The 139,832-nt window shown below is 45.7% G+C and overlaps 1 protein-coding gene across 5 annotated transcripts; it reads left to right on the forward strand.

Moving 5' to 3' along the window:
* Positions 1–16,926: 16,926 nt before the first annotated feature.
* On the forward strand, positions 16,927–120,824 carry GAS7 (growth arrest specific 7). Of its 5 annotated transcripts, none has more exons than XM_071573569.1 (14): positions 16,927–17,163; positions 56,237–56,354; positions 75,403–75,474; positions 77,064–77,149; positions 80,598–80,651; positions 89,928–90,017; positions 92,649–92,764; positions 97,974–98,048; positions 101,288–101,366; positions 104,355–104,483; positions 106,344–106,467; positions 108,916–108,995; positions 112,068–112,166; positions 112,851–120,824. In XM_071573569.1, the coding sequence occupies exons 1-14, from the start codon at positions 16,981–16,983 to the stop codon at positions 112,962–112,964; spliced, it is 1,419 nt and encodes a 472-aa protein (XP_071429670.1). In that variant the 5' UTR covers positions 16,927–16,980; the 3' UTR covers positions 112,965–120,824. The 5 variants fall into 5 exon arrangements, with proteins under 5 accessions (XP_071429670.1, XP_071429671.1, XP_071429672.1 ...); XM_071573570.1 differs by having other exon boundaries at positions 112,855–112,941; XM_071573571.1 differs by lacking the exon at positions 16,927–17,163 and adding an exon at positions 49,698–49,906.
* Positions 120,825–139,832: the final 19,008 nt, after the last annotated feature.

A 139,832-nucleotide genomic window follows, 5' to 3' on the forward strand; every position in this document is an offset into this window, starting at 1 on the left:
AGACCTTGGGATTCTTCTGGAAAACAAGTAGGACTTGTGTCAACAGTGCTTCCCTGCAGCAACAACAGCCATGGGATTTCATTAGTGGTCAACAAGTGGAGGATGTGGTTATTCCTCTCTGCCTGATACTGGTGAAGGTGCATCTGCTATACTCATGCAGCTTTTAGAACCACCCCCCATTGTATGGGAGATGTCGACATAGGCTCCAACAACAGCCTCAGTACTGGTCAGCAGGAGCATGTGCCACGTAAGGAGGAGATGTGATAGGGATTAGGTTTCTTTGGCCTGCAGAAGGGAAGGCTGAGGGATATTCTTGCAGAGACACTGCTGAAAAGGGAGGTGAGAATTCTGATGCATCCAAGCTTTTTCTGCAAGTGAAAGAATGAGGCAATGGTCTTATGTTGCAAAACTGGGATATTCTTTTTCAAAAAAAGGAGCACATTATTTACGATGAGAGTGCTAGGCACAGGCTGCCCAGAGAGGTTGTGAAGTCTCAATCCTCAGGATTTCCAGGATACATGTGGACAAAGCCCTGAGTGACTTCAGCCAGCTTTGAAGTCAGTCCTGCTTGGAGTAGGAGATGGGACTTCAACGTACATTTGTCACTGCTACAGCTGGACTCACTAAACTAGCAGGAAGCAACTTGCATTATGCTGTTTGAGGGCTAAGGAATTCACTGGGAAGGCCAGAAGTACAGAGCTGGTACAAGGTGCGGGAAGGTCAGGGCCACACAGGGAGCAGGGAGGGTGGTGGTCAGGGAAGGACAGCATGGGAATGAGACCTCTGTCTCAGGCACTGTCCAAGAGAGCCACCTACTTCAAATCACCTACTGCAGCCTGTGAGACCTCAAAGTAACAATTTCACAGATAAGGTGCCAACCAACCTCTTTTTTTCTGGTATTTTTACAGCATAGAGTTGTAATCTCCATCCTTGGAGATACCCAAAAGCTATCTGGACATGGTCCTGGCTAACCTGCTCTAGGAAGCCCTGCTTGTCCAGGGGGTTTGTAGCAGATCACCTCCAGCATCACCCCCAGCATTCCCTTCCAACCTCAACCACTCTCTAATTCTTATTTTATCTCTTAATTTTAACATTCTGTTGTTGTAGTTTGGGATTATTATGTAAATTCTCTCCCCTGCCACTTAACTGCCCAGGCCAGCGGTTAACAAAAGAAGCAGTTAACTGTGATCGCTGGGGTGGGGGCAGGTTTGTCTCTTTTGGTTTTTTTTTGGATATTCTCCTCAGTCTTGGCTCGGCGGAACGGGGGAGTGGGGGCTCCAAGGAGGCAGGCTGCCCTGCTGGTTACTGCTGGGGTTTTTCCCTGGCTGTCTTGCCGCTGCCTACTTCGGACGGCTGTTTTCCTGCCGTGCTGCTGCCTGCCTTGGATTTGCTGCTGGTTGCTCGTACCTTTCTGCTTCTTGGACGGGGAACACAGGGGGGAGACTGAGTCCATCTGAAAGCCCACTGCTCGTCTGTTTCGCTGGAGAGGGACTGAAACTCACTCTGCAGCCAGCCGGGTTGTGACAAGGACACTTAAGTATAACCTTTTCTCCCGGAGGAAAACCTGCTGGGTTTTGTTGTTGTTTTTTTTTTCTCTCTTATGGTGTTGGGGAAGTGGGTTGCACTAGTCTGTTTACATATATATATATATATATATAGCAGTTATCCTTCTTGTATTAAAATTCCTTTTCTTAAATTTGATAAAGAGTGGTGTGATTATTGTGGAGGAGGCCCCTCCCCTGCTTGTGGGTAAAACATTTTGGTTTTTCCCCTCAAACCGAGACATTTCTTGGCGCCCAACGTGGGGCTTGTAAACAAAGAAGGATAACTGCTATTTTGTGGCACCATGTGGGTCTTGAGCTTAGGGTTCATCAGGACCATCCTGTATAATATATTGGCTTTTTGTTGGTACAAATTCATGCCAAAAGGAGCGGCAGGTTTAAGTCTTATCAACAAATCAATGAGCAAAACTCAAATAGCCGCAATTATTATTGAGTTCTTACTCTGGATTTATGGTGCCATGAATTCGATGCCTTTGGATGTCATGTGGGTGGTGCTCTCCAGGCTGTTTTCCTGCCGCAACCTAAGCTGCTACCTCTGGGGATTCAGTGATAATAGTACGGACCCTTGGGAAGGAACAAAGGGGAATCTCTTCTCCCAACCCTTTGTTCATTCCCCATTCAAGTCTGCTACAACAGCTTTTGAGATGTTTAAATTCTCCCTGGATGCCAGAGATATCTTGCTCTTTATGGTTTTTCTGCAGGGTTGTATCCCTGCAGCTTACAGAATGTTTGAAGGTAGGGCCAGGGTTTTTCCAGAATGCATTCAGAAACCTAGCCCAGTGAAGGGGGAAAAGCGAGAGAATAAAACCCCTGATGCCACAGTGAAGGGAGAAAAGGATGAGGCTAAACCAGGAGGACAGGCCAAGCCTATGGAAGTTGCCCCTATTCAGAAAAGGAAATATAAGACCAAATTAGACCATCCAGCAGACGATGAGGGGGCTGCTGCACCTCCACAGCAAGCAGACCCAGAGCCTGAGATCATCACTGAGTCATTGTCATTTGATAATCTCCGTAGTTTGCGGAAAGACATTGCTCGACACCCGGGTGAGCCCATCCTGACTTGGTTGATCCGAGTTTGGGACCTTATGGGTGAAACCTTACAACTGGATGGTGCTGAAGCCAGGTTTTTGGGGGCTCTGGCCCAGGATGTGGCTATTGAACAGGTGTTCGTGAGGGAATCAAAGCCCCTTTCACTCTGGGCACGACTTCTAACGAGTGTAAGAGAGAAGTTTGTTTATAGAGAAATCCTGCAGGAACATCATATTAGGAAGACTTGGAAGACGATGGAAGAAGGAATTTTACATCTGAGGGAGATGGCAATGATGGACGTGCTTTTTGGAAGAGGTGGGCAAGCCAATAATGACCCTGACAAGGTCAGATGCACACCACATATGTGGTGGAACCTTTCACGCTCGGGGCCAGCTGAATACACCGATTTCCTGGCATCCATGTATAGGGAAGAGAACCATGAAACAGTGGGCGCTGTAGCAAATAAGCTCCGGATATATGAAGGCATGACCCACAGCCCAATGCAGGCCCGTATTTCTGCTGTAGAGACATTGGTTGAGAGTCTCAAGACGCTGCCTGCAGAGGTAAAAGCGATCAGAGAGGAAATTAGGGAAAGTCTCCAAGTGGCACCAGTGCGAATGAGAACCTCTGAAGTCAGAGCCAGACGCCCCCCAGCCAGAGGAAGTGGACAGACCTCACGAACTGAGATGTGGTACTTCCTGGCCAAACATGGAGAAGACATGGGACGGTGGGATGGGAAACCCACCCGTGCCCTTGCAGCCCGAGTACAAGAACTGAAGGAGAATGGAAGAAGGTCAGTGAGAGTAAGTGCAGTCCCAGTTTCCCACGGGCAAGAATCTGACCCACAGGAGGGCACCTCCCAGGTGTACTCATCGAGAAAAGGTTCTGACCGCTATGACCAGGATCAGTGTTAGAGGGGCCCTGCCTCTAGCCAGGTAGAGGCACGGGACAACCGTGTCTATTGGACTGTGTGGATTCGATGGCCTGGTACATCAGACCCACAAAAGTATAAGGCTTTGGTTGATACTGGCACTCAATGCACATTAATGCCATCAGGACATGTGGGCTCAGAAACTATTTCTATTTCTGGGGTGACAGGGGGATCTCAAGAGTTGACTGTGCTAGAAGCTGAAGTGAGCTTGACAGGGAGAGATTGGCAGAAACACCCCATTGTGACTGGTCCAGCCGCCCCATGTATCCTGGGCATTGACTACCTCAGGAATGGATATTTTAAGGACCCAAAGGGGCATAGATGGGCTTTTGGAATAGCCACTGTACAGACAGAAGGGATTGAACAATTGAACTCATTGCCAGGTCTCTCAGAAAGTCCTTCTGCTGTTGGACTGTTGAAAGTTGAGGAACAGCAAGTGCCAATTGCCACCACGACAGTGCACCGTCGGCAATACCGAACGAACCGTGATGCTGTGATCCCCATCCATAAGATGATCCGTGAACTGGAGAGCCAAGGGGTGGTCAGCAAAACCCACTCACCCTTCAACAGCCCCATCTGGCCTGTGCATAAGTCTGATGGAGAATGGAGATTGACTGTGGACTATCGTGGCTTGAATGAAGTTACCCCACCGCTGAGTGCCGCTGTGCCGGACATGCTGGAGCTCCAGTATGAACTGGAGTCCAGGGCAGCAAAGTGGTATGCCACTATTGACATTGCTAATGCGTTCTTCTCCATTCCTCTGGCACCAGAGTGCAGGCCACAGTTTGCTTTTACCTGGAGGGGCGTGCAGTACACCTGGAACTGACTACCCCAGGGGTGGAAACACAGTCCCACCATCTGTCATGGACTGATCCAGACTGCACTGGAGAAGGGTGAGGCTCCAGAACACCTGCAATACATTGATGACATCATTGTGTGGGGGGACACAGCAGAAGAGGTTTTTCAGAAAGGAGAGAAAATCATCCAGATCCTTTTGGGAGCTGGCTTTGCCATCAAACGGAGTAAGGTTAAGGGACCAGCCCAAGAGATCCAGTTCCTGGGAGTGAAGTGGCAGGATGGACGCCGTCAGATTCCAACAGAAGTCATCAATAAGATCACAGCAATGTCTCCACCTACCAGCAAAAAGGAAACACAAGCCTTCCTGGGTGCCATAGGGTTCTGGAGGATGCATATCCCAGCATACAGTCAGATCGTAAGCCCTCTCTACTTGGTAACCCGTAAGAAGAATGATTTCCACTGGGGCCCTGAGCAGCAACAAGCCTTTGACCAGATCAAGCATGAGATTGCTCAGGCTGTAGCCCTTGGACCAGTCAGGACAGGACCAGACATACAGAACATGCTCTACTCCGCCGCCGGGAATAATGGCCTGTCTTGGAGCCTTTGGCAGAAGGTGCCTGGTGAGACTCGAGGCCGACCACTTGGATTTTGGAGCCGAGGCTACAGAGGATCTGAAGCCAACTATACCCCCACAGAGAAAGAGATCCTAGCCGCCTATGAAGGAGTTCAAGCCGCCTCAGAGGTGATTGGCACAGAAGCACAGCTGTTTCTGGCACCTCGACTACCAGTGCTGAAGTGGATGTTGTCAGGACAGGCTGCCTCTACACATCACGCCACTGATGCTACCTGGAGCAAGTGGATTGCCCTGATTACGCAGCGCGCCCGTATAGGAAAATCAAATCGCCCTGGGATCCTGGAAATCATCACAAACTGGCCTGAAGGTGAAAATTTTCGTCTAGCAGATGAAGAGGAAGAGCAGGTGACACGTGCGGAAGAAGCTCCACCATACAATCAATTGCCAAAAGAGGAAATACGCTACGCCCTCTTCACCGATGGCTCCTGTCGCATTGTAGGGACTAATCGCAAACGGAAAGCAGCTGTATGGAGTCCCACACGACAAGTTGCAGAAGCTACTGAAGGAGAAGGTGGGTCGAGTCAGTTTGCAGAGCTTAAAGCCGTGCAGTTGGCCCTGGACATTGCTGAACGAGAGAAATGGCCAAAGCTTTATCTCTACACCGACTCATGGATGGTGGCCAATGCTCTCTGGGGATGGTTAGACCGATGGAAGAAAACCAATTGGAAACGCAGAGGGAAACCCATCTGGGCTGCCGATATATGGCAAGATATTGCCACCCGAATAGAGAAGCTGATTGTGAGAGTCCGCCACGTAGACGCACACGTGCCCAAAAGTCGAGCCAATGAGGAACATCTCAACAACCAACAGGCAGACCGAGCTGCGCAAGTGAAAGTATCACAGACAGATCTGGACTGGCAGCACAAGGGAGAGCTGTTCTTGGCTCGATGGGCCCATGATGCCTCGGGCCATCAGGGCAGAGATGCCACTTATAAATGGGCACGAGACCGAGGGGTGGATTTAACCATGGACATTATCTCTCAGGTTATCCACGACTGCGAGACATGTGCTGCCATTAAGCAGGCTAAGAGAGTGAAGCCCCTGTGGTATGGTGGACGCTGGGATAAGTATAAGTACGGGGAGGCCTGGCAGGTTGACTACATCACACTGCCACAGACCCGCCAAGGCAAGCGCTATGTGCTCACCATGGTGGAAGCAACCACAGGGTGGCTGGAGACACACCCAGTGCCTCACGCCACTGCTCGGAACACCATCCTAGGCCTGGAAAAACAAGTGCTGTGGCGACATGGCACCCCAGAGCGAATTGAGTCAGATAATGGAACTCATTTCAAAAACAGCTTAGTTGCTACCTGGGCGAGAGAACATGGCATTGAGTGGGTGTATCATATCCCCTACCATGCACCAGCTGCCGGGAAAGTTGAGCGGTGTAATGGACTGTTGAAAACCACTTTGAAGGCGTTGGGTGGAGGGACTTTCAAACACTGGGATCAACACTTAGCAAAGGCTACATGGCTAGTCAACACTAGAGGCTCTGTCAATCGAGCCGGCCCTGCCCAATCAGAACCCCTTCACACTGTAGATGGAGACAAAGTCCCTGTAATACACCTGAGAGGTATGCTAGGGAAAACAGTCTGGATCAACCCTGCCTCAGGCAAAGGCAAACCCATTCGTGGGGTTGTCTTTGCTCAAGGATCTGGTTCCACCTGGTGGGTGATGCAGGAAGATGGAGAGACACGATGTGTACCTCAAGGGGAACTTATCTCTGGGTAAACGACTCATATTACTGTATTTGTAAACACTTAATTATTTGAAAGAAAATTTAAGTTTAATGTAGAGTATCAGCATGGAAGAGAATTTAGGGGTGGATAATGTTGTAGTTTGGGATTATTATGTAAATTCTCTCCCCTGCCACTTAACTGCCCAGGCCAGCGGTTAACAAAAGAAGCAGTTAACTGTGATTGCTGGGGTGGGGGCAGGTTTGTCTCTTTTGGTTTTTTTTTGGATATTCTCCTCAGTCTTGGCTCGGCGGAACGGGGGAGTGGGGGCTCCAAGGAGGCAGGCTGCCCTGCTGGTTACTGCTGGGGTTTTTCCCTGGCTGTCTTGCCGCTGCCTACTTCGGACGGCTGTTTTCCTGCCGTGCTGCTGCCTGCCTTGGATTTGCTGCTGGGTGCTCGTACCTTTCTGCTTCTTGGACGGGGAACACAGGGGGAAGAGACTGAGTCCATCTGAAAGCCCACTGCTCGTCTGTTTCGCTGGAGAGGGACTGAAACTCACTCTGCAGCCAGCCGGGTTGTGACAAGGACACTTAAGTATAACCTTTTCTCCCGGAGGAAAACCTGCTGGGTTTTGTTGTTGTTTTTTTTTTTCTCTCTTATGGTGTTGGGGAAGTGGGTTGCACTAGTCTGTTTACATATATATATATATATATAGCAGTTATCCTTCTTGTATTAAAATTCCTTTTCTTAAATTTGATAAAGAGTGGTGTGATTATTGTGGAGGAGGCCCCTCCCCTGCTTGTGGGTAAAACATTTTGGTTTTTCCCCTCAAACCGAGACATCTGTCTATCTCCAGCCACTCAGCTTCACTCACTCACAGGAACATGCTTCCTTCCATGTATTGGTACCTCTGACCCTTGCTTAAAACACCAAAAATCCTAGAGAAATTTCAGAATCTGAGAATGAAATTTCTAATAAATTCTAATCCAATTTTATTGTGTGTATTTTTTCTATGTATAGTTTACATATCTGGAGTTTTCTTACATTATTAGGATATGTCATCATTTGTTTTAAATTTTCCTGATCATCTTAATCTGTGGCCCCAGACTATTGCCTTTCTGAGGCACTGGAGCATAAGAACCCTGTTATCTTTTCCTTCCACAGTGTTGGACAAGGAGCCACAAATTAGAACCATGCCTACTTGTCAGACACACACACTTGATCTTCAGAAACTCTTCTTTTTGCACTCATTCTGACCACAAGACACCATCTGATAAAATCCTCCGGATACTTCCTTTGACTCAGATATTTCCTGAGTACCCAAACCTTGCTAGATATTTGAAGTGAAGATCATTGTGATATTTTGATACCAGTATGGATCCCTGCCTCAGATAGTCCCTACAGCCAACTTCATAGTCTTTTGAGCTGCTCCAGGTCCAGGTGTAGCTTGCAGGGGTTCAGGAATAGTGACCCTACTTTTTCCCACTCACTCACTGCTGTTGGCAGAAAAGTAGAGTAGCCTGGAAATATAAGCAAAGGGACTGGAGAGTCATATGTGGGGGTGGAGAAGAGTGTGGGAGATGGAAGAGTCACTAGCTGGATCCTCACTGGAAAATGGAGTAAGGAAAATGTTGGCCACAGCGAACAGGGCTGTGCTGGGTCTTTGTCAGGCCGGTGGTGGATGTGCAGCACTTGTTTACAGAGACAGTTTGCTGCAAACCTGTTGATTATAAATGTGTGTCAGCAACAGCAGATTTTAAAGATTAAAGCTGTCAAGGGAAAACTGATGCTGAGTTTCCAAGAGTTTATGGGATTGGATCCTCCTCTTGAGTACTACTCAGGATGAACATAGTTCTTGCCTAATTCTTAGAGACTTTCCTGCATGAGTCATTGTTCTTGAGAGAATAGCAGCTTTATACACAGATGGTTGTAGAACAGAGACACCATTGAGAGCCAAACACTGAGACATCTCTGTCCTGCAGATACAGGCACACACACACAGAGATCAACAACTTTATCCACAGAAAGCAGTCAATCCTGCTCAGTGTGTTCAGGCAGAATCTCTACTCTTTCATGACATAAAAAATGCTTGAAGGAATTAAAGTAATGAGCAATTCATGCTGAAGAGGAAAGCTGAGTTGTCAGGGAAATATGAATGTCCAAACTAGCACACCCAGAGGGAGTTTGGCCGGAGGGCTGCCTGGCTGGATTGCTCTTTTTTTCTTAGCTGGCCAGAAGCCTAGTTCTCCATGAGATCAAAAGAGAGGATCAGATGTTCTGGACCAATCGAGCTGTTGAAGATTATCTGTGACAAGCCCAGATCATACCACTAAGACTCATACTAAGCTAGAGAGAAAATGTTTGAAGGAAGGTTTGGGTGCTTTCATCAGAGTCCTCTTGGGATGTTTTCCTGCTTTTCCAGTCCCTCTCCATGTAATCTTGTACAAGTCCCTTATAACCCTTGAAGGAGGTCATGCCCACATACGCAAGTAGCTTTCAGTTCTGTGGTTTAGGTTCAGACATCAATGCAACTCTTAAGTCAGTGTGTGGATTGAGCAGATAAAACAGGCAAGAGATTGATTCCAAAATAAAGTGCCTGCACTGGAAACACTTAATACAGAATTTTGTGGATGCCAAAAGTTTGCATGGGCTCAAAAAACCCCCTACCCTAAATAGTGGAAATGAAGTATTCAATACATGATACCTTCTCTAACTGGGAAAGACCTGAGCTATCATTTCCTGCCAATCAAGACAATATTCTCAGAAATGTCTCTCTGCACCTGTCCTTTTCCCTAGACTTTTGCTATAAAATATTGCTGGAGACAGGATAATAAACCAGGCAGTCTGATCCAGAACTATTTGTCTTACATTGTTGTCTAATACTTAGAAGCTGAAATCCAAGTGGTCACAATTTACTTGTTATTGATATTGTAGCTATATGATTATAGATAATTTCTTCTTTTCAGTGACTTTTTCATTTAGCATGAAAAAGTTAAACATTCAATAAACCCAAAAACATTAAACATTCAATAACCTAGTGTTTATAGAGGTGGAAGAAGAGGGCACAAGGCTACAGTACCTGCTCTAATGAGTATAAATGTTAAGGAATCATTGAGGTGGTCCAAAGTCAGGCTTGCCTTCTTTGTGAGCAAGCATCCTGACCAGCATGAAGTGTCCTGCATGTTTCATTTGCAGCAAGAGGAAGAGCAGCAAGATGGACAGAGGGAAGCTGCCATTTGCAATTCTGTAGGCAGCTAATAGGAGCCCATAGCTGTAACTGAGGCTGTTCAGAGCTGCAAGAAGAGAGAGATGAACACTGAACTGCTGGAGAGAAGGCTTGGCACCACCCTTTCAAACAGGGGTCTGTGACAACTGGCTGCTGCTCACACCTAACTCTGAGGCAAAGTGTCAGAGTTATGAGTCACATTTCTATGACCAATTATGTGCCTGTCATGTCACAGGGTGGGACCTGCCCTGCCTTTCAGTTTGTTATTCTCAGCCAGCTTCCAAGAAAGGAGGTGAATGGAAGCAGTCATTTCTTCAGGTAAATTATCCTGGCAGGCAAATCCAGTTTATTCTCAGGTGAATCACCACAAGCTGTTCATGTGATATCATTGTCCATTTATAGACACAGACTACATTTGTTTATGTCTGACTCTAAAATAGTCCATACAGCTCTGTGCACTGGTAAGACAAAGATGACTAAGCCTGCTCTGGAACTTCACAAAGTTTTATTACGACCGCAGCCAGGCAGGGCACTGCATGTCTGATCTCTTTTTCAGAGGTTGATCCTGTACAAGTGGAGTTCCAAATTCAGCAGAGCCACCTGAAAAACTTCTGAAGGCAGAAATCAGCCATTCTGTATCCTTTAGTGCTGCTTTTTAATTCATGTTTGAATCACGTATTTGATCATATGAACATAACTCATAAATGTGAGTCCTCTACTTGGAACATTTGAGGTCCTGGATGCCTAAACATCCAAGTGTGACACTCAAGAATCCCTAAACTACTGTGTGCTATCCTGCTCTCTCATTCAGCCCATGCATTCTCTGAGAACTGCTGATAGAAAGGAGACTGTACAGTGGATGAAATTTTGTTCAGAGCTCCTCTATCTGTTCTTATATCGCGGCTGTTCAGAGCATCGAGGATGGGCACTGCCATCAAAAGCTAGAGCTTTTAAGCATTTCAACAACTGAAAGTATCTTCTGTGGACAGGCTCAGAACATTTCCTGTCCAACAATGGAACTAGTTTCTGCAAGTCATTTAGACTTCTAAGGTCATTTAAAGATCCAGTGCTATATGTGGTTTCTTGTTCGTCTGTTTCTTTCCTGGCTCCTGGCCTCATGAGACCTGATGCTGCTGTCTTTTGCAAACAGGTATGGCCAATCAATTAATCATGTGAGAATCTCCAGTCCATCATAGTTAACAAGTTCTCCCATGCACCTATGCTAACCCTCTCTCATTGTGCACTCTACAGGATCTGTTCAGTGGAGACAGCTGGAGTCATTTAGATCTTTTTCATGGGCTAGACAGAGTGTCAAATATTGCTTTAAATGAGTGAAACTTTGACCATGCTGTTCATACAGCTGTCATATGTGAACCTTCTTCTGGTTGCTCCCAAGGTGTTCTTAGATCCCTCTTCAGGGAATCTGCCCATCTGTACAGGGCTTGTTTTAGTGGTGCCATTTTAAGCTCCAGGTACAAGCTGTGAAATCATGGAATAAGTGCTCTCTGACATTTGTTAAAAAGTTAGATGGCCAAGACTGAGGTCTTTACCCAGGGCTCTTTGGTGAGAAGACAGAAAGAAAAACAGCCCTTTCAAGATGTCACCCTAAAACAGAATATGTTCATATGATACTAATTTAGAACACGTTTCTTATTGCTAAGTGGAATACCCTTCTAGAACAGATGGCAGAGTGAGCATGACAGCTGTGATGGCTCAGAAAATAAATTCAGAAAGATCTTGCAGGCAAAGGGATTGTTTTGAACATCCAGTCAGACTTGCTGTGTACTGCCCAGGGAACATCTGCATCCATCTGAGATGCTTTAGCTGAGCTGAAACAGAAGGTAGGAAACAAGGCTGAGACTGAAAGCAGAGCAGTTCATCCCAGTGCCTGGTACCCGTGAAGTGGTAAATCTGCATATTTCTGGGATGGCTTCTGTATCCCATTGTGACTCTGGCTCTGGATCTTATGCTAGATTAAAAAGCTGCCTATGCTCACAAATAATTTTTCTCATAGACAGCAAGCTTGTCCCCCTTTAACATCCCTGACAATACATGCATTACATGATGCAGAAGCAAACACTGGCCTAACCCTTTGCCAAGAGCTGCTCTCTGTGTAAGAAGTAAAGCCTTCCTTCAGGTTGAGGAGATGGGCCAGACATGACTCAAGAGAAACCAGCAATTGTAATTATCTGTACACTGAAATGAGGACCATTTCAAGTTATTTGCCTTCAGGGGCAAAAAGGCATCCTCTGACAGGAACAGAGCTCTTCTGCTTACAGACTGGATATTCGTACACAAGCCAAAATGAAGGTGTAGTAACAGATTTAGAAAGAAATTTTAAAATAAAAACTGAGTTAGTGTTTACATTTGGGCTTGCGGGCTGAAAAGCTCAAGTTTGTAATTGCTTCAGGGAGTGGACAGCTCTAGGACTGAAACCCTGCTAAGGGTTTCTCATCAAGAAAGTTCAAACAAAGAAGGACAGGAGCCTACAAAGATATCAGAAAGGGAGACAATAAAAAAAGAAGCAAGAAGTTGGAAGTAGAGGGAAAAATAGCAGAGAATAAACTGAAGAAAACTTCACTGAACTATTCTGTTAACAGCAAACATTAAAAAATAATTTAAACTAAACTTCATTGTTTTACATGAAAGCTCTAACCTATTTGGATCTGAGTTACAATATAACAAAGCTGGGTTTGCTTATGCTAAAGAAAAATATGAGATTTGTTTTGATTTCAGTTCTTGCCCTCTATAAATGGTGTTGTTAGAGAATACTGCTGATAGATGCACCTGGATGTGTGCCATGATATCAGGTCTGTGTGCCAAGCAAGGCACAGCTGCTATGATAATACCACATAATGGATCACAGATCAGTAGTTATCAACTTAAATGCTTATCAAAAGGGGATGATTTTAAGCAATTTACTACAATTTAGAAAATAAAAAATAGAACTGTGGAAACTAGTATGAAAATTGTTTAAAGAATCCTAACAAAAAACCCTGGAGAGCTCAGGTCAGATTGCTTCTGTCTAAATAAAGAACAGCTACATTGAAAGTCATCTTCTGAAAGGTCCAGGAGAAAGGCTGAATGCTCATTTCAAAGAAATAGATACTGTGAATTCCTAAAATGCCAGGAAGAGATAAAAATAGTTTATTAAAGTGTCACATAAATAAAAAACCTGTACAGCCCCAAGCCAGAAGACACATACACAATAATGCATCATGGACACAAAGGTGGTAATTGTTCTGAACTCAGACCTAACTAGTAATTGCAAGAGCAAATCAAAAGGAGAAACCACAGACTCTTCCTCCGTGAAAAAAAAAAAAAAAGATGGAAGAAAAGAAATTTGTATCTTAGGAACAGAACAGGCTATACAGGAGTGTCTTGAGTTGAGCTGGCAAAATTCCAACTGTCTAAGACAGAGTGAAAAGGGAAGAAGAGGGAGAGGAAAAAAAACCTCCAAACTAGGTTTATGCTTAAACTAGCCACATATATTTATACAGAAAAGAGAAAAATTAAGAGAAAACTACAATATAACACACACTTACACAAGTTATGTATAACAAGAATTAACCTCCCACTTCCCAGTTAATACAAAGTCTATTACTCTAGATTCATAAGCACTTTAAATGACACCCTGCAAGAAAGAGAAGGTATAACAACAAAATATTTCTACTTCCCTGAACTCAAACAAAAGGCAAGTAGCAGCAGCAGCAGGAGCAAGGCTTAGCACAGTAGAAGAACTGTACCACGTCCTTCTTTTACTTCAGCCATGGTGGAACTGACTTAACACCTCCCACTGCTGCGCTCATATCTTAGGTTTGTGTCATCTGGTATGAAATATTTCCTTGGTTACCTAGTCAGGTGATAGCTGTCTCCCAATCCACATAGATTCTCTGATCTTGCTAATTTGAGGCCTAGCTAAAACCACTACAAGGAGTTAGTTGCCAGATGGGGTCTCTGAAAAGAACTGAGCTCCCAGCAAAACACCACAAAATTTTGCAGAACTTGTGGAATGGCTCACAGAAGCACCTGTGATCTTTCACTGGGACAGAAGTTGATGCATGTGCCTTGAAATGCAGGACCTGCCCCAGCAGCTGCTCCCTGAAGTGATGCACAGACACAGGCAGAAACAGGCAGGTGAACACCTGACTGCCATGCACTGCAGTAGGTCATGGACACGTGTAGGGGGACAGAGTTACAGACAGGAAAGGAGCACCATACACAGGTTGCAGGCACATGAACAGCTGCACACCTAAAAGGGCAGCATACAAACGGGCACGCTCGTGTAGCAGAATGGGACAACAAGCAAGTGGATTCCATGATGGAATACAGAGACTGTTTTGTAATGCACACAGGGAGAATCCCTGGCACAGATCTCTTGTTCTCCAGAGCACACTGTTGAACATCGCTGAATGGAGGATCTCCCTGGCCCACAGAAAAGTGCCTGCTGTTGTTGGGACATACACACTCTGGACTGAGGTAAACCATGCATCCCAAGTTTCGTGAGCTGCACATCGTGAGGTTTTGTAACATTCACAGTGGACTGTGTCACACATAGTAAAGTGAGTGATGTGTACACAGACAAGTGCAGTCCTACACGTGTGTGTGTGTGTGTGTGTGTGTGTGTGTGTGTGTGTGTGTGTATTCTGGAGTCAGTCACAGCGCCTGTCAGCCCCTCCTGTGGACAAGGTTCTCAAACACATGCACACCAAGTTCAGTGCTCACACACTTGTACGCTCTGAAGGGTCTCATAAATGCACTGGAAGGAGACAGTCGTTTTCCTGCTCCCCCACAGACATGCAGAGCTTGGGAGGTAATCTACAGAGTGAGTCTCAGAGGAGATATGGACATGCCTGCTGGGCATGTCTGGCTCCCATCAGTCAGCAGGACTCACTGATGTCTGAACTCAGCATAAGGTTTGTTGCCCTCTCCATCAATTGACTACAAAAGGATGATGGGTGGCAGGCTTGCATACAGCTGTGGGACAGGCAGATCCAACACCTTTTGCCTCATGCCTGCCATGTATATGCTGGCATGACTCTTGCACATACTGAAGTGAGCCTCTCCCTGTCCTCCACATGGCACACGTACTACTGATGGGTCCCACATGTGCCGGTCACTGTGCAGCAGGTTACACTGACGTTGGATAAGATGCTCATACACACCTGCGGTGCAGTGAGCCACACCAGTCACTTGATTCTTACAGATCAGGGACGAGTGTCTCATGCACAGTGCACACAGGCACACACACTGCCACCTTACACACAACCACACAGTCACACGTGTGCAGCAGGATCTCAGATGGCTGTCCCATAAGCACACAGAGGTCAGTCCCGTGTATAAGCATGTCCCACCTATTCAGGGGAAGTCACACATAGATGGCACAGGTGTGACTCACAGGCAGCTCAGCCTCAACGTATCTGCTTTCATGCTTCCCCGTGAGTCAGACTCACAGATGAGTCTCTCACATGCACAGGTGTCTTTTGTACAAGCAAACATATGTATACTTTCATACAAGGTTGAGTTTCTCACACAGAGTTTTGTGAGTTTCACACACAAACACACAGGTAGGTACATATCCCATAAACAACACACCAGATGTAGCACAGTCACTCAGGTATGTGTGCTCTGCCTTGAAGGGACTTCTCTACACACATGGAGACCTCATGTACTCTGTGGGCAAGTCTCATAGCATGCAGATGTTCTCACACATACGCAAGTGTAGTGGGTCACGCAGCTCACCCTTCAGTGAGCCACACATGCATGTGTGCCTGCGCTTCATACACACACATCCATACCTGTGCTTGTACAGGTATGTTGCGTATGTGCAGTGAGTCAGGTGTGCATGCCTGGACAGAGACACACACACTTGCATACACACCTAAACATGGGATTGGCAAAGAGGAAAGTCAGAACAAGTGTACACAGACAGTTGTGACTTACCCAGACAAACATATGAGTCACACACATGCTGCAGAGTGAGGCAGACAGGCACACCCAGAGCAGGTTGTGCACAGAGTGGGTGTTCATAGACCAAATACACACAGGATGGTGAGTCACACACATATGTACAAGTGTCACCTGGATGAGGGTGTCACAGACAGACAGTGGCATCTCTCACATGCACACAAGTGTCACACAGACCAGAGTGCCACACAGAGGTGTCTCACACATACTGTTTACAGATGCGTTGCAGTCAAATGCACACATGAACCAAGTTGTGCACTCAACTGAGTGTTGCAGAGACACATGCAACTTGAGGATGTGTCACATACACACTTCATACATGCATGGATGTGTCACACAATGTCTTTCAGGCAAAATGGATTTCACACCCTTCGATATGTGTAACAAATGGACACACAGTCTCAGACATACAGAGATGTCTCACACAGATGTGTCTCTCCACTGCTGACACAGTGTCTCAGACACAGGACGTCATACCTGCAGGTATTACAGACACACAGTGCCTCACACCATCTCTTACAGAGAGATGACAGACATACAATTTCTCACATTCTTCAGACACAGTCTCACCTGACACCTTTCACAGACACACACAGGTGTCTCTCTGTCACAGAAAGGGTGACTCTCACACACATGGGTGCCTCTCACACGTGGGTTATCACCAACGCATTCACGACGTGACACAGCATCTGTCCCTTATACGCAGTGTTCCTCACACACGGACACACACAGACAGACACACAAAGCGTGTCGAGCACACCGGTGACACGGTGTCCCTCGGACAGTGTCTGTCACACACACACACACACACACACACACACACACACACACACACACACACACACACACACTCACGAGGTGTTTCCCGTGCATTCTAACACTCATCGTGTCTCCCCTTGTCTCTCAGGGTCGCACACGGTTTCTCTGTCCTAGCAACGTCAGTGTCACACACGCGGAGCGTTCTGCGCACCCGCGTGGTCTCTCCTCCCCCTACTTCCTCCCCCTTTCCTCTCCTCCCCCCTTCTCCCTCCCCTCTCCTCCCCTCTCCCCCTCCTCCCGTCCCGCCCCGGCCGTCGCACCCCTTTGCCGGCGCTGCCCGCGGGGCGGAGCGGCCGCACCGTCCCGGTCCGTGCGAGCCTCGGGCGCATCCCGGCGGGATGTCGGGGACCCGCTGCCAGGCGCTGTACCCCTTCTCCGGGGAGCGGCACCGCCAAGGGCTGCGTTTCGCCGCGGGGGAGCTGATCACGGTGCTGCAGGTGCCAGACGGCGGCTGGTGGGAAGGGCAGAAGGAGGACGGGCTGCGCGGCTGGTTCCCGGCCAGCTACGTCCAGCTGCTGGAGGTAGGAACGGGGTCGGGGCCGCGCCGAGAGGCGGCGGGGGGAGGGCGGCCCGGGCTGTCCCGGCCCTGCGGGGGCCCCTCGCAGCTCGTGAGGCGCTGCTGTCTGGGACCCCTCGGCGTCGCTGTGCCCTGTGCCCCGGGCAGGTGCTGTGAGAGGCTGCGGCGCTCCGGCCCCGCTCCGGCTGCCAGAGCCTTCGGTACCCGCAGCCGTAGCCGTGGGCAGCGCTCAGGTGTCTGGAAAGCTGCGGGATGCTCCGGGCACTGGGGTTTTCACAGTCGCTAAACAGCAGCAGAAGGCAGTGGCTGTGGTGAGGCAGCCCCTGTCAGTCACTCACGAGGACCAGATGCCGGGCAAGTTACGCTCCCTCCCGCTCCCCTCCCACTCCGTTTCCTCTCACTGAACATCTCATGGCTTTATGTTGTGGAAGAGGATATTCAGATATAGAACCATAGAATCATGGGATAGTTTGGGTTGGAAGGCACCTTAAAAATCATCCCGTTACATCCTGCTTGCCATTGGCAGGGACGCCTTCCACTATCTGAGGTTGCTCCAAGCCCTGTCCAACCTGGCCTTGGACACTTCCAGGGATGGGACAGCCAAAGCTTCTCTGGGCACCCTGTGCCGGGACTTCCCCACCCTCACAGGGAGGAATTTCTTCCTAATATCTAATCTAAATCTACCCGTCTTCAGCTTAAATCCATTCCCCCTTGTCCTGTCACTCTGTACCCCTGACGGAAGTCCCTCTCCAGCTCTCTTGGAGGCCTTTTAGGTACTGGAAGATCCTCTAAGGTCTCTGTGAAGTCTTCTCCTTCTCTGCTTCTGTTGCAGCAGTTCCCCAGCTGGCTGCAGAGACCTTGCTGCCATATGTGTGGCATGGCTCAGAGAGCCCCAGCAGGGTTAGTGTCAGTTGCCCAGACCCAAAGGTCATGGACTTTCTGTCAGGATGCCAAGAAGTTCTGTTGGCTTTAGTTGTTTTCAGGGCCCTGACAGTTGGGATGACAGTTGGGTTCCCATCTCATGACTGTATTTATTGCTTTCTGTCCCATGCAAACAAGACATAATGTCAGTGTAAAATATATGTCTGTGCAGATTGCCTTCATTACCTCTGTATGTGAAATCTGAAACATCTCCTACATCAAACCAAAAACCTGCTGTGACCCCATCAGCCCTTCCCTCACAGGGCTTGCCCTGTTGTCATTTGGAGGACGTGGGTATGGCAGTGGTCTCCAGGAGCATCTCCATGCAGTGACTGGGCTGAAGCCCAAGATTTCTTGGGTCTGCTTCTGTTTGTCCTCGAGGTTCCTAAGGACCAGCCTGCTTTGCTTATATGCTTGTATGCAAGGCTGGCATGCACAGCCTCCAGGGATCCTGAGGGGCAGGAAGCAGAGCCCTGAGCAGAACCTGCCCCCCAGTTGCATGTAGAGAAATGTTCTATGAGCAAAAGATTCTGTGCAAAAGGACATTTTGCCCACAGATTTGGCATTGTCTTTGGTTTCCCTTGTCCAAATGAATTAAAAAATCTGTGATGTTTCTGTTGAGTTCCTGTTTCTCATTATTACCTGGACAGACAGGAAAGTAGGAGCAAAGGTTGCCCACTTAGTGCTTCAAGAGTGAGGCCAGGGACTTTTCTGTGCCACTAAAGCGCTTGGGATTTCTTTTGTTGGTTTCAGGATGTGGGAGTCCTTTTGTTTGTCAGTTTTGCCACCTACAAGATCATGTACTGAGACATGTGAATATTTGTGGTTTCACAAATTGCTAAATATTTGCACATCTAACCAGGAATTTAGGAATTGTGTGAGGCAAAATGTATCATGAGATGTGACAAACTCTTCTCAGCAAACGCAGGGAGGGATCACTTCTGCAAACACCATAACTTTCCTGTCATCTTCTTAGAAATTCCTCTTACCCTATTTAAGTCTGAGCAAGTTCCACTGTTCTTGGATCAATGCCTGCAGCCCCACAGACGTGCCCTTCTGACCCTTGGCTTGTGTACCAGTGAAAACTTTGCTGAAAACCAGTTGTCCACACAGCCTGGCCTCCTTTCTCTTGAGCAAACCTTCAGTAAGAAGGCAAGAAAGATGGCAAGTGCTGAGCGTGTTCACTCTGGCATGTTTTCATTTTCTCCAGAGATGGTACCTAATAAGGACTATGCACCAGAGTTAGTAAATATGTCAAATGAGAGTTAACTAAATATACCAAATTTATGGGATCACAGGTAACTGGCACACATCACAGTAGGTGTGTCAGAAGGAGGAAGCTCTGTGTGTGTCTGTCTCTCATGGCTTTGTGAAGGTAGCCTTGTGTACAGGTATGCAGCTTCCTCAGGGACCTGATCTAACTGAAAGATGCCACAATGGAAATACTCTCCTCTGTTTTCTGATCTGAGACCCTGCCCAGCCACACTGACATTGGAGCTGGCTTCAGGGAGGTGGTGATAGCACATGTCTGGATGGGGCCATGGCCACAAGTCTCCTTTCTGTACTAACCATCCCTTGTATTGGCTTTGGGTGGCCCCAGCCCTTCAGTAAGGTTCGACGCTATGTCCTGTACTGAACTTAACCACACATTGTTTTGAAAGAGGAAGATATTCCTCCCTCACTGTGTCCTGCCCTCATTTCCCCATGCCTACTTCACTCCCGTAGGTACCTGTACTCTCTCTGAAGCCCAGAGGAGGAGTGGTTGCGTTTTCTGCCACAGCAGTGACTGAATATGGCTCGTGGCATTGTTCGAGGCATACCAGAGCTGACAGTGTTTGCCCTACATGGCACACACCCTTTCTTCTCTCAGCAAAGTCTGTTGGGTGACTGGGAGCTACCAAAAGGAGGTGCCCTTCTGAAGCCTTTGTGACTTGAAGCCTCCACTGATTTTAGACAGGAAGGCTGGATTTTCTCATTCATAGGGCTTGACATTTATCAGCACTGCGATGTCCTCAAACAAAACTGGTCTAAATTCCTGCTGAGTTTTGGTCCTGAGCTGAAAGGGAAATGAGAAAGGTGTGAAGAACAGCAGAGAGCAGAATCTCTGCCACCCTTGAGCGGTGGTTCAGCAGCCAGCTGCAGTGTGTTGGTTCCTGCCAGATGAAGGAGGAGAAATGACTGTTTCTGAGGCTGTTGGTGATTTGAGAGGAACCTGATGCACCAACAGCACCTGTGTCTCCTCATAGGCAGCCAGGCTGCAGAGGTGCCAGCACTGATGATCCAGCTGGCTCCTCCAGGAGCTGAGGATGAGGCAGCTCTCCCACCTCGTGTACCCTCACAGTCAGTGGTAGCTCTTGGCTCTTGGAAAGAAAACTGGGTGTACATGGTTGGTGGGTAACCTGAACAGGCTGTAATGGTAAATGAAGAGCTGGGCAGCTCTGAGAAAATCGTGAAGGTGGTTTGCAGGAAACAAAACCCAGTACCAAGAATGGGTGTTGCTGAGGGCTGTTGCCTTTGCTGCCTCTTGAGTTCTCTTGCTTGCAAAAATGTGTTTTCAGTTCATTCATCACAGGAGATGAAGGAGAGGACCTAAAATGTGGTAAATGTGCAAGAGAGACACAGGGAGGTAAAGAGGTAAAGACATTTGTCATCCTTTGGTTCCTGCTCCCACAGCTGCTGCAATCCCACAGTGGTGTGTTATAGGAAAATAGTGATGGCTGGAGGTTCCTGCTCAGGGCAGTGATGGAAGCAGTGAGAGCTGGAGGAGCATGTGGTAAGAATGAGCCAGAAGCGACATGTCTCTGTGAGCTCTGGAGAGGATACTGTTGTCACAGAGCAAAAGCAATAGCATAAGCCAAGAGAGTATCAAATGCAGAGAGCAAAGTGAGCAAGGGTATCAGCTCCATGGATGGTTCCCTGAGGCTGCGCTAGTTGGGAGCAGTTAGAGAGGCTGCTGTGGTCTGGTTCACAGAATCACTGGGTTGGAAGGCACCTCGTAGGTCAATTAGTCTGGCTTCTCTGGCCATGTCTCTCATGTTTTCAGTGTGTCCAAGTGTGGACTCCATGACTGTTCTGGATAATGTGTTCCAGTGTTTGACCACTCTCACACTTTTTCATTATGTCCTCTAAAGGGATTTTCTATGTTTTAATTTGTGCCCATTGCATCTCATCCTATCACTGGATATCACTTAGAACAGTCAATCTGTGCTTTCTTTATTGTCCCCCCCCACAGGTTTTCATTCACATTGATAACATTTCTCTCAAGCCTTCTCGTCTTGTTGCTAAACAGTCACAGTTCTTTCAGCCTTTCCTTGTACGACAGATGCTCCAGTCCCTTAATTGTGATTGTGGTCCCTTGCTAGGCTCTCTCCAGTGTGTCCTTGTGTTCCTTGTGTTGGGAAACCACATAGTTGTTTGTTACATTGTTGTGCTCTTGGAGATAGTAAGTTAATGGAGAAATGGTCCCTAACCAGTAGTTCCTGAGCATGAGAATCCATGGACACCAGAGGAATCCTGAAGACTGCTGCCAAATTCAGCTGGTTTTGCTTTGGCTGGGCTTCGGCTGTGCAAGCTGGTCTGCAGCACTGGGATCCCACTGAGTAGATACCATCAGCTTCAACCCTCACCCGTCCTTTGGTGATTAATAGCTATGGCAGCCATGAGACCTGAAAGTCAGGGACTTTCTGACCCTTTCCTCCCTCCTGTGTGCTTCATATTTTTGCCTGACCTTTTGGCCATTTGAGCAGAGCCCTACAGAAGTCAGTAGTACCATGGTGAACACTGGTGCAGAGCCAGTGGAGTGTGGTGTGTGATACACTGAGGGATTTCTTGACACCTCATGTTTCCTACCGTGAGACTGACTGACTCCTCACCCCATCAGCATCATGGATGCTTGGGGTGCTGGTGTGTGCAGAAAGATCCAGACCTAAGAGCAGCCTAGGACAAGTCTGAGTTGTTCCAGTTTGTGACAACCTTTATGGTGTAGGGCAACATAGGTGTCAAGAGAGTGAGATGGTGTTAGACCTCAGGGGTGTGTATTCTGGGAGGACCAACATGGGACCTTTTGGAGAAATCTCTGTTGTTTCTGCCTTTTCTAGACAAGTGATTTTTGGAGAGCTGAGGAGATGTGTCATTCAGTCACATTTGCAAGTGGTTTGTTTTAAATATATTTTAGACCTTGCTTTTTGTATTTGTAGTTAGCTAGAAATCACTTACATAAGCAGCAGCAGCAGGAACACATGCAAATTTGCTGGAAATTGTCAGCACTTTTTATAGCTTCAGTCATCCCACAGATGTAAGTCTCTGTATGAAGCACAGCGTGTGCTTCCAGCATGGATGGAGGTGGCTCTGGAATCTGACTGAGCAAGCTGGACTGAGTAGGACTGCAAGCTGCCACTGATCTTGTTTGCACTTTCCACAGCTTGATTTACCAGAACGGTGAGGCAGTTCGGGAGGAAGGAATTGTGCTTCACCTGCGAGGGTCGGACAGAGTGTTCATTGCTTGCACTGCTCTATAATACTCGGGGAGTAACTTACCTCACCTAACCCAGCCTGGGACAGCTGCCACATGGACAGGGAGATGTGCAAACACTTGACCCTGGAGGTTGTGGCACATCCAGCTGCAGAAAGCACGACATGGCACAGACTGCTTCCTTCATTGTGCCCGAGGAGTCACAGAGAAAAAGAGTGAAAGGAATACATAGTAATTATAATGCTTCTAATTTAATTTGTGGTAACAGAGAATGTGTAGAGGATTTCTGTGCCAAACTGTATCTTGTCATAAGCTGATAGGATCCAAGGAAACAGTGTGCTTAGAGAAACAAGAAACTGCCAGCTGATGAGCAGGGAGAATTCCATTTCATATCAATATTCAACTTCTGAACATTTCTGTGAAACAGTATTACGAAGAAACCCCTGTTTTTAAAGAAATTTTTTTTACCTTAGTGATGGAGCGTATTTTCACTAAGAAAACCCCCAAACCATATTGACAGAAAATATCCAGCTGCTCCTAGAAATGAGCATTGCTGCCCCGATGCTGCGATGGGGTGGGGTGGCTGTGCTTCCACAGCAAGGGCTGGAACAGGCAGCTGCTGGAGCTGCTGTCTGCCATCATTGGTGCTCTATAGTGTGTGTGTATGATACACTTGACAGGAAGGAGTTGTTGATACCTGTTTAAACAGAGCTTTTGCTCTGTACAAAGGAGAATGAGGTTGTGTATGGACAGCACCTGTATGCCCGTATCCCTTGCACACAGTGGTCATGCTTTGCTTTCTTAGAAGGTTCTTCTACATCCTTGGAGTTTGTTTCTCACACTTTGTCATTCCTTCATCTCCTCCCTCAAAAATCAGCTTAGCATAAAATTCATGGAGGACCACAAGGACCTGTGGAGATGCTTTTTCTAGGGATACTCCATGGAGCAAGTAATGCTCCAATCTGTAGTCTTGTATGATGGGAGAGAAAGATGGTGTTTAAGTCAATGGGATAAGGCTATTAGTGCTGAACCCTTCTTTGTGACCAGGGAGTGCACACAGAATTGTGCTCAGGACACCTATTCTGATGCTACAAGCTGAGTAGTTCAGCTACTCAGCTGAGCAGCTGCCAGGTGCTCCCTGCCCAGTGATGCTTGTGGCACCATCCTGAGCATCCTGGCTGTTCTACTGCCCCTGAGAGATGGTGCTGAGGAAGCAACCGGGGCTGAAGTGGGGATGTGATCTTCTTCGGGTGCAGAAGGATGGTTTTCATTCTTTTAGTGCAGGAATGACTTCCAAATAAAGCAGAGAGGGAGATTCTCATGTCTGTAGCTGGAGACTGCTGTGGGTGTTGTCTCAGGGAAAAGGCAAAGTTTTCAAAGTTCAGTGCTCACAGTGCTGGTGCTGATTTACTCTGCCCGATTCAGCAGCAAACCTGTGTCCAAAGTGGAGCATTTGTGAGACAGTGACAATGAGAATCCTGTGGCATTCCTTTGTGGTTTAGTTTCACAGTGTCTTTTTTCTATCTCTGACTTTCTATAACTGTATTTTTCAGAGTTTGAAACTTGTGGTCATCTGACCATTGACATTTCTGGCAAATGTGAATGAAATCAAATATAAAAGGGAGAGGAAATGATATTCTGCTACCAGAAAATCATTCTTCAATCAAGTGTTCTGGGGGAATTTAAACTCCCAGGAGAATGTGAAGGAGATGTGATGCTGCGGTTCACAATCCCTTTCCTATAAGAGTGATGTCTGTTATGTATCTGGTGATAGTTGTCTCAGACTGTTGAAGTTATAGATAGAATATAAAAACTGAATAGTGACATAAATAGCCAAAGTTTGTGAAGAGTCTTACAGATTGTTGTGGCACTTTTTTTGGGCTCTTCTGTCTCCTGCACAAGCTGGGGTGTTGCAGAAGCTGAACTCATGAATGCTGCACCTGTAGCACTGAGGACAGTCACACTGGTGGCCTTACAGAAGCTGCATGGGACAGAATTTTTAAAGATGTTTTTTCTGTATCCTTAGCTAAAAAATCGCCTGTGAGAGGCTTCAACTGGAGGATCTCTTACAGCCTGTGGATTACAAAGGGAGTCTAAACAGTCTCCCTACAGATGTCTGCCTTCTAGATGTGAAAGATTAAGTGGGTTGTTGTGCACCTGCATCATTAAAAACTCACTTGAGGATTGCTCAGTTGCCTAAAGAATTCCCAGCTCCTTATATGCTCTGAATTGGGCATGTGTCCTGTAGAAAAACATGCAAGTGATTTCTGCAGTGGTAGGCGCAGGCAACTCAACCCTTTCCAGCTTGAGTGCAAAATGCACCTTCAGTGCCTTGAGTATTGTTCCACAAACACTGAGTGCTGAACGTACTACACAGCACTTTATACTGAATGTAGCGTAAAAAGACACAGTAAGAATAATGAGAAGATGCCAGATACTTGTTATTTTCTAAACCCAAAACTTATTTTGGTGTCCAAAATGGAAAATTTGGCTCTGAAACAAGACCAGAAGATTCTGGCAGTTTGATGGGATTTGCTTGTCTCTACTTATTTCATTTTTACTTGTGTGATAATAAATGACCAGGTAGAATTAACTGGTCATTTAACTAACCAGAGATTAAACCTTTGTTTTATTCTCCATGATTTCTTGTCTTCCATGATTGCTTATGCCTATGGAGCCCATTATCAGTCATGCACTCCAGTGCTGAATTACCAGAATCTGAAGTGTCTGAGTATGTGCTCAGGACTTGGGTTTGTTATTTCACTGACTTCTGACACTAAATGCAATCCAAAGATAGGACATTCTTCTGCTTTGGAGAAGTCCCACAATAGCAGCAGCAAGTATGTGGTGCTGCAGCATTGCAGACAGTATCTGCCTTTGGAAATGTTTGGGGCTGTTACGGTTGTTTTCACTGTGGCCATGCTACAACTGAAGGCAGCAGGAATTTCTCATATTGCATGTGTTTATTCTGTTCCCACCCTTAACAGAGCACTGGGAGCCAGCCACTGCTAACTTGTGTCTTGGAATATTTGACAGGGGGCACTGATATTTGTGTCTGATTTGTGGCACTTCCAGGGGGCATTAATTCTGGACAGTGTTTTCGCTCCCTGTGCACACATGGGAGGTTTGCTGGAGGCTTCCCAAAATCTGGGCCTATGGTGCAGTGGCTACACCCTGTGTTCTCATTTTGGGTAACCCTGCACGGCTTGTGGTAGCAGACAGGGACAGGGGACCTGGGGAAACCTGAAAGAAGCATAATGGAATTGATGGTCCCCATGCTGTGCTTTGCATCCTGTCATCACTTTATGCCACTTTGTCATAGGTTTGAGGGGGAAAACCAAAATGTTTATCCACAAACGGAGGAGGGGATTCCTCCACAATAATCACATCACTCTTTATCAAATTTAAGAAAAGGAACTTTAATCAGAAAATGGATATAAGGATAACTGTTCTTAACTGAGATATATATATATATATATATATGTAGGTATAGATATAACTGTAAACAGACCAGAGCAAACTGCTTTCCCAACACCACAAGTAAAAAAACCAAAAGAGAACAACCCCCAAACCAGCAGGTTTCCTCCTGGAGAAAAGTTATAGGTAATGTCTGTGTCACACCGTGGCTGGCTGCAGGTGAGCTCCCAGTCTCTCTCCAGCGAGACAGAGACGAGTGGTGAGCACTCAGATGAATTCTGTCTCTCCGTCTGTGTCCCTTGTCCCCAACGAAGAAGGAAAGCTGGAAGCGGAGAACTGCAGCATGTCCCGGGAGGCAGCTGTGCCTTCTCTCTCTCCCGGGTCTCTGCCCCAGCCAGGGTGGGCAGGCCACGACACTGCAGGCGGTGGTGAGACTGGAGCGGTGACCAGGGCCCCAATCTGGACCAGAACAGCCGTAGCAAGGAGAAAGGAACCAGATCACCAAAGAAACAGCAGAGGCAGCAGCCAGGAGCAGGAGAAAAAACGGCTTCCCTTCTCCAGCAGCACACACACACCACTCCTGCGTTCAGCCGAGCTAAAAATGAAATGTCCCCAAAAATAAAAGACAGCCTGCCCCTCACCCAAACGATCAGGTAGCAGTTAACTACTTCTTTTGCTAACTAATGGCATGGGCAGTTAGTGGCAGAGAGATTAATTATAATTCATTATAAACATTATAATTCCAAACTACAGCACACTTCAAAGTGTCATTGGCTGTATTTAATTACATGTCACACTCCTTTTATTGGTATGAGCCCCTTAGTGTGCAGAACAGCATGAAACCAAAGGCTCAGCCACTGTTTTCCAAGAACAGTGTGCTTCAATGAGTATTTATCTTGAAAAATACAAATATGCTTTAGTGTATTTGAAATTCTTTATGTCACGCCACTGTGTAAAACATAACCTGTTGAGAGAACCTGCTGTACAGGGTTGGTATGTGTCAGGGCTGTTGACAGCTTTGCAGAGCAGGAGAGCAGGCTAAGCCCCTGCAGCGAGGGGTTAGGCATGGGAGAGCCCCTTGCATACCTGCCATACCTGCCGAAGTGCACTTGTGACTGAGAGGGAGCGCAGGCTGTACAATCCCTGGGATACAGACTCCCTGGCAGCCCTGCCTACCATGGTACATTTTCTCTACCTGCCATGGTGACCACCCTGGGAGGCACTCCTTTTACAGGTGTATGAAATAGCAGAGAAAACTTTTTTTGCTTGTACTAGTAATCCAGTTTTCCACATCATGCTATAAAAATAGCTTTTGTATTAGCCTAGTACATTTGAAGGTTGCTTTTTTTGCTGGGAAATTCCAGAAAGGGGTGCCATGGCTTACTCAGGATCTGCCACTCTGCATTTTGTAGAACGTATCTGGCAGTGGAACAGGCAGTGTCTTTTCACATACACCTTTGTCAGCATTTGTGAGCAGTCCACTTAGTACTCAGTCATCAGTATGAGGCACTTTGGAGTGAGTTTAGGCAGACTGACAGATAACTTTGGTCACTGATCTTTGAGCTTCTCAACAGGTGCAGAAGCAAAGGTCAACAGTCTTTCTTTGGTATAATTTGAGGCCTGTCTGGAGCTTTTCATAGTTTCATAATTGGTAAGAATGTATTGTGCAGGCTGTTCTTGAGCCACAAATATTCCCAGTGTGATGCTGGCAGAAAAAGCACTGTGGTCTTCCAGTGTTTTTTTGAGCACCAGGTGGGTTTATTGCACAGATCTCCTAGGGCTCTCTCAGCTCTGTGGCACTTGCAGTGGCCTCCTGGACCTCTGCTGCTGTGGACTCCAGGAACAGAATCACCAACACTAACTCTTTTCCTTGCTATCACTTCTTATGCCCCTACTGATCAGTCCTGTGCTTCTCTTCTGCCCTGTAAGTTGGTTTTCTTGGAGGAAAACCCTTCAGTAACAGGTAACTATAAAAAAAAGTCTTGGGAACACCTGAGATTTTGTATCATAGAATGGATCAGACCAAGGTCTGTATGGAAGGAGTGTGAGTTTTCTGTGGCTGTTCTACAGAGCGGTCAGATGAGATATTCTATGATTTTAAGCAAAGAAGAGGCATAACTGATGTGAAAACTGCAGAGAATCTGCCCAGCCCAGCTGCCAGATGCAGAGATGGGCAGTATTGGTGGTGATGCTGCCAGAGATGGGGCAATCTGCAAGACTACCACATCACAGAAGAGAAAGCAGGAGCTCCTCTGGGCTGGCTATACAGCTTGAAATTGTCAGGCTGTCCTGTTAGCACTGAACCTTGGTCTTTGAAATGCCCTCTCACTTTTGGGGAATCCAGCAGTGAGTAAAGTGTGAGAGTAATGCAGCACCAGAGGCACGTCACAACATAAATAAGAGTCCCAAGCCTCTCTTCCCATATTTGCCTGTATCTTTTACTTGGAATCCCGATAAAAACTTCCTTAAGTTCTGTGAGCTCGGTGTTAAATGCAATGGCTTAGTGCAGATGCAGTGTTCTTCCTGGCAGTTCAGCGCTGCTTGTGCTCCCCACAGCCCTTCAGCCCGGGACAGGCCAAGCAGCCCTGAGACTGCTTGAGAAAAATGCAGCAGTAGATTGGGGAGCATGGAAGGGGTTAACATGAAACAGCAACCTGGGCTACAAGGGACCAACTTTTGTGGAAGACCAAGGGAAGGAACAAGTATCTTTGAGCTGGTAGACATTGTTTGGGACATAAAAAGTACCTGATGAATTCTAGTTGTTACCTCCATATGCAATATTTTGCATGTATCACTAGTGTATTTTGTTTCTTGTGTTGCAATCTGTTCTTTGAAGATTTAACAGAGTTCATGTAAATATTCATGTATAACTGGACATACATACAACACACTTCTCACTTTCCTTTTCCTGAGTTGTCTGAGGAATCAGTGGCATCATCTGACCTTTATGGCTGAACTTTGATTTTAAGAAGACACTCTTTACTTCTCCTCCTTGCCTTCTGACTTATCTATTTCTTACTTTGCACAGTAGTTTTCTCACTCCTTGACTGCTTTTTTCTCATGAAAGTCTTCACAGAGAGGAGTTTATGCTTTCAACAGCATACCTGTGATAGTTGGCGTAGCAGCAGGTATCATCAGCACTCCCAAGAGTATCTTAACACAGATGCTTATGCCACCATGGCTACAGCATTGCTGATTGAGTGTGTTCTGCCATTCTGCTTGGTTTTACTGTAGTCTCTATAACTACTTTCAGAATATTCTTTTAAATTGGCTGGCTGGATCTGCTTTGTCTTCCTGATCCTTTCTAATTCACTTATTAACCACTTTACTCATGTTTCCAAAACAAAACCTGCAGCTGCTGTGTGCCCACATACTCCTCCTTGAGCCATTGCCACAAAGCCCAACCTACAGTGACAAGCTGGTGCAGTGAAGGAGCAGTTCCAGTTGCTATAGAAGTGGAGTTTGGTCATAGAAGAGGCAGTGTCAAGTTCTGGCAAGTTTTAGTAGTGGGGGAGAAGGAATAATTGATACAGTGGAGTTTGGAGGAGAAAAATGGAGATGAGGAGTGATGGAGTTTGCAAGGGGTGACAGCAAATGAAGAATTAACAGAGTTTGGATTTGGTACAGATACAACAAAGTGCCATACAAAAATTGCACAGAAGAGCAATTGAATTTCCAAGGGGTGAGCAAATGCTTGACTTGGAAAGGAACAGACAAAAACTGGGTTGATGAATGTAGTTTGCTTTGGAGTCCTGGAGAACTGTGTGCAGAATTCAGTTTAAAAATGCTGCTGAGGGCTGTGTGTGCAGAACACAGCTGAGAGTGCCAGCCCTGCCCATGTAATGAGCTGCCTGAGCAGCAGATTTGCTTCTCCTATGCCAGCTGCTGTATAATAGGACTAATTCATTACCCAAGGCCAAGTAATCACTCTCAATAGCAAGATTTAGAGGAGAGCCTATGACTTGTCTCATTGCAGTGCAACTGCTGATGATCACAGTGATAACTGGCACCAGATGAAAACTGGAGTTGAACCTCAGCCTGTTATGGGATAAAGAATAGAGCTTCAGGTATTTCCAAAAAGAAATCATGTTTAAATTATCTATAGGTCCCTTTTGGAAAATAATTTTACAATGACTCTGAGTCAGTGAGCCCCTGTGCACAGTTCCTCTGAGCTGCATTGCCCCCAGTTTGGGGACTCCTTCACTCCACCTTCCTACTCAGCTCTTGGCCAGCACCATTTACCAAGTCTGAATATGAATCCTTGGTGAAGGACAAAGCTTCTCTCAGTGCTTGCCAGAAAGGTAATCATGGGCTCTAATTCATCTCATGGATGGGACCATGGCAAATTCTTCTGCCATGCATCTTGCTGGCAGCGCTGGAAATCTTGGGAAGAAGATCTTGCTGGTGCAAACCACTGTTCCTGTCATGTTGTGATCACTGTGGCCAGTATTCTGTACTGCTTGGTGTGCACCAAGCAAGGTGATGCCTCCCTCATCATAGTAGTTAGGGTAGAACAGGGCATCTTCCAGCATGTTCATGATATCCCAGTTGGGAATCTTGTCAGTCTGGAGGTGGGACATCTCAGAGGTGGGATTTTCTGCCAGAGTACGACAGGTCTTCTAGCCACACTGGAGCCCCACATACAGGGAACCCACAGATAGAGATCACCAGCTACAAGCAGCATATGAAAGGGGAAAGGAGCTGAGAACTGCTGAATGCTACAACTGTGGCTGTGTTTTTTACGCAAAGTTAGGTCAGAGAACTTGATCCCAGGGCTCCACCCAGTGATGCCCAGCAAGTTCTTTATATAACAGTCTTACAGGCTTGCATGCATGCACTGTTCCTTCTATGTGTTCAAGAGAGGACACTCCAGTCTGATCTGGGGAGTGCATGTCCCATTGGCACAGTGTTGCCTCGGCTTCCCTCTCCAGGCCAAGAGCTGCACCACGTGTATCTTCTGGGATAGACTCCTAGTTTGCAACCAAGCACATAATTTCAGATATACAGATCACCTTGTTATGTCATTTGCATGGGATTTCAGATGGGCAGCATCCCACATCTTGGCACTCCTGGGCTGGCCAGCTGCTGGTGTGCCTGCAGATCCTGGGGTACAGAGAGAGCCAGGCTGATCTGGGCAGCAGCCAGTGGCTGCCACAGCTGCAACACCACAGAGCTCTCCTTGGGAAGGGCTCTTCAGCCTCACTGTTTTCCTGTCAGTTCGCACAGGGCTCAAAGTCTCTGCAGTCAATGGGTTTCATCTCTTCCTCTGAACTGACTATGAATAAGCTTGTCCTTCTGTCTGCCAGAGTTAGGTCTGCCAGCAAGTTAGGGGAGGTGCTGGTGCTGGCCAGAAGGGCTTGTGGAAGGGAAACATCGAGTGCCAGGCTTTGGGTCTGATGCAGCACTGTTGCTCTCAGAATTACACCTGAAAGACAGTGATTTTGGTGACACACAGAATGAACCAGCTGCGCTGAACAAAGTAGCTTTTTGCTAGACAAGATGTGGATCTCTGGAAATGCCTCTTTTTTAACTCTAGGATCAGAAACATACTAGCAGGGAGAGCTGTAGTCCCTGTGTTAGCACTTATTAGTGCTCTGTGGATGTGCCCCTAATTTATGCAATGGTGTTAGAGCTGCAGGGCTGAGCACCCTCCTCCCTTCCCAGTTCTGTTGCCTTCTAGGGGCAAGGGTGCTCCAAGTTCCAGTGCCTTCAGTGGGGTCAGAGTGTGTGTCCTGTCAGCCTGTGCAGAGCTGCTGAGAATCTCCAGCCTGTTTCCAGCCCAGAGTCAGGTCCTGGAATGAACAAATCCCAGGATTCACTTCTTCTTTTGCTTTCAGTGTTGGAGAATCCAGTGTTTGCCTGTGGTTGGAGGAAAGAGAGCTTGAAAGCCCTTTATTCCTTCATCCCCTTGGGAGAGAAGTGTTTTGGGGAGGTTGATGTGACTTACCGAGCCCAGGCTTTTCCCTCCCTGTGCTGTGCTGGGATGTTTGCTCCTCACCACCAAGTGAGAGCCTCATACAGTCTTCTGCTGTTTTTGTCTTGTCTTGGAGGACTCACACTTTAACCACTGTGCACTTTCATCCTTCAACACACCCCATCTGTGGAAGAGTCAAAATCAGTCTGAGCCATTAGTCCTTTACTTGGGAATAGCAATGATGCTGACTACTGATCTTTGCCTTGGTCTGAGTGAGGGAGGCCATGGGGGTTCTTCTGTTGCTTGTTTTAGCAGTGCATCTCTTGGCGGTATCTGCCTGGGGTGCACACCTGTACCTCCCCCAGAGAAATGCAGCATTAGCACTGTGACTGTTTTGCTTAGATGCATGAGACAGCTGTGATGGGGGATTCTGCCTGCCAAGGATGGCACATAGTATGTTTTTAGGTCATGGTTTCTCATTGTCATTCTGTTTGGGTGGCATGCAGCTCAAAGGACTGACGTCTTCCAGCTTCTTATGGTTTGAAATGCAGTGCAGGTTAAAATCCTTAAAAATGCTTACTTTTTCCTTCTTTAAACTAATTTTAACAAATAAGGTTGCAGCTTGGCCTTTGGTAGCCTGTGCATCTGTTCCACAGGGAGTGATGATTGTCGGTCTCTGTCATGTTATGTGTAACTGCCTCAGTTGTCTTATCAGAGTCATTCCAAGCAGCATGGTTAAATTACTGATCATCACAGTGTAGGACACAATTTTTGCCTCTTTTGTAAACTTTTTCCTTTATTTGTGGTGATGCCTTCCTTGACAACTTCCACATTTTGTTTTCAAGATGAGAAATGTATTTATAACTAAATAAGATATATGCATTTATAAATCTATAAATCTTCACTGTTGTTCATCTTCCCCTCTCTCTGCTAGGCTGCAGCTTCAGAAGTAGGAAGGCAATATCTTCAACTGAAGGAGTTAAATATATCCCCCCAGAAAAGAGCAAGCAAGATCCGAAAGCTGTTCACACTAATTTTGATGTCAGCTCTGTTTCCTATCTAAAGATTTTTCGTTTTCGTTGGAGATCATGAAATGTTACTTTTATTGTTTTTGCTCAGAGCATGCTGAGGAAATATCTTCCAGCTCCAGTAGTTCCCTCTCTTAGGAGCACGGTCTGAGGAACAACAACCACACATTACAGTGAAGTTGCAATTACAGTGAAGTTGCAATTCTCTTTATTGTTAAACAATTTTATTCTGAAGAACAATAATATTCAGTGTGTTGCCATGGTGTAGGAGTGTGTGATTGATTAGGCACTGGATTCAAGATGTTTAAGCATGCAAGACAACTTATTAGAGTAAGGTCAAAACCAGGATAACCTCCCAGATTTCAAGTAAATAAAGCAGGTTTTGTTTTCTTCACAGGGTGAGATCCTGCAGTGGCGCACAATTCACCAAAAAAAATCACTTCTGCAATGAGACCAACTTTTTTTCCTTAATCCAGTCAATTGCAGACACTTGGATTGAATAACACAGGCCTGCTATGGTGGAGGCACCACTGCAGTGCTGCCACCTCTGAAGTGCTGGGGAGGGTGGGGAGGCAGACACTGGTATGTGGGGGCTGCACAGGACGGCAGCTTATGGAGAGATGCCACAGGCACAGCGATGCTGCAGATCCCAGGCTGTCATGAAGCTTTCACTTTTCCCATTCAACAACAGGCACAGTGATATTTAGAGCCATGAGAAGGGTGTTTTGGGCTGTGAGAGGTGAAGACCTATGGTGATGGTGGAGAGCTGAGATGTTCTCCTCTTCAACCGTCCTGTGCCTTCTTAACCCCATCTGCACTCAGCAGCAGCCCCATGATGGCCCTCTTGAACTTCCCTTCATGTACAGGTCCAGCCATCTGCGTTGATGTTTTCCTGGGGTGACTTCTCTGTGGGGTGAGCTTGTGGGGCCACCAAACACCAGAGCCTGTTCAGAGTGAACATTGAGGGTTGGGATGGGGGCAGGATCCTGCTGTCAGCTACCTCAGTGCCTCCCCTGGGATTTTCCCCTGTGGCTGCAGCCGGGATGCTGCGTATGTCCTGTGCTTCTCTGGGCGGGGGCTGAAGCAGTTTGGGCACATCGATAGAAAGCCGTTGCAGATGGCACCAGAGCCACACTTCTACATAGTCACTAACATGTAGGTGTTCTACTCAAGCAGGTTATCTCCACCTCCCAAGAGAGACATATCCAGCCCTTCTGTACAGATGATAAAGAGATACTGATGTCTCCAAAGGGGAGAACCCTAGCAGGAGCTGCCCAGTGCTCACAGTGGAAGAGGCCAAGTCCCAGGGGTGGTGTGGGCAAGGGCTCCTCCTGGCAGCTGCCATGCCTGATGGGGCTGTGCAGGAGGGCTGTATGTGTATGGTGTCCACCAGGTCATTATAGTCTCTGGAAGAGGAGGATTAACCACCAGCCTCCTGCAGCTCAAGGGCTGATAGATATGGCTTCAGTTTCCTCTTCCTCAGCATGGAGACAAACACCACCTCTGTTTCTTCAGGGAGAGTGGGAACTGCTGGCTGTCAGCGAGTGGAAGAGCCATCACAGTGTCCAGGGGACAGCAGGTTTCCCATAAACTTCAAGGATTGTTTCTGCTATGGTAGCTCAGTGTGGACAGGTGAGCAGTTCTGGAGCAGGAACTTCTCAGTACAACATGCAAACACAGAAGAACACAGATCTTTGTTTCAAAGCAACAAAACACTCAGATTCCTTTGTAGCCAACTGAGGAGGAGGAACATCCAAGTTCAGACTACCTCAATGCCTTTTCAGATGTTCAGGCTGAAGGACATGAGTCCTCTTTTTCTCCACCTGACTTGGCTGTGGACACCTGTTCAGGTGTGGTCTGCAGTCCTGAATAGAGGCAAGAGCATAGAGCAGCTCTGCCAGTGGATGTACTAGCTTAAACAGGCTGCATGGCAATCCCCGTGAGGAGCTGCACTGAGATGTAGTTTTCATGTCTTGCCAAACTGTTCTTCTCTTGCTAAGTCAGAGAGCGGGAGCCTGGAGGTGTTGTTATAAATCTGTAGTTTGAATCCAGCATCTGTTCTGTGTTGTCTTGCTTCTTTCCTAGGCATGAGACCAAGGTTTGCTGTCCAGGAGGTGGGACCTGCCTGCAAATGCAAGGCTGTGCTCAAGTTCCCTATTCCTTCCTCCACAAACAACACTGCTACAGCAGAGCAGGAAGGTGCAAATATGTTTTTCCAAGCCAGAAAGTGGCTCTTTTGTTTGAATTAAAACAATTTTCCCAGAATTAAATGGGGTTTTTTTCCCAATTTGTTTCTCTCTGAGCCCAAGTCAAGTGTCCAGGCAGCAGGGTGCAGCCCCACAGATGTCGCAGAGGGGCTGGCATTTTGCAGGGATTCCCAGAAGGGAAGTGGTACAGACAGTGAGGTGTGCTGGGCAGGACAAGCTCCTGACAGAGGAGACCCCATTCTAGCTTGGTGCTTTGGATAATGTTGAGGGGGTAATTCCATGACTCCTGGAGTATCTGTACCAAAAGCTGTGCTGCAATACTCAGTTTTTATTCTGCTCTCCGCAGGGTAGTAGTTTCTTACCAGGGAATTTCTGACCGTTTATTTCTACATCAAGTCTAGATTAAAAATGGGCTTCTGCCTTGTTCACCAAAGCAGAGGAATTAAAAATCCCTTGGCCTTAAAAATCTCATCTAAAGCAGTGGGATGTAATCAGCAGACTCAACAGAACTTTCTTGTTTTGCCTAGGTTTCTTTTTTTTTTTTTTTGCAGTGACAGGCTGCAAAATACCTGAACTGCAAATGCTGCTGTTCTTCACATGCAAGTTTGCAGCAGTTCATGTGGAGAGGATTTATAGTCTAGGAATGATTTCTTTATGCCTCTTTGAGGTGATGATGTCTGCATAAGTGCATGTGAGGCCCGAGCAGTGCCAGATGCTGAGAGGAGGAGTGTGATGGGGGAGTGCAGGGTGGCAGGACATTGCCTTTGCTGGGGTGCCCAGCTGGAGGCAACATGAGCAGCTCCACATCTCAGCCTCTTGGAGAAACCCTCAGATGTTGCAGGCAGGTGTGTGCTGCAGTGCCTGAGAGCTTTGGCAGAGACCTCTATGCCCAGTGTCCTTAGTACAGATCCAGGATCATCAATCTGCAGAATCCTTTGAATAACCCAGCACAGGCTTCCATCTGCGACCCCATCAACCTCTCTCTGAGTTCAGGTCTTTTCAAAAACAATGACCTCATGTCTGTGTGAGTCAACTACATCCATTTTTGCTGACATTTCTGATGGCCTGCTGGACCAGCCCCAGAAGGTTGTCTGGCTTGATGATTCAGAGTGGATTGGAAAAGTCCTCTTGCATTTGTCTTATGGATTGAGAATGGTCTGGATGCAAGGGAAACATGACTGATCTGGGAAGTGATTAATGAACAAAACCAAATCCAGGTCTGCCAAATCTGGCCTTTTGGAAATGGCCTGGTTTGGGTGTTTGCAGGGAGCTGTTACTAGTTTGGTTGGTGGTAATTGAATCACTTGTATTTGTTCATAAAATGCCAGGATCAAGGAAAAGACCATGTCACAGCAGTCCCCAGAGCCTTATTCCCAATTGCTGTCAGTCTAAATTGTTGCTCTTGCATCAAAGCCCATTACCCTCATAACGAATTGCCCCCCAGAGAGCAGAAATGAGGTGGAGTTAAGCCATTTCTCAGTAATCACAGAAGTCAAGCATCAGAGACCTGTGGAAGAAAATTATTTGTGATAAGATTATTAAAGATTTCATTGGGAATGACTTTAGAAAGATTGCATCATCCCCACCCCTGCTAGGTAGCATTTTGTCATATTAGATTTTGGGTTTTTTTCATGATGTCATACATTCAATGGTATTTCTATTTTCACATCAAACACATCTGTTTCAAGCCACCTCACAGTGGAATGTCAGCATAGTGTGATCTTTGGACACAGCTGCCCAGCATACATACATCTACTTCATACTCCTTTGCTCCGAAAAGGTTCAATAATACCTACGTAATTTCTTATAGACAGTTATCTCGTATTTTCTTAAAGAAGTTCAGCCTATACTGTGGCTTCCAGTATCACCTCCATCCTGAACCTCCTCTCCTTCAAAGTAAATCCATTTTTCTCTCTCCTGTGAGGGATAGGAAAATAAGCCACCCTTTTCAGCAGACTGATGACATATCTGAGACACTCCCCTCTTTCTCATTTCTGCCCTATATTAAATTACACTTTCCTTTCGAGTCATTTTTTTCTAGATCTCTGGTTTTTACTCTCTTCTGGACTAGACAGTTTTTTCATATCTTGTAGAGTGAAGCTCAAAACTTGACAGATAACTCCAGCTGAGGTCTCACCTGATCCATGTCTTGTTTTCCTTCCCAGTAAGATGTGTCTTCCTAGGAGACTAAGCTACTACTGACACCACTACAGCCCCACTTTCACCTGGGACCTGGTGTTCAAACACATACAGGTGATCAGATTGGTTTAATACACATATCCTGGACAAAATTATGTAGGCTTTTAAATATATCCTGGTTACTTGCACTGGGTCCTTAAAAATTGTTAAATAATTTATTCAATTATTTTTCTGGGAACTGGAGTTCAAGCAGCTGTTCCACAACTGTGTCCTTCTTTTCCCATTGCTCCAAACTAGACAATATCTGTGTTGCCAGAACTCTCCCTCCCAGATTTTCCATGAATTCTCAGAGATGATAAGCAAATACCCTGAGATTTATGAGCCAATTCTTCAAGTCTTAGGATAAATCTATGATTCTCAGAGTTCTCCAACTTAATCCTTCCATATTGCAGGCTGAGGTCTTTGTTGCTGGTATTAACTGTGACAGCCATTTGATGATGGATGACTTCTTTATTAACAGATGACTTTTTTTTTTAAATATCTTGAATGTCTGCGGATATTTTCCTTCTCTGCTGAGCTGCAACTGGTTCCTTTCTGTGGTCTTCCTCTTAATGCACTTTTATAGAATATTTCCTGTTACTGTTAATGCCTTTCTGCTGATTTTATCTGCTTTTGCACCTACACTTGTCATAAGAATAACTGACAACTTTTTTTGTTTTAAAAGCAATCTAAAAGGTTCATTTCCTTAGATGCATAGCACCAGGCACAAAAGCTTTCCAGTCCCAATGACTTCTGATGTTTCCATATTATAATGATTCAAATTCAGTGCTGCAGAAAGAGGTAATTAATTATATCCTGTAATGGATGGAAGTGGAAGACGGATGCTGAAATGCCCCCAGTTCCATAAACAAGATTTACTCACTAGATGTGGAGCAATCAAACAGATAGGTTTTCTTCATCTGCTGTGAGAGACAACATGCCTTGATGAGTTTGGAGTATGCAGCAGGTCAGAGTGTCTGGACTATGTTGGAAATGCATCTTCATGGCAGGATAGTGGCAGGGATTCAGGTGCCAACCTTCTTCCAAACAAGTACACTCTATGCTCTGTGCTGAGCTTTATCTGAAACAGGAATTGTCACACAGGCTTGGTGCCTCTGGCGCCCTTGGTGTAGCTGCAGGAACTCAAAGCCAGAGTTACATTTCTACTTTGTTGTTGTGGTAATAGACAATTTTTCTGCTTGCTTGTTCTGTAGGTTGTGCACTTGGGCTGGAGCTCACTTCCCTTCAAACAGCAAAAATTGTGAATTGCACAGAAGTAATGGTATTTGAGGGTGAATTCAGCACTGAATTCTGTACTTCTGTGTCTCATCCGGTGTCAAAGGGTGATAATGTAGTCACATATTTCATCAGTGATCCATGTCACTTACTAGCAGGTCACCAACAGAAGACCTGAGCTTGAAAAAGAAAGGGAACCTCACGTGATGTGTCCACATTGCAGTTTACAACCTGGGCTGCTGTTCCCAGGGCCCGTGGAAGTCCTGCCAGGAGCAACCACCACTTCCAGCAAAACTTCTACATTTCCTAGGCACACCACCCAGGTACTTACTGACCCCTGGCATAACCATGCTTTAACGTTGGACTTTTTAATAAAACTTCCTTCATCCTTTTTTGCTTTATAAACAAATTTGAGGTCATGTAAAAATGCATCCTAGTAAACATCCAGTTGGGAGTTTGAAATCTGATAAAGTCCAGAAGAGAACAGAGGATCTAGAAGGGAAATGTGGCAGTTTTAAAATCACCAATTTATTTATTTCTTTAAACCAGTATTAGTGGGATAGAGGACCAACTGGCAAAGGAGAGCAGATGGAGGGCACCCGATGATGCTCTTTGGGTTCTTTCAAGGATGTTCAGTTACCTCATGGGGTAAATTAAAATTCATCAATGACTGTTTTCAGAGGTTTCCCCCCTGCTGTCTGGTTTTTTGGCCTGTTTTCTCCTACTTGTATTTTTTCCAAGCTGAATATTAAATTGATACATCCTGTGTGTTTCCGCCTGCTCTATTTTTCTGCTCGTGTCTGTCCCATCTGCAGCTGATCGTCTACCACCAGTGTGTCTCCCTGTCCTGCATCTACTCAGCTGCCACTGTCTCCCAGCACTTTTCTTGAGGTCTGCCTTTGCCATCCCTTGTCTCTTCAGTCCTCCCCATCACTGGCAGTGTGCTGCTTCAAATGTTACGGGCCATCCCAGGACTGAATTAATTGCACTGCACAAATGTGGTGACCTGGATATTCTTCTTATTAGATGAAATGTTTGTATGGTGGAGTTTCATTAAAAAGAGATAAACTGGGTAAGTGAGATCTGAGCTCCCTTCAGCATGCAGAGTGCCAGGAGCAGTAGCTATGAGGACAAGAAACTGAGATTTTTCAATACTCAGAGGTAGACCAATAACTAGAAGGTAAACATGACCATACCCTTTAGTGTCAGCCAGAGATAAAAGGCATCCACTTCACTCAGGACTGCCTGGTCTAGTGAAATGACAGGTCACATTACAGTCCTGGTAAGGTTGCATGTGGGAGAAACACATGGGTGTCCTCTGCATGTGTCCTCCTCCAAATCAGAAAGGCCAGAAGAAGAAGAGAGCCACGGTGCAGGAGTGCTGAAGAGGGGGTGGCAGCTGCAGAGAGCACTTGGTGCTGCTGGATTGATGTGAACCAGCATGGTCCTTTCCGGGAGCAGGGGGGAGAGAGGACCACATGGCACTTGCAGAGCATTGGACACCGTCTGCTGCTCTGCCCACCAAGGGCATCTTCAGGGTGCTGCATTACCTGTATGTCACATACCAGTTGGCCTCAGTGGTGGCACCAGGCAGCTCTGGCATCACTGCCCAGTCTCTTCTGTGGAAGGGTCAGCCAGGCAGCAATGCTTGTGGTCATGCTGAGTATGTCCTGCCTGAGCAACCTGCAGAGTTGCCAAGCTTGGAGGATTTTTCTTTAGCAACCTCTCAGTCCTCCCGGCATTTTTACAGAAGAGGCCCCTGGAAAATGCTGCAGATGCAGCAAATGTGGGTGTTTCCTCCCTGTGGGATGCTGAGCCCAGCAGGAGTCCATGTCCCATCTGTAAGGGGGAGCAAGTGTTCTGCACTGCACATAAAGCCCCCAGTCCTTCCCATGCCATCCTGTCCTTCCAGTGGGGATGGGCACATGGCCCTGCTCTCAGACCAGCAGTGGCTACCTGTGACCATCTACTTGTCCATCTGCCTGTCTGTCTGTCCATCTGTCTGTCTGTCCATCTGTCTGTCTGGCCACAGCAGTAGGCAGGCAGGGATCCAGGGTGAGCCATGGCTCCATGCAGGGGCTCCTGCAGCCTCATTCAGCCTTGCCAAGTTGTGTGAATGGCTTTCCTCCTGTGCTTGCTTTTGTTGTTTGTTTGTTTGCTCATTTATTAAGATTTGTGGCAGCAGCAAAAATAGCAAATAAGGATGGTGTGTCTGTGAGTTTACTGTGCTGCAGTTACAGGAACAACAGTCACATTCCCCAGGCCTGAGAGAGATTATGAGGGAGGGTGCAGGAATGTGCATCTGGCAGCACTTTGTATCTTAGCCATTTCATTACTTTTTCTGCATCTGAAGTTCCCAAAGTTTTGGTCATGGAGGGCCTTGAATGAGGTTGGAGCTGCAGAACAAACGTCCTCTGCAGGGAAGCACCATTCAACAAAAATTGAGGGTGATTGTAAATAAAAGGTACCCATCCAGGCTGCCTGCAAATTCAGCAAAGAGTGTTATTTGGGGATCTGCCCTACCACAGCAAAAGGGGGAAGCAAATTTCATTTTTAAGTAGAGGAAAATGTAGCTGTAATATGCCAAAACATTAATAGTTTTGCTTAAGGCGTGGGGCCAGGAACAGAATCTGAGTGAACTATTCCAGGCTTTTTTAATTGTATAGATTTTGAGATAATATTTATAATAAAATTATCCTGTCAGAAATGCAGTTCATTGAACATAAGGTTCTCAGGCACCTTATCCTAACATTCTTCCTGAAAGAGAGAAGAATATTTAAAGCTTTTTTTTAGAGTAGTTAAAGATAAATAATTAAATGTCCCATCACGGGAAGTGTTCAAGTCTTGGACAGGGCTTCGAGCAACCTGGGCTAGTGGAAGGTGTCCCTGCCCATGGCAGTAGGTTGGAATGGGATGAGCTTTAAGGCCCCTCCCAATCCAGAGCATTTTGTGATTCTGTGGTAAATACAGACAACTAACTGAGATTATTCTTTGGACAGAATGTTCTTTCATTAAATTGTCTTGAGAAGGGGAATGCACTGGCTCTGGAGATCTGACCAGAAACTTGCCTACGATGCTTTTACATGCTTTTCTAACTTACAGATTATGTTACTTGCTCCAAAATGTTTCTGTAAATAGACATTTTTTGCAGGTGACTGCAGTAGAGTGGAGGTACCTTAGTTCTGCTATGCATGCTTGTGTGTGCATGTGTGAGAGTCTATAACTTAAAGGAGAATCCCTTCCTTCCTAAAAGGACACTAATTATTAGTTGTTATGAAGTGATTTTACTGTGTCTGGGAAACTGCAGAATGCAGCAGGAGAATTGGGCTTGTTAAAACCACAGTGATGTATGAGAAATGAAGCACAGAAAGGCATGCCCTGGCCCAGGCAGGAAGAGAGGATCCTGGAATTGCATTGTTTGGAATTGCATCCAATTGCTGGAATTGCAGAGGATGCTGCAGGAAGACAGGAGGTTGTGATTCCTGGGAGCTGTGGAGCACACTGGAGGCTTCCCTGCTGCTGGGAGTGCCAGGGCTGACAGAGGGGTCAGCAAACAGCTTGGGAGCCTGCAGGAGCTCACAGCTGGCCAAGCATGCCCTGCCCACATGTCCAGGATGGATTTTATAAGCAGTGGAGCGATGCACAGGGTGGTACAATGCCAAAAATCCATGAGATTTTCCAAATGCATGAGATCACAAGTGGACCTGAAAAAACTGCAAAGTGAGCAAGGCACAGGTTTCTTCACCATTCTTTCATTTCTGCTAGGCTTCTGTTCAAGTTTTGTCCTATTTAAACAGATACTTAGAATCACAGAATCATTAAGTTTGGAAAAGACCTCCATGATCAGCCTTTGACCTTTGACCCCCATGCCCACTAAACCATATCATGAAGTGTCATGTCTACTCATTTTTTGAGTCCTTCTAGGGATGATGATTCCACCACTGCCCCAGCAGTCTGTTCCATTGCTTAACCACTCTTTCAGTGAACAAATTTTTCCAGTGGCCTGGGACTCCGTTACAGTTCTCTGTGCATGGATTGGTAGCTTGCTGCAATGTCTTGTGAAATTCCCAAGCCTGACACTGCATCTGATCCCAAGAAGCCATTAGTGCTGCTTGGCCCTGTCTGCAAGGTGAGCATGGGGGGCCTGAGGCTTCCTCGTGGTCTAGTGAGAGTGTGTTATGGCAGCACAGGTAGAGAGAGCGCTTAGCCAGGCCAAGTTTCCTGCAGCACACAGGCTGGAGGCCCCACAGAAAAACATTTGGCATTATTCCCAGATGTTCCATTTCTCCAGTGAACTGCACTCACGGATGTGAGGATCCCAGAAGGCAGCCATGCTGCCCAGCCCTTTGCCTGCCCTCAAGCCTGCTGTGCGTGACTTTTCTACCACCCTTTTCCGTGCCATAGCCCAGGCAGAGGGGTATGAGAGTGAATTTAAATGTCTGTGGGAAGTGTCTTTTTTTAACTACTCCAAGTCACCCTTGCATGGCAGAGCACCTGGAGCAAGTAGTGTGCCCCCAACCCCCTGGCTGCCTCCTGGGCTCTGACCGTCTTGCTGGTGTGCCACACTCCACAGCCACTGAGGGAGGAATTTGTCTTCACAGCAGGTCGTTTCAAACTGGAGACAGGCAGTAATGCTGCAGCTAGTCTAATCTGGCCTTGTGACTCTCTGTGCTTCTGTGGGTGACTCTGACAGTACAAGATTTGCTCAACAATGGCCTTGTTGTCCCTGGCTGCCCAGGACAACACAGCCCTTCAGAGTGCTTGGCCCTGGTGCTCTGCCTTGTACCAGATGCTGGTGTTAGAGATGAGTGACTCACCCCTTTGAGCAGCTGAGGCTTGTAAAGAAATTTCTCTACCCCAGGTTTCCCACAGCAGAGTCTCAGGCATGCAATTTTGGGAAAAAAAATAATTGAGTGGGATACAGCAAACAAAGGAATCCCTGGGCTTTTATTGCTTTACAGTCCACATACCCATTCCAGTGGTTATTTTTGGGCCAGGATCTCTTGCTGTTCTCTGGTTCCTGCAGAGTCCCAGGGTGACCACCTGCCCCCACCTTGCCAGGGGCTTCAACCATTCCCCTCCCTGGGCTCAACCTGCGGCTCACACTGTGCAGTTGCCCCCTCCCTGAGGCGGAGCACAGGGAGTCCCACAACAAGGGAAGGAGGGCTCCTGCCTGCTCCTAGGCTGCCCTGACACAGGACACATCCAGCTCAGGGTTCCTGGAGGGCTGGTGCTGCCTTATCCCCAGCCTTTCACCTTCTGACCTTTCCTACCCTACCAAGCCATGGTGTGACTCCTTCTTGGAGGAAGTCTTAGTGTCCAGGAGAGCCAGCTCATGGCAGCCTGTGGCAGAGCTTGGTTTTGCATTCCCATTGATGGGATGGAGCTGTGACTCACGTGGTTCATAGCAAATTCTGTCATATCTGAGTAGGCTGAGTATGCAGCATGAAGAGTTTTGGCATGGGAAGATGAAACTGTGCTCGTGGCAGCTCTGGATCTCTTGAGAAATCAGCTTTGTCCCAGCTGGCCACATCCTGATATTTCAAGACATTGTTGTAGGGAGACAGCATGGCCTCATTTTCTGTTGATAGAAAGGGCAGGGCACTCAGTGTACTACTGCTTGTTGGTAACCCAGGCTGGCTGTGTTGTGGCAGATGAACCATTCCTGGATCTCCAGAGTCCCTGCCCACTCTGCTAGTTTGCAAATTTCCAGTGTTAACTCTCTGAACAGCAAGAAACAATGGTGCTGAAAAGAGGGATGGGAGAGTGCTAACTTTTGTATTTCTCTTTGGGAAGAGAATTCAGAAAAGCTCCTTCACAGCTACAGGGAAAGTGGCTGCTGGAAGGGATTGTTCCATATTTGAGGGAGAAAGTTGGACACAGATGTGCTTGGGAATGGGTAAGAGGTACCAGTTCAGTCTTTCCTGGCATTCTTGCTCTGACCTCTTAACTTCTGTATGGTTCATAAGCTGACGTGCCAAGGCCAGATGTCGATGCTGAGATCTGCCTTTTCTCGCAGTCATCAGTCAGGGTACGGACAAACAAATGTGATCACCAGCTGCATATTTGCATGGGACTGGCTCAGTGAACCCTCTTACCCTTCACTGGTTTCCTCCCTTCCTCCACCTTTGTTTTCTCCCCTAACCATCCCTTGTCTTGTAAAATACCAAGATGCTCTTTCCCTGCATCCCAGTATCAGTCTGTTCCATGAGCTAGAGAGCTTTTCCTGGTGACTCACTGTGATGATTTTCACCCCAGACAATGAGGCTGAAGGCTCTCACCACAGGGGTGGCTCCAGTCAGAGTGCTGTGTTTGTGGGATTAGTTTATCTCAGTTCCCATCCTCCCTCTGTGTTCTATTTCTGCTCCTCTGTGCTCCATTGTGTGTGGAGTTAGACCCTTCACAGAATCACAGATTCCTTAAGGATGGAAAAGCCTTCTCAATCCAACCATTAACCCAGCACTGACAAGTCCAGCACTAAACCATGTCCCTAAGCACCACATCTACATGGTTTTTGAGCACTTCCAGGGACAGTGATTCCACCACTTCCCTGGCAACCTGTTCTAATGCCTGACCACCCTTTCAGTGAAGAAAATTTTCCTAATATCACAGCAATCTGTCTAGTTGACCTCTCCTTGGACTTCCCAGGCCATGCTGTAGAGAAGTTCCTCCCAGCAGTGCCAGCTCCTTGCTGTTGCCAGATGTGGTCACCCTCAGCTTCTTTCCTGTCCAGTCTCACTCTGGCCATCAACCATCTGTGCATGGCTCAGCTGGATAACACTAGTGGGGCTGCTCAGAGGGGATTGGACAAATTTGTCCATTAAATACTTGTTGTCCATTAGCACAAAAAGGAAAAAAAAATCTGTGTGTTTTTCTGGGGGTGATTCCTGAGCTTCCCCTTATCCTTGCAGGGATGCCCATGTGCATGCAGCCATGGTCATTCTGTTCTAGATGAGCTCCCAGAAGAGACTGGCTGCCCATGGTCCTTGGCACCTGCTGGGAGAGTGGTACTTGGTTTCCCCTTTCTTGGTTGCTCTTTCAGCACCAAGTCTCTTCACCCTTGTCAGATAGTGCTGAGTGCTGTCACAGGTTTGTACTCACGCCCCTGAGAGCACACAGAGAAGGGAGCACAGGAAAGGGATGAACCGACTGGGAGCATGCACCCCTCAGGCAGAGCGAGAGGTGAGGAGGCTGGCAGCTGGGCTGTCCTTTGCAGATGGCTCTCACCCTCCTGCATGCCTGCCACTCCCCACATCCTTGCTGTCAAAGGCTTTTTATTCTCTTTCTTGCAAACCACACTCCTCAAATCAGGGCCCCACTCTCATGCTCTTTTCCCACACTGAATCTCAACTCCCCTGCTTTCTTACCCTTACTACTTTTTACACCTTCCCTTCTCAGCCAAAACCCACTGGTAGCCATTGCCAAGCACACCCTGAGCTGCTGCTTTGCTAGGAGGCAAGCATCACTTTTGGTAGGATCTGGACCAGACCTGGTGCCAGGAGTCCTATGCAACCCACTTCAGGGGTCAGACTCAGCTGCAATGCATTGCTGTGGCTTCTCCCAGTCTGGCACGTAGCTCTATGCACCAGGCACATGTTGAGAAGGAAGGGAGAGGACTGAGCTGCACTGGTTACTCAGATTTTTCACTTCACAGCCCCTATTTCAAAGGGCTCTAGGTGGGATTCACAGGTCAGACAATTTCTCTTCCCACCCATTTTCCTCTCTCACACAGCACCAAGGTAGACAGCATCACCCAGTCTGTCTCCCTGGGACATGTATCCTTCAGAAACAGTTTGTTTTTCTCTCACTTAGAGTACTGGCAGAGAAAAGTATAGCAGTCCCAGAAGGATTGTTTTCTGCTAACACGGTGTTGTTCATGTATATTACCTTAAAGCAAAGTCCTGGGCACATGCCTGCGCCACAGCCAGGGACTTGAGTGGGAGAGGAGGGAGGCTTTTGGCAGCTCTGGGACTGGAGAGTAGGCAGAGCTGGATGGGAAGCTACACACTGTGTTCCAGAACCAAATGGGAAAGAGAGCAGTGCAAGCTATGGGAGAGTGGCCACCAGGTCCTCCTGGTCACAGCCATAGTGAGTGGGTAGAAAAGTTGCAGAGATGGCATCCAAGGGAACAGCAGATGCATGGAGATGCTGAAGTTATTTAGGAGGAAGGAATGAAGGCTGTCAGGGCAGACAGGAGACTTACTACAGCAAAGAAATTTTTAAGGCATGGAAAAATGAGAGCTGTCCTGCTAGGACTGGCACGTGCTCTGAGCTGCCTTGACACTTGGCATGGACAAGGGGACTGTCCTCTGTGGGGACAAGGGCTGGTGTCACAGGAGGCTGGAGCCAAGGCCAGTGCCTGGAGCAGAGGAATAGCACAGCCGAGCTGGAGGGCAATGGCATGGGCAGTGTGGTGCCCACAGGGCCACCCAGGGAGGTTGACTTGTCCCCAGCAGCCGTGTGCCATCCGATTCAGCCCAAGGGGAGCTGTGCTGGTTGCTACGACAACAGAGATGGGTCATATGACCCATTCCACTTTCTATATATAAATCTGTTTCAAACAGTGTATGTGACTCCATGGAAACCAAATGTTGAGCAAGAAAGATTGCATAAAAATGAACAAAATACAGAATGACTCAGAGTTCAAGGGAGAGAGAGGCTGCGAGCAGTCCAAGGGGTTTGTGGGGGCCACAGGCCTTCTCCTGAGCCAGGGCACAGCCTTGTGTGGGCACATTCATGCCCGGCCTGGGAAGAGTCCATGAGGACTTCTCAATGCTGGGACCTTTATGCCAGACTTGGGATGGATATCAGTGTTGGCGGTGGTAACCCTGTCACCTAGGGCCTTTGTGCACATCTTGCACTCAGCAAGTCCTGTTTCCAGCATTGACTGAGCTCAAACATGGACCCCATTTCTTTGACTGCACCATACAGCACTTTTCAGTACCTGAGGGAGCTCCTGGGCAGCTGATGAGGGACTCTGGACAGGGGCCTGGTGTAACAAGGGAGAATGGCTTCAAACTGACAGAGAGCAGGGTTAGATTAGCTGTTAGAAATAAACTCTTCCCTGTGAGGGTGGGCAGGCTCTGGCACAGTTTGCCCAGAGAAGCTGTGGCTGCCCCATCCCTGGAAGTGTCCAAGGCCAGGTTGGATAGGGCATGGAGCAACTTGGCGTAGCAGAAGGTGTCCCTGCCCAAGGCAGGGGCATGGGATGAGATTTGTTTATGGTCCTTTTCAACCCTAACCATTCTGTGATTCTATGTTTCAATGTGTGCCTTTTCTGCTCCATAACCTGGGACTGACACACACCTTGTACAGGTTCAGTGTTCATACAAATAGCAGTGTTGAGGGAAACATAAGCTCAGTAATACCAGTGCAGAGGAAGCCTTTCCCTGCTGGACAGAAGCTGTTCTGGGCCAGGTTCATGCTGTGCCCGTTTTTACCTGCTGTGGCCTTGCATTGCTCCTTAGAGGGAGTTTCCCCTGCATAATTTGCCCAGGTCTCTGTCAACCATTGATTCTCCAGCACTGGGCAGGACACTGCAGGGCAGCTGCTCAGCTGGGCTCTGTGGCCTTTCCTTGTGCTGCTGGTCTGCAGCAGAAGCAAGTGTGACTGAGCAGGTGCCAGCAGCAGGTGGCTGTGCTGATGCTGCACTCCAGTCCTTTTTCACAGCCAGAGGCTCCTCTTCAGTTGCTTCAAGGCTGCATGCTATGCTGAAAGAGGATCATAAAATCAGAGGAGAATGTACATTAGAAGGAACTTTTGCAGGCCTCTTGTCCAACAACTTGTTCAGCTAGATTAGGTTGCTGAGGGCGTGGATATTTGGGTTTGGGATTGTTTTACTTTGCTTTGGGTTGTATGTTGGAAAGTGACCCTGGGCTGAGCTATGCTGGAGCAGGGTGAAAGCTGACACATCTTCAAGGGAGCTCAGACTTGTAAATGCACAGATGTTTCCGCCCCAGGATCCCTCTTTGAAGGAGAATGGGGATTTCCTGCAGTGTGAAAATGGGAAGTCATTTCCTCTGTTGAGCAAGGCAGAACTTGCCTCAGGAGTCAAGTCAGCTTGGGTTGAACTGATGTGTGGCACTCCCTGTTGCCTCACATTGCTGCATAAAATCCTTTCTGGCTTTTTTTTTTTCACCACTGGGAGGAGATCGCACTGCCAGGTGGTCTTCCAAAGGAATAGAATGACTTGGGCTACTGCTGTAAACTTGATCAAGAAGACAAAGATCAACAGAGGGAGAAGAAAATAGTCAGAAAGTCAGAAGAGGTGGAGTGGGAGAGGCACCCCACCATCTCCCTGCTGGCCATACTCGCCCTGTTCTGGGGTGGCCCAGCCAGACAAGCAAGTGTCAGGACTCTGACGGGCAGGCCTAGGCTGCTGCTCTTCTTTTCATGGAGCACCCAGTTGTCCTTCTCTTCAGGCATGCTTCCAGACCATCTGTGTTTAGCAGCGCACAGATGAAATGCTGTTCCCTGGTCAGGATTGTGATGCTCTGTGGTGGCTCTCCAAAACACATGGGTTGTCCTCTTCTTCTTGGCGTCCCTAAACCAGTGCCCATGGATGCAAGGGAAGGGTCACAGGTAATGGTGAGGTTCATGTACAACAGATCCTTCTGCCTCTTGTTAGTGCTGCTGTCCTGGACTACATGAGTTAACCCCATCGATCTGTTCTTCTTCCACATATTTACCTTTGTCACCTCTCTGTTGCATGGGTTGGTGCTGAAGAGCTTCAGTGCCCTTTCTGCTTTGAGATGTTTTTTGCATTTGCTGCTCATTTCTGATTCCTCTCTGCTGTGCATTTATCAGGAGAATTCTATCCTTATATTTCTGCAGTCAGCAAATGAAAACCATGTAGAACAAGGCCTGTGTGCTCTTGTCTACCCCTGCATGTACCCTTGCAACATGGAATTCTGATCCTAGGAAATCTCATAGGAGGAAAGTGCTTGTGTTGTTGGATTTGAATGTTTTGAGAGACACTTTGATCCCTTTTCCAGGCATCAAATACAGATGCAGGAGGATTTCACTGAGGTTGCACGTTCTCTGCTGTGCTCATTCAATTCAGGTTTCCTGTTTCCTTGACAGTATGTTGCAGACATCCTTTTTGGGTCCGGATCTGCCTGTCCACTATCATGGTGACAGCAGCTGGTGACACTCCCAGAAATGACAGTAAGGGGAGTGGTCTGAGCATTTGTCAGCTCAAAGGCACTGTAGGAGTTGGAAGGTTTGGAAAGCTGAAGGGATTGCAAGCCCACCCAGTCTGAGCTGTGGCAGAGGTGTCAGGGTATTGGCTTTTTCTCTTGTTGGAATAGAGAAGAACTTTTAGAAAGAGGCACTTAGTCTCGATGGAGGAACTACAGGAAGTGCACAGACCCCTGGTAAGCCCTTCTACTTGATACTTACTCTCATGATCAGCAGATTCTTTTCAATCCAAGCCTGTCTAGTTTAAACTTCCAGTCTCTGTCTGCTAGTCTCTCTTTGACAATGCTCCCTGCTGACAGGTAACCTCTTTTCCATGCAGACATCCTCTGTTGGGGTGTAGTATTGCCATAAACTATCTGGCAATAATTCTCCTAAAATAGGAGCAGGAAATCAAAGTAATAGCCCAGTCTTCCTGATCTAAGGAAGAGGTGTCTACACACAGGTGCCTCTAAGCGCTTTCCTTGTTGTATGTGGCTGGGCACAGAGAGTGCCCTGGTGAAAGCTGGATTTGGTAGAGCTCTGAAGCCTCTATGGTGGTGCCTTGCTGGCTGTGGAGTTGTGCCAGATGTGAAGCTGTGCCAGATGTGGAGCCAAGCTCTCGAACACCATCTGCCAGTTGCCTCCCCTACCTGTGCAGTCCCATGTCCTCTGTCCTTGCTGTGGCGCAGCAGCAGAATTGTCTGTCATCACCTGCCAGTTTAGCCGAAACTTCTCCCATGTGGGTGTACAAACATGATTACAGTTTAACTGTGCTGATGTAAGAAGGGACTGCAGGTGGCCTGACTGGGACAGGGTTGCATCTACTGAGGAAAACAGAGCAAGAAAGTCTCTCCTTTTCCTTAGATCTCCACTTTTGGCAGAGAAGGGATGATGTGTTGCCTCAAGGGCCTCTGTGGCACTCTCATGTCTGAAAGGATGTGTTGCTGAGTATGCCAAAACTTTAAGGTACTTGATCTGTAATGTGTAATAGAGTTCAGTCCCACATGCATCTGTCCCAGATCCCATCATCCCACATCATCTATCCCACAGCTTTCTGGGCTCCTGCATGGGGACTGTTGGGCCTATAGTGGTATGACAGGAGGGAATGGCTTTAAACTGAGAGAGAGTAGGTTTGGATTGGATATTAGGAAGAAATTCTTTACTGTGGGAGTGATGAGGCACTGGCACAGGTTGCCCATACAAGTTGTGGGCAAGGCTAGATTGGATGGGGCTTGAAGCAACCTGGTCTAGTGGAAAGTATCCCTGCCCATGGCAGAGGTTTGGAATGGGATGATCTTTAAGGTCCATTCCAACCCAAACCATTCTGTGATTTTATGATTCTATAAGAGCAGGGTGGTGAGGAAACCTGAATGGAGCCAAGTTTTATTTCTTCTTGAGTTTCTCTCCTATGCCATTTTCAGTTCCTCTGTTCCCCAGAGAGCTGCTATAGGAGTCAGAGTTTAAGTGTTGGGAAAGGATCGTACTGGGACCACTTAGGGGCTTTAACACAGAAGTGGTCACAGCATTCAGTGGATCTTCCTCTGCAGTCTCCATGGGGTGATAAAGTTCTGCCTGATAGAGCTGCTATTTAGAATCACGTTCCTTTCTAAATCAGAGGGAAGAGATCCACACATCCATACTCCATCTTGTCTTGGGAGTTAGCTTTCTTCCTAGTAGCTAGTACAGTGCTGGGTTTTGGATTCAGTATGACAGTAATGTTGATAACGCACTGATGTTTTAGTTGGTGCTCAGTAGTGATGATCCCTAAGTCAAGGACTTTTCTGTGTGCTGTGCTGTGCTGTGCCAGCAAGGAGCTGCACAAGGAGCCAGGAGGGAGCATGGCCAGGACAGCTGACCCAAACTGGCCAAAGGGATTATTCCACGCCACAGAACGTCATGCCCAGTATATAAACTGAAGGAGTTGGCCAGGAGGGGCCGAACGCCACTGGGGGATGGGCTGGGCACAGGTCAGCAAATGATGAGCAATTGTACTGTGCATCACTTATCTTTCTTTGATTTTATTTCTCTCTCTTATTTTTCTTTTCTTCGTTATTATTATCATTTGGTTTGTCATTAATGTTATCTTTTATTTTAATGATTAAGCTGTTCTTGAACCATGAGTTTCACTTTTTTTTCTGATTCTCCTCCCCATCCCAGGGGTGAAAGGCAGTGAGTGGGTGACTGTGTGGTGCTGAGTTGCTGGCTGGAGTTAAACCACAACGCATGCACATGCCAGCAAACCATTTCCCCATTGCTTACAAGAACTTCAGCATTTGGCAGTGCTGATATTTCCCTTATCAATCCTCGACTATCACTGATAGAGACCACTGTGCTTTCAGCACTTCTTGATTGGCAAAATCAGAAGCAAAGATAAAAGTAACCAAAAAATAGAATTAGCAATTGCAAAGCATGCTGCTTGTTTACTTTTTGAAGTAATAACACATTTTGGCAGGGGCTACAGCTAGACAGTGGGTTAACTTTGCTCTTTACACTATTTCCATCCAGTGTTTGTAGCCATGGCACCTGTCTGTGAAAGACCTCTGCTCTTCCTGCAGTTCACTGGGGAGACATGAAGCAACACTGAAAATGTGACTCGGAGGATGTAGGGGCAATTTAGAGCTTTGCTTAAGCAAACCATCTGTCCTTGCAAGGCACTGGTGCTGACTGTGCAAAATGGGGGAATACCGTGGGCCCCTAAAGTGAGCTGAGCCTAGTTGTGACCTCGTGGGCACATAGGATCACTGTAGGATCATATTAAGTGGGGGTAGTGGAGATGGAGGGACTTCAGTTCCAGAAGGGAAAGAAGATGGTAAGTACAGAAATGGTGAGTGTGCAGAAAAAAGGTGTAAAATCTGTATCTTCTGAAACAGAACCCAGGGTTGGATTATCCCAAATTCTTCTTTATGAGGTTTTCGTGCTGAACAGAGATAGTCTGGTGTAACTGTGTTATTTTCAAGGCCTGAGATCCATGCAAGGAAAATAAGGGACCCAAGCTGCTGCCTTATCCTTCAGGAGACGGGACACTGCCATGGCAGTGTTTACTTTTCTTCAGTGTGCTTTTCCAAACAATGGCAGGAGACCATTAACCCTGCAATGGAGAGAGTTTGGGAGCTGTCCCAGGATTTGTTCCAGCACTCTGCTATCTAATGGAGCATGCTGGGAGAGAGACTGGTTTTGTGGCTCAAAAAATAGCTTGGGGCTGTCCTATTCCCTCTGATGTGACTTTCTCTGCCTGTGTCAGCAGCCTGGAAACAAGAAAGATGGAGAGAGACTATTTACAAAGACCTGAAGTGACAGGACAAGGGGGAATGGCTTCAAACTGACAGAGGGAAGGGTTAGATGGGATATTGGGAAGGAATTCTGCCCTGGGAGGGTGGGCAGGCCCTGGCACAGGCTGCCCAGAGAAGTTGTAGCTGCCCCATCCCTGGGATTGTCCAAGGCCAGGTTGGACAGGGCTTGGAGCAACCTGGGCTGGCGGAAGGTGTCCCTGCCCATGTCAGGGGATAGGATGACATTGTCTCTAAGATCCCTACCAACCCAAACCATTCTGTGATTCTGTGTTAATTTATCCTGAACCACTGAATGCCCTTTAGCCCTGGCCTTCTCACCGGTCCTGCCTGTTGGACAGAGGCTGCGTATGGGTAAGGTATGAGGACAGCTGCCCAGGGTGTAGTCCTGGAGGCAGAAATCAAACAGTCTTCCTAGCTTTACTGCAGTTACTGGGGGACTGCACTGGTCAGATATGCTCTTTCCAAAAAGAGTTCTTTTTCATTCCCAGTAGTTCATTACATCAGAAGAAACAGTAGAGAGGGATGCCTGACAGAGAGGTGAGATGGAAAACCTCCCCTGCAAAGCAGGTCGCAGGGGCTGAAACAGCACCAAAAGGAAACTTGCACAATGCAACTGTTGTTGGTAAGATTCATATGATAAAAGTATGTATCAGTGCCATACACCTGTCCACTGCTCTGCATCACTCTGTAGAAGCAGTACAACCTTTCCAGGGATGTTGTGCTTAGAAAGCCTGGAGTGAGTACTGACTGGGAATAAAACCAGCCAAAAGGATGGTACTGAATATTGCAGGTGTCTGGGCTGTGTGGTCAAGTTCCTGGTAGTACCAGCACATGGCTGAAAGGAACAGGGAATAAATACATGGTTTTGGAGCCATTTTAGAAGTGGCATTGCATAGTGAAACAAGGCATTTCTGTAGACACACATATCATGTTGGAATAGGACTTTGATAAGTGAGAGGTAAGACTGGAATAGCTTCTTTTTCTATCAGTTAATGTTTTCCTTAGTAGGATTCAGAACTTCCACGGGGAACAGAGAGGTGTTGCAGTGGTTTATGTGGAGGGGTCCTGCCCCTCTGACCCCAGACTGACACGGTTGCACTGGCTTCACCGAGGCAAGAATTGCATTTAGTCCATTTCTAGGCAATAAAGTAACACTAAAAATAATAAGAACATGTACTTTTGGGCAGGCTGATGTCTAAGAGAAGGTTTTACTTGCATCATAATCTGAGATAAGAAAAAAGTCAAATTGTAACATAAACTGTGAAAGCTGCTGCTTTCTCACACATACAGCAGGGGGAGTGGAACTGTAAATTGATTTGATTAAAGCTTAGACAGCAGAAACACGGGGGATATGGATAGATGGCAGAAATCCTACTGATTAATTCTGCATGCCACCCTGCTGTCAGCATGCAGAGCATGAGATTTGAGTCATACACCTGGTAGAGTCCCTTCAGATCTCCTGGGAGAGCTTACTCAGTTCATGTTGGGCCAGCTGCAGTTTCCCAGTCTCCCAGTGTATTTCTCCTCAAGGAGAGGAGCTAAAATCTGACCCAACACAGGCTCCATCTGTGCTGCAGCAGTGAGACAGATTCACCTTCCACTGGCCTGTGTCCATCTGGCTGCCTTGTACCTGTGACCTGTCTGTTCAGGTACACTTGATGAGGCAGGAATGCAAGATCATTCTCTAGTTCAGTGCCTCAAGAGCCATCGTAATCAGAATTTTCTGAAACTAAAAAGAAACATAAAGTAGACTGTTGGCTCCAAAATCCTTAGATGTACCTTTTATTCTAGGTTGTAAAAGAGTTGGAATTTCACTCAGAGACAGGATGTGCAGGACAAGGACACATCACAAGTTTGTATTAGTGTTGTTCATATGGCCATCAGTGTTTGAACAGTATGTGCAGCAGATGCTGAAATTTCCTTTTCCCTGGATGTGGCTTGCTTATGAATCCAGTGCAGTTGTTTCAGTCCTGCTCCCCACCATTTCTGAAGGCATTTCCTGGATTGAGACTAGTTTCCATAGGATAAATAATTCAATTTCAAAACTATTTTCCTTGTTTTTTGCATTTCTTCCTTTGAAGACAATGGAAGCAGAGAAGCAAAAGAGAGTGCCTTGCATGTCTGGTGGGCCTTAGGGATTGTGGAAAGGAGAACTGCAGCTCCCTGTGTGTGAGCTAGGAGCAGGCTGCTGGCTCTGTAGCTGCAGCCCTGTAGGATTGCAACTGGCAATCTTTGACCATCCACTTTATCTTCCTACATTTGGTGTTGCTTGGTGAAGAGATCAGGTTCACACCACCTTTGGAATGAAGCCCCCTTTGCCAGCCTCACATCAAGTAGCTGCTGTAAATCCCAAGCTACCAAGGAACCAGCAGAACTACTTGGAAGAGGGAATAGTCCAGGTGATGCAATGTAGTGCAGACAATTTACCTGCACTTCAGCTTCCCCTCTTTCTTTTCCCAGCTCCTGAAACTGTGCTGAAGCTTACAGCTGAGTTGGTAAAGAGATGTACAGCTAAGATGTGACACCTGAATCCTGATAGCAGTTCTGTGTGTGCCTGGAGAACAGGTGACAGCCTGATGCTCATCTCCTGCCATTCCTAATTATCCAGATCACTCTTAGTAATCTGGGTCCTAAAGATCTTGTATCTGGATGATATGGATCCATCTGTGTAGATCAGTAATGTATGTGTAGCTAATTACATGTATCATTAGCATATATAATCATCATCCTGATAAATTTACTTTAGCACATGACTCCTGTAGGCTGCATGGCTCTGCAGTCTTGGAACTGTCTGAAGGTGATGGTGCCCCTGTAAAATAAATTGGGAAGCACTTCCATGACCAGTGCTTTGACCCATTGGTATATCCACATGAAGGTAAATGAGGACCAGGTTTCTGCCTCTCTTTCTAGACACTTGATCATTTTATGTTTTGCATTTTACTGCTTAACAACAGTCATTTTCTTGGACAGGTCCAGGTGCTCTTGGGACATCAGACACGGAGGGGCTCATTTCTGTCCCAAAGGGTGATCTGTGTAGTCAGTGCTTCAAGGGAACGTGGCTTCATGTTCTGGGTGAAGCTAAGGCAGATGAGGGGAGAAATGGACTGAAAGTCTTTAGGTATATTGGAACCTCTAGAATGACAAAACACAAGGTCCCTTTCCAGATGTGTATCTGGTTAGGCTTTACATTATCTAGATATTGACTTAATAGGTTGGGTTTTTTTCTTTTCTCAACAGAAACCCAGAAAGGCAACTCCTCAGTCAGAAGATACCTTGAACGGCCACCTTCCCCCCGGCTGGCAGAGCTACATGTCTCCCCAGGGCCGCAGGTACTATGTGAACACCTTCACAAATGGTAAGTGAGGTTGGAGGTTCAGCAAAGGTTTCACTCTAGCAACACAGATCTCCTGCAAGAAATCATCTTTCAAGTTGATTGCAAAGTAGGCCCAAAACCAAAGGAATTAATATGACCCTAACACCGTATGAAAGAAAATAATTATGAGAAGATCTAGTGTTATGATCCTCTGTCAACTGAGGATATCTGAAGCATTTACAAAAGACAGAGAATGCAAAGCAGAAATATCCCTGTCATTAATGTTTTAGAATTTGGAACATTGTTAAGGATATAATTTTTACAACATTCCCTATTTCCCTTTAGCTGAAGATATTTCTGTCTATATATATACACATACATGTAAAGTAGTTTGATATAACATCAGGTGTCAGTAAAGCACCACTGAGGAAAACAAATAATGAACTAGTCAGGCTCTGCTTGTCCATGGAGACAAGGGTAGAAAAACACATGTAATGGGGCAGCACAGTCAGAATCTTCAGTTCTATACTTGTGTGTTCTATTCACTGTCATGCTGGTAGAGAAGCAGACTTCACTCACGATCTTATCAGCTGCTCAAGACCTGTCAGACTTGTACCACCTCCAGCTTACCTAAGACTCTGTGTCTACCTGCTTTTTCATCATGAGTTCACAGCAGCATTGCAAAACAGGGACTTGTGGCCAGGAAAACCAGGTTTCTTTAGCAAAACGAATGCCAGAATGACAAGGGAGAAGAGGGCAGTTTTTCACATTGGAGTTGCAGCCATCAGAAATGACCACTGGCATTCGTCACAGTCCCATTCTGACTCCCAGGGAGAGCTGTCCCAGTGCACCTCAAAGTCTGTTCTGGGACTGATGTGTTTTATTTCAGTAGACCTTGGCCTAGAACTTGGCCAAGTCATTATTAACTGCAGTTTGATGAAGTCACAGCTCATATTACTCTCCCTCCAGAATGCACATTTCAGTTTAACCCTGCCTTCATTTTCAAGCGCAGTCTGCTCTGGCTGATGGGCAAAATCCCCTGCACTGCTGGAGAGATCAGCAGGAGTTAGAAACCTCATTCCCACTGCAGTTCTGAGGTGGATGGGGAGGTGATTAAACTCAGTCCTTAGCCATCATGATGTTGACCCTTTGTTCACTGGGTTGAGGCCAGATACAACTAGTAAGAGGCAGAGCCTGTTTCTTATGTGATAAGAGCTCTTGTGCCCCAGAAAGGTGGGTGTCTTGGACTAAGTTTCTCCATAATGTCAGGCAGCTTTATACTTTCCTCACAAAAATTGCAAATAATATAAGAACGGCCAATAGCCACATCGTGTTTGGGAGCTTCAGGCCAGGAATACGGAAAGTGATTTTCTCTAGGAAGGGAGGATAATCCTGGCACAGGCTGACCAGGGAGGCAGTGAAATCTCCATCTTTAGGAAATCTCAGAAACTGCATGGACATAGCTGTGGCTGATCTGTTGTTAGCAGTGATCCTGCTCAGAGTGAGTAACTGGGCTCGAGACTTCCAGAGGTCACTTCCAACCAGTCTTTCTCAGGAGAATGCCCAAACCACCTTTGATTGTGCTCTCACCTACTAAAATGGGATTTTTGAGCAGCAGGAATGGTTTTCCAAATAACAGTATGTAACAGTAGGTAGAAGTGGGATTTAGTGTTTTGATCCTTGCTTTAGGGAGCACTTACTCAGGTCCTGTTTAGATGAGAATCTCCTCACCAGCGTAATCCTAAGCCCAATTAGCTTTGGAGTTAGATTTGCTGTTGTTTCTGATGCTAGTCTCAAGAACCATGCATTTCTGAGCCGCCCATACTTCCATGAGGGCTGTAGCATTTTCAGTGGGAATCTCCTGCAGCATGTACAGGGGCACTCTGACCCCTTGACCACCTCCAGTTTAGTTGTTGTGCCTGACAAGCTCAGTTTCTTTCAGCCTGCTCAGTTAGAATATACTGCTGTCTCAAAGTCTTCTAGTTATGTAGAGACTGCTTTGTGTTATTTTATCAGCTTGGTGATATCACTTTGAGAGTGTTTTTACTCCAGTTGGGCTATATTGCATGATCAGACTCAGATCTCAAATGTGTGCTTTCTCAAAGTGGACTATGTGCCAAAAACGTGTCACCTGTGGTGTCACCTAGGTTTCAGACAAAGTAAAATACAACCTCCAGATCTTTCTGCTGAAGTGTATGATGAAGCCTTATCCAGTCCTGTCATGAGCAGCTGTCTGGACATTGTTTTGAATTAATCTAATTGACATTTGATCCTGCAAAACTTGTAGTTCGGGACTATCTGTAGGCTCATATTGGTCCAGTCTCACATTGATGCACTTTCTTCCTTGACTGTACTGCAGAGTTGGACGTACTGAGCCACCCAGTCACCTTAAAGTCACATTTGACATATGAGGCTTTCTGCCTAATAGTGGGACTGCACTTTGACACTCAAGATGTAGTCTTTGGCTTCAAGTTGTATAAGTCCCAGACAATACACTGTAAATCTGCAGTCCCCGTCTTTCCTGTGGTAAAGTTGCATTGGCATGTGTAATGTTTATTGGCAGTCTCAAAGGCTGGACAGAACACTGACTGCACCTGCTGGCTTGTCTGAACTGCTTATTTGTCCTGTCACTGCTGCAGCTGCTGCTGGAAGTACCAAGAAAAATACTGGCAATGTTTGTCACGAGGACGTGGTGCCGGCAGACATCTCTGTTATAGGGTTTCATGGGCCTCCATCCTGCTTTGCCTCCTTAACACAACTGTTTCAACAGCAGAAGCCAGGGTTATTCTTTATCAGGGTGTAGATGTACTTCTGGACTGCTCTCTCTTTACCATAGCTATCACCAGATGATGGAAGTATGCTGAAGCATTTGAGAGAGCTCTCACTGTTTAGTGGACACACATGTGAACTCAGAGGTCAATGGAAGCCAGTTGACTGGCCTTTAGTGTGATCCATGTGGTTAAAGGTCTCTTGCTCATCATTTTTCACCTAGAGCAGTTTGTGCAAAACTCTGGATTTGTAAGGTCACAACCACTTCTCAGATGTCACAGGGACCAGGCATCTCTTTACTAAGAGGGTTGATCAGAAAGTGTTTCTGGACCTTGACCTTCTATCTGAGGAAAGTATTTGTACCTTCAAAGGAGCAAAGGCATCCTTACTTTAATGAAAACAAATGGCCATACTATCTCCTGCATAAGGAGTGAGTACTGTGAGATCCAGAGTGAAAGATTAAATCTGTCTGAAGCCCCTTAAAGGCGTTTGAGAAGGAGCTTCTATGTCAAATGTGTGTTCTCTTGCAAGAGCTCCCCTTAGCAGATGCAGCAAGGCATGAGGTATGCTCAGAGAGGAAAGCTCTGTGTAGCACCTGCCAGGAGGTGATTGCATTTCAGAGCAGTAAGGGAATGAGAAAGAACTTTCTGGTTATTTTTAGTATAAGTGGTTTAATTGTGGGTTTTTGGGGTTTTTGGTGTTTTTTTTTTCACTTCTGGCTTTCACAACCATCTGTTCCTGCTTTGCTGAAACTAGATATTGTGAAGAAAGTATTTTATTAGAATGGTAGAGTAACATAGCTGCACTGGAAGTTGAGTTTAGGGCAACTTGGGTAGCAGCAAGGTTCCCTGAAGGTTATGGTAGAAGTTCATTATCTGCTCATCCCTAGCAGGGCCTTCTGCTACATCGAGTAGGAGAAGCTGTGCCTTGCAAAACACTGGGGCACATACTTGGGCTGTAAGGGTTTCCAGGGACCTTGTTAGATTGGGCTACACTGAAAAATGAGTTTTTCTACTTCTCTATTTGGAGCCTTCCATCAAAGAGGACTTCAGTTTTCAGTTCCAAAATGGAAGGAAGTTCTGACTTCAGAGAAGTTTAGGCGTGTCCCTGTGTATATCTCGTGTTCTCTTGTCAGGGTCTAGAAAACTTCCTATTCAGCAGGAAGAGACATGAAACTGTCCTGGAAAGGCTCTGTAGTTGCTATCTGTCATCAACCAAGGGCAGGTCCCCTCCCAGGCTCCTTTGAATTGCTCTGTGGAGTTTCCTTCCATTTCCATGTGCAGGATCTGGACGTGGGTCAGAATCACTGTGACAAATCAAGGGTGTCTTCTCCAGGTGCTGAGGTACCAAATTGTCCAAAGGGACTGTACAACTTCAGCTTTGTAATAGTGGCTTGTACTTTATGTAGCCTTTTTTTTAATTTCTTGAAATTTTTGAATCCAAGAAGGGATTTCTGTATCTCAACCATGGTCTGAGCCCTTCTTACTCACAGAACAAATGGTTTCAGAGAGAATAAATATGGCTGGTTATTCTTCCAGCTTACAGCAGGTGTCTCTAGCTGCTGTGGAGACAGGTTTTTATGCATTTTGCCCCACTTATTTTAAATGACTTAGAATATTCTTCCTATCAAAACTTTTATGTGTTATTTTCTCTGTCCTCCTCTCTACTGAGGCTGAGCCAGGAAGTGGAGCTGAAGTAGAGGTAGGAGGTTCTCTGCTTCTACTCAAACACGCAGAAATTTGAGAGGAGAAACTGATAATAATTAGAAGCAGAACAGAGCTGTCCAGTGGACTGAGAGGGAGGCAGGAAGGAAGGGAGGGAGGCAGGCAGGCAAGGAAGGAAGGAAAAAAGGAAGGAAGGAAGCTGGGAAGGGAGAGAGGAATGCAGGCAGGAAGGCACTCCTCTCCCTGGCAGAGAGCATCCAACAGTGTTCTCAGCTCTCACCTGAAGCCCTCCCTGAAGTTCCTTCGTGCTCTGCCTTGCCCATGTGCTGTATGCACCCTGGGGATCCTGTCCAGCTGCTACCATCCACGGATGTAGCTGCTGAGCCCCTGCCATCAGTGTCCTACTGTATCTGATTCCTCTTTCCAGAGTCCAGAGACATGGACCCAGTTTGGGCCTCTCACTAAATGCAGTTAATTACTGGAGTGCTCCACTCTGGCTTTTCCTTTAGGGTTACTGTTAGACAGCAAATGTAGCACACTGCATTTTAGGTTGAGCAGCGGTCTGAAAGGTCTCCTGGAGCCTGAGCCTCACAGATCCAAAAGGTTCACCAAGGCTCACATATCCAAAAGATTGCTTTCTTTTTCTACATGTCCCTTAGGTGTTGCTGTCACACATCCTGCCTTTGGTTGTCCCTTCCATTGTAGATCTCTCATGCATGAGATGAAAGACAATCACATAGTATGGTGAACATATGTGGAAGCTCCAGGCATTGGCTTCACTGCTATTCATGTAAATGCTGTGTTTGGACATCCTCAAAGTGGCATGTCCTCCACTTGCAGCACTCCAGCTGTCCTGGGTGCCCAACCAGTCGCCACTCAGTGGGAGGCACATTCCAGTACAGAGTGAGGGGATTCATACAGCTCAAGGCTGTGGCTGAGCCTTGGGTTGAGTGAGAGCACAAGAGAGCACCTTTCTCCCCTTCTCTGGGGCCTTGCTGGCACCCACTGCCTTTCTAATGGGCGATGCTATCAAGAGCAGTCTTTCTTGGCAGGTCTGTGGTAGTTTTAGCACTTCTATCATTGATTGAAAAGCAGCGGTGAGAAAAGGTATGGCCTTCTTATGGAGTAGGACTGTAGCTAACCTTCTTCCCCAGCCTCAGGGCAGGGTCTGTGAGCAGGGTCCCTCATGAAGGAAAGACAATTCATTGATAGAAAAACAGGTCTTAAAAGAAGCAAAAGGCAGTTTGAAAGCTGGCTAGAGGGAAAACAAAAAGGGGACTATAGTTAAATTACAATAAGCTGATGCAGAACTGTTTGGCAGATCATTCTCAGAGCATGGTCATCAATGGTCCCTTGTCAAAGTTTGTACTGAAGGGAATCCTGCAGCGATCTGCCCGAGAATTCATTCTGGTCAGCATTTCCAATAATGAATGGCATATTGGCATTGAGGGCACTTATTCAAACAATAACTTTTAGCTGGAGCTTGGAAGAACATAGTGAGCTGCACAGAACAGGCTCAGAATTCACAATCACCCTGGAATAGGAGGATGCTGTTCAGTAAAGATGCACTTAAGATACGAGATTTCATCAGAAAAAATGAAGTGACAAAGACAGGCAATGGAAAGTTTACAGACAAAGATGTCAGGGCTCTCTAGGATCTAGAGCTGAGTGTGAGCCAGCAGTGTTGTGCTAGTACAAACCAGCAAGCATTTTTCATTGTATAAATAGGAGTGTTGTCTGTGAGGCATGAAATAAGCCTCCAACTTTACAAGGAAATTATAAAGTCTGAGCTGGAATATTTTATCTTGATTGGATGCTGAACTTCAGGAATGATGTGAGTCAGCTGGATAAAGCCCAGAAGAGAGTAGCAAAACTGATGGGAGATACGGGACACATAGCCTGTGGGCAAATGCTGAGATTGGGGGTGTCTTCCCTAGGAAGGGAAAGATGCAGATGGGGATGTGGAAGTAGGCTTTCAGTGCCTAAAACGTGGTGAGGGAGAAGACTGTTTGCAATGCCTGTCATCACTAGAAGACACGGTAACACACTTCAGTTGCAACCAAGATAACTAACCTTTCCAAGCTCTCTAAGATACTGAAGTGTGGGAGTGGAGAGTTGCCTGGGAGTCTGTATCACTAGAGATCTCTCAGAGCAGGTTATGCAAAACCATGAAAATTCATGTTTGCCTTGCTCTGAGGCACAACAGGGACAGAGTGACTTCCTGAACTCCCTTCAGACCTGTTTTTTCAGTCTGTAAACCCTAAACTATATGAAAAATACTTATGAGTGTAGAGAATGATGAATGCCTGGGACTCACATGGGAATTATTTTTTTTTCAGATATCTTTGTATTTACCCAATTTTTACATTCATCACATCTAACCAGGCTCTTGTCACGCTGCTGGTTTGCTTTTTCTGGTTGTCAGAGGATCTTAAAATGAGTTCAGAGGAATATTTAGTTTGCTTCTTTTCATGTGCAACTGTGCTCAATATTCCCACTATGTTTTGGGCCAGGTCCTGCTCCTCCCTGTCCTGCCCTTGAGCTTTCCAGGGAAAGGCCAGGAATGCAGCAGCGGGTGGACTTCACACTGCATGTCCCATCTGCTGGGATGGGTTTGTGGCTGGGAGCAGGGAGGGACACAGCCTTTGAAGAAGGTCAGCAGGCAAAAGCTGTACAAGTTTTGGTATGGTGGAGCTCTGAGCTGTTCCCCACCTGAACACTGTTCTCCCTCCTCCTAAAGATAAGAGGTGACCTGTCTGTCCAATAACTCACCTTTCTGACTATGCCTGGTGCTGCATCATCTCTACTTCACCATTTTCTTTCTTCTTCCCACAGTGCAAAAGCCTTTTTTTGGATCTTCCAGTCTCACTATTTGTTCATGAAAAGAAACGCTTACCTTTACCTCCCAATTATTCTCACAATGTAGGTGTCTAATATATTTAATGTGAACTGCCCCCTGTATGTCTCTCTTCATTGACTTTAGGGAGAGCCTCAGTGACAGTACCTACTCCACAGACAGGTAAAGCTGGCTCTGGCATGAACCTCACCAAGGATCTGACCTCACAGCCTAGAACTGAAGGGGAACTTAAGAAATGTCCTCAGTTTCCTTGTATGGGATTATCATCCCTTACTGCTCCCATAACAGAATGGAGCCATGATGGTGTCTGCAGGAACAGAGAGGACTGCACAAACAGCCTCTGCATATCAGGTCATATGGTGCACACACCTCCCTTCACGTCCAAAATATCTGCCCTGGCTTTCTTCCCCATCAGTGTGTAGGATAAGTAGGACAACTGTATAATGCCACACCCTGTTTCTACACTTACTTCCTCCAGCTGTATGTTCATGCATACACACATCTCACACGTCAGAGGAGGGGCATCTCTTTGAGGGAGGTTGGGTGTCTGGAATGCTGTAATATTCCTGGCAACTACCTGAGGAAGGCCAAGCCAATAGCTCTGCAAATCACAGAATCATAGAATCACAGGATGGTTTCAGTTGGAAGGGACCTTAAAGAACATCTTGCTCCAACCCCCTGCCACGGGCAAGGGCACCTTCGACTAGACCAGGTTGCTCCAAGCCCCGTCCAACCTGACCTTGAACACTTCTAGGGATGGGGCAGCCACAGCTTCTCTGGGCAACCTGTGCCAGGGCCTCAAAATCCTCACAGACAAGAATTTCAGTTTTACCCAGTAAAGACATGGGCAAAAATATTTACTCAGAAGCAGAAAGTCCTGACAGGTTTAGGAAATAACAGAAATATGACCTGGTGTGGTAATGGTTTTAAAAAGAAATGTCTTTAGATACCTGCATTGCACAAGTCCTAAGAATAGCCCAGAAGCTGATGTGGAGGATGGAGGAGGTGATGGAAAGGAGAGGCAGGCTCTGCCAGTACAGCCTCAGGGATGTCCCAGGGAGAAGACCTCCTTCCTCATAGCACATTTGGCCTCATTCAAGGTAGCCACAGCATATGGCTTGGAGCCAGCCAGAGCTTTGGCTCAGTGTTAGAAAGCTGTCAGCCCTAGAGAAAGCTTTTCTATGTGGTAGAAACTGCTAGGTCTGAACAGACAAAAAATGCATTTTGTGTGCAGTTGGGTTGAGCAGAGGGAGGGGTGATACTTTTCTGCTCTTATAACAATGAATGGGAGGCCAGTGGTTACTCTGGGAAGTGAACAATGCTATTCTGCCTTAGCTTTTTTACCCATCAGGTTTTAGATGTTAAAATCTTCTCTTAGACAGTATTTGGCTGTCTCCAAGCCCATGCCTCCCTGCTTTCTCCAGTCACAGCATCACCCACAGCCCCTTGAACTACCATAAGCGCTCTAGAACATGTGCTCAGTCCATGTTTTCCCACATCCACTGCATGGCCAAGGGAAGAGGAATTGGCTGTTTGAAGTGTGTAAGCAGCCTGACCCATTTGTCCCCATTTCCTGAACTCCAGCTATCCTGCGGAGGAATCCTGGGCTGGAGCCATGGTGCTGGTGACTCTGGATGAGGGGAGAATAGTATGCAGCCCACCCTCCCTGGCTGACTCTTTCTTGTGGCCAAGAGGGACTTTTAGGTGTGACTGCTCCTGCTTCCCAAGGATGGGGGAAGGTATTGACAGCTGGAGGTGATGGCAGCTGATGGACTGAGGGAGAAGGGGGTTTATACATCTTGAGATGGATAGGGTTCGAGGTCCTGTTTGCAGGCAAGGGGCAAAAAAGTGTAGGAGGGCTGGAGAGAGTGTAAGACCCTCATGCATAGCTCCCATGCTTCCTTTGAAACCACCTGGCTGCCCACTGAATTCCTCTATTTGCCTCAGAAAAAATATGAACACAGGCTATTTGTTACTCCTCTGTCACCAGAACTTTGCTGCCCTTTTTGTTGGCTTTACCCCAGCAGACAGTGGTGGGCTTCGTCCCTCAAGGCCAGCTGTCCATCTGCTCCCCACCACTGTCTCCTTGGACTCTCAGGTCATGTCTGGTGTTGACCTGTTTGAAGAATCATGAAATAAGGCCTCTAGAAGCTGCTGGTTTTCTTGTTGCCTTCATATTTCAGGTGAACTCTCTCGAGTCTTGATAAATGTCCCAGTGCTTTCTGCATGCTCCTCCATCTCTGCCTGTGACTCTGGTGAGGTGGTGTTGTGTGTGATGTCCCTAAAGAAAAGCCAGTTGGTGTTCAGATGAAGTGCTGTGGGCCTGTGTCCCCGTCACCATCCAGCTGAGATTGTCCCTGTCTGTCTCCTTCCAAAACATGTACCATTGCAGCAAGTCAGTGAGAAGCTTTGTTGTTCTGCTGGAATTTCAAGAAATAAATGTCCCCAGGCTGCTCTGTGTTGCAAAATCACCGTGTGGAAAGTTTTCAAAACCTTCCATGTATTGAGCTGTCAGGAAGATTGTGAACAGGAAGAAATCCTGTCTGGGAGAGAGGTCAGATAGAGAGAATGTGGATGTCTACATTCAGCCCTGAGTACCTCTGGTCAATCCGTGGGTCTTCTGGAGGTAGGTGAAGGTGCAGTGAAATAATTTCTGCCCTGTAAATCTCCTACCTGCCATTTTCTGTGAAATAACTATATGTACTTGCTAGCTGCTGTTTTGAGGGTTTGGTGGTGGGCATCTTCTGAGCATGGATAATACTCACCCACCTTAATAAAGCTGGCATGAGCAATCTCCTCTGCTTTGACACCCTTGTTAATCCTCTTTTCAAATGTGAAACTGCTGTAAGGCTGAAGGGAGCCGACAGAGCAGATGGTACTGCACATGCACTTACTGAACTGTAAGAAAACAGGAAAAAGTTTCCAGCCTGTTTGGCAGGGGTGCCCTTTCTGTGTTTTCTGAAAGGATAGCCCTAGGATGGCACTGCCATGCTGAGTTCAAAGTACCATGTGCCCAGAATGCACAGCTACTATGTGGTTAACAAGTTGCTCAGTGTCTGTGGGAGGGGTTTACAATTGTGTGTGGGTGGTAGATTCAGCAGGAAAATATTTGATTATGCTGAAGAAATTCAGTGATGGGCTGCAGCTGAAATACCTCTTGCATTAATCAAACAATGGCACTCCAGCTACCTTGTCCATTGCATTAAAGATGAATTATGTACTTATGACACTGGTGTGCGTGTGGCTTGCTGCCACCTTGCTTTCACAGCTGAGCTCAACCTTACATGGTGTTTTCTTATTTCCAGCCTTTTTTTGTCCATTGTGTTAGGTCATTCCCATTTACTAAACAGTTCTCTGTCTCCTGAAAAGCAGGAATTTTCTTGGTCTTCCTCTAAATAAGTATTACACAGTATCCTGGTACCACTGGTCAGCTTTTCTGTTTCTGTCTTCCTGGATGCCCTTTCCTGTTTATCTTGATTTACCCTTCACCTTTGTTCACTTAAGTTCCTGACATCCTATGGCTGGTGAGCAGTGGGGTTAGCATAACCACAGAATCACAGAATGGTGTGGGTTTGAAGGGACCTGAATCCTCATTTTGTTCCAAATGCCCTGCCACGGCCAGGGATGCCACCCACTACACCAGGTTACTTCAGATCACATCTAACCTGACCTTAAACACTTCCAGGGAAGTTCTTTCCATCCAGCGTGTTGCTGTCTTTGTTTTGCAAGAAAATTTACCAGGGTATCAACCAGTAACTGCTAAAAATTCCCAGTTTGAGTGGTTAAGTGCTGACATATCTAGGGCCCACTGGAGTTCACAGCTGGAAACTCCACCAATTTTCATCCTCCTTCTGCCTTGTCCACGGCTGCTGTCATGAGCAGTGCCTGGGACAGCCTGGGCAGGCAAGAGATGGTAACAGTGGTTGTGGTCAGCTTGTATGTGATACTGTTGCCATTAGGACACTCGCTGGGTCAGAGAATAGCCACTGAAACTCAAAGGGACTTCTGCATGTGTTGAAGAGACTGAATACTCTCCTAATTCAGCACAGCAGCTCCTTCCTCTTTGTGCTCCCACATTTTGGAGCCCTCTTTGGGCTTCCGGGAGCCCTGCAGTACCTACGGGTCACCTGTAGCAGAATCAGCTCAAAAGGCCCCAACAACCAGCCCATGCATGAGTCTCTGATCAGTGACATGGTCATCTTCACAGTTCCTTAACACTCCTCCATGGGCCTCCCAGGACCCTGGCCTTTACCTCCATCCTTATGCCTAATGAGAAAAAGACAGGAAAGTCGGTAGAAGTGACAGATGCAAATCTTTCTGCACCTGCATCAAACGTGAGAGTCAGGCTCACAAGTGCTGAAAGCAGAGTACCAGGTAGTGCATGAACTAGTTCAGCAGAAGTTGTACTGTCAGAACTGAAAACCAGTTTCACCCCACAGGCAGTACAATAAAAAAGAGACTGAGGCTGCCATACAGCTTTTAACCTCAGTCCTGAAAGGTGCACCATGGAGACAGGTACCATCCAAGAGTTCTTGAATTCTGTGTTGAACGTAGAGGTGCTTGTTGCACAGGAAAAGCTGCTGGTAAGAGCCCTCACTTGAACATTCAAAATGATTACTGGCATATGTACCATGCATCTCCTTTTGCAAACACATGTGACAAAAGCAAGCCCTTCACTGCAGGCTTAGCAGTGATAATAATGCTGCTTCCAGCACTTCCTGAGACACACTTTGTTTTTTCTAGAGTTTAGGCCACTTTACCAGGACAGGTTATTGTACCCTTTAGTTAGGGTATCCTTTATCAGAGGGAAAATGTCACTAGAAGTTTTATCTGTATGAGAAAAAACATGTAATGAAAATGCTTGACATGTCTTTCATGTTTCCATAGATTACTTACTATTTGAGCTGCAGTTCATAAGTTTAGTTGGAGTGAGAGCTGACTGTAGCCGGTGAGGCATGAAAAAAAAATCAACACAGAGACCAAATCCTTCTAAGCTCCTTAACTGACTCAGAGAGATGAAAAATATTAGGCAGAGAGGAGGTTGTGGATATATTCCTTCCATCCACTCATCTCTCACGTTGGGTCCAGCAAGTAATCCAGAAGAGCTGAGAATTGTTTGCAAGTACTGAACTTCCTTGCTGCTTTTCAGCATCTCAACACTGGTTTTCTTCACACTTCATGGGACAGGAGCACAAGTAGTAATTACCTCAGTTCCTGTGCTAGCCGGGATGAATGAGGAGATAAGTGAGGAGAGGTTTAGGAAAGCCCAGCTTACCAAGAGGTGGCTTAGGGGATGGTGCTACCGTCAAAATTTTGGGTTTTTTGATCATGGGGCAAACTCCGTGTTGCCCAGTCTCCTCAAACCCAATGGGCTTCATCTATCTAGGAAGGGCAAAAGAACTGTAGCCCATAAGTTGGCAGGGTTGGTTAGGAGGGCTTTAAAATAGGTTTGAAGGGGGAAGGGACTGAAACTGGGCTCTCCAGAGATAAGCCTAAGGATGTAGAGCCTGAGTTGAGAGTAAAATTAATGGCCCAGCTGAAGTGCATGTACACCAATGCATGCAGTGTGGGAAACAAGAGGAGCTGGAAGCCACAGAGCAACAGGAAAACTATGATGTAGTTGCTGTGACAGAAACATGGTGGGATGACTCACATGACTGGAGTGCTGCTATGGGGGACTACAAGCTCTTCAGAAAGGACAGGCAGGGTAGGAGAGGTGAAGGGGTGGCTTTATATGTTAGAGAGTCTCTTGACTCTGTTGAACTTGAGGTCAGCAGTGACAAGGTTGAGTGCCTGTGGACCAGAATCAGGAGCAAGGCCAACAAGGCTGACACCCTTGTGGGTGTCTGTTACACACCGCCCAACCAGGATGACGAAGGAGATGAATTATTCTACAGCAGGTGGCAGATGTCTCAAAATCTCCAGCCCTTGTTCTTGTGGGTGACTTTAACCTGCCAGATATCTGCTGGGAGCTTAATACTCTGCTGGGAGCAGAGAAGAGGCAGTCTAGGAGTTTCCTGGAGTGTATAGAGGATAATTTCCTTCATCAACTTGTAAATGAGCCTACCAGGGGTAAGGCCCTGCTAGACCTACTGTTTACAAACAGAGAGGGGGCTGGTGGGAGATGGAGTGGTTGGAGGCCGCCTGGGGCACAGCGACCATGAAATAATAGAATTTTCAATCCTCAGGGATGCAAGGAGAGCCATCATTAAAACTTCTACCCTGGACTTTCAGAGGGCAGATTTTGGCCTATTCAAAAACCTAATTCAGAGCATACCCTGGGAAACAACCCTTGAGAACACGGGGGTCCAGGAGGGATGGACATGTTTCAAGCAGGCAATTTTGAGTGCACAGCAACAGGCTGTCCCAGTGTGCCCAAAGGCCAGCCGGAGGGGAAGAACAGCTGGCTTGGTTAAATAGGGAGATTCTGAAAGAAATCAGGGATAAAAAGAAAGTTTACCGACTGTGGAAAAAAGGGCTGGCTACTTAGGAAGAATTTATGAAGATAGATAGGTCATGCAGGAAAAAAATCAGGAAAAGAAAAGTGCAATTTGAAGTTAATTTGGCTAATTCTGTTAGGGATAACAAAAAGTCCTTCTATAAATACATTAATAACAAAAGGAGGGTCAAGGAAAACCTCCATTCTCTATGGATCTGGTTTTATCTGCTCTTGTCTCTGCGGCCAAACCCCCAGGCAGGTCCTCTGACAAACCAGCCACACTGGGGTTCCAGACCAGCATGGGGGCAGTACTCTCACTGTGCCTGCCAATCCCAGCCTGGGGCAGAGGCTCCAGGAGCTTGGGGTTCCAGTTTTCCCAGGCTGTTTGTGACTGACAGCCACTCTGGGGCTTGCCTGTGTGGGCTCCAGGGCCCTGTCATGAGGGATATGGAGCCACTCCAGCTCCATGAACCTACACACACATCACAAGGTGGTTCTGACACCATAATAACTGACCTGATGTGTAACAATCTTGTCTGAGTTCTGTGAACTGATGCAGAGGTGAGACCTGCTCATTCCAATAAACAAAATCTGCTTGTGCTACTCATCCTCTGAAACAGAAGGAAAACATTTTCATTGTATTGTCCTCTGCTTCAAAAGTTTTGAATGGTTCACACCAGTCTCAGAGCAGTGCAAGTGATGTTCCCTCCTTACATGCCCAAACCCCCGCACTCCCCTGGCCATTCCTTTGGGCTCTTTTCTACCACACACAATATCAAGAGGTGAAGTGCCATGAAACCCTTGTCAGTTTATCTCAATGTGTGGAAGATCTCAGCCAGAAAGGGGACATGAGGTGCAAGACCCCTGAGACGTCTCTTTTCCTGTCTGGGGAGGTTCAGTTTGGAGCGTGAGGCCTCCAGGCAGATGGAAGGTTTGGGCTGGGAGTGTGGTACTGTGTTGTTAAAGAAAACCTTTCCAAAACAGGGCTGTTTGCCCTCTCTCTGACTCACAGGGCCAACCAATCTTTTCCCTTTGGGGAGTCACAGACAGGCTACAAACCTTGCTGAGAGCCTGTGGAGATGCAGTGGAAAAGCAGAGGAAGGTTACAGAAGGTTTGGAAATTTGCACATACAGGTGTTTCCTACCTGCCATTGGCAAGAGCAAAGTGAATGCAAGAGATAAGGTAAGACTGTGGGGACTTATTCTACCCTTCTGCACATATGACTTCTAGTTCTTGTTTTAAGTAACAGTTTGGGAGTAGTTTGCAGGGTTTCTTCTTGTGACATTTAGGAATAACATGTTCTGTTGTTGTTCTTCATCCATGTCTGCCCATCTTCATCCTCAGCCTGTGCAACCTGCATAGCTTCAGGTTATTCAGGGCAGAAACTGGGTTTGGAGCTGCTCAGCATCACAAATGTATTGCTCCTAAAGCCAAAACAAACTCCAGACATATTTATGAAGGCATGAGTTATGAAGGCACCAGTAGTAGGGTGACACATGGCAGCTGCTACAGATCCTTAAGATCAGGAAAGGTTTCTGCACAGTAAGCAGACCCAGAGGTCCTCTGGCTTGATCTGCCCCATTCTTGTAGTTTAAACAATGATGAAACTATGGAGCATTTAGCTCCTAAAATAGAACTACACATGACACCACGCAGAGGTACTAAATCAATTCCTGAAAGCAATATAAGCACACATGAGGGATTGTGCTAACACATAAAACCTTGATGTTTGGCAGATGTTGTTATGTTCAGACTGGAAAGCAGCTGCTTTGACCTCAGAGTGTTACTAGATTCATGGAAAAAGGACAAAAAGTTTCTTATTTGGACATTGTAATTTGATCACAAAAATTGTCTGCCTCAAGACATCCTCACAAACTGTTTCTTGACTAAAATTACACCCCAAAATATATAGTTCTTTGAAAGCCTGACACATCATGTCATTTCTCATTCTGCCAAAGAGATACAAATTGAACTTTCTTCCCCCAACACTGAAGGTTTCTACTTTCCTTTGGTAGGAAATGTTTAACCACATCTGTGAAAACCCTCTCTAGTTCTGTTGGCAAGTATAGTTTAAATCTTGTAACCATTTTTCCTTTTACTATGTCATTTCAGTTTGAACAAGTGTTTTTCTCCTGCCTTGCTGTTCATAGGACCATTGGATGGTTTGGATTGGAAGGCACCTTGTACCAGCCCCATGCAGGGAATACCTGCAGTTGTCCCATGGGCAGGGGCACCTTGCACCTTGCACTACACCAGGGATCCAAGCCCTGGACCAGGGCTGCAGGACTTCTTTTTGCTCACAGACCTCCTTCACAGTTCAGAGGGTGACAAAAAAACTACTAGTTATTCCTTCTCCTCACCAATTAAATGGATGAAATAACATGTGGCTGGTACGGGAGGACAGAACTTGTTGGTCTTCATCTGCCAGTGTTAAACTGCGCTCTCAGAATGCAAGGCTTTAGCTTGACTCTAGCACTCTCTCTTGAAAATTGGGTTGGATATAAAATCTAGGCCAATATTGAATCTATTCCTAATAACTGTGATCATTGCTTTGCTACAGGGTTACAAGTAGTCTTCAGCTTTTCCAAGCACCAGGAAAGGCTCCAAGACGAGGCTCTGTCTTGGCTGTATCAGACAGTGCACTATCTCTCAACAAGCCTTTCCTGTGTTGCTGTGGAGAAAAAAGTCATCCACCCACTCACTTCTAATCCCCACTCTCACTTCTAGTCGTGACTAAGCTGAAGAGAAATTTGTAATGGTACAATTTTACCTTGGTAAATTCTATTGTTTCCAGTAGATGGCATTCCAGCAGTGCTGTCCATATCTGGATTACTTCTTATCCCTGCTTGGGCTGCTGGAATAATATCTGTTACTCTGTGTGCAGAAGTGGACTTTTTTTCTCATGGCACTCAAAATAAATAGAGTAAAAATGCTCTCATTCTTTTAATTTTCTACCCAATAAATGAAGTTATTTTTATTTTATGCATTTTATAGCATTTTTGTTTTATTTTTCAATGTGCTTAACTCCACAATCACTTTATTTTGAAGAACTTATCAAGACACAGAATTCACAAATCTACTAACCACTGGGCACTACTCTTTCATGTATGAAATTTCTGCCCTCAAGTTATATGTCTAGGCTTTCTGTGTGGCAGAGGGGAAGAATGAGACTGCACAGCAGCTCCACAGCAGTGTGCAGACAAACCAGAGACCATTTACAAGAAGCAGCTGGTAATTTTAACCAATTAATTACATTTCAGATATATTTGGTAGGTTTTTAGGTACATTCCTCTGTGTGGTTGCAAAAATACTGTAGACAGATATGCTTGCAAAATAGCCCCAAGCCAAATATGAAGGTAACTTTCTTTGCTGCTAATGTCAAAAACCCATTACTTCACTGACTGTGCTGGGGCACAGCATCAGTGGGCATCACAGCCCCTCCTGAGAGGTCTCCAAAAGCCAGTCTTCAAAACAATTGTCTTCAAGTCAACTCATTATTATTATTATTCATTAATCAACAATTTACATTAGAAAAAAATTGAGAAACATGGGAAGCATACTGCATTGTTTACCTCTGCATTACAATAAATGCAAATTAGAATTTATTTAACCATGCACTTATGGGTTGTAAGGCAAGACAAACTGACTCATAAAAGACAATTCTTAGCATTTGATTTTGCTTCTGTTTAGTTAAGACACATTCCAGTTCTTCCTCATTGACCTAACATGGAATTGATATATATACTTACTACCCAATTTACAAAAGGAGATGAAAATTTAAATATTTTACCCCATGATTCATCAAAACTTCTAGTTTATCAGGTTTTGTGCTTGCAATGGAAAAAATAGCTCAAAGTATTTTTCTTTGCAAGCTGTGGCTCTGTGTGTGTGTGTGTGTGTGTGTGTGTGTATGCTGTGGCTTGGGGAGAGGGCAAGAGTGCGAGACAGGGCGTATGTCTCAGGGACATCACAGGGGTATGACACCTGCTTCCATCTGGGATCCATATGCTGAGTCCTTTCCTGAAATAATGAACCTAATATATCCCCCAAGGACATCTGTATGTATGTATATGCATTCATATATGTAGATACAGCATATATATACATGTATGTATATACATATGTGCATGAATGTCTATGTAAAGATAAGCCTTTTATGGTTATTGAAGCATGTTAGCATCCTATTTGGAACACAGATAATCACTGACCTGGGACAGGAGGCCTTAGGTGCCTTGAGGGAGGGGCTGCCTGCCAACCTGAAACTGTTACCACCAAAGGTGCCCTCAGCCTCTCATGCTCCATCACCACTCGACCATGACTATCCAGAATACTGACATAGATGCGGGATATCAGGCTTTGGCAGAACTGAGGGTTGGTTGGGATTTGGGGAACCATGTGTTTCAAATGAAATAGCCAAAGTAGTCCTTGGACTTAATTACAGTGACTTGCTAATTTTCTTATTTGACACCATCAGGCAGCCAGTATTGTGTAGTTAATTTGAAAATGAAATGTTAATTCAAAAGGAATGGTGGGTTGGCTTATCTAACTGGACTTCTGCAGAAGTTGCTGCTCTTACTTCACTGTCTGCTGTTCACAACTTTTACAAAGAATTGCAATTAAATTGTCTGTCTTCAGCATGCGGTCAAAAAGAAACTTCCATTTAGTGAGAAAATGAGCAGAATGGTTAAACTACAGAGGCTACTGAGGGAGGAAAGCAACAGCACTCTTTGGAGTGTCACAATTGGTGTGACAGATGATTGCATATCCCAGCTCCTAAGTGACCTGGGTGGAAAAAAATAAATTTGCCAGGGAAATAGGTTTTTTTGGGGGGAAAAAAGCACTACGGCTTGTGTATATGTCACTGAAAAGATGTCCGTGAGTCACTCACAGCTTCCTTTTATGCAGAGAGCAGATACAGGCGCTGCCACTGCCTGGTCCTTGTTCCCAAGCTGAGGACCAGGCTGGCTGTGCTGTGGCTGCTGCGGCCACACGGCACGATGCCACTGTGGGCTGCAGAGAGGGCCCACTCTGAGCTTGATTTAAGTCCACCTGGAGAGGCTGTCAGTGCAGGTCAGGTAAGCACTCCCAGGCAGTGATCTGCCCTGGGCAGTCTTGCACTGGAAGAACCAGTGACGCAGCTTCCAATCTGCTCTGTCTCCACCCGTCCCAGCTGGCAGCTACAGCAGAAAGAGATGAGAGGAGATAGGAAATGCAGGGAGGTGCAGTCATCTTCCTCACAGGGTGAGAGCCTGGTTCAGAGGACACTAAGGGTCAGACCCATTGGTATGTATGTAATAGTCATAACTCTGGTATGTGTGCAAGGCCTCTATCACGCTTACAGTGATGTTTTCCTTCAACAGAAACAACCTGGGAGCGGCCAAGCAGTGTGCCTGGGACTCCAAAGAGCCCTGTGTCACAGAAGAGTTCTGCAGGTACTGTTTGATGCCCTGTGTGACCACTGCACTGTGTGAATCTGCTTCTCTGCCACTCAGCAAAGCAAAAGAAAATATTGTGATACAGTGGAATGTAGACTTGAAGTACACATGGTATCATTGACTGGTTTGGGTTGGAAGACACCTTAAAGACCATCTTGTTCTACCCTTTTGCCATGGGCAGGGACACCTCTGACTGGACCAAGTTCCTCCAAGCCCCATCCAACCTGGGCTTGAACACTTCCAGGGATGGGGCAGCCACAGCTTCTCTGGGCAGCCTGTGCCAGGGCCTTACCACCCTCACAGGGAAGAATTTTTTCCTAGTATCTAATCTTAATCTACCCTTCTTTAGCTTAAAGCCATTCTCCTTTGTCTTGTCACTACAAACCCTGTTCCAAGTTCCTCTCCAGCTCTCTTGTAGCCCCTTTAGGCACTGGAAGGGGCTTTACATTCTCCCTTGACCCTTCTCTTCTCCAGGCTACATGGTCATGAAAGTGTAGCAGAGCAACCATTGCGGAGTTTTCCCTTCTGATCTGTCTTCTTGACTGTTGTTTCCCTGCCAGTCCATCTTGTGGCTGGGTGTCTGAAGTGTCTGCTCAAGTGCTGGGGTGGCTCCTTCTGGGAACATGGAGGCAAAGGATGGCCCAACAAGCCCTTTTCCAGTTCTGCTTTCTGATGGGGCAGGGAAATTAAAGAGTTGCAGAGGAACGTGGGCACACTGATGCTCTTGCATACAGAGCACATGCACAGCAAAGTGTTTTAGCCTATGGTAGCTACAGGGGTGACCACATCATCTCTATTCTGACTTGAGCTTTCAGGAAATCAAGTAACAGTATCAGGTGCATAACTGTACTAAAAAGCTCTGGGTGCTGCAGAATGACAAAGCAAATCAAAAGTTACTCTAGAATAAAACGTGTTAAATGTAAAGGCCATTGCTGCCAACTGACTGTAAATAATGCAGGCTAGAGGATGTTTTCCAGAAAAATTGTTGAACTGATGTCCCTCCTTATCAGCAGAGCTGAGTGGAAAGTCTGCTTGCAGATTGTGCAGTTTGTTGTGAACAAAGGATTTATAATTTAGTTGAGTATCTTGTTTTAACTCTGCTTTAAGCATAAGTCCTGCCAGTAAACCAGCTCCAATGACAGCTCCTCTCTCCACAGGTCCTCAGCTTCTCAGAGAGACCATCCCTGTAATCCCCCTGCCACCAAAACATGGCCACACCAACCTGATACAACATACCCCATTTGTTCAAACACATCATTTTACCAAACAGTGCTGTGGGAACTGATTTGAGTCTAGAGGTGTCTTTTTCTTGGCTCTTTCCAGCCCAGTAACTCCTGTCACAACTCTTGGTAAGAGCCCACTGCAGAGTCCTGAGGGCAAAGTGGGCCCATGGTCTGAGCTTCTGCAGAATCTGGTTGGGGAGTAGCACCCATAGTTCTTAGGGCTGGAGGCAGTGAACATTGTTGACTCAGAAAAGGCACTGTGATGTATATATGCATATTCAGTTATGGGTTTAGTTTTTGAAGTGTGCAATTTTTTATTTGCCACCAGCAGCAAGCCTGATAACTCTCCATCTGTTCTTACAGTGAATGGCTACTACATCTCTGGGACCCCAGTACACCAGCTTGACTCTGGTCATGTGAGCCTTCGAAAAGCCAGTGGGGACCCCCAGGTGAGTTTTTGTGAAAAAGTCAAATAGCTGTATCCAAGAATAAATGGGTCTCTGCTTAAGTAGTTGAGGAATCCACCCAGAGCAGGAGGTCAAGAGTCATTTTCCTTTAGAAACTGTCAGATCAGACAGATTTGTTCCATGTGGAATAGTTAGTCTGTGTCCAGCTGGTAAAACAGTAAAAAAATGCCAAAGCCCTTTGTTGTTTTTTGTCCTGTTACTCCTTTCTGAAAAATCCACTAGGCCACTTCAGTCACTATTAACAACCCTACGAATTTTCTTAGCACTCCAGCCTGAAGCCTGAGCCTGTGTCCAGCTCAGTCCTCTCTCTATACTTCCACATCCACCCATGTCTGTATCTCATTGTATTTTTCTGCAGCTCCAGCTTTCCCTCCCAAAGACGATATTCAGAAAGAATTTGTCCAAAGCTTTTTTCTTAATGACTTCATCCATTCCAGCCTGTTCTTTCACAGCCACTCCTCAGTGCCTCACCCAGCACATCACCCTGGGATGACCTACCAGATGCTGACCCATGGGCAGCCGGCCTCTGCTGCCTGTTTGTCCAAATTTCCAATAAGTATCTTTGCACTTTTTCTTGCACCATGTCATGTCCATGGGAGAGTCTTCCCTGCAGGTCCAGCTCCTCCCATGAAACTTTTCACTCCCTGCCATCAACATATGACCATGTGACTACCATAGCTGGTGGGTCACAGTCCAGTTGAGTTGTGCTTTCCCACCCGCTGGGTTCCCCTATTGGTCCCAGACCTGAGTTTTCTGTTGCATTCCTGTATGAAATTGATAAGTTCTTTTACAGTGGAACTCATTAAATACCCCCAGGGAAATGCATGTTTGACTGGTGTGCTGCTGCCATGCGACATGGCTTGTCTGGTGCTCTCAGTGTCTCTCTGCTGTTCCGTTTCTTGGTCTAAGTCTTGTATTTTCTGCCAAATATCAGCCTTTGCCTCAACCTCCTTTCTCGCATGCTGCCTCCTAAGTAGTAGCCTTCAGCCTGGCCCTCAGGTGGTCTGTCTTGCCTAGGTTAGTATTTCTGGTTTAGGTTCATGGCATCTCTCATGATACAGTCCAGCACTTTGACTCCTTGATCCTTGCAGTTCAAACATCTTCCACTCAACTGCCCATGTTGCTGCTTCTCTAAGCAATTTGTCCAGGCTAGAGACAGAGTGAGCACCTAAACTAGGACAAAAACATTTTAGAAAATTACGCAGTGCATTACCAGACACCCCTGTCCACACGTCTGCTGTGACTCCTCAGAGAACCCAAATAAACTTGTAGGCTGTGACTTCCTTCAAAAAAGCCCCATGTTAATCCTTGTGCAAAAAAAAAGAAAAGGTATCTGACTCCCATGTTTTTGTAGTTGGCTTGGAACATAGGTCAGATTAACTGACTCCTCCAGAACATCCTTTATAGCAACATTTGCCACCTTCTGTTTTTACAATGCTGAGTCTCACTCAAATTCATAAACATCTTTTTAGTCAAATTCACATCTGAGATATGTGGGGAGTCATAGGGTCACAGAATACTTTCTGTTGGGAGGGAGGCTGAAGACCATCTGGTGCCAACCCCCCTGCCATGGGCAGCGACACCTTCCGTTACATCAGGTTGCTCCAAATCCCATCCAACCTGGCCTTGGACACTTCCAGCGATGGGGCAGCCACAGCTTCCCTGGGCAATGTGTGCCAGTTCCTCACAGGGAAGAATTTCTTCCTAATACCTAATTTAAACCTGCCCTCTGTAAATGTGAAACCAATTGCCCCTTATTCTATCACTCCAGGCCCTGGTCCAAAGAGCCTCTCCACCTTTTTGTATGCCAGCTTCAGGTACTGAAAGGTCATACTAAGCACTCCCTCGAGCCGTCTCTTCACACTGAACAACCTCAGCTCTCTCAGCCTTTCAGTGCTTTGCTCATCAAGCTGTCAAAAATCCCTTTCATGACTTCTTTCATTCCCTTTATAGCCTCCATGATATTTTCTTTCCATTGGTCCTTTATTACAGGTTTTTCCAAATGGAAGTCCTGGCTTCATCCCTGCTTTGAACTAGTACTGAATCTCTAACTGGCTGCTGGTGCCATTAATTCTCAGAACAGCTTGTGTCCACACCCGCTTGGGAACCTGCTTTTCCTGGGAGCTGTGGCAACTTTTGCAGAAGAGTCCTTAGTAAGGAAAACATCTGATCATAAAGTCTTGGTTGCAAGAAGCTGTTCTCTACACCCTCAAAGTCTTTTTGGCACATCCCTCTTATTGTGTGTCCTGGGACATTCCAAGCTGCTTTACTTTGACTGCCTCCTTGTCTGTTCCTGGCACAGGCTGTTTCCCACTGTGGAGCAGCTCCCAGGCATTCACTGGGGTGCTTTCTTAAACCTGGGTGGCAGCCACCATGCAAACAAACTCTGGCAAGGTCCCTCCAGCAAGCTCAGCTACATTTCTTGGAAACAGGTCAAGGGGGGAAAAAGCCACAACTGAGAACAACACGAAGCTGTGTTGTGCTGGGCGCAGGGCCAGCCCTTGTTTATGGCTTCCTAGAGAGCAGCTAAATGCTGCCCATTCAGGTTGTCACAGCTGCCACCAGGGAACAGCAGAACAGCCATGGAACTGCATGTGTGCAGCTCTAGACATGATGCTGCTGCTGGCTGTCCAGTCCCCGGATGAGCACTGCCCCAGGCAGCAGTATACCGGGTGGGATCCCCAGTACAGCCCAGTGGTGATGCCAGGAGCAACTTGCATGCTGCAGATCAGCTGCCACAGCATCTGAGCTCCACCAGGTACCCCAGCATGTACCCTGCAAAAGGGACAGAGAGCACTGCCAGCCTGAGGGGACTGCGGAATACATTTGTGTCCCTATCCCCAGGGGGGCACAATGCCACCATTCCACAGACAGGCAAGAACTGTCTGATGGCAGGACACTACCACCACCATCCCTGTCCCCAGTGGGGCATAATGGCAACCTGTGGGAACCCAGGACCCTTGTCCTCATCTCCAGGGGATACGATGGCATCCCACAGCACACTGTCACCATCCTTGTCCCTAGCAGTGAATGTCACCATCCCACAGCATGGCAGAACCAGGTCACCATTCTTGTACCTGTCACTGTATCCAGGAGGGCAAAGTTCCACCCCATGGGACACTAGGACCCCTGTCCCTGTCCTCAGGAGCGTGTGATGCCACCATCCCACGGAAGGGTAGGACACTGTCCCCATCCATGTCCCCGACGGCGGGTGCTATCGTCCCGCGGCACAGCAGTGCCCGTTCCCTGGGCGCTCCTGCTCGGCGCGGCGGGGACGGGGGGCGGAGCGCCGGGCCCGTGCCTCCTCCAGCTCCCCCTCCCGAGCCGTGCCGAGCCGTGCCGTGCCAGGGGACCCGCCTCTCGCCCGCCCCGCGCAGCCATGCTGGGCTCCGAGAGCGGCCGTGATGATGCGCTCCGGTTCTCTTCGCAGAGCCCGGGGTCACCGGCGGCGCCGCGGCGGCAGAGCAAGGAGAGCAGCCTGACGGTGAGTGCGGGCACCGGGGGAGGCGGTCGGGCACAGCATCTTCCCCGCGGCATTTTGGTCTTTGAACACTGATAAACGCAGGGAGGCTTTGGGATCACTGCCCCAGGCAGGAGTCCTGTCGCGTTTTCCCCTAGATCGTGATGGTTCTGGGATAAGCAGGAGGGAACGCGATGCCTCAGACTGTGAACCAGCTGCCCTGGAAAAACTTCGTATGATCATCTTTCCCCCACAACAGCTTCTGCACTGGGAGAAGAACTGACAGGTTGGAGAAATACAAACAACGGAGCTGGATCATTACTCTGCCAGGGCAGGATCTTTATTTTTTTTTTCAAAGAATCTGCACTGTTTTCTCAAAAAGGTGTCAGAAGGTTTCTTGTGCCAGAGCGACCAAGTGAAGATTTCTAATGGGTAATATAGGCAAAGGGTTTAGGTTTCAGTATGAAGTTAATCTTACATTTGCTTTTAAAATTTATTATTAATTATAACTGACTTAAGAGACTTTATATGAGAACATGTAGTGACAGGACAAGGGACAATAGTTTTAACTGAAAGTGAGTAAGTTTAGATTAGATATTAGCAAGAATTTTTTCCCTGTAAGGGTGGGCAGGCCCTGGCACAGGTTGCCCAGAGAAGCTGTGCCTGCCCCATCCCTGGAAGTGTCCAAGGCCAGGTTGGACAGGGCTTGGAGCAACCTGGGCTGGTGGAGGGTGTCTCTGCCCATGGCAGGGGGATTGGAACGAGATTCTCTGATTCTGTGTTGTGAATAAAGATCTTTTCAATATTGTGTTTACAGACATTAACATCTTTTCTGTGCTTGGTGACCTCATCTGGAACACAGTTTGCACTTCTGGGCTCCTCAAGTCAGGACAAATGATTAAAATCAGAAAGAAAAACAAATCAGATGAATAGAGTGGCTGGGAATAGAAAGTTTTATTTAAATGGGAATCAGAAGAAATGAGGAGATAAATTAATTGCAGTGATAAAGGAAAGGCAATAACCATGTTTACAGCTGCAAGTATTGGCAGGGTATCAAATCCACGAGAACAAAAGGAATAATTTAATGTTATACATGCCTGTTAATGTTACTATCAGGAGGAGATGGTTGTCTACATTATCACACACAGCCTGTGGATTTATTCGTCAGTAGGCTCTGTTGCTGGTGACAGAGACCAGGATTTGAAAGGCACACAAACAGATGTCTCTGACTGCAATGTGGGTCAGTCACTGCCATGCAGGTACAGTTTTCTGTGGGGGAAAAACTCTTGAACAATCTTTGAAAAAAGTACTTCAGTGATTTTAATACTTCATTATCAAAATCAGTTGTTACAAATGTTATTACTGCTAATTAGTGTATTGAGAGAGTGGTATGGTTTGAAGTAAGTATAACTATTTGGGCATTTTCGCAGATGTCCTGGGGAATCAGGCTGTAGTGGCTGAAGGAGAAGATATGTCCAAGTCCCCAAATGCAGCTCCTGCCCGCTCAAATCAGTGGTGTAGGAGCAAATCATGGGCTGGACATTGTGTCCAGAGGGACTAGACATGGTCATAGGGTAGGTTACACTGGGCTCCAAGGCACACCAAAAGAGCAGGAATGCTTGGTTTTTTGCAATCCCCACTCAGCCTGAGGGCTGAGAACTCAGACTGTTCACTGAGGGTAGTTTTTCATATTGCTGTTCCATGTGTCATCAGGTAACATCTGCAAAGCAAGAAAGTGTGTGTTATGTCAGGGTCACTGAGTGTGCATTTCTCCAGCAGAAGTCCAGAGCTTTTAAGCAGAATGCATCACACAAAAATAAGCTAATTTTAACAGCTGTTTGCTGCAAGCCATTGCCTCCATCAAGGCAGCACTGTGAAAAACAAATCTCATATAGAGTGTAAACTGTAAAACAATGTAAGTTGCTCCCCTGTCTCCTAGGAGGTTCTGTTTGCTCAGCTCAAGCTGACATGGGGATGTTCTAGTTAGCAGAGCTGCAGGGCATGTCCTTAGCTTGCTGTCAGATGTTTTGCCTTGGTCTGTAGCTGTGCTCAGGCAGAATCTCTTCTTGCAGAGAGGAATTTTGTGATTAACTGTGAGGCCCTTGGTTCAGCAAACCTCCCTCCAGACTGAAATCCTGTGACACACAAGCTGCGGATATCAGGTGATGTCCACCGTGAGCAGCAGCTGCAGCGAAGCTATCACTGCGTCATTGCCTTCAGCAGAGGAGTGGGAGCTCGTTCCTGTCTTCCTCAGAATGTGTCTGCCTCCTCTACATCCAAGCAGCATTTAGGAGCATAGCTTCTGGAAATCCTGAAGGCAGCTGTGAGATGCGGTATTTCCCATCTATTTCCATCCAACAAGAAGAATAATCTGTTTTCTCTTTGGTAAATGAATGTTACCAGAACAGTCTTCCATTTTTTTGGAAGGGAAACCCCAGCAAGGTGTATTGGAGGCTGTTATGAAGCTGCTGCTTGCACAAAATAGGTATGCTCACTTAAGAAACAGCAGTGCAGGTATGTGGTCTGTGCTGGTTTCACAGTGAGTTTCAAGGTGCACTCACTGCCTTTAGGCTGGATGGTTTGCTGGCTGATTGCTGAAGAACTGTCTCTCTGGCCATGAGTTGACTGTGGAAGCTGGATATCATTTATGATAGGTGAGGGATAGTTAAGTGGAGAATGTACAAGGATATATCAACTCAGATCTATGTCTGACTCGAAGAACAAGAAACCTGCCTGATTATAAGGTATTTCTGAGTGTGGGTTTCTTTCTGAAGAATTCTGTAGTGCCTTGTCAGGATAGTGCAGGACTTGGAAAGTGCTGGTATTTGGCTTGCATGTGGTGGACACATCAATGAACACGTGCTGCAGATGGGAATAGGGGCAGCCTACACACAGGAACTTGGGATTTCCTGCTGCTGTGCTCTGCATCTGACACAACGTGATGAATACGAGATTGGGATGAGCATGCGATGAGGCTGCACATTCAACACGGTTCTCCTCTCTGCCCTGTGGCTAACTGCATGGTAGATACTGTCAGAATCCCCCTGGTATGGCAGGGGATAAATCCTCTCTGAACCTTCCTACAGATAGACCAAGTAAAGAGGGTTCCTGAACACTTTTGGCTGAATCTTCCCTTTGAAATAGGAAGGAATCAATGGATTTGTTAACAGTGAGGACTTTGGTTGTGTGTTGTACCATAGCTGCAGCATCAACCTACCAGCACTAAAACCACAGGCAAACTCATAATGTTGAAGGTACCTATACAGAGCCTAGGCATTCTTAGGCATCCCTGTCTGAGGAGACTTCAAACTGCCCAAGCCTCCATCTGTGCCCAAGCTCTTCTGAGATCTCCTGCAGTCTCTGCATTTGGCTGTTTTACCCAAATGGTTCCATTTGCCGTATGAACTCACTTAGTGGAATTGGATGTTGTACTTTTGGGTCTCAGCTGAAATTGTAAAGATGCTGAAGTGAGGCACTCTGGCAGAGCTGTGCTATGTTTAAGATGCTGTGAATGTGCAGAAATCAGGAAAAACAATGTGCATTTTTAAGCTGAAGAAATGAGCTAAAATGTTGCCCTGCTCTAGTTGCTTCAGCATGGCACAGTAAGCTTGCCTGCTGTCTGCTCATTTATTTATGCAGTATCTTATGTAATAACATGTAGTTGATTATCTAAGCCTTGATCAAATTATTCTTGTTTTATTTATGTTGCTTGGCAATGTGTCATTTACTGGTGAGTGTTGGTAGTGACTTCAGAGCCTCCAGAGACCTTGAAAGTCAGGAGATTAATGTGCATGTCCAACTCAACAGTTTGTTGCTCCTGTGCAAATCCTGTGAGTTCACTTGGCTCCCTGTGACTTTTCTTCTTCTATCACTCTTTTGTGTTTCAGACATAATGAAGAGTCACCTACAATGTAAACAGCTCATTTTGCCATGCTTGCCAATGTACTCATGGGAAATAGGACCTGGAATATTTAGCTGTTAAAAGGATAATTACATCTGCTCATGATCAGTAGACAGGCAAAAGTATTTTAACCCATTGAGTTTGGCACACGGCTTGTCAAGAGGAATGCGTCAATTTGTGCTGCTTCTCTGATTCTGTGTGTCTGTCCCACCAAGCTTTGTTGTCACCATGTTTTCCCCAGGATCTCTTCTCTGACTGTACCTTCTTCTGTCGTCATGATCCAGTGGCTCTCTCACAGGTTTTATGGTGCCACTTGTGGCCAGTGGCAGCTGGAATGACAAGCTGCTGCCCTCTGGAAGGTTTGCTCAGTTCATACTCAGGAATTAGCCCCGCTAGTGTCTTGTTACTAATTTCACTTTGCTGCAAGCTGACAACAGCCATTATTTTTATTAGTGAAGAAACTGGAAGAGAATTTAATAGCGTGGTGAGGCTGATTATCACCTTGGATGTCCCAGTGGAGCCGGTGAGAATGTAATGCAGGTCATCATGCCTTGGTTTGCCTTCATGTTCTGTGACTCCATCATTAACTGAAATATGTGTCTTAATTTGTTTTGTTTCCTACTGGCAATTACAGCTGCAATAGTCAGCTTTTGCAAGCTTTTGTTAGGCCTTGCTGGTGAGTCAGTGTTGTTAAGAGATTAGCACTGCTATGGGTTTGAGTTTGGACCTTGCATGGAGCCTGCCCAGCTGTCAGGGATGTGACTAGTGAGACTGTGGTCCCTCACGATTAGTAAGGGCAGTGGTCCCTCGTGTGGAGGGAACATCACTCTCTGTGGGACTCATCAAGCTGTTTAATACTGTCAAACATTGGCACATCATCATGAGATGCTTGGGCTGTCTTTAGCATCAGTCAAAAACCTCATCAGTGGGACTAAGCTGGTGAAGCAGAATGTTGTTTTTCAGCTATCTTTGCTTTTAGAAAAAGGAAAAGTAGCATTTCAGAGGGAGGAGAGGAACGCCATGCCCTCACGCCACTACTGGCATGTGGCCATGTCCTGCTCACTGCCAGCCTGGTGTCCCCTCCTGCTGGAAAATCTTGGGAGGTTTAGGAGATGTTAGGAAATACAAATCCAAGAGCTCTCGTTTAAGTATGAGGAATCTGTGGTGATGAAAGGAAGAAAAGATCACAGGACTTCTATGCAGTCGTATATAATTTTTAGTAATATTTCTAGAGTTTTGAAAATTTTCCTGCTCCTGCTTGGACTTAGTGTAGAAAGGGGTAACTTCTGTTAAGTTCTGTGTACCATACAAACAAGCCTTTTGGTTTTGGGGAGTTTGTTGGGCTTTTTTTTCTGCATTTTTCTAATTCTTACATCAATTCCCTTTTAAAAGTTATTCTAGACCCAAAGACCTCATGACTCTTTCCAGACAATTCAGCATCGTTTCTAGACAATTTAGTCTTCTGAGAAGTGAAGAATGTTTTATTTATTCCTAAAACTTAGAGTCCGATAACAGTCTTTGAGAAACATGTGAATTAACTCTGCTCTCATCACTTGATGTGCATACTCACTGTTCCTCTTCCTGCTGCATGTGTGGACTTCAGTCCCTTGTGGTGGGACACCATCACAAATGCCAGTCTGGGCATTTCCAGCAACTCTGTGGCTAGTGCTTCAGGACATTAACACTCAGTGTCACATCACTAATCAGCAGTTTCCAACTGACACAGATTTAGTTTTTGTGAAGCAGGTGCTGCCTTTGGCATGGAATAGGAATTTCCCTTGCTGTTTTTCTTTGCAGATTTTTATGCTGTAGGGAATGACTCATGTGCCACTTTATGTGCTCCCCCACTACACATCACCTTCCTGTCCTGGTAAATAGTACCATGATGCAACGATCAACTCAGGATATGTTACGTTTCTATAATTCTATGATGCTTGATCTTCTGATAAAGGCTGCAAAATACACTTAGGAGGTGCTTATTTGCCCCCTTTTCATTATCCAGTGTGGCAGTGTTGGGCCCTAGAAATCTACTGTGAAAATGCTACTGTCTTCATAGGAAGCACTTGATCCTTTCCCAGTTAAAATAAATCATCTTGGACAACTCAAAGCTCCACGCAGCAGTGTGTTTCCACAGGGGACATCCCAGGCATTCTCTGTGAGATCACCAGTGTATGAGGATACTTGTAAACTCGAATAGCTTTCCTGTATTGGTGCTTCTAGTGTGGAGATCCAGCATCCAAAAACTTCCATGCGGTCTCCTTAACTCTTTTGCCTTGTGCTGCTGACTGTTTCTAACTTGAGCTAAATCCTGAGTTCCTGTAACTTGACAGTCAGCTCTGGAGAAGGCAGCACCTTGTCCTGGGTGCCCAGGAGGTGTGTTGTGTAAGCACACAGGAGAGCTGTGTTCAGGACAGTGTTTCATGCAAGCTGCCAGGCTGGGGGCGTGGAGGGGCTGAAAGTGCTGGTGTGCAAGTGCCATGAGGCTATCACACAAATTGTTATTCAGTGAGTATGAAATACAGCATCAAAGACACAAATTCTCAAATCCAGAAGCTGTGTAAACCTGTCTTGACACCATGTACCTTAAATTGGTTCTCTGTAACATTGTCATTGCTGAAAATACCTTGATTCCTGCATCTCCCCTGCTCCTGGAGGATGAGCTGCAGTCTTGCTCACTCAGGGGAACAGTTTGCCCTCTGTGATATGTGACAGTGATTGTGCACGGGTTCCAGAGGCCATCTCATGTTTTTAAGGCAGAACTACAATATATTGTGTTATTTGAGAACTGGTGTGTGGCTGTGACAGCACAAAGGCACCACCACGGCCCATGCTCAGCAGTGGCACTGGATTTCAGAGGATCATAGGAAAAGTCACAGAAAGCTGGAAAGGACCTTAAAGATTGTCTCATTTCACTCCTCTGCCGGGGGGCAGGGACACCTTCCACTGGACCAGGTTCCTCAGAACCCCATCCAAACTGCCCTTGAATAATTCCATGGATGGGGCTGCCACAGCTGCTCCTAATCCTGTGATCTGTGAAGCAAAGCGAAGCCTGAGTTCTGTCTGGCCTTGTTCACCAGCTCAACACTGGTCCAGGCCAACATTTGGTAGATGCTGCCTGAAAGGAGCAATTTGGCTGAAGGTTTCTAGACAGTATTTTTCAGATATTTGGGCTGATCAGTTTGAAGCTTCCTGTGGGGGAGAGAGGAGTCTCCTAACGGGGTGTTGAGCCAGTGCACACTGGCTTATGCCAGAGCTTTGCAGTGCCTGCAGGCATCTCTGCACCCCATTGCTTGCACCATCTGTGCCTGAGGGACAGATGCCAACTCCTCTTGTGGGAGAGATCTGCTCACAGGCTTTTAGATCTGGTGATCCCTGAATGGAGAAGGGAAGGTAACCCTACTTAACAAAAAAACAGGGCAAGATGGGCTTGCAGTTATCCTGAGATAACTTTGCTGGCGGGGAAGGGACAGGAGAGGAAAACTTTAGGGAAGACCGAAGGTGTTGTCAGTGAAAAGTCCCTCATGGAGGCTGCCTTGATGGCGTTAGTCAGCCTGGGATAGCACACGGGCTCACTGCAGCAGCACAGGCAAGCCCAGCTGAGCATGACTACACTAGTGTGTCCCCTGGCACTGAGAGGTGTCCAGGTGATGGGGAGCACTGGCACCACTGTCCCATGGCTATCCCACTCTGAACTGAGCTGATGTTCTATCATTCCTGATGCATGACTCTTCTGATGGGGAACATGGGGGAACAGGGATGGCATTTGCAGTGCTGTCTGTTGTTGAGACCAAGTAGCCAGTGGAGGCTGGCGCTATTTGGACATGCTGGCTCTGGTTGGAGATGCTGGCTCAAGTTGGCAATGCCAGCTCTGTCCGCAGATGCAGGCTGTCGTTGGAGAATGCTGCAAGCTATGGCTGGAGGTGGAAACTGGAGAGGCTGGCTCTGGTTCAAGGTGCAGGATCACTAGTGTGTGGCTGCTGCCAGCAAAGCCCTGATCTCTGACTTCCTGCAGATCAGTTTTGAAGCCTGATAGGAGCTGGAAGGGAAGATGCGTGGTTTGGGATCTATCTTCAGTGACAGCCAAAGACACTGTAGGTACAGGGTCCTCAGCCTGCTTTGAGATGGACTTGGCATGTTCTGGACAAAGTGATTTATGTAGACCAAGCTCTTGCATGACTTACAGGGCAGCTGCTGAACCTCCAGCCTGGGCAGATAGCAGCAGAGCCAGTGTGGGTTTGTAGGAGCAGCTTTGTATGAGCTAACAGCTTTGTGTGCTTTGCTCTGGCATGGTTGGTTTGCACTGTGTCAGCACCCACATCCTTTCTGATCCTCTCTGAATAGCCAAAGGCAGACTCCCTGCAAGAAAGCACTGCCTTTGGGTCTGCCCATGCAGCTGTGCTGACCCAGCCCACAGCGTTGTGTATGGATTTCCTGTGAGCATTAACTGATCCAAACCAAAACCCCACACCCATACGGTTACATCTGTGAGTCTTCAGTCCCAAATATCTTCTAGTTCCTTGAATAACACCGGTGTACTCTTTTTGTCCCATGATCTTGTGGGTGCGTTGAGAGAGACTGGTCTTAGGATAGCTGCCCAGCAGGGAATTGGGGCAAGCATTATAAACTGGCAGTGAGCTCTGACTATTGCTGGTGCTTCCTCTGAAAGGCATGGCTGCGTCCAGGGTTGTCCTGCAGTGTGTTCTGCAGTAGCTGTCATGCTCTTAGCCTTCACTGTGCTTTTATCAGGCTGCATGTTCCACTGAGATAACTTAATGAGCACTTGGGCTTTTTTATGTCAGTATTTAATGACCATGTGATGAGTCCTGTCTCACAGATTGCTGTGGTTTTTGCATACTGAAGGCTCTCTGATTTCAGAGAGCCCCTCTTCCTTTTAGCAGGGAGCATGACTTTCTTCTGAAAAGGTCTCTGAGGAAGATGGGAGGGCTGTGCATTGAAAAAATAACTCCTTTTTCATAGTCCTGTAGGAGACTAGCATAAACAAGGGGGTTTGCTGAGATAGTGCCTGCAGTGCTCTCTGATGCTCACTCTGTTTCTGTGTTGAGGGTGTGCTCAGGGTGTTTCACATCAAGTTTTTTACCACAATTTTTAGGGATCTCGGAGGGGTCCCTGCATGCTGCTTTCCAAATCCAGTAGGTTTCCCTCATATGAAATGGATAGTTATTTTCCTCTGAGCTGACACTCCTGCTTGCATAGAAGAGCTTTCTGGGAATACTTAGCTGCTGTTTCCATGCAACAAGGAATTTTTCTTCACTGACATGCAATCACTGCAGATTTTCTGATGGGAAGCACTTGGATATAACCTTTCATTTGCATATTTCTCATCAGCAGCTTAATTTCATTGCCATCTAACTGCTTTTTCTTGCCTTTTTTTTTAACAGATCAACTGTGTGACTTTCCCCCATCCTGATGTAATGCCAGAGCAGCAGTTGCTGAAACCTTCAGAGTGGAGCTACTGTGATTATTTCTGGGTAAGTAGGCAGCCAGCCACATGCCATACTGAAGCTCCAGAGCTTCAAAAAAAAGTGGAACAAACAGTTTGACTTGTGGTACAAGGTAAAGGAGAATTTGGGCTGAGATACGGTGTGATAGGGCAGTACCAGAAAGACCGGTGTTGCCCGTGAAGATCTTCTGGAAACCATCTGACCAGTCTGAGATGTATTTGGGCCATCATCAGAGGAGTGTCCAGAAAGGCAAGGACAGCTCTCAGGAGATGGATTGGGTCAGGAAATGGGGAAGATGCAGGGCAAGCCACACATCTTAAAATACTTCAGGCAGCAGGAAGGAGATGGAATCACAGAATATAAGAATGGTTTGGGTTGGCAGGGGCCTTAAAGCTTATCTAGTTCCAAACCTCTGCCATGGGCAGGGACACCTTCCACCAGCCCAGGTTCCTCCAAGCCCTCTCCAGCCTGGCCTTGGACACTTCCAGGGATGGGGCAGCCACAGCTTCTCTGGGCAATTTGTGCCAGGGTCCTACCACCCTCACAGCCAAGAATTCCTTCTGGATATCCCATCTAACCCTGCCCTCTGGCAGTAGGAAGCCATTCCTCCTTTTTCTGTCACTCCGTATCCTTGTCCAAAGTCCCTCTCCAGCTGTCTTGGAGACCCTTTAGGCACTGGAAGTGGCACTGAGGTCTCCCTGGAGCCTTCTTTTCTCCAGGCTGAACAGCCCCCAACTCTCCCAGCCTGTCTCCATAGCACAGGTGCTTTTCAGCCCTGTGACCAACTTAGTGGCCTCCTGTAGAATGACTCCCAAGAGTTCCACAAGTCCTTGGGATAACTAGGTGGCTGACCGGGAATATTATTTCTGTGTTTCCCAGAACATGAGAGCTAGGGATACACAAGAAAGCAAGTGATGTTCCTTCTAAAACAAGCAGATAGTTAAAAACTTTTTGTTAAATTGTAAAACTCCCTCCCACAGGATACTCTGGAGGTCAGATAGTAAATGAATTTTTTAGAGGATGAGGTTTGTGAAGGACAAGCCTATTTGTGACTTACGTTGAATAGCTGTAAGACAGCATGCAGCATGGGAAGCCTTCAGTGGCTGGGTCTGAGTGTGCCCTCTCGTGCTCAGCTCAGCTTTCAGGTTCCTAAATCAGATTAAATGATGTGATAGTCCTTGGAGTGTGGAGCTAATAGAAAAAAGTCTTCCACTGGAAAACTCTTTTCTATCACTGGAAATTTTTTTTGGGGGTGGGAGGAATACTGCAAATCAACAAATACTACAAAAGAAGTCCACAATGAAGATTTTAGGAATTTCATGTGTATTTTCAGTTATAAGTTATTGAAGTGTTTCCATCTTAAAAGAAAAAAAAGGCCCAGCAGCATGTCCCGTTGTGTTTGCTCAGCACTGGAGTGAGGGCTGAGGACAGGGACTTGGTAAAATACATGGCCATACTCGCAAACTGTCACATTATCACAAAACTTCAATTCCTTCCAGTCTTTTGATCCCAGGGAGCCCTAAACCATTAATGGCATACAGACTGATTTTGTGTGTTTGTCTTACAGAAGTCCCTGTCCTGCTTGGTTGTCTCTATTAGAGATCAGCCACTGCTTTGCTCCTTGGGTTGGTCGCATTTTGCTCTCAGTGAAACTCTGCTTAAAGCTGCCTTTCTTCTGCAGACTTTTATCCTCCTATAACTCCACTCACAGAACTGTCCTCTGCTTTGGCCGTGTCATCCATGGTCTACCCACAGCTCGTCCTCCTTGTTCCATCAGCTCCACTCCTCCTGCTATCTCAGCTGGCCGGTGCCCAGTGGTGTGTCCTACCAGTCTCATGCTTTGATTAGTCTGGCATTTTTCTCTGGACAGTTGTGCAGCACCCAAGGGATTGCAGCAAAACTGTAGTGCTTAGGGAAATGTTCTCTGAGAATTTGTTTGTTGGAAAGGGAAGGAGGTAGGAAATGAAATACTGAAATATGAAACAGAGAGAGGAGAGAGAAAAGAAGCAGCAGAGGAAAAACTGTTGGTCCTTGTAGCAACACTGAAGTCAGCAGAGCAAAGGGTGGAAAGGGCTGTGTAGGAAACCAGCAGTGAAGGATGGCCATATGCTGGTAACCTATGGGACAAGTTGCTGGTTTACCCTGTTTTACAGCAGATTCTTGCATACTGGCTGTATTTTTCCAGGTACAAATCAGGGTTGAACTTGGCAGTCGTTAAACATTGTTTAGGGCTGCGCTCCCCCTGGAAGGAGTAGCAGTGTCCTCCCTCTGCCCCAGCAGCTTTCTTGTGCTGGATCCAGGATCCCTTCTTTTGGCAAGGTGAGCCCTTGGGGCTGACACTTGCCCAGTGGCATTACCACCTGTGAAGGGTCATGGGCAAAAAGGACAGTAGGGCCATGGCTTTGACCCCCACATCATCTTATACTAGCAAAAATACTGGAAAACTTCCCTTTCCTTAAAAAAAAAAAAAAGGAATAAGAGGAGGGGGAAAGAAAAAGTTAGTCTATTCTTTTGAGAGGGGCCAAGGTGCTGTGGTCTTCAGCTGGTCTCAGAGGAGGTTTCCTCAGGCACCACTGCTGGGCAGCTGCTGCTGGGAACCACATCTCTGTGGGTTTAGTCCCCATAGCTTTTCGTTGAACTTCCTTTTATTTCTTTCAGGCAGATAAGAAGGACTCGCAAGGGAACAATACAGTGTCGGGATTTGAAATTCTTCTTCAAAAACAACTTAAAGGGAAACAAATGCAGAAAGAAATGGCAGAGTTTGTTCGAGAAAGGTAACTAGCACTTTGTTACCATTTATAGCAATTCCTTTTTCCTGATTTAGATATTCCTTCAGTACATCACTTTATAGCTTCAACTACATAAAAGGTGTGCTACCAGTTCTTAATGAACATTTTCTTTAATGTTCACCCACACTCTCCAAGCTCTCACTGGTTTCTCCTGCTCTGCCTGTCTCAGTTACATTGCACACAGGCTGTCTGTTTAGAAGGAACCAAGAAACGTTTAAGCTGCAGCTTCAAGGAAGAAACATGAACATAGGAGAACCAGAATGGACATGATATTTAGAAGGGAAGTATTTTGTTTGAAAGATAGAGAAGCAATTTGTTCACATGGAGCATAGACACAGTTTCCTAGAGGAAGATGTAAAAAGACATTACTTGAGACTTAAGCTGGTTATAGAGTCACAGAATGGTTTGGATTGGAAGGGACCTTTAAGATCATCTACTTCCCTGCTCTTCTGGGCAACCTCTGTCAGGGCCTCACCACCCTCACAGCCAAGAAGTTTTTCCTGACATGTAATCTAACCCTGCCCTCCTTTCTCCTGTCACTCCAGGCCCTTGTCCAAAGTCCCTCTCCAGCTCTCCTGGAGCACTTTTAGGCACTGGAAGGGGTTCTAGGGTCTTCCTGAAGGCTTTTCTTCTCCAGTCTGGACAGCCCCAGCTTCCTCAGCCTGTCTCCATAGCAGAGGTGCTCCAGCCCTGTGATCAGCTTAGTGACTTCTCTGGACTCAGTCCAACAGATCCACACAGAATGATACTTAGAGTGAACCCACAGTCATAAAGGCAGATGTTGCTACCAGAAGATGCCAGGGTGCTCTTCCTGCGCTGTTGCTCTGCTGACATGGGAAATGCACTGATCACCAAACAAGCCTTTGATAGATGCTCAGTTCAAAGACATACAGCAGGTGATGTGACCTCATTACTCATAAATATAGTTACTGTTATTTGAGAGGGTTTGTCATTTGTTCAAGCCAGTATAAGTCATCCTGAGGGTGACTTTCAAAACTTGAGAACAGCCCATAGGGAACAAACAGTGTTTGCTTCGTGGAGGAAGGCACTGATGCTGATGGATGTTCTCTCCTGGAGGCAATTGCACCAGTTGAAGGAGCTGCTGTCCTCTGCTATTGTGTCTCTGATGATACTGAATGCTGAGTTGGGGTTGCCTTCCCGCTCTGCTGCTGCAGATGTGGTGTGACTGTGCTGATGAGAATGAGCTCTGGTGCAAGAACAGAACAGGGCCACAAACAAGCCCCTGCGTTGGCATTTGATGCGCAGTTCAATTGGGCAGAACTTGCACATAGTTGCTTCATTTGTGGTTTGTTTTCTTTCTCCCTCATGTTTTTTTGGGTTTTTTTTAAACTAGGGATATGGCAGCAGTGGGAAAATGCCAAGTAGCACAGGCAATAAAGATGGTCAGATACAGGGCTGAGCATTCATGTGTGGTTTCTGCAGCCTTTGACAGTTACCTCAGTAATCCATGAGAAACTGTGACCAGAGATAGAAGAAAAGACTATCTGGCACATCAAAATTACAATTGAGAAGTAGGCTTGCTAGGGGAAGATTAGAAGGCAAGCAGAATTATGATAGCTATGGGCTGGGAAAAGGGGGAGGGAAAGCTGCTCCAAAGAAAGTAATAAATAATGAAACTTGACAGAAATAAAAGCAAGACGCATTCAAGAGGAAGGGAAGGTTGGTGTGAAATTAGAGAGAGCAAGGAGAGCAGCTCTGACACTGAGGAGAGGCATGTCCTTGGCAAAGAAAGAAGCAGGCATGTTAAACAGGAGAGACAGAAAAGGTTCACTGTGTACTGGAAATGAAGAACGTTTGGAATTGACTGTCAAGAGGGTCTAGATGGGAGTTAGAGAAAGATTAAGGTATTTTTCATCTGTTTGAAAGAAAGGATTAGGATTGTTTTGTGTAGAAAAAGAGGAGGATTCTGTTGAGCTGAAGAGGTTATTCATGGAAATAGAGCTCAGGCCATCAAGGGAACCTTGGCATTCCCAGCTAAGAGGGCAGAAGTATTGACAAGGTTTTCACGATGACCATCGGGTGCCTTGGGGAATACAGGACCACATTTAACTAGGGGTTTTCCTGTCCAGAAAAATTCTCTTCATCTTTGCAATCAAGCTGCTGGAGCTGAAATTCAGGCAGCTAATAAAAACAGCCCTTCAACAGGAAGTTGGAATAAGACATCATAACCAGATTTCTTCATCAAATATCAACAAGAGGCAAGCTAACTGAAATTCAGTTTATCAAGTAGATGCTTTTACAGAAGCTTCTTCTAAATAGCAAACTTAGACTGAGCAATTATGTGTTCATTCATTCAGTTCTTGTTGACAAAGATAGGGTTATAATACAGACTTTGAATTTTAATAAGACAGACCTTAAGAGAAGGAGGAAAGTAATTAATTGAAACGGACTGAACTGAAAGATAAAGGGTGTGATTGTGAAAGAAGGAAAGAATTGCTTTAAATCAAAACTGAAAATAAGGTCCGGTATTTATATTCAAGGAAGAAGTCCAAAACAGCCAAGAAAATCTGCAGACTGCCTTGAGAAGCACCAATCTCTCTAAGTATACAAAGTAGTGGTTTTATTAGAAAAAGATCAATGTCATAGGCTTCTGGCTACTCACCTTTCAATTAAGCTGTGCTACATTTAGAAAATGTAAAATAAATAGCAGATTATTTAGCTTCTGCCACGTTCAGCAGATACTTGTATACCTCTTTCACTGTTTGCCTGCCACAATTTGTGGAATAGTTCTGCAGGCTACGCACCGCAGGAAACGTAATTATGCTTCTGTTGTCTGAAAATTTCATTGTTCCCTCCTAATCCAGAGAAACAGTGTAAAAAGACTCACAGTCGCTGTCTTCCCACAGTGACAGTTGTGTAGCTGTCTGTCATACATCCTTTACCACCTTTTCTCCCTGTTTCCCTTGTTGCCTTAATTTATTTCATTTCTTCTTGCATGGCAGTCATATCAGGTCATCTGTGCCTCCCTTTGTAGCTCACTTGTTTTTCTTTAACCATGATAACACGGCATGACTGAAATTGTTTGAGTGTGGGCACACCAAGTATTTTATTAAAAAAAAATAAAAAGGCATAAAACAGGGAATAAACACCCAAAGAACAACTACAACTAATAAAGTCAGAACAGTGTGGGTCAAAATGCACTTATAATCTGTAGTGCTTCTGACTATAGAGGGAGTGAAATTCTGAAAGTTTTCAAACAAGTTAGTAGAAACAAGAACTTGAAGCTTTTTTGATGGGAAGGTGGAGTAACTGCCAAACAGCCACATGGGTTTCTGGACATGGACTCACAGGACTTAGGAGTCACAGCGTGTTGATGCTTCACAATCACCGTGGTCCAGAGTTTGCAGAGTATTGATACTGGGCAGGGCCAAGGGGCAGATTTTTTTTCCTGCTTTGAGGTTTATCCTGGTTTTTAGCTTCCTCTGGCCACAGACGGTTACAGGACTCCAGGCTAGGATAGAAGAATTTATGTCTTATACCTAGGTCTCTTAAGAAATAGAAAATTCACCTTTTTATTGTTATTTTTTATAGTTATTTCTCCTTGTCGGGGACTCTGCCTTTTGAGTGGTGTCATCCACTTGCAGTACAAGTAACACTTGAAATCCCTTGAAAAACTCGAAGCCTAGGCCAAGGCTGGGACCAGTGAGGAGTGTATTTACAGTATGTCAGGTGAAAAGTGTCTGGATAAAGCCCTTTCCATAGAGAGGTCCTAACCCAGTGCGGCCCTGGGTGCTGGACAGCTGTGTTTCTTGGTCTTGTTAGAGCAGGCATGGGGAGATGGCTGGTTTTGTCCTCATGGGAAGAAGAAGACCCCAAACTCCTGGGGAAGGTCTGTAGTTGTACTATGCCACACTGAGCTCATTATCAACTGGGGCCTGAGCCAGCTGCATGCCCCCGAGTGCCATCACAGTGAGTTGCTTTGCTGTGGAGCTGGCAGCTGCAGGACGCATCTCTGCACCCTCTCCTGAGCTTCTGGGAGCGTAACGACAGACTGGCACTTCCACTCCCACACCATCCACCAGGATATTTGCAGCAGCCCAGAATATCAGATCCCTGTTAGCTATCTCAAGGGACCACTTTTATCTCAAATGTGACCCTCAAAAGAGCCCTTGCTCAACTAGCTACTGCAAATGGGCATGCTGAAAATATCCCACCTTCTGACTTCTCACTGGACAGAGATGGATTTCAAACCAGGTTTTGCCCCTACTTGTACACAGTTGGCGTACAATCAGGAATTGTTTCACCTAGGTGCCACTCAGCTCTCTCAGAAATGCTCTGTTGAGCAAGCTGGGTTGAAAACCAGTGAACAGACAACTGTTGCTTCGCCTGGGAGCGTATGTACCTTCCAATTGTTTTACTGGGAGAAGAACTCAGGGGAGACAAAGATGGGTTTCAGACACGATGCACATCACCTCTCGACCAACAGCTGCTCATTCCACCCTTCTGGGCTGTCAGCATGTCCCCTCACTCCACAGCTGCACTCATTCTTCTCCCTGCAGCCCCTCCCATAGTGTTTGTGTGCCATCACCTTTCCTCTTGTCCCCTTGCCACTGACAAGCTCAGGTCCTGGTGTGGTGCCTCTGAGTGAGTGGAGATAAGGACAGGGCAGTGAGTGGAATGAATGTGGGGAAGGGGCTGCACCACCATGTACTGAGGGCAGAAGCCCCTGCCACATCTGCACCAGCTTTGTCACCTGTAACAGAGAGCAGGAAGCATTTTGTGTCCGTAAGAAAGGTGCAATCCAGCACCCCACACCTCATTTGGATTTTTCCTGGATTGCTGCATTCCTTCATCTTTTCTTCAAGGATGTGCAGCCTCACGTTTCACAGCAGACTGAACCACATGCCTCTGATTTTGCAGACAGTCCATGTTGCACAGCAGAAACACTCTGTCCTTCTTATTTGCTCTCTAGAACTGTAGCTTCTTCTTCTAATTTTATCACACATGTTGTCCTGCATATAGCCCTGCTCTTGCCACTACATTTTTAGCATATGGAAGGAAGAAAATTGCTCATGAAAGTGGTGCTGCCAAGCCCTGGAGACTGAAAGGAAAGTTCCTGTGGCAAAATCTGTTAAAATGCAGAGAATTTCTTCAAATTGTGTGTGTAGGTTTCTGTCTTAAAGCTTACTTCATGCTGTCTTTTTATTTTCTCTCTGTGTATATATGAGCACAGAATAAAGATTGAGGAGGAATATGCCAAGAACCTGTCCAAACTGTCTCAGAATTCCTTGGCTGCTCAGGAAGAAGGGTAAGTGTGTCTCTGACTTTCGCAGAAGATGAATTTTAACATAAAAGGCATTTTTCCCATGCAGGTACATATAATTTCCCCCAGTTCTCCCATTGAGTAGAGGTTTATTTAGATTAGCACCCTGGGTGTGTTGTGGAAGATGGAATTGCTTCAGAGTTGGTTTTATTATCTGAAGTTGTTCGTGATAAATTTTAGGAATATATGTATGAAACACTGCATTTCCAGTCATGTATTTGTGATGTCCTTGTTGTAGCTAGGACTAGGACCTTTCAGAATTAGCATGTATACCTACTAAATTAATTTGAAAATGGAAGAATATATAGAATATATATACTGCTGAATTAATTTGAAAATGGAAGAATATATAGAATATATATACTGCTGAGAGTAGATCTGTAAGGTCAATGCCAATACAGTTGAAGCAGCACAGACAGAGGGAAGACAAAGTCTCTTTTTGTCAGAGGTCTGGCCCTTCAAGAAAAGCAGCAGATTGTCCCTTATTTAGGACATTTCCACACTTTATAAGTTAAGAAGGTATTAGGCAATGCAATTCAGACTAGATTGCAGTTCTTCAGTAATAATGGAAACACATCACTTCTGAAGGATCAGAGGTTGCTAGCTCTATCTGTTCCAACACAAACCCTCTAACCACTGAAAGCCTAGGCTGGAAATGACTGTCTTCACCATAGCTTTGACACAGTGTGTTTCCACTGGCACTGAAGCTCCATTTTCTCAGCTTGCAGGAGGCAAGGACAGAAATTGTAAGAGGCTAACTAGGCTGTTACTGCTCTAAGCACCTACAGTGACAATGGTTTCTGTCCTTCTTTCCTCTTAGGGGTGGATGCTTACCTGATCCAAGCAAAGCTAAAACCACTTTATTCCATATCTTCACTTTCTCCTACCTCCAATAGGAGAAGAAGGGAATGCCTGAAAAATTAAAGGAAAACTAGGGGAGAGTAGATAAAAAGAGAGCAAATGAGGACCAAAGCATAAGAAATGTTGAAGTAGGGAACTGGAGAGGACAGGGTGCAGAGTGCAGGGAGCTGAGAGTACTGTCCAGTGGTGCTCTGCCTGGAGGGCTGGCAACATGATGGAATGGAAGGAGGTTGTGCTGAAATTTCTCCTCCTGCTGCTGTGGTGGCCAAACTGGTTAGGGCCAGGAAGAGGCTAGTGAGAAGATCATGGGAATTGATGAGGCCTGGGAAACAAAATGTTCCACTTAAAAATGGAGAGAGGAAGGTCAGCCAACAGGACGATTTGAAGGAGCCAAAAGTGGGACTGCAGCCATGTACACTGTAAATATTCACCGAGGTCTTCTCATTCACAAGAAGGTGCAAGTTGGGGGACCGCATGCACTGCTCTGAGCATGTGCAGCAGTTGCTACTGGTGGTTTCACACTCCACTGAGCATTTTCCAGCTTTTCTGTCCAGCAGTCTGTGGAATTGACTCAAAGTATGGGCTGTCCCTCCAGGGTCTTCTGTCCTCCTCTGATGATAAGCAGACCCAACATCTTACATGTTAGTGGGACGTGGGGGTGACAAGATGAAACCAGACCCATTGGTGGTACTGGGATGGTTCTGTCCAGGTTGCTGTGAGCACAGTGCTGCTACACATACAGAGGAGGTGATACAATTCATGGCCGTTGAAGTCACTGGAGTTGGACAGGAGATGTAAAAGATGCTCAGCGGGTTGAAATGTTGCCTTTTCTTAAATAGACCAGATAAAATGGTTATTGTCAGTGAGAACTGGGCAGTGGGACGGGACCTCAGGGCACGTCTAGAGAATGTTGGGAGCACTTCTGTAAATGAATCTAGGTTGTTTAGCTGATGAACACTATACTTGAGAACTCAACTCCTTGAAGCAACATGAGCGATGACAGATCACTGTTTTGAAATTGCAGATGGTAGGCAATTTTTCAGGCTATCAGGAAGGGTCAAATATTATTATCATTGAAAAGGGGGTGGAGAAGAGAGAGAAGAAGCCAGGAACTGTAGATCACTCAGCTTTACTTAACCTTTGCAAAGTGGTAGAATAAACCATGAAACTTTCTGGTAGGACTTAGTGGAAACTAAAGTGATAAGCAGTTGCTGTAGATGAATACAGAACAATCCCAAACCAACCTAAATTCCTCCAGTGGTGGAATAAAAGAGTAATTCAAGCCTCATAGCTCTTAATTTAGTGTAGCTTTTTGCAATGGGTAGATAGGCAGGCAAGAGAAATGGTGGCCTAAATAAAGCCTAGCATGCAAAACTAGGTAAGAAATTACCACTACTTACAAAAATCAAAGAAATCCCATAAGGTTTTCCCAAGTCCAGGGGGTTTTTTTCAATATTTTTGTTAAGGAATGAGCTATGATAGAGTAAATAATGGGTTGACTGTAATCAGAATTGAGAAAGAGCTAGGAAGGTTAGTTTGTCCAGTTTAAAGAAAAGATTGCAATTCAGAATTATTTTGTTACACTGGAGAAGATAACTGAAAAAAATACGCATTTTAATGAGGATAAAGCACCATGTTTTATACTTTCACAGGATGTGAAAGATGCAGTTATGTAATAGTTTGTGGGAGAAGGATCTGACTATAGTGATTCACAAGCTTACTCATCAACAACTTCATACTGTTGTCTAAAAAAGCAATCATGTTGAGATATGTAGAAGAAAGAGTGTCTGATACTAAATAATCTGTTACCAGTTTAGCAAGTGAAGGACCTGTAGTGGAAGACACTGTAGTTTTGGTAATGATGCATTAAGAGGAGTCTGGGTTGTTGTAGATGGTCTGGAGGAGTATAACCTCAGCTGCCATCGTTTTGGAAATAATCTGTCTGAAAGAAAAAGACTATTGAGAAATTTTCAAATACTGAAAAGCTTCTCTGAGGAAAAGTAGAATAATCTGTTCATCAAAAGTAGGTTGTAAAGTAGAAGAGGCAGTGGATGAACTGCATTAGTGAAAACTTTGTTATGGTAAGGATAAGATACCGAAGGATGTTGCTTATGGAATCTGTGGCATCTCTGTAACTGGAGATCATTATGAACAGTGTTTTCAAAGATCTGCTGCATACAATGCCACTGCAATTCTGCCTTGGTCATAAGAGTTGGTTTTCTTCTCAGGTTTCTGTTATCCCTTTTCCATGATGTTGCTCAGCAAAACATGGTATGAAGTGTTGTGCCAGATCTGTCTGGCAGATCTCGCAGCAGGGGTGGGTAAGAGACAGGGCATTGATCATTGTCCCTCTGTTCTTCCAGCACACTGGGAGAGGCTTGGGCTCAGCTCAAGAAGAGTCTAGCTGATGAAGCAGAAGTTCATCTTAAATTTTCTTCTAAGGTAAATAATTCTTTCTTTTCCTAAGATGTTTGCCCTGAATTGGTGTGGATCTCCCTTCAGTGTATTCTAGTGGGGGAAATACATATGCATATGGTACAAATTTAGAAGAATTAATAAGCTGGTGAACAAACTTGCTGAAACTCTGTCTATTCTTACTCTCAAAATCAGTGTATGTAAATCTACCTGATGGGAAAATTAAAACACATCTAACTTTAATTTTTGCATTAAAAAAGGAGGAAAACTGATTCTAAAGGTTGTTCACCTGGGCTGTAAGTTCTCTAAGACAACCAGGACTCTGACTTCTTTGTATTGTTAGCCTTTCTGAAAAGTGCACTGGGAACATCATGTTATTTTGGGGTTTTCTCTCAAGTGATGACCAAGGAGATTTCTTTTACAAATTATGGTATTTAAATGGGTTTTTTTCCACCACATGTGACACACTCTTGAATACTGTTACATTATGTTAACCTCTGTGGGTGGTCAAGTTCAATACAGTAGCAGATACCCCAGCACAACAGCAGTGTTCTGGAGGAAAATATAGCTCAGCATTGTTTGTAAGTCATTTTGCAGGGGTTACTCAGGCAACTAGCTGCTACCTTGGTAACCTGCTGCTGTGCCTCAAACTTCGACATCAGGGCTGTAATTAGTGAAATACTTTTTGCTCCCCATTGTCCTCCTATATTGTTTTCCAAGAGGAAGAAGTGCACCCTGGTGTGGTATGTGCATGTAGGCAAGCCACGTAAAGGAGCTCTTTCATTATTTTACCTTGCTTTAAGCCCTGCACAAAAGCTCTTGTAGCATCCTCTAAACCCTCCCCCCTGTTTGTGTGGAAAAAATGTGTGGATGTGGCACTTGGGGGACATGATTTTAGTGCTGGATTGGTCTTGATGATCTTGGAGGTTTTATCCAACCTTAACGGTTCTATGATTCTGTGTTTCCATATCTACTTGGGAGTTCCTAGCTCTGGTTTCCTTTTATTAACATATTTTTAAGCATACTGATTTTTAGTATTACTTTCAGAGAAGTTATTCTTAGAAGTAGTAATTCTATTTCTCATTGATAGTCGACCAAACCCAGTTAGTGCTGGCACAGGCAGGCAGTACGGTGCAGAGCACATCAGAAGTATTCATACAGAAACACCAGCCTTGAGGACACTGAACAGCCTCTGTGACAGTCCTTCACAGCACTGCTGTGTGGAGGGTCAGGAACAGAGCAGAGAAGGTGACAGCACTCTCAGGGCACTTGGAACATAAAATACTACTGTGCTACTGCTGCCTATACAGCCTGGCAGGGCACACGAGGAGTCCTTCAAGAAGGCTGTCATGGCACTGAGCTGCTTCATGTCTTTATTTTTATGCCTGGGGTCATCCTGGTGAGACTGTCAGAAAAACATTGTCCAGAATTTTCTAGTTAAGCACTGGCAGTCAGAGCAGGACTATCACCTGCAGTGGATCAAGTCAGTTACATCTCTGTCTAGCGGAGACTTGAGTATCTCTAAGGACAGAGATATTATGATCTCTCTGGTCAACCTCCTGCAGTGTCCAGCCACCATTCTAGTGATGTTTTTTTTTTTTATTGTATTCTTCCTGAACCTCCCAAAGCTCAACTGTCTGTTGTGACCTTGCCTGGCTATCTGAAGAAGAATTTGGCTGTTACCCTTGTATCTGACCTTCTGGTAGCTGTAGACCATATTAGATCATCAAAGTGCCAGTCTTCATCTGCCTAAACAGACTCTGCTTTAGGCTTGTTTAACCTTTCTAGAATGTGTGCTGTACAGTCTTGGCTGACTTTGTAGCCTTCCTCCAATAAAAGACTGTCCTGAACTTGAATGAAATTTCTTTCTCCATTAAAATAATGCTGGAGAAAGGCTGCAAATACTTGCTTTCAGGGGTTATTTTATACTGCTCCACTATGGGCCATGTTACAGACCCAACTTGCCTGCTTTGGTGGACTCCAATATCCCCACTGGACTGACAATAGAGAAGAAGTATTTGGTTGCTTCTGGGGAGGTGAAATGTCTGAATCTCTCTAGAGCACATTTTTTAGATGAAAAAACTGTGTATCAGAAGGCCAAAGAGCAATATGAAGCAGACTCTATCAGAATCAAGTATTACTGGCTGTCCAGATAAGTCATGTGTCTGGTCTGATGGATTTCTCCCGAGTTCATTCCAGTGGTTTCTTGCCACTGCTTAAAGATCTTCAACTAAATAATCAGGCTTCTCGTTAGGCTCCCTTATACTTGGCAGAAATAAATAAAATGTGGCCTTCCTGCATCTCACTTCACCATTCAAGAAATGCAGCTGTGACACCACTGCCCTTGGACTCACCTCACTGCAGTCAGGGTTAGTGGCTTTAGTGTGGGTACTCTGGGTTTTTTGAAGCAAGCTGCATCAGTTAGGCCAGAATTGAAGCACCTCAAATAGTGCTCTGTATATTGCCTGTAGTTTGATGTTCTGTGTAAAAAGAGATGATCTGTCGGAGAGAGGGAAAGACAAAATTTCTGTTCTTTTGCTCCTTACAGTTAATATTCCCTTAAGAAAGCTCTCCTGTGAAGGGCTGTGTTTTGTAGCAGCTTAATTCAGAACACTCTTGGGGAAGAGTTGCTGAAGTGCACTGCCTTTGGCTGCAGAGTGTGTATTGCTTCCTCTTTGTCTTGAGCTCCACTCAGCAGAAGGAAATGGCCTCAAGTTGTACCAGGGGAGGTTAAAATTAGATACTAGGAAAAAAAATTCACAGAAAGAGTATTAAATCATTGTGACACACTGCCCAGGGCAGTAGTGGAGTCATCATCCCTGGAAGTGGTTATGGCACTTGAGGCCATGGTTTCGGGGTGAACATGATGGTGGTTCTGTATTGATACTTGGACTTGATGGTCTTGAAGGTATTTCCCAACCTTAACAATTCTGTGATTCTATGATTCTGTGAAGAGACAGGACTTACTGCCCAGCTCCTCATTACTGCAATTTCTTCCTTTATTTTCATTCCCAGCTTCAGAGCGAGGTAGAGAAACCCCTGCTCAACTTCAGAGAGAACTTTAAGAAAGACTTGAAGAAGTGTGATCACCACATCGCAGACTTACGGAAGCACCTGGCCAGCCGCTACACAGCAGTTGAAAAGGTGGGAGCAGGGAACAAACTGAAGGGTTTCTGAGATCCTGCTGGTTTGAGCAGAAAAGCAGCTGCTCCATGAAAAGTTTCTGTTCTGCCTCAAGGAACCACAGCTGTTCCTGCTGCAAGCTTTCTGCTGTTAGCTGTGCTTTGCTGAGCCCCAGATGTAGTTAGCTGCTTAGCCGGGATCTGGGAAACAGGGGCTACAGCAGGGCTAACATCGTCCCAGTTTGGGACAATATATTTGTAATACATTTGATGCAAATACTTATTGTTTGTGTGCATCTGGAGGTCCCATCTGTTGCCCTCAAAATTTAAAACAACTTGCCTTAGAATGACAGCAGGGTCAGGCCAAAAGCTCACCTGGCTCCGTGTCCTCTCATGCAGTGGCTAAAAGCACATGACCAAGGCAGGCAGCTTGAACCTGGTCCAGAAAATTACAAACCCTTCACAGGAACCGTCCTTGCCTGGAAAGTACAAACAGCAGCAGCGCCCAGTAACATGAATAAGGAGGTAGCTGAGGTTGTGGTATGGAGAGTTAGAACCTAAAAAGATCTCTCAGCAGCAGCTGGCAGGAGTTGAGATGCTCGTGCCTCAGCTGCCAAATTTTATCCTCGTGCAGTTTGCTCTTGGGTCTAAGTTGGAAAGGAAAATGCCATACTCAGTCAACCCAGAGGTTGATTGTGCTTTCATTAAAGATCAATGGGAGTTCTCACAGGAACAGAATTGTTGCAGGATACACAAGGTCGTTCCCTGTGTATGCAGGGAAGGCATTTTTCTGCAAGGCAGTTAAGTTCTTCATACTCATATCTGCAAAGAAACTCAGTAGTGACATTGGGAATAGTGAATTAGTAGAATAACCTTGAGAAGAAAGAATTAGAGCAGGGAGGAGCCATGCCTGCAAAGTGCTCAGCACCTCACGGATTGCTGTCCTGCAGCTCCCTCTCCCCACCTGCAGAGCTGCCAATGGAAAAAATTCCAGTAATGCCTCAAGAGTGTTGTAACATTTAGGCTGGTGTGACTGTAGAAAACTCCAAGGTGCTAACAAAATACAATAAGCACAATTTAGTTTGTAACACTAGAATAGTGTGAAAAGCAAACGTGATATATTTTGTAACAAGTCCATGCAAACCGAGTTATTTTTACATATTGATGTCTCCTCAGCAAGGTAGGTGACAGCCTGCATGTAACAATGTTTATTTGTTAAGGCACTTTACTAATTTGCCTGTATAATATGTTTGTACTGATAAATCAGGTTTTAACAGCCTCAAGAACTTTTAAGTAAGGTAATTCAAGTAATCAATTGTAACCAGACCTCAGGCTCTTGATTTCTACAGCATGAGCTGTTGGGCTGAACCTGAATTAAGTCTTTCTGAAATAATTTCCTAGTGCAAGAGTTTCTAATAGGTGTGTAATGAATCCAGAACATACTTAAAGACAACTTTGTAAGATACATGAAATTATTTCAACAATTCACATCCTAAGAAAGGCAAATGGACAAGGTGTCTGGGTGATGATGCTGTTTAAGACACTAGGAAATAGCTCCAGCTCTCCTTTCTTCCAGAAATATGAGAAAGCTATTCACAAACTTAAGAGTCTGATGATGCCATTTGTCCTGTGCCTTTCTAAGAATCTATGAAGAGTTCAGATGCTTTTGTGATTTGTTAGTGACCACTTCTCTGTGGTCATAGGACACTTCTGTGAACACCACATGATGTTGTAAGAACCTGAATCCCACTTAGGATCCCATTTCATGCGAAGTCACTGACTTATTACTGACAAATACTTGTGTGAAGGACTCCTAGATGGCTGAAAGCAGGTGGCAGTTCCTTTCCTTTAACATACCTGACTCTTCTTTAATTACTCCAAGGCCCGTAAAGCCTTAACAGAGAGACAGAAGGATCTGGAAATAAAAACACAGCAACTAGAGGTGAAGCTCAGCAACAAGACAGAAGAGGAAATCAAGAAGGCAAGACGAAAGTCCACTCAGGCAGGTGAGTACCTGTGACAGTCCATGGTGGGAATAAGCATGGGCCCACAAGAACAAGATGGGATGCAACTGCCCATCCCTCCATGTCATTCTTGTCTTTTAATATCATTGGTACAAAAAGTGAACCATACTACAAATCTGTGAGATATTAAATCCTCTGAAGAAACAAGCCTAGTTTTTCCAACTCTCATATCACAAATTTTTGATAACAGAGATGAGAACAGTAGAAGTAGGATGAGTTGTCCTTCTGTTTTGTGAAAGTTCCTTAGACTATTGAATGTTTTGGAACTGTCAAAGTCAGATTCAGAGAAGTTCAGCTGAGGATGTTTTTCCTTAAATTATAGTTCGTTCCTTGGTTTTTTCCTAAATCACAGTCACCCACAACTAGTTGGGTGCCTGTCATACTTCCTATTACTGTGTTTTTTCTTGAAAGTGAATTTTTTGTCTTTTTTTCCACTGCTGCTCAGTGATTAAAATTATTTCTGTTGTAGGAATACTGAGGAGATAGTAGTGTGTGCTATGCTGCACTGAGGACACAGCTACTTGCTGTTACCTATGCATATTTTACAGAGGCTCAAGCCACATCCACAGGATCCATCACTAACTTTTTTGAAATTTGCAAAGCTGATGCATGCAACTCTGTTAGTACCTTTGCTGAAAACAGGTGTTAACTAGGGCGTCAATGTGTCATCCCTTCATAGGTCTATTCCTTGGCAGAGTAGCCCTTCAGACTGCTGAGATTTTTAAAACTTCAGGATAGCACATGTGGGTTTTAAGGAGACTGGGAAGAATCATTGGCAGTGTGGCCATGTGTATAGACAATCATCCAAGGAGAAATAAAAGTTATGAGTTAGTGGCAGGAGACTTCATGGGAGGTGTTCTTTATTCACCTGCAAATTCACAGCCTTTGTTCCTTGTGTCGCTAGAAATTGTTTATAATGGATACTTATTGAACAGGCAAGAGCAGGCTGAAGATCAAGGTTGCTGTGAGTCTTCCCATCACTGTCTTCCACTTGGTGCCATGATTCTGGTGTGTGGCAGGCAAGGTCTTGTCCCATCCTCACAGGTAGTGGTGCCTATAAGCAGCATGTGGGCATCTGACTTTGAAAAGATTCCTGCTGCAAGTGGATAAAACTTGGAAGCTCTAGAGAGAGCCCTTCTATGATCCCATGGCTTACAGATAGGTGGTGTTCCTTTCTGCTCCTCTGGACTGCTCATGTGTTTCATGGCTTTCTTGTTCCTGACTGTCCAGTGGCTCAGATTCAGTCAGGTGGGTAGACAATAACCCTATGTCAAAGAGCTCCTTAGGAGCCTCCTGAAGTGTGGGAGCCATTAGTTCCGACTTGTCAGAGAATCACAGAATGGTTTGGGTTGAAAGGGACCTTAAAGGTCATCACATTCCAACCCCTTCACCATGGACAGGAACACTTTCCACTAGACCTAGTCATGCTGGACTTTGCACCCTCTACCTGGGTGGGTAAGCTTATTGCCAAGCTTTGAGCCCTTAATCTTGGCTTCTTCGTAGAGTTTGGTTGCCACATGAAGTTCTAAGTCCATGAGAAACTTCCAGATGCATTTACATTTTTGGCTGTTGTTGGTCTATGGAGTCCTGTTCTTAAAGCTTGATTTCGTCCCCAGCTTATGTATAAAGACCTTTTTGCACCTAAAATAACAAGATGAATTTGAGTCCTGGGCGTAGACATCCATTCATTAGGGAAAACAAAACTGAACCTTATTTAAAGAAGTAACAGAATTTCCTAGCTGAAAAGCAGCAATCTCTGAGATGTGCCTTCCAAATTTTCCACCCACCTTTCTCTCTGTCAGAGCAGAGTCCTGCAACAAAATAAAAAATGGAAAGAACCACAGCTTCTTGGGCTACTGCCCTGAACACAGGAGGCAGCCAGAGCCCAGCTGGAATCAGGCATCTCCAGGGACTGGAGAATGCATGGGGCTGCAAATAAGCATCCCATCATCTAACAGCTGGCACCTGATGCATCGTTCCCATTTGAAACAGAGACCTCTTAGAATACAGACTCACCTAGAGAGTGCTACCCTGCAGCTTCATAATGCATTATTACTGATTTCCCATTTTAATTACTTTATTTTTCAGGTATAACTTTCTGACTATGACTATTTTTTTTTAACTGAAGTAACTTGCTTTCATATTTGTGGGCATTTTGTAAAATGCTACTTAATGCTCATATTTGTCTTTGAAGATCTTGCCTTGCCACCTCGTTCTTTCTCACCCTAATCACCTGGGGTTTTGTCTCACATCAAGTGCATGCAAGTTGAAACTTTGGTGCATTTAACAAATTCCATGTGACAGACCTGCCTTGAACTCCACCAGGACTGACCTTCAAACCCTCGGAGTCTGTCTACGAAACCTGATCTGCAGTTTCCTTCTAAGCTCTGGCTAGAGAAGACTGATGTGCTGCTATCTTGACTCTTTCAGGAGATGACTTGATGCGCTGTGTGGATCTTTACAATCAAGCCCAGTCCAAGTGGTTTGAGGAGATGGTGACCACCACTCTGGTAAGTCGCATCTAACTCTGTAGCATTGCAAAATTGTAATAGCCTACAGCTATTCATCATTCGCAGATAGTTCAATGCAAATTAATGAGGAAAATAGGGTGATAACTCTCCCATTGTATTTCCCATTCTCAGTGCTAAGAAAAACACGCTATTAGGGGAAGGGAGAAGTAATTATTTCTTTGCAAAAGGCATTAAACCAGTTCAGGACTGCATAGGGGCCAGGAACACTAGAATTGTCCTCAGTAAGGATAAATTAATGCAAAAGAAAAACATGGAAAAACACGTAATAAGTCACTAAATCCATTTATACATTAATAAATGTTTGTATTCTATGATCTTACGATTTCTTCTGGAGTATTGCCACCTCAGAAAAGGCATGCTTGGTTCTCCATTTGGCTGTTTTGCTTTTCTGAAGGTAACACAGCTCACAGTATTCATCCTAAGGTGACCTAACAGACCTTTGGGTTTAGGCACCAAGGTGCAGCTTTGTTGTGCCAGGAGACAGATAATCTTCCCAGAAACAGCAGAAGAGAGAAAAAGTTGGCTGTTTCTATACATAAGGGATCTGGTTTCCTCTCACCTTCACTGGCTTTTTCTCACCAATGCAAATGACACCATCAGTGCCACTGTGTCCAGATACGGACAGATATGTTGTAAAATCAGGGAACGGTTTGGGTTGGAAGGGACCATAGAGACCATCTAGTTCCAACTCCCTGCCATGGGCAGGGACACCTTCCATTAGACCAGGTTGCTCCAAGCCCTGTCCAACCTGGCCTTGGACACTTTCAGGGATGGGGCAGCCACAGCTTCTCTGGGCAACCTGTGCCAGGGACTGCCCAGCCTCACAGGGAAGAATTTCTTCCTCATGTCTAACCTAACTCCCTGCCCTCCTTCAGCTTAAAGCCATCCCCCCTGGCCCTGTCACTCTGGGCCCTTGTCCAAAGTCCTTCTCCAGCTCTCCTGGAGCCCCTTTAGACACTGGAAAGGGCTTGAAGGTCTCCCTGGAGCCTTCTCCAAGCTGAACAGCCCCAGCTCTCTCAGCCTGTCTTGCTACAAGCTACCTCAGAGCATGTCCATGGCCTCCTCTGGACCCAATCCACCAACTCCACATCCTTGTTGTGCTGTGACTCCCTGACCTGTGTGGAGTGCTCTGGGTGGGATCTCACCAGAGCAGAATAGAGGGGGATGATCACCTCCCTCTACTGTATATGAGAGCTATGTATTTGGTCCAGAGAAACACAACTTTTAGATGCACTGGTAGATGGGTCAACTGGGCAGCTACAGCCTGCAGCTGCACAGCAGGTTTCTCAGTTGTGGAACTCGGGCTGAAAAGCATTTGAAGGCAAGTCTTGGTACACATGAATATAAAATCTAAATTTAAAACAGTCTGTGTCTGTTCAGCTCAGACACAGATTAGTTTATACGCAATAATACCAAGTTGATAGGGTCAAGGTCTGAAGATTTCTGCTTCCTTGTGGACCTTCCTCTCTGAAGTTTCTGGTGCAGATACAGTGCATGTTCTGCATACAGCACCAGCACTAGCACACTGGGTTTGGTGTTCTGGTCCTGCACATCTGTGCCCTAAAAAAGGGAGTCTGAGTTCAAAGTGGGCCATTTTTTTCCATAAGAACAGTACATCCACTAGCAACAGCAATAGAAGCTCAGTGTATTTCAGCTCTATCCATTCCATAAGCTCCTTTGCTCATCTTCCTTCCCTAGACAAATAGTCTACGACTTGAGATTTTTGTGCTGTAATGAAGAATGTTCCCCAAGAGACATTTAACAAGTTGCAGATAGCGCAGGGAAGGCCATGTAGCAGCCTGTCTGCTTCTATAAGCTTCAGTTGCACTCCACCATGATGCTCAGCAAGTGGGCACCAGAAATGCCCTCTGAAGGCAAGTTCTGTAAGATTTGGCCCCATTGATGTGTATGTGAATACAGAGCTTTCTGTGATAAAGCAAAGTGCATTCCAGTGAATGTCTTTAAAGGCAGACTTTCATAGCATCCCACTGCTGCTGCTCAGATCATATAATCATAGAACCATAGAATATACTGATTTGGAAGGGGCTTCTGGCCCTGCACAGGACACCCCAAGGATCACACCATGTGTCTGTCCAAATGCTTCTTGAACTCAGACTGAGTTAGTGCTGTGACTGCCTCTCTGGGGAGGCTGTTCCAGTGTTCAGTCACCCTCTGGATGAAAGATCTTTTCCTGATATACAACCGGAACCTCCCCAGACTCAGCTCCAGCCATTTCCTTGAGATCAGTGCCTACTCCTCTGCTGCACCTCATGAGGATGTTCAAGACCCCTATGAGGTCTGACCTCAATCTCCTCTTCTCCAAGCTAAACAAACCAAGTGCCCTCAGATGCTCCTCGTACAGCTTCCCCACCATCTTCTTGGTCATTCTTTGGTTGGCTTAATGTCTTTCTAGTATTGTGGTACCCAAAACTGCACACAGTACTCGAGGCCACACAGGAGGGAATAAATGCGTTTTTGGGGGTATAATCATAGTATAATAAGAATCCAGAAGAGGGAGGCAGAAAATACCAGAAGATAGAAATCACCTGCCTTTCCAACTAAAGTGTTGCTGGGATCTGCTTACTGCCAGCTTATCAAGATGGAAACTTGTCCCAGTTTATCACCTGGTGAACTGACAGGTATCTTGTTGGACTGAGCCATACAACCCCAGTGTACTTCCTGCTTCCTCAAGGAATCACTAACTTCTGGAGCTAGCAACAAAGCATGCAAAACTTCTTGCAAGAAATGGATTCCCTTTTGCTTCCCTCTCTGAAGGCAAGTGGTTCCACTCTCTGCCTTGGTTGTCTCAGTTTTGGAACCTTTTGGAAAGGTTTCCATCTTCTTTTCTGTAATTAGGTTTAGGCTGAAATGACTGGTGTTGCTTGCTGTTTCTGATTCTCTGCAGAGAATGTGCAGCCACAGAATCCAGCTCTGAAGCATGACCCCATGGCTGTATCACACTCACTGGCAGCTTTTTGTGTGTCATCCTTTTTCTAGGTCTTCAGGCTTGTGTTTAAGTAACAATATGGTCTTGTTTTTCTTCATGTCCAGGAGCTTGAGAGACTAGAAGTTGAGAGGGTGGAGATGATTCGGCAGCATCTGTGCCAGTACACACAGCTGCGGCATGAGACAGACATGTTCAACCAAAGTGTAAGTCTGTTTTTTGTTTGATCTCTGCAGTCTGTGCTGCCCTTCAGCTGAGCAGGACTGTCCCTCCTGATCTGACTCACCTGTGTTAAAGGACATGTGAGGAGTGTCTCATCAGCTTGTTAGTTTGCAGCAGCACTGTGCTGCCTCCTTGCAGTCCTGCTCTTCCAGGACTCAGGTGCTGGTCACATTTCATACTGCTGGATCACAGCTCTTTGCTGTGGGGGAGACACAACTGGTTGAAGTACATTTGGCCAGCCTGAGCCATTATTAGCTCTCCCCACATGTTGCACTGCTCCTTGAGGTCTTCTGTTTGTCCTAGGAGATGGTAGTTGTTAGGGATGGGAGTAGATACATTTTTCTTACTAAAAACTGGCTACTATCAAATACTAAAATATGGGGAATGTAGAGTTGTATTTGGTGTAAAGTACAGATTACAGTACAGGAGTCAGAGACTGACTGGCTGATGCCTGGCACAGAAAGCCTGTGTCTACTTCATGTTAAATCTCCCTTTTGTCTGTTTACAATGTTCAGACCTGGCTGTTGTCCACTGAGTCTCATGTGCATGCAGCTCTCACTTGTCTTTGAATGCAGTGTCAGCATGCCCATAGCTGCTATACATGTAAGAGCAATGACTCCGCTTGAAATGTGCCCTTGACATTTGGATTCTTGTTTTCTTCGTTTTAGACAGTAGAACTTGTGGATCAGTTGCTTCGGAAAGTGGATCCTGCCAAAGACAGGGAACTGTGGGTAAAAGAACACAAAACTGGAGATATCCGACCTGTGGACATGGAAATATAGACTGATATGCAGTTGTATGTGCTAAGTCCACTGAATTAACCAGGCTAATGTTTGTTTTTTAAGGGTCAGAAGATCATAAGGAAAAGGTTGTTTTACTACCAGACACCTTGTAATTTATGCCTGTATGGGCTATCTCTGTTACATTTAGTCATTACAATGGTCCTCATTGTGCTAAGCCTTAAGCACCATACATTCCAGGGTGAAGAAACCAGATGTGTGCTTCCCACCAGAGGTTCCCAATTGCACGCAGCTTCCAGAAGAAATCTGCTTTCTGGTAGAGAGAGTGCTCTATTCTTCAGTGACTTTGTGCTCCACCCCTTGCATGACTATCTTTATAGAATGTGTTAGAACAACCATGTGGTGAGCCTCATATAACTGAACATGATGCAGGAGGCAAGGAAGTCCTGATCATCCATGAATCCCAGGTCTATCATGGACTGCTTTCATGACCATAGGCAAGTCAATTAACTTTCCTGACTGCCCCATCTATAAAATCCATGTATCTCACAGCAATGTTGTGTGAATACATTGATTCCATATAATGCTGTTTTTCACCATGGCAGCGAAGTGGTGGCACTTCTCCCAAAATCTGTGAGAAGACTCCTGTTCTTCCTATTTTATACTCCCTCTCAGGGATACATAAACCCATGATCGTGATTTCTGTTGTAGGCCAATCGATAAGTTTGAAAGTGTCACCATCACAATCTTTTATCAGGAAAGACTTGGTCATGCCATACCTACCTCATTAGCTGTCAGAGTGCCCTCAATGACAGGAGGTTATATCCCAAGGAATAAATGAGATGTTCCAAACCTTTCCTGCTCATGTAAGATGTTTTTTCACAAAATCTCCTTAAAGACAGTCCTCTAACACTTTACCTGGGATCCAGGTTTAAATTTCCCTTTGTTGGTTCCTTCAGGTGAGTATCACAGACGCAGGTATCTTTAGTTATCAAATTTGTCCAGCTAAATTCTGACTTTTATCTTCTTGGAGCCTGATTTTCAAAGGTTCCTTGAATCCATGATGCTAGATTGCATTCAGTGTAGATGTAGGTGCCCAGCACTTCTGTACCATCCGGGTCTTCACTTGAGGTTTTTTATATGTTACCGTTGATACAAACCACCAAAAATTCAACACTACTCTTGGCAAACAGTGTTAGGTAGTTTGGAGACTGGTTTTGAGAAGATACTTATTTTATTCTCCTGTTTTGTTTTCTGTTTGATTTTTCACTGTTGCTGTTATATTTTTTCAGCATTTCATACAATGCAAAGATTCTTCAGATTCTTGATTTTCACCACTGTGGCCTTTACTCAGTGTTTACTGTGGTGTTAGCTACAATTTCCCAAACCGTACTATTTTATTCTATCTACTTTATCTCACTGTTACTGTGTTTTTCTCGCCAGCACCAGAATTGCATCCTTCTTTTATTCCACTACTATTCCAAGTTTTTGTTCACCAGCCTCAAAGTGCTATGATTAGATCATTGGGAATCACTAAAAGTCTTATCTGAGGCATGTTTATAATATTGCTGCAAGTTTTTTCCTGGTTTGTTATTTCAAACTGAATTCTCTTACATTTTCCTGTTGTTCCCTTTTTCTTAACCATCTCTTTATCTGTACAAGCTCATTCCTATCTTGCAATTGCCTCCTCAACCCACGTCTGTGCTGCCTCATTAACCATATAAACCTTTGCACGTTGGCAGGTATAGCATCATGGCTACTGCATGCTCAGGATTTCTGTTCCTGCTGTGGCAGCTCCTGGGCTGCACTTCCGCTGCACACTTTGGAATTTGGACTACTATTTCATTCTTATCATTGGAAGAGCTTGTTGCAGAGACCTTTGCAACACCAATGTGGTGTTTGGTTTGCCTGAGCATCATTTAGTCCTTGCGCTCAGTTAGAGCACATGCGCTTCCCTAGACCCTTCTTTCCATTCTGCCTTCTTCCTTCAAGCAGGGTAATTTCCCGATCAGCTCTTATATTCAGTCTTCCTACTGATTCCCTTAATTTTTGAGCATACCAGTTTATACTTTTCCTGATTCTTACCTTGCACTTTAGAGGACAGGCACTTTTTTATTTTTTAAACCACAAGTGCGGGGTGACCTTTCTAAACTTCAATGGCCAAAAATAATGGGAGTACATCAGAGCTACATCTCAGGTTGCCCCCGTGTTCTAGGCTATTTTGTAAATTGAATTAAGCAATCTTGACAACACCTCAGCACATTCTTCTTTTGATTGTAAAACCAAACTAGTTGTGCACTTTATACATTATTCTCCATAATAAATACCTGAAATAATCTGTTATCAATTACACTTTACTTTTCCTCTTTCTTTAAAGGTGTTTGTTATTTTTATCTGTTTTGGACTGGAAGTGCTGTCCATCAGCACAGGTTTCTCTGAGCACTGAATTGTGTTTTGTTTTCTCTACCAAGGTGTATTTCAGCTGCTGTCAATTTCTAGTTGTATTTTCTGGTAATTTTTCTTTTTTAACCTTTTGTATTATTTCCAAACAGTTTTTCTGCTTCTAGTTCTTGGTCCATTTGAAATGTTGTAGAAATGTGTGACTTGCATAGAACAGTAATTCTTTTGATTTGAGTCTGCATCTCTTCTTCACTTCAATAACCAGAGGAGAGTACTAATACCTGGCTTTTGATCCTTCCCAGTCCCAGGAGACTTGTGTGTGGTGCTGTTCTGTGATAGGTGAGATGCTTCCTCTGCAACAACACTTCCATCTGTAATCAATGGAAGTGTTAGCGAAGTTTCACAATTTCCAGCTTATTTCTTTCAAAAGATGCTATTCCTTCATGAGACAATACTGTAGACAGTGGGATCAGTGTTACCTGGCTCATTCACTTCTCTGAGTGATGAATCCTGGACAGTGTGGTGCCTTCAGGTCAGGGAATGCTGGAGCCCCTGTGCTTCTGAACAGACAGCATCTTCAAAGGAGGTAGTAGCATGCTTGAAGGAAAGCATGGGTGTCTGGCCTCATGTTCATTCCTAGGAAGGTAACTTCGGGAGTTTCAGCAGTGTTCTGTCCATCTTCCACTGAGGTTCAAAATGCAGTGGGACCCAGTCTTTCCTCATACTTATCCTAAACAGCTTCCTCTCCAGAGCAAGACCAAGCTTTGTGTTAAGTTAAAATAACTACCATGTGTTGATGCTGCAATTTAACTGGTTAATACAATAGCAAAGTAAGTCTCTTACCTGAGTCTTGTACTGTCTTTTACTGTCACGGAGCCGAACATCAGCTCTCGATGTAGTACAGTGTGCTTTCACCTGCAGATGTGCAATGAGTGGGAATTTGCCTCTGGTCCTTACCTGGTAGCTCTCTTGCCCAGGTCTGTGGAAGCCACCTGTGTTTTGGGAACCCTGCCACCCCTGTGGAGCTCCCTCTTCATCTGAGCAGTGCTGTCACACACTTGTCCCATGCTGTATGGCTCTCTGATGATCTTCGCTTCAGCCAGACCCTTTTGGCCCTTGTCTCCACAAAAGGGCTTCCTGAATTCCTATGGCTTTGGATCTCTTGGATGTGTCCTGGTAAGGTGATTGCCAGCTGTACCTTTAGTCGCTGTGCAGAATGAGAACTTTTTATTCATCATCCATACCAGCCTGCCTACATCTTCAAAGCCATCTTCTGGCACAGTTGGAATTCTTTCTCTATGGTATTCTTTCAACTTATTTCCTACCAGAACTGGTTCTGGTTCTAGTGTTCTTGTCTGATTCCTGTTGGAGTTAATGAGCTGAAAGCAGTCAGTCCTTTACCATGTGGACCAAAGGCACCCTACTTCCATCAGCAGCAAGATTCCAGTTGCTTTCATGGAGCAATATCCAAAAAGGCCTAATTCTCAGATTCCAGTCTGCTGCAGCATCAGTTGTGTCTTCAACTCACATTCGTTCATCGTTTCTATGTTTTGAACATATTTTGAAAGACTTTGCTTGCTCCCTTATAGGAATGTTATTTCATTGTTGGACACTGAAATCTTTAGAGATAGCTTTATTTTTAATGTTTAAATACTGTAACAGCAGTGAATTCATATGGAAATCCCTGTTATGTTTCTAGACTCCCTTGCCCCTTCTGCAGGCCTGTCTGAGCTGCTGGGGGCAACTGTGCTCCTCCTTGTGCTGCACAGGTACAGTAACCACTGGAACCATTTTCCTTGAGTGCCCAACAGGCAGCATGCAAACATGTGCTCTGCTTCTCTTTACCCTTTATGCAGCTCTTTTTTTTATGTTTGGGTTGTTTGTTTTCCTAACACGATTTTGTATTCAGGAAACTTTTACAGGCTTAGTAGCAGTCATAGTTTCTAAAGGTTTGCCAGAATGTCCTTAAATTTGTCCCTGTTTTTAACGTCATTATTTAACTATTTGCTGCAAGTTAGGCTTGTTATATAGAAACGTGCACTCTTCACTCATTTTTTGGAACTGCTCAGCACTCAGAGATTTCTTGGAATATAACAGGGAGCTGTTAGGTGTTAAAGTCTTTGAAAATCAGGCTAACAAACAGAAGTGGACAAGCCTCTTTTTTCCTTAGTTGTACTCAGTACATGGGTAAAGTAAACAGTAAGAAACGAGAACCTCAAATACTTAATGGATAAGAAGACATTGCTGCTCTCTGTGCAGCTCCCAGCAGCTCCAAAGTGCCCCTGTGTCGTGCTGCAGTCAGAGCACAGCTCTAGAGTATGGGCTCACAGGTCACCTTCTGATACAGCTGTAAAAACCCAAATCCAAACTTCGGTGACAAAGTAGCTCTGCCCATCTTATTTCTTCAGTCACACACAGGGAGAGAAAGGGCACTGCTTACCCAGGTGGGTCCTTCACTACCAAGCACTTTAAGAAATCCAGACCAGCACCTTGAAGGGCCCCCGGAAGGAGTATATGTGACTTCTTGGTGTGATTATTTGATTGTTTCCTTCTGAACAGAAAACAGATTTGCTGTTTCATAGTATCTCATATGCACTTGTGCACTACTGCAGATGGCTGTGTCTGTTCCCAGTGATGGCAGGCAGAGTCTGGTGTCCTGGGGGCAGTCCTAGTCACCCTGATGTTTCTCATTTGGCAAGAACTGTGTCTTCAAAAGACAATGTCAAAAAGGCAGTTTTCAAAATAATAAGCTTTTCATAAAGCCTGTAGACTTTTTGCTTCCCAGTGTGTGTTGCAGTGGGAGAGTGAGGTCCCAGAGATTGGTGAAGCATGGCTCTGAGGGGTTCTTGCCATGGGAACATTCCTCCCATCCTTACGCAAGGATGGGGAACAGTCAGCAGGTGTCCTGTGCACGGCAGAGGTGTCTGACATGTCACCAGAGGAGCCTACTGGTCACATTTGCCTTAGCCAGGTGGGCAGTAGTCACAGATAAATTCAGATTAAAAACAGACACATAAGACAGGAAGTTATTTAGCCAGTGGCATCTCTTTCAGACCGTGATGGGTCTAGTAAGAGGCCCGTCACTCTCCCAGACTGCCTAGCACATGAAAATCGGTGAGGAAATGTTCCTTTGTATCTGTGACTTGATACAGTGCTTTCCAGCTTCCACCTCATTGTACCACTGAGAGACCAGTACTTGCCAGTGCCACCCTGGGGACCGCAGAGCGGGTCTGAAGTGCGGTGACTCACACTGCACTGCTCACACATCAGGCTCAGATGTGCCAAGCCTGTGCTGCTTCAGGAACTTGGAGCACACAGCCTTCCTGCTGCACAATGGTGGGGAAGTCTTTCCTGGCAGTAAATCCTTGTCCATAGATTTTATTCATATGCATGGTGCATCTTTCAACTCTCCATTGTTACTGTAGCCAGCCCTTCATCACTTTTAAGGACCTTTAACTCTGAATTTTCATAGAACATACGAGTTGTTTCAATGTGCTGACCAAACTTCATGCTTTTGGGTATTTTATGAAAGTTATAAGTGCTTCTTTGAAAGGTTATTTTGGTTTTTAATTTGGATTTTTCTTACCACCCATCAGGTTTGGAAGTGTAATGACTCCTTTTTTGTGCTAGCCACAGATTCTTTTGTTTTCCTGGACATTTTTTCTGAAGGGACCAACACATAACACAATTCGAACTTAAATTTCTACTCCCATGCATTCCTCAAGGCAGAAACCTTTTGTGCCTAATGATGCATCTGAATCTAAGAACGGTACATGGATAAAATTAAAAAAATAGGTCTTTGATTAACCACGTAATAATTACAGAAAAAATTGTATAAATTTGAAATATTCAGATTTAATTCCCTCAACTTGCATTAAGTTGAAGTATTTCAGGTGTGTCATAAGAGACATACTCAGTGGATATTAAGAACAAAAGCTGTCCAGCTGCTGTATTCAGGTTCAGTGAGTGGACAGGACTATAATGTTGAGTATATGCAGTCTTTCAGGGCTACTGATGTAACAAGTAACTGAGTAATGGCTTGTATCACAACCCTATTAAAATTCTGCTAATAGATCCCCTTAAAGTGCCTATTTAAATAGTATCTGTTACAAAAATGTAAAGTACACAGATTCACCCTACAAATTTCTAAATCTCAGGAGCAGACAGTGTGCACAGTTCTGTGCAGGATTCTCAGCCCCCCTTCCTTGCTCTGAACTGTGCACTCTTTAAGGACATCCAAATATCCAGGCCACCTGCCTTTGTCTCACTGATAATTTACTGTCCAGCACAGGAATCCTAAATTTACAATGCTGAAAATGGAACAGGAAAATTTAGACTTAAAAGCAACTACCTTGAACCTAATCTTCAAACCCATCCTTCAGCATAGGGGTCTCAGTAGAATAAGTAGGGAATTCTGCATAAAAGTAGGATACAGTGATAACTCTGAACAAAACAGTTGAGTAGTTACACTTTATTGTGTAATATAAATAAATAAAAATAATAATTAAAAAAACTGCCACAACTTTTTTTTCAACAGTAAAGAAGAAATGTTCTCATCCTGGAACTCTAAAGCTGAATAATGATTTCAGGCATCTCGTATCTGCTGGCTTTATAATCTTAGTCATGTGAATTTGGGAATGCTTGACCTAAAATCCCTCATTCCTTTGGAGTTTTTTGATGGAATGGCTGAAATTATCAGAATAGCCTAGGGAATTTAGGTGTCCATCCACCACACTTTTATTCTGGCAGGTCAAAAACATTCTTCAGGGACAGCAGCCTCTATCCGTTATGAAAACAGAAGGTACTAGTATTGGGCAAATATTTTCTTCTCCATCTTAGATGATTTCCTTGTTTTCTGCAACCCAAGACAGTGTAAGAATTCCACTGGGCAGTTTTACAGACACTGTAACAGCAGGGATTCATAGGCAGGCCAGATCACCAGTCATACACTAAAACATAGTTTTCTACTAAAATAAAGTTGCTTATTTGGTCCTTTTTGTGTAACTTTTCCTAAATACTTCTAAATTTCTAGGAAAGTTGTCTTTTTCCAGTACTAATGATGTATTTTTAAAGATGCTTAACCAAAACTTTTTAACTTCCCATAAATTTTGGCCAAATAGACCCCTTAAATAGTTCATTTATCATGCAGCCTCTGTCTGGGTAACTAGCAAATCTTGGATCATTGTAGAAATTACAAGATGGCTTTTGTTCCCTAAGGATACATGAAGGAATCACTTACTGAACTTAAGTTGAATGAAGAAAAGATTTAAGGGGCAGATCTTCAGCTCGGGTAAACTGGCAGAGTTCAGTGGAAGCTACTTGATGTCAGCTGTGGATCTTGTCCTTCAGTGTTGAAGGCATTTCCTATATGTAATTTTTCTGTCTTATTGTAGAACAATTTCATATGTTTAAACTGTATTTTCCTATATTGTTCTGGAAGTTTATATACATCGTAGTGGTCATCTCATCTCCTGTAAAATAAACTGTACAGAGACACCTTGAGCATGGAATTGTCTTTACCCAGTCGGTTTTTCTACCACAGCCTTGTGAGTGCAGTTTGATCAAAGATACTCTGTGGGCTGCCACATGCACATGCTTTGTTGATACCAGCTTAGTGCAGCTTGAACTGGGGGTGTAATCTGCTTGCACTTTTCTGTTCCAGGTCTTTGCATGATACTCAGGTCCCCACAGTCCTGACAGTTTCTTTCTTCTTTTTTTTTTAAATCAATTTGAGAAGCTACCTGTGGTTGAATGGTTATTAAACAAGCAAGGCAACTGACCACGAGCAGCCTGATAGCAGCTGCCGTGGAATGGGCATGCCTTCATGATTTAAGTGGTCTGCAAGTCTTCTGCAACCAGTCAGGCTTTTACCTGCAAGTTTCACATGCAGCTTGAAGCTTAGTTGAACAGGAAACACTGATATAAAATGTCACTTAATTGTTCTCCTTTGAATATTTGAGTTAACATGAATGCTGACAGGTTTTCTGACAAAGTCAAAATTGGCCCTGCCAAAATGCTGTTTAATCCAACAACTGCCTGCAGCAGTGACTGGCACAGGCAGACTGCTCTGGTGTGCTGAGGAAGCCGGGCTCAGAGTGTGCAGGATCTGCAGTTCTGAAGAACACAAGCCCACTTTCCAGCAAGGTGTGACTTGGGGACCTTGAAGGTAGCACATCCACCCATCTCATAAACCTCAGTGGAGAATCCTTCTAAGAATTTCTCCAGTTCTGAACTCATGAATTTTTTTTTTCTGCTGAAGGGCATCATCCCACAGTGTTTAGTGTGCTTGTGGACAGAGGTGGGAAGTACTGACAGAGGTATTGCACACTCTTCTCAGAAAGGAGAAGACACTGAAGATAAGATGTAAAAGTTTCAAGTGGAAGATTGGTTTTCACAGCAGTCTTTGCACCTTGCACAAAGTATCCTAAATCTGTTAAAAAAAATTGAGAATGCTGTTTCAGATTCTGGTACATGGTATAAACCAGCTTGGTGAATAACCTGTACAGGTTATGGTACATATAACTGCAACTTACCAGCACTTTTGTAGAGGACTTTGATACGACTTCAAAATGCAAGTTGGAGAGCTACTGAACAAGCCATTTGCTGTGCTGGTGTAGTGCCAGTGCTCAGAGAAACATCACAGCAAGGGAACCAGGGCAGATGGTGTGTCTAGTTTGAGGGAAAAACCAAAATGTTTACCAAAAAACAGGGAAGAGGATTCCTCCTCAATAATTACATGACTCCTTATTAAATTTAAGAAAAGGAATTTTAATTAGAAAATGGATATAAGAAGGCTAACTGTTCTTATATGTATATGTATAAGCAAAAACTAGTACAAAAACGAAACAACTGCACCGTATCCACAGTGAGAAAACAAATCAGAACAAAACAAGAGGACAAAACCTTTAGATGAAATTGTCTCTGCTCTTTCACTGGTGCAACTATATTTGTAGACAGCAGGGGGTGCTGCTGTGCCTCAGCCGGCAGTGCAGCCTCCGGGGCAGCGCAGGCAGGAGCCGATGACTTCGCCGAAATGACTCACGTGGGGAGAGATGAAAGCTTAAGAAAAACCAGCAGGCAATGCAGAACTTCTCTCTCTGCAGATGGGAAAACTCCCCTTCTCTCGCCTGCTCACACAGCCAGCTCAGGGCTGCCAGGCAGGGCCTTGGGGCTGAGCCACAGGCAGCAGGCCTGGAGAAGCTGTACACTGGCCCTTGTCTCCCGAGGGAAGGAGCTGGACAGGCATAATCCGCTTCCCCCTGGGATTGCAGAGCTGAGCGAAGGTCGTAGATGGCCAAAAAAACAGAAAAAAGGAAAAAAGAACCAGAGCATCTGAGCTCCACTGCTGGCCTAATCCCCAGTCCCGTGAAAAAAGTCTTCTTTTCTCCCTCTCCTGCCCCCAAGCATTAAGTCATCAACTCAGAATTCAAAGTGGTTGGGCTATTCCTTTGTTCTGTAGCGGGAGGGAGAGAATTTACATTACCATTCAAAACTACAACATGGTGGCAGTGGCAGAGTGGGAGCCTCACATTCTGCCAAAGTTAAATGTAAAGGTCAGGAAGTTTTACACCATTCTGCACAGGAATATCTCTGCTAGACTTGTTTCAACCAAAATAATTTAAAAATCTGTTTGGATTTCACCATGCAATTAAGCCTTTGACCATTTCGGGCTCCTCAGAAGTGGAAAGAAAGCTTCAAGGTGATCAGTGAGGAGATCTTATTCCAGACCTGGGGGCCTAAGAAGCAGACATGCTTTTATGACTCAAGCTGTTAGATAATACTTTAGAAGTTCCTGTTAGTTATAAATAAAATGTGAATCTTCTGTGGTTTCCCTGATCAGCAACATGATCCTGGTATCTCTAGTTATGTGCAAGTTTTCTATATGGCAGACTGAACAGTATGTTAGGAGTATCCTAATTTGCACTTTATTGCAAATAGTAAATGTAAATAGAAAGCAAAGACTGTGCACACCATCAGATCCCATGTTGCTTTGGATGCTCTTCCCCACAGTACCCACACTGCATTTGTGCTGGGTCTCTTCTGCCTCTGGGTGTGGAATAACTCAGTTGTATTGAAGGCAGAATTTGTGAGCAATTCAGGGGTCAAAGTGACACAGGAAGTGCTGTGAGAGGCAGACTTTGCATTGCCCATTGCTGTAATTGTTGGTCACTCTCCCTCACCTGATGCTGAACCGAGCAAGAAAAGCTCTTTTCTTCCCACAGCTCTCCTGCTAGAAACATTTAAAGTCAAAAAACCAGAACAGAAACAAACAAACTAAAAACCACAAAACACAAAAGACTATACTTCCCCCTCTCAGACTACACAGCCAAAATGCAAAGTCTTATGCACAGAGCGTCAAAAGTCTGGATAACTAAAACAGGTTTAGGCTGGGGGGAGAAAGATTTTACTTCAAACACTGCTGGAGCCAGAGTCTGAACCTCTGGGGACAGAAGTTTTGCAGCTTTATGGACTTTAGCAGGAGTTTAAGGAAAGCACCAGTCCCTGCACTCTTCCCTGGCTGTGAATTCCCACCACTGAAGACAGAACACAAAGAAGCAAAAACATGTGAGTTTCCAGAATGTGTCAAAATGTGTCATAGGCTCAGATACACTCAGTTTTTGTGGTTAAAACAGGACAAGTCCCAGCAACCCCTGCACTCTCCTGGTTCTGTCTCATGGGTGCAACTCAGCAGTCTTCTTAGGAGGACATGCATTTATCCCTGATTATTGCTGATTTGGTGTACACAGGAGATCCATACAATTCCAACTGAGAGACTCCAAGTGGTTCTGGTTACAGATAAGAAACACACCAGGTGCTTGACAAAAGTGTAGATTAACAACCAGTCCTTGAGACAAACAGAGAAACAAGCATTCTAATGAGTAGTGTGATTATTTATCTGAAAATTAGTTTACAAATTCTTCTGAACAAAGGGTAAAATGCTACTTTATTTAGTGTTTACTTTCAAAATACAGGATTTTAAGCTTCCTCAGTTCTGGTGTTGACACATCATAGAGCTCAATCCCTTAGAGCTGCAGGAGTCACTGAACCAGCTGTGTCAGAGGCCTTCAGACAGACAGACCTGCTGATGGTAGGTGCAGCTGTTCAGGTCGCAGATTGCCAGAAGTGCCTGATGCCTGTTCATGAGGATGGAACTGACAAACAAGCCATTTTGCAGAAGGTGTGCCATGGTTGAAGAGCTGTGTTGCCAGGTGCAGGAGTTATGGGAAGATGTGAACAGACTGCGTAGTATGAGCAAGAGAGAGATGGATTATTTTCAGAGTCACTACAGTCTCAAGACTCTGAAGAGTATCAAACCTCCACTGTAGTGGAGAAGCAGGCAGAATCAGAACTCTGCGGGGTAATTAGTCCATTCCTCACAGGTCTGTTAAACATGAAGGCTGGAAGCAAGTTCACTGCATGTACCCCCTTATCAGAATTTGTCAAGTAGGACTGGTAGTTTCTACAAATAGGAGAAGGCTCTGGAACTGGAAGGCCAGAGAACTCGTAAGGCAGACTATGGTCCTTCTGGGATAGTGGGCCCTCCTAAAACAACAACACCTGTATCCCATATCAACATCTCCTCTGTTAACGGGAGAAAAAGGGCAGTTTTAATAGAAGACTCCCTTCTGAGGAGAAGGGAGGGCCTGACATGCAGTCTAGACCCAACTCACAGGGAAGTCTGTTGTCTCTGTGGGGCTTGGATGAGGGATGTTACTGAAAAACTCTCCAGACTAGTAAGGCCCTCTATTTTACTATCTGCTATTGGCTGATGAAACTGGCAGCGACAAAATAACAGAGAAATCTTGAGTACAAACAAAAGAAATTTCAGGGCCCTGGGATGATGGGTAGAGGAATCAAGAGCACAGATAGTGATTTCCTCAATTCCTTCAGTAACAAGGAATAATATTGATAGGAATAGACAGATCCATCTGGTCAGTACATGGCTCCAAGGTTGATATAATTGGAAAAATTTTGTGTTTGTTGACCATGGGGTGATCTACTTAGCAACTGTTCTACTGACACCTGACAGGATGCACCTTTCTCGGTGGGAAAAAAGAGTTCTAGCACAGGAGCTAGCTGGGCTTGTTGATAGAGCTTTAAACTAACTTGGAAAGGGGAAGGGGCAAAACCAGACTTGCCAGTGGTGAGCAATGGGATAGTGTGCCAAAACTTGAGAAAAGGAGCACTAATGGGATCCCTCAATCTGCTTCACAATGTCTTGGCTACAATGTACCATACCTGAAATGTGTCTACACCAATGTAAGCAGCATGAGGAACAAACAAGGTAAGCTCAATGCTTTGGCTTAGTCCCAGAGATTTGACATCACTGGCATAAGTGAAAATCTCGTGGGATGAGCCCTGTGATTGGAGTGCCCTATTGGATGGTTACAAGCTCTTCAGGAGAGACAGAACAGAAGAGGCAGAGGAGTGGTACCATGTTGTTGGTACAGTAAAAGCACAAGTGAGCAATTCAGATCTATAGAAGACCCTGTGAGACTGAAGGCAGCTAAGAATAAACAAGTCACAGCTGCTTGGAGGAGTTAGCTTCTCATGGGAGCTCCTCAGGTTTCACACAGGACACCGGAGAGGTTCTTGAAAACATCTAGGATAAGTTCTCCAAAACATTGAATTTCTGAGATACGGGTTCTAACCAATTGAAATTTCTAGCGTGGTGGTGTGTAACTTTTTAGCCAATGAGCTGGAGTTCTAACACAATATAAACCGTGTGCTATGGGTAATAAAATGTCTTCACTATGAATCTCATGGATTTGTTATGTGAAGTCCAGTTCCTCCACCGTTTATTTTTTGTTTACTTTACCATGTGTAATGGAAGGGTTAGAATGTGTGGAACTCACAGTTGGTCGTGGCACAGTTGGGAGCCTCTGGGTAAGAATCAAGGGACAAATAATGCAGATGTCAGCATGAGATTCTGCTATAGACCTCCCAGTCAGGACAATGATGCCAACAAATTATTCTTTGAAGAACTGAGGGACACTTCCAAGTCAAGTGTCCCTGTCCTTAGGGGGCACTTCAATTTGCCAGAAATTAACTGGAAGCACCACAAAGCTGGTACAACTCAGATCAGAAGATTCCTAAAAAACCTGGAGGACAACTTCATGGAACAGGTCCTGAGGGAGCTGACTTGTAAAGATGCTCCCCTTGATCTGCTGCTTGTCCACAGAGTGGATCATTTGAGCAAAGTGGTGATTAGTGGCCATCTGGGCCACAGTGACCACAAAGGGATCAAGTTTAAAATCTATTTTGGCAGAAGGAAAAGTGGCAGCAAAACCTCAGCTCTGGAAATTAGAAGAACAGACTTTAGGCTGCTCAGGGAATTATTAAGGCCCCTGGGGAAATTTTTTTTGCAGGTGCTGGTGTCCATCAGTGCTGGTCACTTTTCAAACACCACCTCCTAACAGCACAGGAGCAGCAATTCCCAAAAGTCAGAGTCAAGCAGGTGAAGCAGAAGGCTCACTTGGCTCAGCGGGGATCATTTCATGGAAATAAGGCAGAAAAGGTCAGTGGAAGCAAAGTCATGTGACATGGGAATACAGGGATGTTGCTTGGCACTGTAGGGAGAAATTCATGTGGCCAAAGCTTGACTGGAGCTGCAGATGCCAGAAATGTGGGGGACAGTAAAAATAGTTTTTTCGAATACATTAGTGGCAATAGGCAGTATAGAAATATCATCGACCCATTACAGGAGGGAATGGTCACCTCCCAAACAGGGACACAGACAAGGCAGAGTTGTTTAATGCTTTCTTTTCCTCTGTCTTCAACACAGATGAGAGACCAAGAGGATCTCAGTGTCCTGAGCTGCAAGACCATGACTGGTAGAATGATCAACTCCCAGTCAACAGTGAAATGGTACAGGATTTGCTGCTCCAGCTGGATCCCTACAACCCTCTAGGCCCTGATGGGACTTATCTAAGAATGCTCAAAAAGCTGCTGATGTCATCACAAAACCTCTCTTGATAATTTTTGAGTGCTCTTGGGAATCCAAAGAGGTCCCAGCTGACTGAAAACTGGTGAATGTTGTCCCAGTCTTCAAGAAGGGCAAGAAAGAGGACCCTGGAAAATACAGGCCTGTCAGCCTCACTTTAGTGCCTGGTAAAGTTATGGAGATTATTCTGGGAGATATTGAAAAACACCTGAAAGACAACACAGTCATTGGTCACAGCCAGCACAGCTTCAGGAGCAGAAAATTCTGTTTATCCAACCTGATTTCCATCTATAAAAGGTGACCCAACTGGCTGATCAAGGGAAGCCACTAATGCAATCTTTTCAGATTTCAGTAAAGCTTTCAATCCTGTCTCTTCCAGGATCCTTCTGGACAAACTGTCCAGCTCACAGCTGGATAGACACATCATGTGGTGGGGAGCAATTGGCACAGAGGGTGACAGTGACTGGAGGGACATCAGACTGGGGACCTGTCACTAGTGGGATTCCGCAGGGCTCCATCTTGGGCCTTGTGATCTTCAACATATTCATCAGGGACTTGGACGCAGGACTGGAAGGGACACTGAGCAAGTTTGCAGGTGACCCAAAACTGGGAGGAGCTGTTGAGTCCCTCAAAGCCAGAGAGGTCCCGCCGAGAGACCTGGACAGGTCGGAGGGCTGTTATAGGAATTTCAACAAGGAAAAGTGCTGGATTCTGCACCCGAGATGGGGCAACCCCAGGTGGATGGACAGACTGGGAATGAGATGCTGGAAAGCAGAGCTGGGAAAGGGTCCTGGGGGTCCTGGTGGGTGGCCAGTTGGCCACGAGTCAGCAGTGCCCTGGAGCCAGGAGGGACATCCCTGTCCTGGGGGGCATCAGACCCAGCAGGGCCGGGCCAGGGAGGGGATTGTCCCGCTCTGCTCTGCACTGGGGCAGCCTCGCCTGGAATGGGGGGGCAGTTTGGGGGGACACAATGGAAGGGAGAGATTGAGCCATTGGAGAGTGGCCAAAGGAGGCAACAAAGATGGTTGAGGACCTGGAGGGGCAGCGTGTGAGGACACTGAGGGCACTTGGTGTGTTCAGCTGCACAAGAGGAGACTGAGGGGAGACCTCAGTGCAGGGACAACTTCCTGGGCAGGGGCAGAGGAGGGGCAGGCCCCGATCTCTGCTCTGTGGGGACCAGGAACAGCACCCAGGGAATGGCTGGAGCTGTGCCAGGGCAGGGTTCGGTTGGATTTCAGGGAAAGATTCTTCCCCCAGAGGGTGGTGGGCACTGAGCAGGCTCCCCAGGGCAGTGGGCACAGCCCCAAGGCTGCCAGAGCTCCAGGAGTGTTTGAATGATGCTCTGGGGCACAGGGTGTGGCTCTTGGGGATGGTCCTGTGCAGGGCTGAGGGCTGGACTCACTGATCCTTGAGGGTCCCTTCCAACTCAGCATGTTCTGTGATTCTGTCATGTTATGTCAGGCATAGCTTACTAATGAATTTTTCTTTTTAAGCAACTTGCTCCCTGGGATTATGTGTCCAGCACCCTTTTACTCCCCTGCAGTTCAAAGCCTCTTCACCTCACAGGGCAGTTTTTGGAGCACAAGTGACAAACTTCCACAGCAGATGTCAGTGTGCCTCCCTCTTTGCCTTAAGAAGGCTCCAGACTAGGATGTCTTTACAGAACTGCAGCTGCGGGAATTGAAAATAGTGAGGTGTGTTGCCAGGACTGGTGATGGAGCCAACAGCAGAGATCTGCTTTTTCAAATCTGGCTTTGTTGCCACAATTGACTCATTCTTGTGCACTGTCAGTCTACAGTGCCTCAATGTACCCCCATTCGGAACAGGGCCAGGAAAGAGGAGGTGACAGGCTGTAGGGAAAAAGCTGAGCTATTTGTTGTAGCGAGAGGTTTTTACTTGTCCCAGCCTGCCCGTCCCCGACGACACCCCGGGTTTCAGCATCCGGATACCTGGATGAATTCTCACAGAGATAAAGGTCCAGGCTCCAAAGTGGGTTAAAAGAACGTTCAGCATCCTTTATTGGGGGGGTGAACAGCTTATATAATGTTTTCTGGGGTACACGTGAACTGGGACAGCTTAGGGATAGGTCAAGAGGTCTGTGCACGAGGCAAGGGTCTCTTTTCATTGGCTGAAAGCCAGCTACCATGACCTGGCCACGCGATGGGCAGCCCAACCTCTGGCGACAGGTTGTCGCTGTCTTGGGTTGTTTACCTCCTCCTTCGGGCTGCCCCAAGGTCAGGCTGACCTTGCTACCTTGCTAGGTCCTAATGTGAGGTCGTGCATGTGCAGGGGCTGGGGCCAAACCTCTCCTACAACAGGCCATGTCCTGTGTTGTGCCATGTGACATATTTCTAACTGCATCATTTTCTTCGTATATGACTGAGGGCAACACCACACTTGCAGCCACATTACTTACCTTACTTCAATCATTGCTTTGTGATCCTAACTTGAAAGCTTTGATGGGGTTTTAGAAAAAAACCTTGTACTTACAGCATTTTTCTAGGGCAATGCAGGGGCTGGGCAGCACTTGAGACCTTGCTCAAACAGCAGAGCATAACCTGCAGTTAGAAGTGATGCTGAACTTTTTTACTATGGGAGGCTGCAATTTTGGAAGTGCCAAGGCACTATGTCTGCAGATGGATGACAAGGTGACAAGTTTGGAAAGGGGCCATCTAATCCTATACTGGACAATTCTCTGATGGAACCCAGTGAAGTTCCTTCTCACATCTATCGGTGGATGAGTGTCTATCACTGAAGCGGCGGAGAGGGGCAAAGCTCCTAGGAGAAGGGCTCGAAGAGCAAGGGCAGGTGCTCTTGAGGGACCAACTCCTTAGAAGCTAGGGAAAGGCTCCTCCCGCTCCCAACCCGGTGACAATCCCCCGAAGGAAGAGGTCCACACGAGTCAGGAGTCAACACAGAGAAGCACGGTTTATTGGAACGCACCGACTTATATAGTAGAGCATGGAACTTTCTAGCACTAGGGCGGAGTTAGGGGTGGAGACAGGGAGGAGCAAAGCATCGGATTGGTGGGTATGCAAATGAAGGGGAGGAATGAGGGTAGAGCCAATCAGAGAACGGGATTCAAACATGACCATATAAGGCAAATGGTGCACTGCACCAACTGGGGACCAATCAGGGAAGACTTGGCGGGAAAGTGCCCTAAGGGTTTGTGGGGAGAAGAAACCTGGACAGGGATGACTAAGGGAAAAAGACAAGGGTAGCCATTTTGGGGTAGATAACAATTAAACAGGAGAAATGTCTAAATAGCTTCTTCCCGGTTCTTGCACTTCCGCGTCTTCATCAACCCATCGTTTATAATATCTCTGCCACTTAATAAAGTCCTCATCTATTGACTGTCCTCCAACACACATCTTCTAATGTTTCACCAAATATAACCATCACAAATCACCATGTTTCCTGATGAAAAATGTGCTCAGGAATGGTATCAGGAAGCAACAAGGGTCAGGGTTGCTCCATGAGGGTGGAACAAACCAGAAGCTCAGTGACCACAGCACAGGCAGAGCCCTCACTGACCAGGGAGACAGGTCTGAAAAGTGAGCAAAAAGCAGGATGCTGGTAAGTGGGTTCATCAACATCCCAAGACAAGGTGAGGTGATGCACCAAGTTCACCCACAGAATTTTGTCAGGGGGAACTAGACACAGGACTGAGAAACAATGCTACAACAAAAGTCTGAGGTCCATCCAAGAGGAAAAGCTGGAGATAACTGCACCTACAACATACCTTAGACTCCTACAACATGGCTCAGGCCTGAACCTAAGCAGTGCTCCTGGAACCATGGGCAGAGAGTGTGGGTGGTAGCTCTAGGGCAGGTAAGTCCTGTTGGTGCTCTTAAGGGCCCAACAGGGATCTGTTGGACCTTTCTCCAAGTGTGTTGGCCAGTGACAAACACACGAAGACACAACTGCCTTACAGGACTTTGGATGGACAGAGAGCCAGGCTGCAGAAGGTCACAGATGCTTATGATGATTTCCAGTGCTTATGGAAGGATTCACACAAGGTCACTGAATAGGAGCAGTCACAGCTACTCCTGTGAGTCAATTTAAGAAGCTTAACTTATTCTACAAGCTGAATGGGCTGAAAGTCGTTTTGAACCCTCAGAGGTTAATATGACCTATGTCCTGCATGAGGCCCTTAAAAAGTAGAGCTGTGTGCAAAGTTAAAGCAAGGTTTAACTCAGCTCTTGTAACTTTTCTGGTTTGCTACACAGCTTCCTGTTGCCGCCGCTAATCAAGTAGGTCTGAAGGACCACCTTACAAGTTTCATTTTCACCTTAAAAGGACATGTTTCCAGCCTCAACCAATTGGAGTCAGACCTCCGCACCTGGGACGGGGTCACTTAAGGTGATATATACCTGTGTTTTTGAATACACTTTGGATTTGCTTGAACATCATATTGGTGTGTGCGGTCTCACTAGAGCATGGTCGGCAACAGGTTCCAACCACCATTTCTGTCATGTGGTTTCATTAAATGTGGTAATTTCTGAACTGTTGGTTGAGGGCAAATGGCCCAAGGAACACTTTTTGCACATCTTATAATAAATTAATCTCGCACACAAGGAAGTTTTCAGCAGTCAGGATCTTCTAGCTTGACTGAAACCACAGAAATACTCATGTCATTTCTTATTCAAAGAATCTTACTTCTGAAAATTACTGAGTCCTTATACGAATGAAAAAAAATTACAAACATGCACTAGTGAAGTATTTACTGTAGGCACAAACAGTCAAGCCTCACTGATCTGTGCTCCAGGCTGTTTGCACTACGTTTTTCACAAGTCCCTGAAAGCAGAGGATGAAAACATCCAGCTCCAATTTGATTTTGACTTCCTGTTTTATAAAGTAGAAAACCAAACACTCAAGTCTCTGGGAGCAACAGCATAAGTTACAGTCTCTTTATTTACAGAGCTATGATTTTTTTTTGAGAGGTGGTTAGACTTAGCAAATGCTTTAAGACTATGATTTGTCTCTGTTTGCTCAGAGTCTGTCTCTCTTTTTATATCATCTTCTTGGATGCCTTTCTTTAAGCTGAGTTCTACGGTGCCAATCAGGGCTCTGCTGACAGGTACAGGCTTCAGGGGTTCTTCCCACTGCCCTTTCAATTTCTGCAGGTCTATGTAAAAGGAAGGAAGGCTGCTTGATGGCACTGTGATGGAATGTGAAAATGTGGGAGTTTAATTAGGACACCCTCTTAGCACTGCTCAAAGTTCTCTTCATGTTGGCTCATATTATCATGAAAGTGCCTGCAAATGTGTGCAGCTGTGTGCTTAAGAGCACAGTTAACAGTCTGTGGTGCTTAAATATTTCTAGGCAAATGTGTGCTTAATGCCTTTTTACCCTTTGTTGCTTTATGCTTTTCCTCAGTCTATTGCAGAAACAAATTAATTTCTTACCTTCCAAGTCTGTGAAAAGTTAAAATCTGGGTTAGGCCAAAGGTCCATATAGTCCAGTGTTCTGGCATGCCAGTGACCAGCAAGCACCAGTTTTTTAAGGAAGGGTGGGAGAAGAAAGGTTTGTAATGAAATACATGAAACACATCGTGATTCATCCCTAGATTGCACTTTGACCCTCTGTTCATGGGTTGTCATTGCCAGTAGTGTCAGTGTTGTAGTTAAACAGCACTTGACAGATTTTTTTTGTCTCCTGTGAGTTTTTGGAATTCATATAACCTTCTCATAGCATTATGTGAAAACAGCTGCACAGCAATGTACAATATGCAGCATCTCCTCCTGCTACCCACTGCTCTGCACCTCTCCTGGCTAATTTATTATCTTAGTTCTGGTATGGGAAGAAGCAGCCTCTTGCTTCTATAGTCAACTCATGATCTGACAGCCCATTGTTTTGTTCTTTCCCTCCTACCCCAGGCATTTACTGTTTCAAGTGAACAGTTCTGAACCAAATCTTCCTGCTGTGTGCCTGACCTAGCTCTGCCCTGTACACTCCAGCTGGGATGAACAGAACCCCACAAGGTGTTTAAGATTTAGACCCACTGACAATAACATGCTGAGTGGCTAATTCTCTCCTAACAATTGTTAGCAGTTCACGTATATTGCTTTTTCTTCTGACAGTCCCCTTGATGTGCAATTCCTTACCTCAGAGGAATTTTAGCTAACAGCTATAATGTAGGACAACTCTTTTGGATGCTGTTATCTAAATGAATAACATTGAAATCTGGAAAAAGATGTGTATCTTCTAAAATCTTCTAAAATCCTAATAAGCATAACCTCTATGATGTGGCATAGGAGAGAAGGCCTAGAAAAGCAGTTGGGGCACAGACTTTGTTCACAAGTGAAGTGGTTATGACAGTGAAAATACTAAATGCTCCCTACAATCCATGTGTGAAGCCATCAGTAACCACCAAGGCACTGACTCTAGCCAGTGGCTCTCTCACAGCGATGCTCTCCTCAGTGGAAATTGTCTTCTTGCACAGATACTGCCTTTGCTGCTTTTGACCCATGTTTTTTTTAACCATCACACCTACCTGTTGCTCACCCAGCAAAGAAAACAACTCCCCCTTACCCTTGGTCACAGGCACTTGCTTCTAGTCCCTCAGTTCCTGCCTTGACCATACACACTCCTCTACCACATTGCCTCATTTCAGAGTCAAATCCTTGACTTTCCACTCTGCCTCCTGTAAATGGTTCTCCTTCTGACCTCCCCACTTCTTTCTGCTTCTCTACCATACATTATGTAATCCAAGGGAATCTTCTCATCCAGCCACTTCTCCAGTCAGCTCTTCTCTCACCCAAATTGGTGATGCAGTTCTTGATGGTTATTCAAGTTCCTACAGTTGCTGCACCCTTTTCCCTCTAAATGATATGTCTGCTTTGTTATCCTGCAACACCTGTTCTTGTCCCTGGGAGTGTTCAATTTCATAAATCTTGTCCACAAATCCACTTTCTTCATTTCCACCAGACTTCATCATCCTTATCTGCTGTTTCTGTGCTGACTTTCATCACCACCTTATAGGACTGAGATCAGCTCAGTTGGTTAAAACTTGGATGTAATAATGCCAAGGTCATGGGTTCAATCCCGTCTGTGGGCCATTGACTTAAGAGTTGGACTCGATGATCCTTGCTGGGTCCCTTCCAACTCAGAATAGTCTGTAATTCTGTGACTGTTCCTCTGTGTGGGGAGCTGCAGCAGCACCCAGTTAGAACATCAGTCTTTCCTGGACACTTTAGGTATCTCCATGTTTAATGTGCTCTAAGCAGCGTAATGTTCTGACTATACTCAAGTTACCAGATAGACAAAAAGATATGCACGTAGATAGACAGTTCCGTCAGTGATTGATCTATTGATCTTCTGTCATACCTTCTTCAAATAAAGTTTGATAAATCCACCCATTTCCTTCCCTGAGAGACAAAGGAAAAACGAAAAAGCTGAATTCCCCCTAATGCTTTTTTGTTGTTGTTGTTGCTTTCTTAGGTTCTTCTAGGTGGTGTTTTACACTCTCTTTGTTAAGTTTGTGCTTCACTATTTGAGCCTTTGAGGCACAGGCTCTGTCACATAGAAGCAATATACTGAACAAAGAATGTAAGTACACATGAATAATTAGCATATAGTTGACATCTCTGGCTGTAGAAGTCATTGTGTCTAGAAGGGTGTGCTAAAGGTGTAGTAAAACGTAAAGATTTATATCATGTCTCACACCAGATTACTGAGATCGAACAAACCTTACTTATACATATTTTTTATAGGCACTGAGGCAATTAGTGATTTCAGCTAGAGATATCAGCACTTAATTTATTTATTAAAGGGAAAAAAAATGAGGGATTTTATTTATAAAATAAGCAATGAGTGATTTCAGCTAGTGATATCAGTGTCCAGACCTGTTAGCTCAAGCCCCAGTGATTTCAGCGCTTGTGAAGGCAGGCAGATGAGCAACACAGCGCTTGCCAATTAGCAGAACACCGGGCGGCTGGTGAGTTTCGCTCCCAAACCTCGCCCTGGCTCTGAGCCAGCGCTCAGCTTTTATCCACTTTTTCTGCGTAGGCCACGCCCCTCTGCGCAGACTCAGTTCTGTGTCGGTAGCAGTTCTCAACCAGGTCCGACAGTCTCTCTGCATGTGTTCCGTAGCGGTTGCCACCTGGTGGCTGTCCCATGTCTGGGGAGGGTCAAGGTGCTTCATGGGGCGTAGAGAGGCACAGCGCGGTCCTGGAGCAGTGTGGTGTCAGGGGAGGTTCTGTCTAGAAGCGGCGAGGTGGCGCAGGATGTTCTGTGGCTGTGTCCCGGCCACCCCGGGCGGCCACGGGCAGCGGGGGGAAACCGCGGGCACGGTGTGGCGGCCATCCTGGGCAGCCGCCGACAGCGGGGGACGTTCCCTCTCGAAGCGGTGTGGCGGCGCTCCGGGCAGCCGTGGGCAGCCGGAGGGGGGGTAACCGCGGGCACAGCGCCGTGAGCCAGGGCCCATTCCAGGTGGGTGGCTGGTTCACGCCGAGTGCCGGACCGGCCCAGACGTGGGTGTGGGACGGCTTGGGGTTCACCGGCGCGAGCTACAGACCGGCCTGGCTTTTGGCCGAGAAGGGGAAGAAGGCGGGCGCAGTGCAGTGGTCAGTGCCATGGAATGGCGGGCACCGGCCAGCGCCACACGGGAGCCGGGCGGGGTACGGGCTATACGGGACAGCGCCAGAGCCTCGCGGGCTGCGTGGGATGGGCCGGGGAAAGTGGCGAGCCGCAGCCAGATTTGGCTTCCGGCGGAGCGGCCAGGTGGGCGGCAGGGTTTTGCCGGCGCGGGCCGGCGGCGGGGCCTCAGACAGCATGGTGGGGACTGGGCGGGCTCCGCACGAGAGCCAGGCGGGATGCGGGATGCGCTGGAGCCCCGCGGAGGAAGGATGGGCCGGCTGGCGCTGGACGGACTCGGCTTCTGGCGGGGTGGCCAGGTGGGCGCCTGCCAAAGCCAGGTGCGAGCAGCCAGGGTTTGCCGGCGGGAGCCGGCGGCGGGGGCTGTGGAAGCCGGTGGGCAGCGGCGGTGCCTCGCCGTAACCGGTGTGGGGGGAAGGAGTGGGTTGCCGGCTCAGGCCGATACGGGCTCGGCTCGCATTCCTCCGTGATAAGCACATGGCTCGCTGCCCCCCGCGAGGCCCCACGCGGGGGCTCGGCTGAGTTTAGCAAATTCCTAAGTTTCTAAGCAAATGTACCTCTACATTCAAGCGAATAAAATAATTAAATACCATTTGGTTTGATTTCAGCTAATTAATGAATTCAGCTATTACATATTGGATCACTTATCGCATTACATCTAATGGGAAGCTCTGCTGAATCACACAAGCTATTCTGGGCTTGAAATTCATGGGGTGTTGTGCCATGTAAGTTTTGTTTGAAAACAAAATCCTTGGCAAAGACAAGTCCAAAGTTGTGGGCATCAGTTTTTGCCATATATTGTCTCTGATTTCTTAAGTATTAAGAACCCACCTGGTCTTACTTAATGGAGTGACTTAGCAGAGCCCAAACTTGTCAGAACTGTGGGAGGATGGGCTCTGTCACTAAGAGGGAAGAACATGGGCTCTCTCACCAGGTTTTCTCATAAGGCAGTGGAAATCTGGGGAGTAAAGGTGAGCAGTAAATTGATAAAGAGAAAAGGCCTGTTATCAGGTCTACACACGCATAAAACCCTGAGGGAATGTTAAAATTTCTGTTGCCTGATAATTAGTCTATGTGCCAATTGGATAAGAAATTTATGTAAAATATCACTTCTAAATGAACACCAGTCTGTCTCCCGCACCTCTTGTTTTGTCAGAGCAAGATAATATTTCTTGTCCTTTCTTCCAGCTGTCTTTGTCTGTCCAGTTTGTGCTCTTGTAGGATCCCTGGAGAGTCATCTGGCCTCTGTCACAGCCCAGGGACCTACTGCATCCAGTTTTATCAGCTCCTCAGGCTGTAATGTCCCTTCTGGGGTTTCACAAAGAGTGGAAGGAAGATCCCAGGAGGATACCTGCTGCAGACCTTCAGCTCCTCTGGAGGACAGTCAGCATTCCTACGGACTCTTTTTCACAGCTCTTCCACTGGTTATACTTTGAATATGTATGGCCAGGCTTCGCAAATGAGGATTTGGGAAGGGCTCTACCCACGTGGGTGTGTCCCTTGAGCCTGCGCAGTGGGTGTTTTAGGTGAGGCACAGGGTGCGCACAACTGGTCCACCCTTTGCTCCTGAGGTTCATCTGCCACGGCCAAGTGAGCCTGGATGGTGACAGTGAAGTCCCCAGGAATACAACCTACGGCACCCGGTATGGTATTCCTGGAAGGTCTCCCATCCAAGTACTTACGGGGCATGATCCTGCCCAGCTTCTGAGATCTGACAGGATCAGATGTCAGGGAGGCATTTAACTGCCTGCTGGCTATCCTAACTGTGTTTGAATTGTGGAGTTCACTGCTGTCTTCTAGAAATAATTTATTTGGAACTGAGGAGCTTGTAATAGTTCTGTAAAAAGACCTCTTGTGTGTGGCCATCCAGATTTAACAACTCCTGTACTTTAATGAGATAGTAAATAATGCTATAATCTTATGATGAAACTTGCTGATTTATCTACTTAATAACACACTTTCTGAACAAATCCACGTGATGATTGTTTTTATCAGACCCCAGGCCTCCAGGGCCTGCTTATGTAACAACAGTAGATTTTAATAAACTGAAAGAGGCAAAAAGCCCAAACACATAGGAGAGAGGAAAAAATCCAGCTATAGGGACTGCTGTTGAGAGGACAGGAAACTGGTTTCCTGACCATCTGAAACACTTTACAGTGCAATTAAAAAGTAAGATATTTCATTGGGATACAGTAAAATCTTACATTTTTCACACATTTTTAAAACCCAAGTGGAACACATTCTAAACCACTTCAACCTCTTTAATATCTCAAACAACAGCTCTAGAAGAAATCAGTCCATTTCAAATTGAGGAAGACACAACATATACGTGGTGTCTGGTGTTTCCAGGGGGTGCTGAAGAAATCCATTACAAAAAAATGCTATATAAGCAGAATGCACATTCTAATGAAAAGCCTTTTAAAACTGCAAGTATATTTTTAAAATGATCAAATATTTACAATTTATCCATATATTACTGAAATATACAACTTTGTATTGATTAAATATGTTGTTTAACACAGATAGAACTGTAAAAGAAATACTTTTCAAAGTGCCAGAAATGTGATAGCTCAAATACATTCTTTACCTAGTGCTAGTTAATTAATTGATCTATTCTATGCAACAAAACAGTGTATCATAACTGCCAAGGCTAAACCTTTTTAGTCTGATAAATAATTTTAAAAGCGTTGGTAAGTTACATAAGCTGCATACAATCAGTCTGCTCAAACATATTGAAGATATAAGCCACCTGTCTCAAAAAAGTGCCCTTTGGGATTGCAAATCTGGCAGCAGGGATCAGAGGACAAAGCCACGTCGTGGGGAGGTGTAGGAGCAGGCAAAGCCAGAAGGGCACCTGGTGGGGACAAGCTGCATAAATAGAATCCACAAGCAGCCCTGAAAACCAGTTATTTGACATATGGTGTTCTCACTGAAACACAGACTGATTGAGGAGGGAAGGATCCTCTCGAGGTCACTGGTTGAACTTGGAGCCAGTTGCCCAAGATATGTTTTTTTTACATTTGCAGGCATCTATGTTAAAATAGAATGCTTGCCAGTAAAGTACAGGGAAATGAGTAACCATACTATGTAACTGAGTGCAGACTAGAGAATGAGCACATCTAACTTGGGGCAGGCATTTATATTGCATATAAATATTACCTGCTAACATTTCTGGTGCCTTTTTCTTGTTTTCCTTTCAGAATGCCAATTGGCTCATGTTCACCCCTTTGAAAACTGGATATTAACAAACTTCATTGAATTTCATAGATCTCTGGATGAGTTGTATGTGAAAATTAAAGCTTCATCATGGCTCTTGTTAAATGCTGGAAGGATTTCCCAATACTCTGCTGTCTCAATCCCATGTCATGACCCATTTTGGGTCCCCGGGAGGAAGGTGGAAGCAGCACTTACCATTGAGCATTTTGTCATTAGGGACACAGGTAGAGCAAACCAGAAAACACATCAAAATGGCTGGCTTGCATCAAAGAATAGCAGGAAAAAACATCAGTTAAGAAAAACTCTATTGGAATATTTCATTTGTGGACTTTATGTGGAAGTATTTTGGTCTTTCTTTCTTTCTTTCTTTCTTTCTTTCTTTCTTTCTTTCTTTCTTTCTTTCTTTCTTTCTTTCTTTCTTTCTTTCTTTCTTTCTTTCTTTCTTTTTCTTTCTTTCTCTTTACACTTTTTCTTTCACTCTCTCTCTCTTTCTTTTTCTCTCTCTATCTACAGATATAGATAAATAGACAGACAGACAGACAGACATATCTCCTTAAACAAAATGGGGAATGATTTCAGTCTGTGAAGAAAGGAGTCTTTCACACAACTATCTCTACTTATGAAACACTCCTGTGAAACAAAAAAACTGACAACTTCTGTATTACTTGAGTCAAAGGGCAGTCACACATGGATGAAGCTGCTGGGACACAGTGTGTGTTCAGAGCCTACTTGTTTCCAGAGTACATCCTGCT

This window comes from Pithys albifrons, chromosome 19, assembly GCF_047495875.1.
Source record: "Pithys albifrons albifrons isolate INPA30051 chromosome 19, PitAlb_v1, whole genome shotgun sequence".
NCBI classification, from domain to species: Eukaryota; Metazoa; Chordata; class Aves; order Passeriformes; family Thamnophilidae; genus Pithys; species Pithys albifrons.

Coding starts and splice junctions, on each gene's coding strand:
- GAS7 (XM_071573569.1), top strand. CDS start 16,981: ATGTCGGGGACCCGCTGCCAGGCGCTGTACCCCTTCTCCGGGGAGCGG. Junction 75,475..77,063: donor GTCACAGAAGAGTTCTGCAG/GTACTGTTTGAT, acceptor CTGTTCTTACAG/TGAATGGCTACTACATCTCT. Junction 77,150..80,597: donor AAGCCAGTGGGGACCCCCAG/GTGAGTTTTTGT, acceptor TTCTCTTCGCAG/AGCCCGGGGTCACCGGCGGC.